General features: G+C 41.2%; 1 protein-coding gene across 1 annotated transcript; it reads left to right on the top strand.

The window, feature by feature from the left end:
- The first annotated feature begins 61,526 nt into the window (after positions 1 to 61,526).
- Positions 61,527 to 103,564, top strand: LOC119652541 (sodium/hydrogen exchanger 9B2). Its single transcript, XM_038056746.1, has 11 exons — positions 61,527 to 61,690; positions 61,766 to 61,857; positions 61,918 to 62,074; positions 77,782 to 78,069; positions 86,896 to 87,078; positions 96,711 to 96,886; positions 97,036 to 97,142; positions 101,957 to 102,121; positions 102,206 to 102,349; positions 102,406 to 102,507; positions 103,013 to 103,564. Exons 2-11 carry the CDS (start codon positions 61,842 to 61,844, stop codon positions 103,340 to 103,342), a joined length of 1,668 nt encoding a protein of 555 aa, XP_037912674.1. The 5' UTR covers positions 61,527 to 61,690; positions 61,766 to 61,841; the 3' UTR covers positions 103,343 to 103,564.
- Positions 103,565 to 144,179: the final 40,615 nt, after the last annotated feature.

Raw genomic sequence — 144,179 nt, 5'->3', positions numbered from 1 at the left:
ATTGCATAGCATAACCTGCAATGAACTTGTCGTCCTTTTTCAATGCCTGGGCTATGTCTACGTCTGTTCCGCTTTCACAGAACCATATTGAACCCATGCGCTGATTAATTCCTTCCTTTCGCAATGGTTCAAACCTGAGAATTCCAAAGACTCAATGAGGACATGAACTGATAAAAGCTTGGAACTTTTTTTGAATAAAAATGGTGGTCACTACACATACACTACTTCCGTATAGTAGAATGGAGAAAATATTGCTGCACTTTGATGTTGGTGTTGAAAAACCACTGGATATTGGTGTGGAGATAGTTTTATTTCCAGATTAAGGAAAAACAAAACAGAAACAAAGCTAAATAGTAGATAAACAAATCGATTGAAGCCTGCCTATCAATATTTCGGGGCGTGTTGTTTATAATTTGTGTTACTTTTGGTGGACAAGAGCTGGATCTAGAAGATGTTCCGGAATGAACTTGGACTTCTCACTCATTATTCCCCTAGGAGCAGACGCAGTAGGGACACGCATGCGAAGGTGGCAACTATCAAATGATGGTTGCTTTCGAGGCAAAAAGTGTTAACTTTTTTTGGTACAAACACTCAGAAAGCAACCCTCAACTCTACTGCCGATCGCATTATGGTCGGTCTGATTAGGTGTTCATCGCTGGGTCAAAAATCCAATCGCCCTTCAAGTAACCCATTTATAACTATAGGTTTTGATAAAGTATTCACCTCAAATGCTATAAACGGCTGAAGATATCCTTACGACTTTTATATTGCAAACATAATGAACAATATTAGACTCAGATTAGGGGAATATTGGATAAGATATGTAAGCATTATGAGCGTTACAGATTGAACCTAAACTAAAACAAATTATTCTGATGCGCTATTAGAAGGTGAACTTTTTGTCAATATTCTGTTATTCCATGACGTCTATCATTAAAGTTTCCAGACGGACGTAAACTGTGCCAATGATAAAAGTTTCAGGATTGCGTCCGTCTATAGAATTAGGCCAAGTTCCCACAATATGTCGCAATATAAAACCTTTTCCTTTTTCTCTCTGGAGACAAGAATTTACGCTTTTTGTTTTCATTTCTGTTCCACATAATGGTGTTCGTGCATTTGCATTCTATTGACAGCGTATTTACGCACATATATAGCCTTTTCGATTTACTTTATATTGACCGAACGATGTCTAGACAAAGTTTTGAGCTTCCGAATTAGAGTGTAAGTAACTTAGCTTACATTATTTAAAACCAGGACGAAAGAATAATAAAAGAAACCAAAATAAGATGATTTATAGCCAATTTTAAAGCTTCTTATTACTGTCAGTGTTGCAAAATGTGCGCTGAAATCAAATATTCCTTTTCTTTTCCCTCTATTGAAATTTCTTAAGTTTTCAAACTACTAAAACTTATGACTTTTTTACTTATAAGTTCTAACTTTGAGATTTAACTTTCTTCACTGCAGTTTCACGCGTCATAGGAATTTAAAATTATATGAAAAATATGGGAGCATACCCCCCGTCAGCTTAGGGGTCCAATCAGTTACGTCTAGTGAAAAGTTTCATAATTCACAACTTCGGTCTCATTGTTTGATATTTTCTTCCTAATGTTAACATGAAAACTTATCCTTCTTGTTAACAGGAATCATCATCGGAAATTCTTAACTGCTCCTCTAATATTTCATTCCATGAATGCAACATTATTGAATTTTTGTGTGAGACCCAATGAGTTGGCGAAAAAAATGTTTATTGAGATCGCAAGGAGTTATATATAGAGAAATGACGATACTTATTCAATCGGAACATTACTAGTTAACACTGCTGAGATTAGTACATGATATGTTTGGCTAAAGGATTACCAAAAAGCCCTTTGCAACCGTCACGCTATGAATCGAGGCAGAACCTCAGACGAGTCTAAGGTTAAGTATGTTATCAACGATAGTATTTCTTGTTGTAGTCTATAATATTTTTCTATTTTTCTAGACGTGAATTAAGCAAGTAATGCTATTTTTCTAATATGTAGGTTATCCGAAGAAAACCTCTGTTTTCCATTGGCTCCTGATTTTATCCCGAATAAATTTAGGTTAAAAACTAGAGGCCTGAGGTAGAGATTCGGTTAGCCTGTATTTGCACCCTATATTCTCGAAAATAAAATCATACATTTCAATAATAATTATCATGTTCGACCGCTTATGGTGGTCAAACTGCCCCAAGTAAGACTCTAAATTTCCACAGAAAAGGAAAATTAAGAAATAAATGCTTTGTTGATAATGAATAGCACTTCTGTTAATACAAAATTACTCCCATTTGGTTCTCCTACCCTCTTGCTTTTGCAACTTTTCCGAGATAGAGCTTAGAACATATTCCATTGCCTACTACACACGCTGGACGCTTCAAGAATGAAGGGTTTTGTGTATTTCTTCTACAAAAACATTTGAGCGTATATTTGTTCCATTAGTACTTAGCATGTAATATATGTATATATTAAGTGAGAATATCCACTTTCACGTGATACTGACATTCAAACTCTTGATTTGCACAAAAGCCACAAATTTGACCCATTATAACTTTGTTAGTAATAGTGAAACTTGCTGCTGTATGTTATAGCCTGCATTACATTATACTATGGGTATGGAGGGTATTTCGGAGCCTAAGCACAATGTAGTGCCAGCATCTTGACTTTTTACAGATTTGGGTAGATTTGGGTAGTTTCTGAGGATGGGTCCGTGAAAAAAATGATCTAATTTAACCCCCTGCACTCATCATAATGCCAACAAATGTGAAAACTAAGGCTTAGAAAAGTACTAACTAGCTAAAAAAAAGTAGTTCCGAGAAAAATAGGTTTGAAAGTTGAAGATGCTAGTAGTCCTGAGTCCGCAGCCACTTGGTAACGGACGAGACCACTTGGGAAGCAACTTACTTCCTCTTTTGTAGTACACGAAAACCTCTTTTTTGGGTTAAACACCCAAGTTTTCCAAATAAAGAAAGAAAAAGTTGGCTAGTGGTTTCATCCAGGGCAGAGGCAACTCATCAGACTCTGCCTCACCACTGCCTTGGGAGCAGCGTGACCGAAAGTAACGACAGATGGTAATCACTCTATTGATATGTAATCGCAAACACATAATGGGTACGAATTATATTTAAGTGAAATCCGTCACAAGTTCAGACCCAAACCATGTTGAGGATGCTGGGAGTCCTGAGACCGCACCCCCTTGGTGACGGATCGGACCACTTGGGAAGCAACTTACTTCCTCTTTTGTAGTGCACGGACTCCTCTTTTTTGGGTATTGCTATACTCATCATCACCATCAACCAGTCTCCGGCCCAGGGCAGCCTTAATAAGGAGCTCCAGATATCTCGGTTTTGCGCCGAGGTCCACAAATTTGATATCCCTAAAAGCTGTCTGGCGTTCTGACCTACACCATCGCTCCATCTTAAGCAGGGTCTGCTTCGTCTTCTTTTTCTATCATAGGTATTGCCCTTATATACTTTTCGGGCTGGATCATCTTTATCCATACGGATTAAGTGACTCGCCCAACGCAACCTGTTCAGCCGGTTTTTTTCCACAACCAGACGATCATGATGTCGTTCATAGATTTGGCCATTATGTAGGCTACGGAATCGTCCATCCTCATGTAGGGGGCCAAAGATTGTTTGGAGATTCTTCTCTCGAACGCAGCCAACAACGCGAGAAGACAATGGAGCCCAATAAATCCTCCAAGTCTCCGAGGAATACATAAGGACTGGCAAGATCATAGTCTAGTACAGTAAAAGCTTTGACCCTATGGTGAGACGTTTCGAGCGAAACAGTTTTTGTAAGCTGAAATAGGCTCTGTTGGCTACCAACAACCGTGCGTGGATTTCATCGTCATAGCTGTTATCGGTTGTGATTTTCTATCCTAGATAGGAGAAATTTTCAACGGTCTCAAAGTTGTAGTCTCCTATGTTCATTGTTTTCGTTTGACCAGTGCAATTCGATGTTATTCGTTCTTTTGGTTTTGGCGCTGACATGGCCACCATATACTTCGTCTTGCCTTCATGAATGTGCAGCCCAAGAACTCGTGCCGATCAGGATGAAAGTAGACTGTACATCTCGGGTCGTTCTGCCCATAACGTCGACATCGTCAGCATAGGCCTGTAGTTAGGTGGACTTGAAAAGGATGGTGTCTCTCGAATTTACATCGGCATGGCGAATCACTTTCTCCAGGGCCCTTGTCTTAGACCGTTGTTGATGTTGAGTGGTGTCGAGAGTGATCCTGTTGCTTTTATCTGGCCTCTTACATGGGTGAGGTTGAGCCTATTCAGTCTTATAAATTTCGTCGGGATACCGAATTCCCTCATGGCCGTGTATAGTTTTATCTTGGCTATGCTATCATAGGCGACTTTAAACTGGATAAACAGCAACCGATGGCCATATTCCAACAGTTTTTCCATCGCTTGCCGCAGAGAGAAAACCTGATCTGTTGCTGATTTGTTATAGTGATCCGGCTCTATATTGGCCGCCCTATATGTTCCAACATTCGATACAACACAACAAAACTGAGAGGTGGCGGCGTTCACCCAACACGTAGTCAATTTGGTTGAAAGTGGTTCCGTCTTTGTTTGTTTGTGACATTTCGTGTAATACTGCTGCGAGAATAATAGAAAAAGCAGTAGAAAGGAAGGGAAAGAGTATGGAAGAAAGAATCATGAAAAAATTGAAGAGCAAACCTGTTTATTACCTCCAAGCCGATAAAGGAAATCAAATAGTGAGTATGAACAGAAATGATTACGACAAACTGGTCATAGAAAAGCTGGAAAAAGGGAAACTTCCAGAAATTAAGAACAGACCCACCAGCGGACTCCATAAAACGAATTGAAAAGACGCTAAAAGAACGCTCAAACATAGTAGAAAACCCAGCAGCAGATGACAATCCCGTCTCTCCCTCAGATCAGATGTCTACCAAAGATGCTCAATTTGGGTAATGAGATGCGTGAAATCAAAGCGGTGGCAAATTCTCCAACACAGAAGATAACCGGATGACTATTACAAAGATTCAACGAACTAGAGGCATCAATGGGAAAGCGTACAGTAAGGAACAGGGGAGAACTCATTGAAAAACTTCGAAACACGGAAACACTTTCGGATGAGAAAGGAAAGTAATTTGACATTAAAGCCTTCTTCCCAATTATACCAGTAAAGCAAGCACTGGCATACAGGACCCACTACGAATTTGGAAGAATAGTGGAACCAAATGAAGGACACGATCCACAAAGCGGCCTGTCTATCCTCGGGGACACCAAGCCAAGTAAGCGGTACATCAACCGAGATACTTAACTTTGAAATGTTGATGTTCAAATAAAGGTCCGTGAAAAGAAACACCTCTACCACAGGTTTCTCAACGATAAAATGCTGGCCAATTGGCATTCTTATAGAATGCCAACCGAAAAGCAGAGAAAGCGATCGCTGTCACCCGAGTGGACCATTACAAAAATCTTTACGATAAACTGGACACTCGGGACAGCTTCGTGTCTCTGTTGGTGTTCATCAAGAAAGCGCCCTCTAACTACTCCTCTTTGCTCTTGTTATGGACACCGTCACATGGGACATCCAACTTTCAGCGCCCTATACAATGCAGATAATGTTTTCCTAGCATCCAATAGCAAAAATGATCTCAAGCAACTTGTCCAAAAGTAGAACGATCGCTTCATGCAATACGATCTCAGATTGAATCTGAATAAAATTGAATTTTTGACGACCGATCCCCATGAAACAGGCACAATCACTGTCAGCGGCAGTGACCTGCCCAGAACTCTGCGATTTAAATACCTTGAGTCGACGCTATCAGCCAATGGAGAACTGCGTTATGAAATTGCTTTACGTATTAACACAACCTGAATGAAGTGGCATTCCACAATTGGCATCCTTTGTGTCGTTATCTACCCTGCTTGTGAATGAGTTTTTAATGTCATTATTACAATTTTTTGGCTTTGTCCGGATTTCAATTTTGCATACAAAGATAGAGTTTCTTCTTCTCTTAAGCATCTGAATTTATCCTTTTTTGTTGATTCTTTTGACATTGCATCCAACAGATTGTACGTAGCGTTTTTATTTTGACACACACAACTCTTTTTACCCCTTTTCTGGACACTTATTATTTCGTACGACGTGTCCGGATTTCACTTTTGCTCACTGAATGTTAGCTCGATCCCTATAAACCCGTAAACACCAAAATCAATAAATCCGGTGAAGGATCTTCCAACACAAGAATAGTCACACAATTGTCACTTATGAATAGCATTTACAGCAAGCAATTCTCTTCTTTGTGCCTCCTTTGCCGACGTTAAACATACTCATATGTAAAAATTTGTATGCAGTTCCTCAAAGGTTGAAGTCTTTTTGAAACCATATCCCTCAGCTGTTACACATATATTTGCACCAAAGTGTTTAAAATTTATATGGTTTGCATATTGCGACATCACGTAAATCATGACTGCACTGGACATTGCAAAATTTGCATAGCATGGTTGACCGCAACCTCTACTAATCCGAGCATAGTCCAAAACAAAGTGGATCATATGCACTTGTACATTTGGAAAAGAGATTAGGGTGCAGAACGTTGCTGATGAATCCAAAAGATACAATTATTTTTGTAAGTTTGGAAAGATTAAAAACAATCTTGAAGAATGGAGTGCAAATTACAAATTAGACAGAATTGTTGAATGAGAAACTAGAACTCCTGCTCCTCGGTGGGTATGTATCAATGAATCAAAGAAAGTAATATGTTACCTTGTGAACTGAATGAAAAGTTCGAATTCTTACCTTCCTAATTGGGCCTTGATCGATATTTCTAATTAAAAAAATTCCTTTATTTCTGGTCAGCTTCATCCGTTTCTGTCAAAAATATGTATTAATTACACACTTCGTTTCAATGAGTTTTTATCGCGCTCCCTCCAATGGCCTCCCTAATTTTCCGCTGTGCGTTTGAATTTTTTTACGGAGTGTACGAAAGCGTGTCAAGTGTAAGGCACTCCAACTGGGAAAACGCAATAAAGTCCGCAATCGTGTAAAAGTGTCGCTTTATGCGATTACACAAAGTACGACACGAATTTTAATTATAAATTTTTCCCGTTTGTGTCGTCCCCCATTTCATTCAGGAATTGGCTTCGTGCGGCTCCTTCACCCCCTCAAAGTCATTACCATTTTCTAACTAACCGACTATGCTTTTCATAACAAACCCGGGAAACGAAATGAGGAAGTGAATTTTAACATATACAGAAATTTGTATTTAGTATAAAAAACCGATAACAGGATGGGGTCGAAAGGACCCGCTGAAGCTTTCGTGTGAATGTTGCCGAGAAGTCACGCGGCTGGAAATGATTTATGAACGTTACCAGTTGATACATTTGTTCGATAGGAACGCGAACTGGCTGGTCAGTGGTTGGCTTCACCAAGAGGCGATTTGGTGCATGGTAGCGTGAAGTTTTGATTACTTTGTGGTAATGAATTCAAATGGATTGGTTCTTACTAAGGAAGATAGCATGCTTATACAATAAGATTTAGATACCGTTGAAGTTACGTAGCAATTTTGGAACAGACTCCTCAAAAATCCCTACGAAAATCATAAGTCGGGTCGAGGTAGTTTTGTACTGATGAAGGGGGTAAGCTGCTCCCGAAATATATATTTACATTGAAAACTAAAAATTGTAATTTGGAGGAAGCTACCCTTGTCTATAAATTTTAGACTAGACTACAAATAGCGGAAAAACATCTAATCTCTAAGTCGAAATCCGAGAAAGTTGCGATCCGCAAAGATCTAAAGTTTTCGACCCTTTTCTGAGTCGAAACAGCGGTAAATTCCTCCTGCATGTACCTCTATTATTCACCCCAAGATGTTGATTATGGAGGTGAAAAACCATGGCAGCTGCAACGCGGACCAGGCAATGAACCTCGGTCGGAGTGATCACGCTAACCAAACGATCAGCCAAAATTCTGTTAACGGCATCAATGTTTGGTAGCTGCCGAAGTAAACTTTAGTTTATGGATCTTTGGTACAGCATTTTAGAGAATCTCAGCATATGCTGTGAATGTGACCTGGAATGCCGTCAAAGGCTTATTATGAATTCGGGTTGTCATCCCCAGTTACTCAGCTTCTCCTGACTACTGGATTCATCGAGTGCCTTATATTTGGAGTTTTCGAGCTGCTCCTCAGTCCGTTTCGCTAAAGACTCCACACCGAGCTCAAGTGAAACTTCGTAAAAAATTTGTTGCCTAGTTGGTAGGGTAACTCAGTTCTTATTCACTATCACCCGGTACTAGTTAACGACGTTCTGTTCAGGAATACGACTTAGTTCTTGAAATCGGATTATGGACGCGTCATGGGGTCGGTGTATGTACCCTAATGGATTCCGTTCTTAATCTGTGACAGGGTACGATAAACTCGTTCAATTGATTCGTCCAAACCATACGACCATAGGTCTTTCGTCCCTGGCCGAAGAGCCGCTCCTATGTTGTTGAGCGACTTAACCATATTGAGTACTGTCTTCGTGTCTCTGGAGTCCCATTAAAATTATTTAAAGCGTTCCCCATTTTTTTTTCATGAGTATTCGGGTAACAGTCAACCCTTCAACAGAGCCTTAATGTTGCAATGCCCAATGGTTACCTCCAAAGGTAGGGAAGGTATTTGGAGGGAGCCGCTGAAATACAATGTAACGTCACTGTAATTCATCCGATAGGCGCGTCGATCCTTTCACCCGATTTACTGATTTTTCAAAAAGATTTACTCCCCATAAATAGAAAGCAAGGATTAGGGAAGACGAACAGAAATGGAAACGATCTGCTTATCAACGGCTACTTATTGACTGGACTGAACTGCGATATTCTTGGCAGACCCGATGAGTCATGTCATTATACCCAACCCATGACACCCACCTGGTTGTATGCAGGTCTACGTTTGCAACTCAGGTCGGGATTAACCTGGTATGCCATATATGGTACATGTAAATATATATATTCAAAGCCCCAAGACCAATATGCTTAAATCTTAGGAAAAACTCATACATCTGTTTGGTAGAAGATATGAAGTTATCTTCTTCTACACCGATGCCTCAAAAAAAGAAAAGGGTTTACGAGCAAGAGTATATCCTTCAAATAGGAACGAGTAGTGAGCTTTCCATTTGCAGGCTGTAATCGATGCGATCTTGATAGCGGTAATCTGGCGTTAGTAACTCACGGTTAAAGAGCAGACGGATTGCAATCTCCAGCGATAGTTAAACTGCATATTAGGGCGTTGAGCAGTCCTTAATTACCTTAGAGATCGTTTAGGAACGTTAAAACCCATTTAATTTTATTGCTATATTCAACACGGTTGAACTACTCTAATACCCCGCCACGGTGGTGTAGAGTTGAATGACATCTCGGATACCATGCCAAAAAAGGATTCAATTTCCCCCACGCTTGTACCACAACCAGCAAATGAATTGTTAGTAGCATGGGTTAATGCCGCTATCGAAAACTGGGTATATAAAGCCCGTAATCCGCCTTAATTGAAATTTCCTTTTTGGAGTAAAGTGATGACTTGTGTAGGCAGTTACAAGTAGCTTTGCTAACTGTAATGCAACGTTCTAAAAATTGAAAATAATAAAATATAATATGGGGCTTTGAATATTGTAGTTTTCGCGGCTTTGCAATAGGGTCGATGTGTCGTTTGCGGGTTCCATCCGATGTTGTGTTTTTTTTATTATTATAACACGCCTTAACTTTCCCAATTACCTCTCTCAATTGCATAATTCATATCTAGATATTCCTTTGGATTCAAGATTTGCTAGTAAGAATACCTATTTTTTTTCTTTCTTTATAAAAGAAAAAACTAACATCTGATCGCTTTCCCCTAACTTTAAAAATCCCATTTGATTCGATAAAATTTCAATTGGCATTTTCTAGCAATTCCTGATTGTCATCGGACATTGACCGGAGAAAATGTATCTTGCCCTTTTTGTTGTTCATTCTTTAACTAGTCCACCTTACGTATTGCTCAATGCACAGTTTTTGGACGAACAACACCCAGAATCCCCTCTGGCAATCAGGTGAGAGTTAACACTGAAGCCATCCACAACACAGCTCCCCGCATCACCTATAAGAGGGAAATAGATGCCGCAATAGCCGCTGTTAACAGATATCCTGGGGATGTTGAACCCACAAATGATCTTCACAATCACCTGAAGAACGTTATCAGGGAGACGGCCACAAACATACTTGGCCCCAGCCGCAAAAGGAATCGGAACGGCTGGTTTGACGATGAATGTAAGCTAGCATCGGAACGGAAGAATGTCGCACACCGAGTCATGTTGCATTCTCAAAGAATGCGGGCACGCACAGAGACTTATCACGAACCCCGTCGAGCGGAGAAGCGACTTCACAGACGGAAAAAGGAAGCCTGGGAGAACCAGAAGGTCTGTGAACTCGAAAAGTACAGGAAGCAACTGAAACAAGTCAGCAGAATGAAGCTTTACACACCTCGATGTTCATCCTGCCGAAACAAAGAGGGAAATCTGATTTCCAAAAGAATGGGTAGAGCGGTGGGTTGAGTACTTTGATGAACTACTGAACAACTAGGACATCGGGGAGCTGGATGTTCCGTCAACTGAAGACGATGGACAAATACTGCCACCACCAAGTATAGAAGAAACAGTCCGTGGAATTCATCGGTTACAACCGAATTGTATAAATATGGAGGCGACCAATAACACCAAGTGGTTCATCGACTTGTGCTCAAAGTTCGGGACAGCGAATCAATGCCTGACGACTGGTAACGAGGCATTATCTGTCTTAAACATATAAAGGGAGATATCAAGCAGTGCTGCAATTATAAAGATATCACGTTGCTGAGTACCATCTATAAGATATTCTTAGCTATCTTGCTAGGTCGGTCAGCCCCATACGCTCAGAACATCATTGGCCCATACCAAAGAGACTTCACTCCAGGCAAATCAGCAACAGATAAGATTTCCTCTCTGAGGCAAGCGATGAAAAACTGTTGGAATATGGCTATCAGTTGCATCGTCTTTTCATCGACTTTGGCACCACCTATGGTAGCATATAATAATAATCGTTGGCGCAACAATCCATATTGGACCATGCCCTTCAAGTGTGTTAGAGCACTTCATTCAAGACCGTAACGGTACACAGTGCACTGTAGCATGCAATGTGGTCAGCATTGCGCTCGCCGGGATTATTACCCTGATTTGACTCAGGTACTCATTCACAGCTCAGTCGACTGGTATCCGACGTCAAGTCACGATACAAGTCCCACTGTCACCAGTGAGATTTGAACCGCGGCCTTCCGTAGTGACAACGCAGTGATCTAACCACTGAGCTATTCGGACATGCAGCATAGCCAGGGAAAAAGTGTATACGCCCATGAGGGAAGAAATTGATAAGAGTAACTAGGCTAACCCTGACCATTGTGCGAGGCCTGATAAAAGCACCAAGATCACGCTCAAGACCAGTCAACATTAACAACGATCTATGACAAAGGGATGCCTTATCATGCGTTCTCTTTAACCTGGCCCACGAGAAAGTGATCCGTGATGCTGAGGTAAATGCAAGAGGGGTGCGATCCTCTTTAAGTCCACCCAACTACTGGGCTATGTTGACGAGATTGACATCATAGGAGGAACTACCCAAGATATATAAACTGCCTTCATCTAGATCGAGCAGGCAGCACAAGGTCTTGAGATGCACATAAATGAAGGTAAGGCAAAATATATGGTTGCAACGTCAGCACCAAAAACCAATCAACCAACTTCATCCGATCGCACTATTCAAGCGGGAAGGATAAAGATAAGAAACTACAACTTTGAGACCTTAGATAATTTCTCCTATCAAGGGTCGAAAATCACAACCGATAAGGGCAACGACGATGAAATCTGAGCACGGTTGTTGACAGCCAACAGAGCCATAAGGTCAAAGCTCTTACAAAACAAATGATGCTGGGGACTTGGTTTCTTAGCAAGAAAATTGGAAACTCTCAGCCACGTTGGAGAAAAGAAACCTCCGAGAATTGTTGGCACCCTACATGAGGATGAACGATTCCGTAGCCTATATAACGACGAAATCTAGGGGCGATGCCATGACCGTCTCGTTGTGGATAAAATCCTGCTCGATAGATTACGGTGGGCGGGTCAGTTAATCCGTATAGATGAGGGTGATCTAGCATGAAAGGTCTATAAAAAATCTATGGTAAAAAAAGAATACGAGGCAGACCTTGCCTGAGTTGGAACCATGGCGTAGGCCAGGACGCCAGACAGCTTTTTGAAATATCGAATTGGTGGACCTCGGCCCAAAACAGAGATGTCGGGAGTTCCTTATTAAGGCAGGCCTAGACCGAATACCGGTCGTCACGCCGCTGACGGTTATGATGAATAAAGTTGGCGATCGTCTAATCGATTTTGCGGACACCTATCTCCGTGCGCTCATGAATACATGGTTCATCAAATGATTTTCTCATGTTCCTACATTTTATAGTGGGAATAGTAAAACGCAAATCGCCCTATATTCTAATAAGACGCCGACACTGCAAAGCCGTTCCCCCGTACCACAACATCGGCGTTGATTGCCGCCGTGCGATTCAAGCCACCGGTTAAACAGCGCGAGGAACCCACTGTTCCGCCGCGCATTAATAGTGGGAACTTCGTAAGAAGAAAGAATAAATGATCTCGCTTATGCGATTACCAACCATTACGAATGTGGAATAATCGTGGAAACAAATGGAAGACACGATCCACAAAGCGGCCTCTGCAAACATCGGGTTCACCAAGCCTGGTAAGCAGTACGGAACTATTGTACACGGTGCGCGGTTAATCATGGAGAAACGCCGTGGGAAACATCGCCCTTTTTAAATTGCATTTCTGAAGCTAACGAAATCGTTCGATCGTGTACCACACGAATTCACCTGGTATACTCTGCGACAACACTTGTTGCCGGAAAAACTAGTGCACTGGTCTACCACGATCCGAAAAGAAACGTTCGAAGTCTGGCGAGTGAATCAAAACCGCTTCGTGTTTGTGTTGGTATTCCTGAAGGAAGCACGCTCTTACGACTCCTCTTTGTTCTTGTTATGGACTGAATATCTTGGAGCAATGTTTCAGCCAATGGAGAATTGCGTTATGAACTTGTTTCACGCATTAACGCAACCTGGATGAAGTGGCGTTCTACAACTGGTGTTTTTTATGATCGACGTATCAACGAACGTCTCAAATATAAAATTTACCCCAATGTCGATCGTCTTGTCGCTCTCCATGGTTCTGAGTGTTGGCCGACTATAAAAAACAAAGAGCGGCGTTTTGCGGTAATGAAGACGAAGATGTTTCCTAGAATTACTGGCGTGGCACGTTTTGACCACATCCGAAATGAGAATATTCGCGATGGATATGGAGTTGCACTGACCCTTGAAAAACTGTGAGAGAGGCTCGATAGTAAGCGACCAAAAGACCATCCGAAACAACGGTGGCTTGATATGCTCGTTGGGGATTTGAAAGCCTCGCGACTCCATCCAGATCAGATTTTCGATAGAACCAAATGTCGAAACCGATCAAGACGAGCTGACCCCGCTTGTGAACTGGACACAGGCTAAAGAATAAGAAAAACATACTACCTTTGCTTCGCAAGATAGCAATTGCTTTATTTTGTAAAAAATAATAATAATAATTCAATAGAAATAGAATTACGTCAATATTTACTCCATGCTCCTTGTAATCATTCCTTTTGGGTAGAAGGCTGCATTCTTAGTTTTGTAGAATAGTTCTGTCAATTATTCGAGAATGTGATGCCTGAAGGAGCACTAAAAGCCGTATCGAGTTCAACCTACGAATATTCTGTTCACGTGTCTAGACGCAATATTTACGTAGAGGATCAAGAAGCCTTCATTATTCCTAAGTAGATTCAGGACCTTGTACCTTGCGTCAGTTATTACATATACCGTCCCTAATAAATACATATTTTATCTAAAATTTATTAATTTCCCGTCAATCTAAACTTAGGATACACGCTTGCTAAACTACCACCGATTACCCAATATTCCCACTTTGTCTAATGAAAACTTGCCCCACAGATTCCCATTTTTTTATTTCACCCAAATTTTTTCGCTCCCAAGGAGAGGTCTCCCGATGAGTACATCTATGGGATAAACCCGAAGCAAAAATATTATTACAACAAGGAAAAAACTCACAGGGCAGCAAATCTCAACTTGTAGAAAGCATATGGATTTTGAATATTGGTAGTTTGCCATCCATCCGTGGAGTGTTTATGTGTAGATAAAAACTGGAGCGAAAAATTTTTTATTGCTGACCAAGTCGTATGGTCGAGGTTAATAAAGGGGTCTGAGGTAGAGCAGCGCAGGCCGTCAAAACGCTCTCGGAAATAGTTCTATAAATTTTCCGAATATGGCAGTGAATATTCCAGGCATAAATTTCCTTTCACATTTCGGAACCAATAAATTTTTCGGCGAGTTTATGCCTTTTTTCCAGGATTAATCTACATGTCTTCCTTTCTATTTCGCTCTCGTCCTCTCATTCCGCTCCGTTCCACCTTTTCTCCGGCTTTGCTTGTGACTAGTATATTCCAGAATTAAATTTTTCGTCGTCATGACTACCACGTCGTGTAGAATAAAGCTGCCGCCGTCGTCCTTTTTCTGTTAGCGTGCACAATAGTTTCGTTGAAAAATAGTTCGAACTCCTATTTTATCCTGCACAGTGAACATTTCAAAGCCGATATTATTTTTCAGCCACAAAAATTCCAATTTGCTCGACCTATGTCGGTTGGAATTTATCGGAGAGCTTGAACTGTGTAGTTGCTGTTGCACGTTGAATATGAGATTGGGTGATCGAAATCAATGTTTGTGGATAAGGAAAACCACAGTATGCCGGGATGATGGTAATAGCAAACACGGAAATTTTGAACGTAGGACTTACGAGTATTCCTCTCATTTTTGGTTTGCGGAGCGAATATTGTTTTTATAATTTCGTTATTGCATTTGAAGACTTGAGAACCGTTTTACGGAAAGATTATGTCGAGAGGAAATACGAGTACATACCTGTTGGTTGAAAAACGGATTACGTAAATGTACAACTTTTGAAGGAATCTAGCAGGATTTATTTGAAATCCATAGTAAGTTTATTGAGAACACAAAGACGATCTGGCACTGGAAAAAACCCCTCTTGAAAAGACCATTCTATAGTATCCGTGACTTTGTGACATATACGGCATTTCATTCGCCCAATCCAGTGACAATCTGAAGATGGAGTGCGTTTAATAATATGCAACATTTCTCCTTTTTTCCTCGTTTTTATCACCTGCTAACTTATCCAATAACCTAATCTCAATTTCCTAATTTCCATTCCAACATTTACTTATACCAAACATTTAAAATTTGAAATTAATATTTTCTTTTTACTTACCGAAACCTACCACCTGGTACCTTTCCCTACAATTATAAAATTTCCATTTAAACAATTTCTATTTGTACACAGTAATAATTTCCTAATATTGCAAACTGAGTGCTGAGCGAGCGAAAAGGAACGGTGACCACTTTGCTTACACAAAAGCTTGCTTAGGCTACATATTATTGGATAATAGCGTGACGTTTTCCTTCTGGTTGGGGTGGATATAAATGAATTTTGCAATGAAAAATTTATGTAATTGATTCGCTTTTGCTACCGCCGACTTTGAATTTGAAGTTCAAGGTCGGGTTCAGCGAAAGCAAGAATTAGCGGAACCCGGAGCAGCTAATAAAGTTGTATAAGTAATCGGCTGGATTGAGGAACCGTGATCGCTGGTAGAAGGAACTTTAAGTTATCAGACGAAAAAGAATGAGGAGTAGCAGCTTGCCCTCAAAGATTCGTGCCTTTGCGAATAATTTAATTGAACTCTTAGACCAAAAGTGAATTTGTGGAGCGTTAAGGTGTATTCTACTCCAAATAATATCGCGAATGAGTGCAGAAATTTTAATGAAACTGCCTCAAAGAAAGTAGCTTGTGCAGGTGTGCTGTCGCTTCGACTTGATACAGAAAGTTTCTTGTTCCTCCGAGCGGTCCTGGACTACCACAACTGCCTCTATTAAACGGAACTCCACCTCGGTGGATGACAGAACAGCAGGAACAGTAGATGTAGGTGTCATAGAGGGGAACTAATGAAAGGAGCATGCCGGTGTCACAGGCCATAGAGCTTTACTTTGTGAAGGAATACAAATGTACTACATAAACCTCACTTCTAAATGAGCAAGTAGATATTTTCTGTTTTGTTTGATACAAAACTACGTTTTCCTAACATGGATTAAATTTGCCATCATCATTATCAACGGCCCAACAACCGGTATCCGGTCTAGGCCTGCCTTAATAAGGAACTCCAGACATCCCGGTTTTGCGCCGAGTTCCACCAATTCAATATCCGTAACAGCTGTGTAGCAGGCAAGGTTTGGCGTCTTCTCGTCTCGTCTTCTTTTTCCACCATAGATATCGCCCTTATAGACTTTCCCGGTTGGATCATCCTTATCCATACGGATTAAGTAACCCGCCCATCGTAACCTATTAAACCGGATTTTATCCACAACCTGACGGTCTTAGTATAGCTCATAGATTTCGTCGTTATGTAGACTACGGAATCGTCCATCCTCATGTATGGGACCAAAAATTCCTGGTAGGATTTTTCTTGTTAAGGACCCAAGTCTCCGAGGAATACATGGGGACTGGCAAGATCATTGTCTTGTACAGTAAGAGCTTTGACTCTATGGTGAGATGTTTCGAGCGGAACAGTTTTTGTAAGCTGAAATAGGCTGTGTTGGCTGACAACAACCGCGCGCGGATTTTATCATCATAGCTGTTATCGGTTGTGGTTTTCGACCCTAGATAGGAGAAATTATCAACGGTCTCAAAGTTGTATTCTCCTATCCTTATTCTTCCTGTTTGACCAGTGCGGTTTGATGTTGTTGGTTGGCTTTCATTGATGTGCATCCCAAGAGCTCGATCTGGATGAAGGCAGTTTGTACGTCTTGGGTGATGTACCCATGTACCCATGATGTCGATATCGTCAGCATAAGTCAGTAGTTGAGTGGACTTAAAGAGGATCGTCCCCCTCGCATTTACCTCAGCATCACGGATCACCTCCTCGAGGGCCAGGTTAAAGAGGACGCATGATAGGGCATCCCCTTGTCGTAGACTGTTGTTGACATCGAATGGTCTTGAGAGTGATCCTGCTGCTTTTATCTGGCCTCGTACATTGGTCAGGGTCAACCTAGTTAGTCTTATCAACTTCGTCGGGATACCGAATTCTCTCATGGCCGTGTACAGTTTTAGCCTGGCTATGCTATCATAGGCAGCTTTAAAGTCGATGAAGAGATATCCACATCCAACAGTTTTCCCATCGCTTGACGCAGAGAGAAAATCTTATCTGCTGCTGATTTGCCTGGAGTGCAGCCTCTCTGGTAAAGGCCAATGATGTTCTGGACGTATGGGGCTATCCGGCCTAGCAAGATAGTGGAGAATATCTTATAGATGGTACTCAACAACGTGATACCTCTATAATTGCTGCACTGTGTGATATCTCCCTTTTTATGTATGAGACAGATAATGCCTCTTTGCCAGTCGTCAGGCATTGATTCGTTCTCCCACACCTTGAGCGCGAGATTCTTGTTGACCTTAAATTCCAGAAGAGCTTTGCGGATCTCCTTATGACTTAAAAATATTCCATCGAAGGTGGGTTCCCGCATCAGTCCTGCAGGCATGACTGACAATGTGATAAGAGGTGCTCAAAAAGTATTTTGAAAGTGATCAGGAAAGAAATTACATATCTTCTGTGGGTAAGAAGAGATTGTACTCGCTCTGATCATGGAAGTAAGGAATCTGGTTGTCTTCCGTTTAATATTCACGTAGTCAAAAATTTTTTAGGATCTTTGATGATTTTTTCTCCTATTATGTTGTGACTCATATGTTTCTTAGAATTTCAAGGTGAATTACCTTGAACGCGTATTTTACTTTCCTTTTAAATCATCCCTAATTTTGTGGCCAATTTTTATGGCCTAATAGATTTTATTTCCATGGGTATGTAATTACCTCAAATTATTATTTGGGCATTTTATTGTCGATGGATGCATAGGGTAAATGGAGAATCCGTGGAGGCGGGTTCAACTTTAACTGCGGAGTGATGAAAAGAGTTATAAACAAGTCGAGAAATCGGAAAGTGGACACCACAGCTATGAAAGGGTTTGTGTATTTCTTTTATAAAAACATTTAGTGTCCGTTTATCCCATTAGTACGTAGCACGTAATATATGCATATTTTATATAAGAATATCCATTTTCGGGAGATATTGACATTCGAAGTCTTGAATTTGCCAACAAGGGAAAACTTTGACCTATTGTAGCGATTTCCACCAAATTAAAGTAGGATCATGGTCTATGTTATAGCCTATATTGCTGCAAAATCTAGAATGAACTTAAGGCGAGTATTGAAGTCAATTACTAAAAATTATAGTTATATATCACTTTTAACTTTATTTCAACAGGTATCAACATGGAAAGTATTTCGGAACCTAGGCATCATATAGTGGCAGCCTCTGGATTTTTTTTCAGATTTTTAGGTTGGCTAGTTTCTGTTAATGGCTCCGTGAAAGAACTGATTATTTTCCACCCCCTGTGCCCCACCTTTCTAGCAAATGCCAAAATTTAGACTCGCTTCGGAAAGTATTATACTAATCAAGGCCTTTCATCTGATACCCCACACGACTATACTTGGCAAAAAACAAATTTACAAATGACTTACTTTTCTTCTAATATCACTATAGTTTTGGTTAAGGAACCTTGAAGTATTAAGGTGAGTTTTCAGAGGAGTTTTAGGTGGAGGCTAGTATTGGTTTTGGTTTTCCCGTGCCCTTTGTAAGCGGGAGATGTGTTTCGAGTTCAGAAAAGGGCAGTAAGCTTCTAGGTCCCCTTTGGACTTGGTTTAGATATATGCCGAGCTCTTCATGATAACGATTGAAGAAGAGTCATAAGTTGTCCACTTCAGTGGGGCAGTGGCATGGCAGTGACAGGGATCATTATTTTGAGGATAGTTTTTGTTTTTCCGTCAAAGCTTGTTTTCATTCGCATCGTGTATGTATGTAAGAGAAAGGTGGACACTATCGTAGATTTTATGGTCTCCAAATCTAGACAAAAGATATCTGGGTCGTTCCTACAGTTGATAGTAAGCTTGGCAAGTGATGGTAACCGTGGACCAGGGAACTCCAAACTGGAAGGATTAGGCAACTAAACTGAGCCAGAAGTAGATGGAATTAGATCGTTAACGCGGTCGAAATTAGCAGTTTCCAAAAGATTAAACGACACATCGTGTGTGACTTGTTCTGATTACCATGTTGCAGCTGTTAAAATTTAAGTTCACCTTACGTTATTGTGGGATGAGGAGACATGAGATGGGTTACCAAGGGACTTGGTCCAGTACAAGAATCGCAAAATATTTACACGTCTTGCCTGAGGTCCTGTGTTGCTTCTTATCAGGTCGCCTGGTGTTGATTTTATTAGGGCTCTTGCTACGCCGCCAACTGAACTCCATTCCTTTCCATTCGTATGACTTGTTTTGATGATTTCGTGCTACGCAGGTACCGATAATTTGAAGCACTTTACTTCTTGTGATTTTTTTGTACGACGTCATAATACCATGAAAGCTGGAAAATTCACCATTACCACGTTTCAAATCAGTGACCTGAAGCCTCACGGCACATTGATAGTCAGAAGAGTCAGACTTACACAATATGAAAGCAATTCTCTCATGAACCTCCTTTGCAGTTTTCATCCTTTAAAACGATTTAAATTTTAGTATGTAATTTACATCGAATAATTACTCTACAGAATTTTCAAATAAATACAATGCATTACATTGATATACGTTTTGTATATACGGAACAAGCTCCTTATCGACCCACCCTCGTCTGTCTAGTATAATTAAGCTCAGCCTGAGATCATTAAATCCAGATCGTTTTACAATCTCTTGGTTTTGAAGTTATTACACAAAGTAAGCTTTTATGACATTGGTAAATGCACAACAACTGCGTGCATCATTTTTACGCTATAATCCATGTTCCACTTCATGAACTGGGGCAAAATGTAAACAAAATGTAGGAAAACTTAAAGCCACCTTTACCGCTCAATCCGCACTTTCAATTTCCCTCTTGAATAATATCCCCGCAGTTCTACTCCATAATTCCTCCACCATTCCCGTCCTTATTACCGTTTCCTGTAGATTTCATGTTTTCATTTGCAATCCTCTCCTACTACAACTACTTAATATACATACTTGTACCTTTTGCATGCACGTAAATTTTACATGTTCCTTGTTCCCTGCATAATTTGTTAGTCGATAAATTATTTTTAATGCTTGGCTAATTCTGAGAATAATAATCATTTTCTTCACAGCATGTTTTTAGATTATTAATTATAAACAACTTCTTATTACATTAATCGTTGTACATTGCGTGTTACACTTTTTTATTCAGAAGCAGGTCACACAACTATTTTGTGTTTTGGGAGCGTGCAACCGTTGTGGTCCTTTGGCATTTTTGCATAATAGAGGGGATGAAATTGGAACATCGTACATTGTTCATTTAAATGGTATTTGATTTGTGGTGACCGCCCTTCTGCCACTTAGCGAAATCATATGCCACAGCATTCTGTCATTGCTGACGTTGATTTTGGAGCTTCTAATTAATTTTCATTTTGATTTGGACACATTCGCCATATGCCGCATTTCCCTCCGAATGGAAATTTATGCAAAGAATACTGCAAAGCTTCAAGCAAGTAAATTAGGGAAATTGCTTTAGCAGCGCAGAATCAACGCAAAAAAGTAAGTTATAGTAGCCAAAAACTGTGCTAAGATATCTAAAGCCTGGGAGTAATGGTAGCGCCTTCATCTCAGTTGACACAGCAGGGTGGGTCCCGGTATTGAGACATTAACAAGATATCTTGACGCATGGGCAGCTTCAGGACGTAAGTAACTTACTCCGAGCAAAACAAACAGAAATACTTAGAACAGCTGTCAGCCGGACCAAAATCAAGAGTCCGACTAGAACCTCCATGTGTTGGCACCGCGAAACACTGCACTCACTATAGTTTGCAGACCGTAATGCAGTAGGCGAATGCTCCAACGCTTAATAAGGACCATCAGACCCGAGTCCGCAAGGGAACTCATCTGAACTGGCTTTAGGTCACGAAACCTTACCAGGGGTATACTTGGACCATTGGAACCAGGATAGCCCCTGAATACACATGTCTCAAGGGAATTTTTGGTTCATGTGCGTTCGGCTCGCTTATAGGGGTTGGCCAGTCAGTAGAAGTTTCATGGTGGTTGTAGTTACGTCCAAGCGGGCAGAGATCTTCCGGTCTCAAACGCGGTGTTGCCTTTCAACATGGGGTACCATACTCCTGAGTTCGGTAGAGATTGGGAAGGTACACCAGGATGAATACTAAGCCGTCCCTCAGTATAGACCGGTACTTTTGCACTTGTCTCAGCTCTGATTGTTATCACAAAATCAGTCCGTGTCTTGAGAAGACCGTGGTGTTAAGTCAACTCGACAAGTAATCACCACTGATGTCAGCACGAGGAGGAAGACAGTTAAGCAACCTTGTCGGCCGAATCCAAACAACCGAGGAAAATCTCTACGTGGTAGTATCGTAAAACGTCATACTCAATTTGATTAACGACTCGTGATGCTGTATGCGAATTTGATAAGAAATCAGCAAGAGTCAAACGCGATAAACTGGAAAATGTTTGCACCGTTCCTTGTGGTTGTGTCGAATATGTCGCATTTTACACCTAATAAAAAGCATTCGTGGATATTGCTAATTATATTTTTTCCCTTATGAAAAACTCCTGCTGAATGGTACAGATTACTTCAGAGCACTTCACAAGATACCTGTGAAAAATGATTTCATGGTTCCAAAAATGACGATTTCAACCATGATCGTGGAAAGCCTAAAGCAGTGCGACGAAATGAAATTGCATGAACACTTCGCAGAGCAATCAACTTCTCCCGCCCTCCCACCCACGACCTGGTCGTGGTGGGGGAGCTAAAATACGAAAAAGGAAGGCTCGGCAAAAGGAAACTTTAGCCGCAAAGGAAAAGGAACTACAGACTTGATTGTTAGAACCTCTTCTTCTTCTCCGCCAGTCTCCGAAAAACGGAGGAAAAGGAAGCTGGTCTAACTGATCTAACGTCGGTCTAACAGATCCATGCAGCCCGGACACTGTGAACCTAGGCGGGCTTCTAGCCGATGAAAACGGAAGGCACTGCGAAAGAAGGCGAAGTTTCTTGGACGTTGCTGCACCACCAAGTATGACGATATCCAGAAAAATCGGACGGAAGATAGGTTAACTTTCGGCTCAAGGTGAGGACAAGCTGGAAACCCCGGTGAGATCTACACTGAACGCAACAGCCCAGGTTTTCATATTAGACTGGACTTATGGCTACAAACATAAGAGTTAGTCAAATCAACCTGCAGCATGCCAAAGCTTCTCCCTATCTACTGGCGGCAAGGTTGGCAAAGTTGCAGGACTGTCCTTGTATATTTCTGGTTCAAGAGCTATGAGTTCGTTTTAACAGAATCTGAGGTATTGGATCAGTCAAGGAGACTAGGATCTTCTTCGATGAAAGATCTTCGAGACCGGGCGCCTGCATTCTGATGTCAAAATTGTTAGAAACAATACCGGATAGTACTTCCACGAACTCCAGAGGTCTCAGAAGTGGGAAAAAGTGAGTTGGCGGTTTTTTTCAAAAATTTCAACACGAAGGTGTTGCAAAGGGAATTGGGACACTGTGGAAGCGGTTGTTACCAATGAAAAGGCGAGATTTGCTATTCTATCATTTGAACACTTCAAAGTACTTGGCATGGATAGGATATACCCAGTCAAAGGAGGGCATATAGAGGGTATAGAGCAATTACAGCAATTTCTAAGAAATATTTTTCGAGCATGACTTGCTCTGGGCTACGTGCCTTCCTCTTGGCAGAAGGTGAAGGTAATCTTCATACCATAGTCTGGGAAAGATGACTATTCAAATGGAAAGAACTTCGGCCAAATCATCATTTTCGCTGAAATGTCTGGAAAGACTGGTTGAATGTCACATTCGCGAGGAAGTGCTAAGGTCGCACCCACTAAATGGAAACCAACGTGCTTGCGAACGTGGAAAGTCCTGTGAGGCTGCTCTTTACTCTTTGGTTTCAAAGATAGAGGATGGAACTCTGAAGGGTGAGTACCCGATGGGGGTGTTCGCAGACATCGAAGGGGCTCTTGACTGTGCACCTTTCCAAAGACTCTCCTATACCGCCAGAGAGCATGGTGTTGGAGAAACTCTAATAAAGTGGATATACGCTATACTAACGCAGAGATTGTTGTGTACTGAAGTGGGTGTTCATCGCTACCTAACAACTGAAGCGACGAAAGGCTGCCCTCAAGGAGGTGTGCTATCGCCATTTCTGTGGAGTATGCTGATCAACTCACTACTCTGAGCACTGCAAAATCCGCCAATACATGTTCAAACTTATGCGGATGACGTGGCTGTGCTGGCTGCTGGTCGATATCTTGGAATGGTGTGTAAAAAGATATAACGCGTCGAGGTGTCTCAGGCATGGACTTTCAGTAAATCCAAATAAAATCACAATGGTATTATGTACAAAAAGGAGGAAAAAGAATCGTTTTTTCCTTACAGGGATGAGGGATACAGCCCTTCAACTCTCCGAAGAATTGAAATATCTGGGAGTTATTCTAGACAAGAAGCTTCTTTGGAACAAATATGTAGAGATAAAAATGAAACGAGCTCTCACAGCTTATGGGCTGTGTAAGCGGACCTTTGGATATATGTTGCTATCATTAGGCCGATGTTCGGTTATGCATCCGTAGTGTGGTGAGTTAAGGTGAAACAAAAAAGTTTTCAGTGTAAACTGGCCACACTGCAAAGAACTCTGTGTCTGTGTATCACTAGTGCCATGAGCACGACATCCGGCGCAGCTCTGAATGAATTACTCAATTTCTAGCCCTTGGATTTGTTTATTCAGAGCACTGCACTGCAGCTCATAGACAAATTCGATTAGATCTATAGGAAAACAATGGACGTGGGGGAGGGGGGGAGAAAGCATCGGAAGAGTCATTGGGAGAACTGAATCTAGTTTTTGTAATGCGTTACGATTCTTAGAAGATATGAAGTTATCATGAAACGAAGAGAAAATTAGGACGAACCAGAGAATGCGTGTCAGGATATAGTGACGTCTTCTCTTCTCAAAAACAGAAAATAGTTCAGGAGAAAGAGTCTACCTCTCGAATGAAAACGAGAGTTAGGCTTTTTCTTTGGGACAATACACAATGATCTGACTTGTATGCGTTCCTAAGGTCGGCAATCTGGGTGATTGACGAGCGGTTGAAGGGCACGCGTATCGCAATTTGTAGCGATAGTCAACGTGCATTGAGGGTGTTGAGTAGAATTTTGATCACTTCAAAAACGGTTCAGGAATGTAAAAACCGATTGAATTCTGTTTCTAGATGCAATACGGTGGATTTACTCTGGGTACCTGGTCATTGTGGTGTAGAGAGAAATGAAATCTCGGATGTCTTAGCAAAAGAGGCTCCAACTTTCCCTATGCTAAGTAAGTATTGTGGGTATTCTGACTGGCCATAATTAACTAGCTGGGCATATGTTCAGAATAGGAACTATCCAAGATGATACGTGTCCATCCTGTAATGAGGAATCGGAATCCATGGAACATTTTCTATGTGAGTGCCCCGCCTATGGGCGCATCAGACATCAGATTTTTGGTGCTGATGTGCTCCAACTGCAGCCCGTCGCATCACATCCACTCACGGAAATCCTGCAATACATATACGAATTTAGGATATCCCGTTGGACGTGGGAATCGAGCGGAATGGACCACTGAGGTCTGAGTGTTCAGAGGCTTTGTTGTTACGGAAAATGGGGAAGATTCAGAAAATTGCAATTGAGTACGACATGAGTTGAACAAGAGAGAGATTGAAAGATGCCCCTATGAAATTTGCTCGTACGATACAAAAGAAAGCGTCGAATCATTACTGGTGATGAAAGGTGGTTTATTTTTGAAAATCACACACGAGGGAATCATGGTCAGACAAAGGCGCGCTATCCACATGATAGCGAATCGCTTTGGGAAAAGAATCATACCGAATCGCTTTGGTAAAGGAACGTTTCACTATGTTCGGTAGGACTGGAAGGATTTATTGTAATATGTTCAAACTCGTCATAACAGTTAATACTAGTCGCTATTAACTTCAATTAGAAGAACATATATATAGAAGATTGTTGACCTAGAATAGGATAATGGAGCCTATCATAAGACTGAGCAGTAGATAAACTAGCCTAACCTAACCTAAAATAATAGCGGAATTCGTAGGCGGGTTCGAACAGGATCAGGACTAGACAAGAAGGATGATAAGTTCGAGGTACAGTACGTGCGATGATGATTTCAAACTTTACGGCTAATCACGTGCCAAAATTTTAGCCTTTCTCCTCAGTTACGCCCCTCCTTTTTCCGATTTTTTCTTTCAAGAGAACTCTTCGGGTTTTATGTTATGGAGTGTGATACAGTTGGGCAGTGCGGCACGATGAAATGAGTCCCTTGGAGGCCCCTTAAACGATTGTTGCTTTAAGTTAGCTTAACTTTTCGGATCCCTAAAAATAAAACCTCATTTTTCCCAATGAGCACCTTAAACGTGGGAAGCCACAAATTCACTTACTCAGGATTAACTTCAACGATTCTTCTGCTGGGATTTTGCACATTTTTGGTGCGCTCCGAAACTCAAGTAAATTTACCTACGCCTTCTTTCACGGAACCAGCATCTACTCAATCAAAATCCCGCTATATCCCTGCATTTGCATACAATATTTCACCTTAACTAGAAACAAGCGTTAAAGCTGCATTTTATAATGCACGTAATGCGCAGATCAATATTAAAACACCAATTTATGTCAGGGTTTTAGGCAAGTTAAAAGGTCGGAGGGTTTTGCCAATAAAGTTTTTAAATGGAAAATAAAAATTAGTATTTTTAACTTAATATTTTAAAATAAGCAGGAAATTGAAATATGGATAATGGAGGTATTGAAGGAGTTAAGTAGGAGGAAGAAGAAATATACTGCATACAAGAAATTGAGGTCCTCATCCCAGGACAAAGCGGATGAGAAGATGCGAATAGTACAAAGCTGCAGGCGTCCTACTATTGGTGGCTGACTATAATTAACACCACTAAAAGATAATAGAACATCTTTATAGATTGTACAGGGTGCGGCAGCATAACTTCCTTTTTTCAAAACTCAATAAAAACTATTGTATGCATCGGAAAATATTTATTTATTTTTTATAATGTAGGTACATGTCTAAAGTTGTTATTTACATTATTTTGAAGATCAAATCTGTTAGGTGACGTCCCCCATGCTCCATACATTGCGTAAACCGATTTCTGGCGTTTGTCATGACTCTTGTTAGCATAGCAGGTGTTATGTTGCCAATTTCTTCTTGGATGTTGGTCTTCAAATCTTGTAGGCTTCTTGGACGGTTCACATAAAGACGGGATTTCAAAAAACCCCATAGAAAAAATCACAAGGGGACAGATCGGGAGAGCGTGCCGGCCATTCCAAATCGCCTCTAATTGAGATAAGGCCCTCTGGAAAGTGTTCCCTCAAAACAGCCATCGATGCTCTTGAATGTGTGCTGTTGCACCGTCTGGTTGGTACCAAGTGTCCCCCAAATCCAAATTTTCTAGCCGTGGGGAAAAAAAATTCTGTAGCATGTTTACATACCGGTCTGAATTCACTGTCACTGAAAAAACCTGTCCTCAAAAAACCAGGGACCAATAATTCCAGCTGAGGAAATTGCTCACCACACTGTGACTTTGGGTGAAAGGCTTTTGATGCAATTCTCGAGGGTTGGTGTCAGCCCAGTAGCGCATGTTTTGTTTGTTAACCGACCCGCACAAATGAAAATGGGCTTCATCGGGAACGACATCAAGAAGAAGCTCACACGCGTTCATCCGAGAATTGAAGTCACGTTCTGAAAGTTCCTGCACTATCACCATCTTATACGGATGAAAATGGAGATCATCACGAAGAATTCTTCTCATAGAACGATCGGATAGTCCAAGGGCAGATGCGTGTTTGCGCGTAGAACGCCGTGGCGATCGCAACATTGACGTTCTCACTGCTTCAATGTTCTCAGGTGATCTAACGGGCCGAGGGACTCGAGTTCTTCCTTTTGTCGCACTTGCAGTTTGTCTAAATGTAGTGACCCATGTAACAATTGATTTGTGGTCTGGGACGGGAGCCAACGGGGCTAAATTAAAGCGATTCCGGAATGCACGCTGTGTTGCAATAACCGAACATCCGCTTGAAAAGTAAAGCTCAACGGCAAAGGCACGCTCCTCACTATTCCAAAGCATGATGGCGACTGAACCGTGTCGGGACAAAACTTTACAGTATCCCTCTTGAACGAGACCACTAGCGCTCCGCTATGACATCAACTGACTGTGTGGCGCGCATTTTAAAAAAGGAAGTTATGTTGCCGCACCCTGTAGTATCCAATTCTTGTTCTTAAGCCAACGCAGCTTAAAAACGCACAGTTTTAACTACTTCATGTCTTATCTGGATCCCTATGGTACAAGAGAGTGTTATAATATAATAATAATTTTGTAATGAACATCTTGTCTGTCGATATGTGACAAGAAACAATCAGTCAGTAAATATCTGGAAGTACTGTTCCGGAGATGGCGTTGACGCCCAGCATGAGGCAATGTTTTCAGACACTCATAAAAATACAAATAATTATAATTAACATTTCAATTAAAAGTGCTCTTAACACAACCGTTTTTTAAAAGTGTAAAATGAATTTTAATGAGTTACTTCATATGTAAGCCCTGGGCAATGTGAGCTAAGATACAAATCAAATTATTTCTTTCCAGAACATTCAATATTTGAAGTAAAGATGATTAAATCATTTAGTCGATTTTTGTAATTTTCACCAAATTCTCAATGAACTACTCAGCAATTTTCCCCAACACCACTGCCATAGAGCGATAGCTTACGGGTAAGCCCTCACATAATTATAAGAGCACAATAACTTCACTCGGAGTAGGGGTGTCATTTAGGGGTTTCGACTGAAACTCAAGGACCTTCTGTAGGTGGATTGTATTTTGTATGTGGTTTCACCGTCGTCCTCGATCTGCCCGGGTTTCACGTTAAGCTGATGAAGAAGAGGCTGAGGCATCAAGCATTTTATATTCGTTCAGCTCATTTTGCCTCATACAATCGCCTGCTACGAGTGGCGTCTCTGATCCTTTTCATTACAGCAAAATTCTAATGCAATTCCTATCTCTCATTTCTCCTAGCTCCCTGAAGCTATAAGACTGTTGTGGGGCGTCTGAACTTGAAGTCTTCGAGAACTTATTCGCAAGGATATTGATGCTGCTCCTAACATTTTCTTTTTTCGTCAGAAGATTTTTTAGGATTGCGTTGAGTTGAAATCGAGTGGTTTTTGTACATTTGAATTGACTTGCTCATTGCGCCATGCTGCTTACTTCTTGCAAAAATGCAAACTTACATACCCTCCTGTTGGCGATTTTTAACCCGTTCGTACACTCAGCAGTTTCTGCTTGGGGTAAAGCTAAGTATTTTGGGGTGGATTATAATTTCTTTTCCAGTAAGACATTTGCCTGTCACAAATCCTTGAAACTTTCAATTTTTAAATCCGTTATTATATGTACATAAGTAATTTTGATTATTTGTTTGTTTCTGGATTTTAAGATTCACAGACATAAAACGATTACTTGAATCATATACTCCATTTGTTCCCGTATAGGCTCTTAAATCAAGGATACTATCGTTACTCTTTCAATTGTGGTTTTAATTTAAAAAGTGTTTGACAATAACGCAAACGGGTTAATACATTCCTATTATTCCATACACGAAGGCACTTAACCATTATACTTCTACCACACACAACATCACGTCTAAGGGAAGGGGACTTTTGCGTAGTGTTGCGGGTAATGGTGGTTGGTACTTTATAAATGAATTTGTCGGAAAATTGGATTTTTTCCATTTCATCAAATGAGAAAATCATGCAAATTGTCTGTGCGTTTGCTTGTACACAATTTCGCTATACGTACGTAACTCTCAATTCCCTTCATCTTTTCTGCTTTCTAAGATAGTACTCTATTAAACTCCTTTACGATTCGAGAGTAGATTTAGGTTTCAAAGTTTCTTAAGCGCTCCGATACATTCGCGGTTGTCGGATAGATCCTGAATGAATTTGCTTTATATCCTGTCTTTATTCCGAAATGACTGAAAGCAATATTCCCAGCATCAATGTGTTTTCTTTTTCCTCTGTAGAGGTTTATTTTTATTCGCTTCAGCAATGGAAATGTCACTGGCGGATGAATGTGATTTAGTTCAAAATCATCAAGTTTGCTAGGGGCTTTGAGGGTCGCCCCATATGTGATTGGAAAAACACTTATCATTGTTTTCTACTCCCAAGAAAACTAAGTATGCTCACCATTATTTAAAGATGTGTTTACTGGTTAACTTCATGTTAATTACAATTCGTATTTTCAGATCCCGAATTTTTGTATGTATATTCTAGTATTATTCATAAGGAAAGGAGCAACCAATTAGGCGTAATACTAATGCAATATTGCGAATATTGCTAGCTACGACAATAAATCCTTACAAGTTAGTCCAATTTTTGGAAAATGGTATCATTAACATAAGTTAGTAATGCAAGCTCATTCCAGATAGACTTCTAACTCCGTCAAATAAATGATCACCTTCTACTTCCCGCACTCACCATCTCTCCAACAAATGAAAAAACTAACACCGACTTGGAAAAGTGCTAACCATTTGATATATACACATGTCCATATTTGGTTAAAAATAATATGCACCTTCCTTTTGCCTAGACCGCTCCCTTAAATTTCACGTAGGATTATGTAACTTATTATATGCGTAAGCTTTCACAATTCCCGCCTTTCAATCAAATTTGGTGTCAAAAGCTATAACCGTTCCCGAGAAAAATGTGTGTGGCAGACAGACAGACAGATAGAAATACAGACTGAAATACAGTCAGACAGACTGACTGACGAACAGTAAACCAATTTTAATAAGGTTTTGTTTACACTAAACTTAAAAAAAACGACTGGGAGGGGACCGTGGATAAAAGAGGAGCCAAGTGGCTTCCCAATCGGCCCGGTTTGTTATCAAGGTGCGGACTCTCGGTGCAGTGAGGCAGCATCTAATGAGTTGCCTCTACCCTAGACAAAACCACTGAAAACAAAATCTTATTGAAATCGATTTACTGTCTGCCTTCCTGCCGGTCGCGCGCACTTTTCTCAAAAATGATTTTACCGATTGACACAATTTGGTGGAATGGTGGAAACTGCAAAACTGCAAAAGCCCGCACATACAGTGAGTTACATCATTTTATGTGGTACTTAAGGGCAAGGGTCCTCATATATGCAAAAGAGGGGGGGGGTAACAGTTTTTTCACAGAGTATAATCGTGGGTGGTATCAAATGAAAGGTCTTGATTAGTAATTTCCAAATCAGGTCTTAGTTTTGAAGCCAATTGCGAAACGGAGGAGGAAGGGAGTCTTAAAAGGGCTACTTAAATTTAGAGACCACTCTTAGAAACTACCCACCACAAAAACCTAAGAGAAATCATGGTCACGCCATCAAGCCTTGGAAATACCTTCATATGGATATCGGCGAAAATGATTTACTTCATATATTAATATATTTTAAAAATTTACTGCGAACCTAGACCCGTTAAATTTTGCATTAAAATGGGCTTTAATATTGAGCAGCCAACTAGAAATTTTGGTGGAAATCCTACAATTATTAACAAAGTTACTTCTGTTGCGTCAAATTGGTACTCCTTAAGAGAGGAAATCTTAGTACTACAGCAAAAGGTATCCTATCCTCCTCATCCCGGTGACAGACAGACAAAAGATATCCACCCTGGCTATAGCTTTACATGCCCTAGGTGCTTCCTTTCACCGAATTTATTTAAGCTCCTTCGTTTTGATTTCCTTATCACGTTGCTATACGTCGACCAGTCTCCGGTTTGTTTTCCCAGCTGAACAGCTTTCCGACAGCTGCTTTCATTCTGGCAATATCCCTTCTACACCTTGAATTCTCGACCACCCAACGAATGCTTCTCGATTTCTCACCTGGCTTTCAATTCAGCTTGAACAACACCGAGGACTTTAGTCAGGGATTCTGACATATAAATTTTAGATTCTGCTTAAAAATGACCCAAGCTCTTGGTTTGTTGCAAGACGAATCTCAAACTGCCTTCATATTTACTACTTGCAGACTATGAAAGTCTATTGAGCCACCACTATTTCAATGTTGTGGTGGCAATTAGCGCAAATGCAATTTTTGCATGGTATAGACTTACCAGAGCTATCCTAATGTTTGCCATTGGTTCCATAAATGCTTGGAGCTCTCCCCTAATTTTAGAGTATCATCCTCCCCTCCGACATTGCACATCCCTCTGTATGACTGCGCTACGCAAGCCCTTGAAAACCCAAGTGTGGGTTGTGTTGCTTTCCCCACAGCAGGCAGCAGACCCACTCTTCACTTGTTCATGTCCACTCAACCCCTATGTTGCTCCCGCGATATTTTCGGGGATCTTGGTAGGCTTTCAACCTGATGTGTCCAAAGTATTTTTCGTCGCATCTTGTCAAATCTTTAATCGCCAAATCGATAATTGATAAGGGAGTTACGACATTTAATTTCATTCAGGGATTTGAAATTGATAAAGATACTTTTGCCTTCAACCTCCCAATAACAATTATAGTTGGTACGACAATCCAATTGCAACAGGGCCTTGAAGGGTGTAAGAACACTTCACTCAAAATCGTAACGGTACCTTACAAGACTGGAGTATTCTGTAGAAAGGAATGTGATCAGCATTGCGCTCACCCGAGGTTATTACTCTGATTTCACTACGGCACTCATTGCTAGTGACTGATATCCGCCTCACTGGTGGTAGTGGGATTTTTACCGTGATTTGACGTCGGGTACCAGTCGACTCAGCTGTGAATGAGTATCTGAGTTAAGTGCGGGTAATAATCTTGAGCGAGCCCAATACTGACCACATTGTCTCCTATTGGGGACTGTAATCTAATAGTTTACCGTTACGATGTTGAATGAAGCGTTGTAACACACTTCAATGCCCTGATCCAAACTGGATTGATGCACCAATGATTATTTCTGTTATTTGCTAGTAGTTGGGTAACCTTGTCCAGGGCGGGGCTATCAACGTTTACTAACGGTTTTAGTAGATGAGAGCAGTGGTTCTAGGAGCCATATTCCTGCTTATCCAATGCAGGGTTAGGCAAAGGGCAGTTCCGATTCTGTGCCTTTAATTGTGGGCATACGGACTGGAGTTTGCAAATGTGTAATCCCAAAATTTAGTTTCTCAATGGTCAAAAGACCATTCTTAGTGGCTGCAGACGAAAAGAGGGGAGTGTTAACCCAGAAAACCTAAAAAAATGGCGAAATTGACCGTGAAGGTCCGCCTGCAAACTTTGAAGCTCCATCGACACGTGCTTGCAGGGCTCTGTGCTACCCAGGCTCAGTAATATGAGGGGGTCCTTTGAGCACATCCTTTGAAATCAGAGAACACAGTGAGGATGAATCATTAAGGAAAGAGCGGCACAACATTTAGTCGATTACCTCCGTATTCCATCAAAGATTCATCTCACTCGTCACTTCATTCCGACAAAGATGAAAGAATATAAAAAAGAATATAAGTTTCCAATTACTAAAGCGAGGAGAAAGCCGTTTCACATAAACGTAGGAAAAGACACTCCTTAGAAGCTCGGACGGCAATACCTTTCAACATATCGCCGCAAAGGCCCGTAGATCCAGAGACTTCTGGAAGACCCCTACGAGACTTAAGTCTCAAAAACTAACACATCAAACGATCAGCTCTTGTGTTATACTACCAAGGATGGGGCAGGGATTTCGACTCTACTTGTTTCTGAGGAAAGAAAGCGTGAAACCCAAAACTTGAAAGGTGAAGTGAAGTGCACGTGGAGCCTAGCTATTGTTCCCGGCTAGACTGGATAAACTTTTGTTTCTCTATCCGACACAACAAAACAAAGTTGTGAACCAAAATAGATTATCTTCCACTGATTCCAGGAACTTGAAATTATGAAATGTTAGACCTGCATCTGAGAAACGTTGGGCCCCAAGTTCGGCGCCGCTTGTCACGTCTAAAGACCTTCCTTAGTGCCGGCTGACGACCAAGCTCTAAGAGGATGGTGAAGTAGACCATGACGGCAAACTTTGCTTAAAAGACCCACTTCCCCCCTCATTCCCGAGCCTGGCTAGCACAGAATTTTGCAAGTATGTGTCAACAGAGCACTTCGATGGAGCTTCAAAATTTGCGGGCGTACTTTCACGGATCACAGTTTAAGAAAGAAGACGGCTTTCATGGCGATGCCAGATTTTCATCAAGAGTTGCAAAAAGTGAAAAGGCAAATACAATGATGCACATCCATCATGCGAAAACGGATAGGACCGCCCGTACTTACGATCTGATGGAGCAAATCGTGTAAGAAGAAAGAGTTGGCTTTGTCCTCCACAGTAAATTCTACCAATATCGGAGTTCTCCATCGCAGCATGCCTATAAGTAAGGGCGGCGCAATGGACGCGGAAATGGCTTCGTTTAGGTTTGTTGCTCGGAAGTGACTTCTTTCAGCTGTTAAAGGTTGAAAATGGATCTATGTCCACTTTTTGGCTTAGGTTCGGCGTCTTGCAGGAAGAAATTTGAACACGGACCTGTCAGTTTTAGTTGAGAGAGGAATCACGCAATAGAGCTATACTCGGGGTATATAAATGTTTTAAATGATTGTCAGAACGAGATTGTCCTATCTGTACCACTCTGGCAATCCGATTTCCCGCAAGGATATTATCCCTGACATGACCTTCGTTACGGGGCTCTAAATATGAGCAGTGGAATGATGGAGGGAATTCGAAATTTTTACTGCAGTAAATACCAGTACATTTCTCTCGAAGTAATGAAAACTAACCTCAATATTCTGACATTTGGCAAATGTTTATTATGTGGATCATCGGAAAAATAAACGTTGTTGAATTTGCCAAGATGGATAAACGAGCCACAATATCCAGATACCGAAAGAAGAACTGCAACTGAGTTGTTTGTACTCATCAATGAACCTGTGTACTGGTAAACGGTCGAAATTGCAAGCCCACGAGGGAACTGTTTCAGACGTCGGCTACTTCGGAGACTGACAGAAGAAGTTCGCCACGAAATCAACAGACACACGAAATCAACAGACAAAAGTACACTAGTCAGTGACTTATCCATGGGGCCTCGGAACACTCTGTGCTAATCGATCGCCCTGTTTGATACAAGCAGTCACGATGGAGAGATTCTGCAGATAGTTTTGACTGCCCACCCCATTAAAGCTGACCTTCTGGATGCGAATGGACGGGGGGGGGGGGGGGGGGTTCTGAAAAACACTTCATTGAAAAGGAATTGGAAGAGGCGGTCGTATCCATGGAGGCCTGAAAAGCGCAAGGACCGGATGGTATTCCGGTCAAAGGGCAGAAATTTATATTGTACAAGTATAATGCTTGCAGCTTGTCCAACGAAAATTTGATAATGGGTGTTTTTAGCTCTTATTACTGTTGCTAGTGTAACCTCGAGGCGTCTTCAGCTTACCATTCTCTTTTCATATCATGAGGAACTTAGGGATTTTTTGTTAGTCCTGACTTTTGGAATGCTTGATTCGAGAATCTGCTACGACTTGAGGTGTTTGACGAATGAAATCTGATCGGATTAGCTGATGAAGCTGCGGCAGCGGTCTCCGCATGTACGTTTGAACAAGCTCAGTGTACACTAAAAATAATGATGCTGCAATCCAGCATACGGATGACTGAACATGAAGTTTCCTTAGCTCTGGAAAAATCTACTCTGGTTAGTGAAACCCTCGTCTTGGCGAAGCCGGCGGTCAAATACTCTTCAAGCAGTTCGATCAATATTGAGAGTACGGAGAACGAAGCACGAGGACATAAAAGGAGAGCTGCATTAACCACAGAAGAGCAGAAATAGCGGCAGTAAAGAGGAGAAACTTCGGCAATGAACTGAGGAAAATGGCAACAATTTTAAGAGCAGTAACATCTGACAAGTCTGCAAGGTTATCCCTGAGACGCAGCTTTCAGTTCAAACTGACACAGGAGATACACCAACGATCATATCAGATTTTAAAAAATTTTAATCTTCCACCGAAAACTTAACGCCTCGTAGCAAAAATGCTAGCTGATGCATGCCAACAAAGCGCCGGGCATTGATGATGTCCCAATAGGAACTTACTGAAGAAAGCTGCCAATGGACCAGAAATGCTATCTACAATCTCTTCCGCAACATTTGAGAAAAACAGCGAATGCCGCACGAGTGGTCAAAGAATTTCATTTATCATCTTCAATTTGTTCAGCCTTTGTCCCGGAAACAAGCTGCAGTATGAAGATTATAAAGGTACGTGGTTTGTACGTGATACAAGGTCTTAACAAAAATATTACAACATATAACATAAATACGTATTCTATTCATCCATATAAATGGATTTGATAAAGTCAAAAAAGAAATCTGTAAGTAACGATCAACAAAGCAACCAATGTACATAATGAACATATTTACCTACATAATTCCAACAAGAATGCATTTGGAGATGTAACACAGAAAATCTGACCAGCATAGGAATTTGAAATCCATATCTTCAGTTATTCGCATTTCCGATTTATCATTAGATTTCTGCATAATATTTGCATCTCGATTAGGATTCTACTGAATTCTGATAAGCGAAATCAGATCAAAATGGAACTAGTAGGAAGTTGTCCAAGATTTTTTCTATTTTCAAAATCGATTCCCTATAGATAAATGGGATCCAGCGGGGAAGGGGAATATGTTCAGAGCTATTTGACATACTCTTTAAAAGGAATATAATAAAAAACTTAATACTAATTGTTTGCTTATTCATCCAACAGAAATGGAAACGTAAATGACACTTGGGAAATGGTCAGCTTATATCAGACGGGAAAAGCTATAAAAAAACCTCATCTGTAAAAAGTGGTACTGTGGCCATCAACCAGACCACAGGCTTCCTTCCCACAAGAACGTAGTTTACAAATTACTGAACTAATTCCTCGATACCATGCATGTCCCTGCAATGTTCAGTTTTGATGTTTCCAATTTTGCATATATGCAATATTCATAAACAATTTTCGAATGGTCAGTGAATATTTGGAAAATATCCGAGATAGGTTTACTGTTGAGCATAATCTGTAAAATTTGCAATACTGGATAGTTCATTACAGATTTGAATACCAAGAATAACTAACCGGTAAACCTAAAATCGAAATTGGAAATTCTGCATTGCAAATGGGAAAATGCAATATTTATGCACTGGCAGATTTGGGGTGCTTATTAAAATTAAAGGGACATTTAAAGAACGGTCACCTTGACTACCTGGTGACAGGAAGCAGGAAAACAAGCATCATGGTCCACTGCTGGACACATGCGGACTTCAGAGGGTTTATAAAATTCATATTCATATTTTCTGGCATGCACGAAGGTATAGGTGCAATGATTGCAGAATGAAATGGAGTTCCGGAAACAGGCTACGGAGTCGTCTTGACAGAAACCGGCACGTAACCGACCTTTGGTACTCATTTGGATAGTCCGAAATATGAATCCTTGGGTAGTTCTTAGGCGTTTAAATTACTCTTCGAGGAATGTTGTATATAAGTAGTCATTGGGTAGTCCGTACCTTCGAATTTTCAAAAATGGAAAACTCTCCGTAACCAAAGAGTCTAAAAAATATAAATTTAGATAGAAAATAAGTCGGGAAACCGGAAGCTTGACGCTTCAGGTATAAAAGGTTATGTTTTTCCCTGTGCGAGGAGCATAGCGCAGTTCTCTATTGGCTGATAGCATTGACACGACATATTTGAATCGCTCAGTGCTGTCAATGGCAGTAACCCGCCCAGAACTAAGCGATTTAAATATCTCGGGTCAATGCAATCAGCCAATGGGGAACTGCGTAATGAAATTTCTTCACGCATTAACGCAGCCTGGATGAAGTGGCATTCCACAATTGGTGTTCTTTGTAATCGACGTATCAGCGAACGTCTCAAATATAAAAATTAAGCGCAATGTGGTCCATATGCTGCTCTGAGTGTTGGTCAACTATGAAAGACAATGAACAACGTCTTGCGGTAATGGGGTCTAAGATGTTGCATTGGGCTTGTGGCGTGACACGTTTTAATCACATCAGAAATGTGGATATCCGCGATCGCGATGGGGTTCCACCAATCGTGGAAAAACTGCGAGGGAGGCGTTTTCGATGGTGTGATCACTTAATTTGCACTAACGAAAATTCGCTACCAATATTGTTCTGAATATCGAAGTCAATAGTAAGCGACCAAAATACCGGCCGATACAACGGTAGCTTGATACGCTGGATGGGGGATTTAAAGCCTCGCGATTACATTCTCATCAGGTATTTGATAAAATAAAATGGCGAAATCGTTCACGACAAGCCGACCCCGCCTGTGAATGAGACAAAAGTGGAAGAAAAAGATGAAGATGTGAGGAGCGACAAGTGCATGACTGCTCCGTGTCACATAGCAAATATTTCATTGCCCTCTATTTTTGAGAAAGCGATTTAAATAAATCATTTGATGGAAAGCCCTATATTGATAATAGTCAACCTCATACGTTTTACAAAAAAATGTACAGCCCGCTTTTGCATATATGGGGACTACCCCTCCCTCAAATTCCACGTAAAAGGATGTAACTCACTGTATGCGTGAGCGTTCCCAGTTCCTTCATTTCCACCAAATGTGGTGTCAAGCGCTGCTGCAGTCTCCGAGGGAAATGCGTGTGACGGACAAACAGACAAACAGACAGACAGTAAACCGATTTTAATAAGGTATTGTTTTACACAAAACCTTGAAAAGGGTTGGGGAGATTCTTCATGAATGGAATTTTAGTATTTCACTCTAATGTCAATTATTCTCGTTAATTATGACGTTAGCACCTTATTTGTATGGCTTTGGAAGCAGTAAATTCGAGCGAAATTGCTAAGTTTGAACTGCTATAATTTGGCACGTGTATATGAAATATTGTCGTCTACGCTGGTGCAAAGTTTGGAAGTCCTAGGGTGAATTTAAGGCGATTAAGTTTATTTGAGCAGATCGGCACCTAGATTTTTTTCGGATTTTTGGGTTGGGTAGTTTCCGAAAATGAGTCCTCTCTCATTTTAAGTGTGTACATTTGGACTCCTTACTTGCGCACTTTGCAATTCACGTCAAAACTGATATCAGATTCGGAGAGTTCTAATAAAATGCTGATGTCAGAGAAGGAGATAAATAAAGAATAGGGGGAGTTAGTCCACTACGCTGAATCCTACCGACTAAGAAAATACATTCAATGTTGCTAAAAAAAGGTGATCGTGTTCAACTCAGCCGACTCGCCAGGACGGTCCCGGTTCTGTGGCGAAATACCCATGGAAGTGATCAAAACGTCAACAAATTAATTTTGACTAAACAATCCGTGTCGCAATGCTAAATATTGGTACCTTCCCTGGTAAAATGGAAGAACCCCGAACCGGGCCATATCAATATCTGGCCTCTTTAGGAAGCTCGATAGTGTGGAACTAAAAGCTGAAACATAGAACGCGCATCCGATAAAAAACGACTACTCACATCTCTGCTTTAGTAGCCCCAAACACTCAATATGGTGTCGGCATTGCCATCCTTAAAGGTGTTCGCGCGGCCGTTAGAAAAATCTAGTTAGATGACCAGCCGACCGCACAGTCCATTTCATCACCACATACGCAGCACAGGCAGGTCGATCCCATGCTGAGAAAGATACGTTCTCACAACTTTTTGACACAAAGACCTGTAAGATGTCTGCCGATGACTATATCGTCATTGTGGATAAGTTTAATGACAGTGTAGATGAAAGACAGATAGCAACAGGTGCCGTGGGGCGAACGGTTTAAAAAACACAATCAGGGTAGCGAGCGTAGTACCTATTTAACGGAGGCTCGCGACCTTGTACTTGTCAATACATGGTTTATTAAGAGGTTATTTCATCTTCCTACACTTTTTAGTGGGAACAATAAAACGCAAATCGACTTAATGGTTATAAGACGTTAGCATTTTCTCAACGCCGCACATTACAAAGCACTTTCCTCTAAGACCATCACACCTCAACAACGGTTGTAAGTTGTTGTCTTGCGAATCAAGTCATCGCTGAAACAACGTGGAGGACATGCTGAAGCACCCCACATTAAATGGTGGGAATTATAGGAAGGAATGAAGGATGATATCATTTACGCAATTATCAAAACGGAAACTTGTCAAAAGTGAAATGACCGCCTTATGCAGCATGGTCTGAGACTGAATTAGAAGAAACACTTTTGACGATACTACTACCGCCAGTGGTCACGATAATGCAAAAAAAGATATAGCGACCAGTGAGGTATAGATATGCAATTCGCGCTAACGGGAACTCAATAGAAACGTAGAAATTACCCAGAACCATCCAGACCGAGCGGAACAACAATAACTTGATACACTGCATTGTTTTTTGAAATCCTCTCTTTAGATCCTGATCAGGCCTTTAACCGAGTAAAAGGACACAGTCGTTCTATACACTTCTGAATAAAGAGGAATAAGAAGTAAAATCTCGGAGAAATTGGAAGTCTAAACTGAAGACGCGGGGGTAGCACCTCGGCAACGATACACTTTCCTCTTGGGAGGCTGTTTTGACTAGAGGAAATGAAGAGGTTCAATGAACTATGTCGTCTATTCTCACATGCGGTCACTGATTTCTGCCTGCTCTCCCAATAGAGGTGTGAATTTTGGCCTAATGGCTTTGAAATTTTGAAAGGGAGGCAATCAAATTAGGACTGAAGATGAATTCTAACAGAACCAAGTTAGTCAATCTAACGAGTTTTTGCACTCTCTCTATTTGCAATTATCTCAGCACCAACATTAATTCGAGGCAGTTTCGCACTAATATTTTTTGGAACTTTTCTCTGAAAGAAGCACCTGCAAAATTTAAACCTTCTTCGGCGGACCGAATGCCGATGATCATAACTTGGAAATACCAGAGGATAGGTCACACATTAGAAAAGTTTGACCACTGACATCCAATGGAACCCACTGTCCCAACATGGCATGCGCGATCGTATAGCTACGTAACACAGAAGTACATTGCCAGGATCTGACTGCGAGGATCCTTAGGTTTGGTCGACTCTGTACACCCTTATAAGGGTTTATAACCACCATGACACTGAATTCAGCTGCAAATCATTTCTGATGGGAACCAAAAGAAACTTCCATAGGAAATAAAAGTGGCGTATTTATGTAATATTAGTTACTCCTTTTTGAAATCTGGATTGATTTTTGCAATAGAAAGGAAAGAAGAAGACGATAGGCCTCCTAGAAATTAAAGGCAAAGTAGTTTACCAGGATATAATATTCTCCAGACAGTATCCCTCTGAACAAGCTAGCGCTTTGTAAGCGGGTTTCATCTCGGTATATCTTAGACGCAAGGACGATGTCTAAGCCAAGCCCTTCCCTATTCCTTTCCACTGTTGGAGGGTACAACTGTTTGCTCGACACACAGCAGTTTGAATAGTGGCACTAAGTTGACGAATTGGCAATTTCAATTGTTTTTGAAATTGTGTCTTTAAGCTTCTAATTCTGCTCATTTTCATTGCCGAATTTCAGAACTCCCTTCTCTTTTTACCTTGGAACTCACATGACTCTATGTCCAAGAAAACTGTAATGTTTCTTAATATGTATGTAAATCTCTCTTATTTGTAGCAAATACCAAGATTCCGTCATCCTTGAACTCGAAATGTCCAGTCTGCAGGTGTTGACACAAGCACCAAAGATTCAATATTCAATATGTTTCGCTAATCGAACCTTGAAAAGTTCAATAGCATTGGAGAGGTTTACTTCTTTACATAAACAAAAAGTTAAAATTAACTCCTTCGAATGACTATCTTTTTGTGCCCGATTTAGTTTAGAAAATTATTATTTTATTTGAATAATTCAAATAATCTTTTGTTAAGTACAAGTTCCTGCCATCTAGTTCCAGAACGAGGTGCTACTTTGTCGAATATCCCTGTTATTTCTGCTAGTTGTTCATTATTTGCCACTCTATTACGCCCATGTGAACGAATGTATGTACTTTGCTCATTAATAAAGGCACCCGTTCAATCATAATAATTTACAGAGCAAGATGTGTGAACATGCCTCATTTCGTTTGTATATATTCATTCACTTCCGTCCCCTGAACTTGTCTCGCAGAATTCATTTATTCGAAAAACATTTTCATTAAGTTCGATAAATATGTGGTAAATATGGAGATCGTAGCTCCTGAAAGGTGTTAATCATGAACCATTTAACACATCAATCTAACTTGCTTCGGAAACATGAAAATTTTCAATAGGCCAGAACTAGATAACGTACCAGTGGGAAAACCAGGCATATTGAAGTCTACAGGATGAATCATTTGCCCCAGAATCTAGGAAGCACCGCTAAAGTGTTAATTCTAGGGATATGACTTTTTACGGGAAACTTTTGCATTTCATATTTCATCTTGTGAATTTATTGGGGCAGGGTTACCTGGCTGATATCTGCCAATCCACCATAAATGCATCTAGTTCCTATATCTTTTCGTAATTAAGAAATTTTAGAAGTATACATGTATCCAGAAAATAGCGTCATAGTTTCGAAAAGTCGGGAATTAAATTAAAATAAGAATTAATTCAAAATTGATGAATTATGGTCCAATACAAACGAGGGATTACGTTTTGGTAGTATGAACTAATAATAACGTTCTAATTTCTAATACCCTTTATATGAAATTTCGCCCATTGTCCTGCCCCACTTTCATACTGGTCATAGTCAAGCTTCCAACATTGAGTTTGCACAAGAATTCGGTTGCAACATTCTCCAGACTTGAAGGCAGAACGTTCATCAGTTCGCTCCTTAAAATCAACCAATTAGTCGAGCTGTTAGCATGCTAACAACTTCGTTAATTGGTAAATTAATCAGAATTCGAATCAGAATCACCTCAAAGCTTGTAGCGCTGATAACTGTGGCGGGAAGGACGGAGTAGAATGCGCAAGGAAGAATCCTTTAGTGGATTTCCTATAGCATGGGAATGTATTCTACAGAGCCTCACGCATACATACTTACAAATATACACAGAATCATCTACAACAACAGCTTGCACATTAGCATCGATAAGTGAATTAGGCGAATTGTTTGCCTCCGTCATGGCAAACACCAATTTGCGTTTATATTTTCTGTTTATTTTTGAATTTATAATTAATTTTACGTTGAATCTTCTAACCAAGTGTAATATGAAAGCAACTTCCATCAAGAAGGTGTTCTAGTGAAAATTTTCCACGCGAATTTAGTCCTTGCTACGTAATAATTACTACCGGGAACTAAATACGTTCAACGGTAGAATGTTCTGGCTTTTATAAATGCAATAAGAAAACAAGTCGGAATACCGGAAGCTCGTGCTTCGGGTATAAAGGTTTTGTGTTCGTCTTATCTAAGAAATTTCAACGCACATTTTTCTACCCGTATACAGCTACAAAACTACGAGACATACGTACATACTACAGCCGTAGATGTTACGCTCACCCTAAACAAACAAACTGCCTATTTTCGAATACTGTACACATATATGCACGTATATAAATTGATCGTACCCATATTTCCGATTTACCTCTTATATCTATGTGAATTAGGCTCTACCCGCAAAGTTCATTAGCACGCATATACTATATACCTACACACACCCATGTCTCGTTGGAATAATTGATATTCATATACAAATGATTAAAGAACTAAAACAAAATAATTCTTTTCCACTCAATTTATTCGAACTTACTTCGTTGTGGTATTGACGAATTGATATGTGATGATGACGTCATGCAGGTTGTAGACTGCACGAAATTCACAAAAAATTGTAAAGTTTTACCCCCTATAACTTTGTTAATAATATTTGGATTTTCTTCAAACTCGACCAAATTGTGCACTATGGTCTTCATTATACGCATGCCAAATTTTGTACTTCTGGGATGAACATAAGGGTGGTGCCGGGTAAATTTCTAAAATGTGGAAATATACTATTATTAACTTTATTTGTGTAGATATCGGAACCGGATATATTTTGAGGCCTAGATTTCATAGAGATGCACTACTGAGATTTTTTTCGGATTTTTCGGTTGGATAGGTTCTGAGAACGAGACCTGTTACACTTTTTGGGGGTCATATTTTGAGCCCTAACTCCCCTATGTTTCACTCAATATCAAATATTGAACCAGTTTCGAAAAGTACTAATTGAGACCTTTCATTTGATACCCCACATAGCCACATTTTATGAAAAAAAATTTTGCACCCTCCTTTCACATGTATGGGGAGCCCCCCCTTAAACTTAACACAAAATGGCGTCAGTTGCGGCATGTAAAAGGAACGGCAAATTACATACTCCTACCAATTTTCGTGACAATCGGTTCAGCCGTTTCCGAATAAATCGGCTATGACAGACAGACAGACAGACAGACAGACAGACAGACAGACAGACGGACAGACAGACATCGAATCGATTCTAATAAGGTTTTGTTTCACACAAAACCTTAAAAACAGTATTTATGAATGTGTATATAAACTTTAGGTTCAGACTTACTGGGGCTTTGCAATTCTCATATTTTCACTAATAAGAAATGGAATGTGTGTACTGAATTTATTATTTATACATTCAATGTATATACATATGTATGCGCGCCTTGGTGGGGGAATATTTGGCCACTATTGCAATTAATGTCTTATATAGTTTACAGAAAAAGGTACATTACAATGGGAATACTCACCTTTCACAGTGATATCCTTGAGAATATCAAATAAAAGAAAACCTTCCAGCAGAGGTTATTCAGAATCAGATATTCTCCGTAATCTTCACACATCCTAGACTAAATCGGGTCCCTAGAGGGGCTAAACCGCGCGATGATTCTGGCCCCCTACACCAACCTGCCTTGCCAGTACTGAACTGAACCCTACCACATAGAAAGAGTTCAGAAAAACCCATCCTGACCTTGGGATAACTTCCCAACATCTCCCCACCGGGCAAGATGAACACCCTAGCAGATCTCTTCCTCCAAGCGCACCGATGCACCCTCCATTTCAATGACCAGCATTTTGAAAAGGTCAACGAGTCCATCCCTCCTCACAGTGGCAAGCCAGCACGAGCCGGATTTCGCAATCACTTCCTTACCCGATATTCCGGGAAAACTTCCCACCCGTCTATTTCGTCAGTTCAAACACCGTAGCGACTTCACAAAATATCTTCCTTCGTCTTCAAGAAATACGCCTTAAGCATTTCAGTTTTCCAATTCTCAATCAGAACCCACTCCTTCTGCCCACTCTTCTGCAGACTGCAAGAAGATTAACATTATCCAGATATCCAACAAAAACCATAAACTTCTCGACAGCTACAGATCTATCATGATTCTATCTTCTTCCACTAAAGTAATCAGTAAAATACCACATAGATAAGCGCTGTGATACCAATAACTTAATTGCCTACTTCCGAATCCATACACACTTGGTTAAGAACGTTCTCCTCATTTTGAAACCGGACGTTCTTCTGGGTCGAAAACCCCGATAATCGCCTACCTTTTCCCAAGCTCACATACAGTCGCTCATCTCGATGCTTTGCTTAAGACTTGCTAGCATCTTGCAAGGATCAGTCCTTTCTGGCACGCTCTCTTTCTTATTCAACGCCAACCTCCTTAAACTAGACCCAACCGGACGCACACCGCATCCGAGTCCTTTGATACGCGGAAGACCTGATCTTCCCGATAGACGACGCTGACATGAGTTCTTATTTAGACAATTTTTTCACTACTTCTCCAAATGGAAATTATCCTTAAATACCCAGAAATTCTTGGTTATATTATTTTAGGGATATACTCTTTTCACACCGAAAATATAGAGGGACATCTCCGCCCAGCCTTACCTTTCAATATTTTTAATGCTCCTATCCCAATCACCAAAGAAGTCACTTATCTTGAGTTGACTATGAACTACCGTCCGTCCGATGCACCTAATATCACCAAAGCACTGGACTGTGCAGCCGGTGCATTCATATCACTATGCCATCAAATACGATATCCCAACCCTCCAGAAGGTTAAACTATTTTTCTGCTAACAGTTTATCCGCAGAGTCCTCCACTACTATTCTAATACCTTCAAAAACGGAGACCGATTCAAATATATCTCTAACCAGATCCTGTATGACTCCTGTCAAACTGCTCACCCATAACATCCTCTACTTCCTGATCAATTGCCAATCCCATCCTATTCATTACTCAGGCCATGAAGATCGAGATTGTTGAAGATAATATTTTTCGAATTCATCTGTTCCCTCAACGGCCCTTAGCACTATAATCCCAAAACGCCAACTTGATGCGTGCAACCGCTATACAATGCAAGGTTTTAGATGAGACCACTTCTTAGGCAGAAATCACTTTAAACTACACGACTTATAGAACGCATCCGTTGTAAGCTTCAGAACGACCATAAGACTACGGCCGCACCGCGCAAACTGGTGATTATTGGGAAGGGTCGTATTGGATGGGTAGCGTCTTCAAAATTTCAAGTCGACCCAAATAAAAAATAAACGACCTGAAATTGAAACTTTAAACGCATTTTTTTTTCTACAAAGGATATCTTTGAAACCGGTAACCAAAATTACTCCAAAACTACAGAACCGACCCTTTCGAAACTTTTCAGACTTATTGAACACATAAAATGTACTGTTTCATTGTTGGATATCTTTTTCGAAAAAATGGCTTTTTCCTTTTCCGAGCGGCAAGCGTTCTGTGCGGTGATAAAGTGAGATTGATTCAAATCAATGCCAAAGACCTGCAAACTACCTACGAATCGGATAGGTCTTTAGCTGCTATACTCCTCCAAGCACGATATGTTAGGCAGATTCATCTTGGTCGCGAAAAACCCAAGACCGAATGGGAAAGTTCACCGAAAATGTAAGATGGCGTTTTCTTTTGGAGGCCATAGCGCGGTTCTATATCATATTAGCTAACGATGACCCGGTTAATATATGGAAAGGCGGGTCTGGTTCGGTTGTGTGACTGACTTTTGTTAATCCTTCACTAGCTCGCGATATAAATGTATGTCCAGGAATCAGAAAGGCAATCATTTTTGGCCTGACGAACAAGTTAGGCTGTTGGGATCCTACACGTCCAAGAATGAGAAGAATTTCAGGTTAATCTGCGAAACCAGTTGACAAGCAAACATTTACCGATGTGCAGTTAGACCACGACACTCTACTAGCCACACTATCGGAAAGAGCTTTCCATATCAAGGAATGCATCCATATCACGGGAGGCATGTGACTTATCGATGGCGTGACGTTATACTTTTACCTTTAGAAAGCCTATTGACTAATGAAGCAGTCCCTCCTGCTTCACTGAATAGCTAGCTTGAGGTTTCTTTGAGCTTCCTTGTACAAACGCTGCTGAACTCCTGGCCAATCCCACTCATTGCTATCTAGACCGCTCGTTTAGTTCAATTACATGCCGACTGAAGAATAAAAGGTGAAGCAGCGTTCCTACAGAGAAGCTCGAAGAAACCTCAAATGCGCTATTCAAGGAAAGCTCAAATGCGCTGTTCAGGGTTTGTTCTCGGAGGAGAGAACAGTCTCCAAAGGCATCCAGATGTGGCTGTAATACCCCCAAAAATGATGAAAGATTTACTGGAGATTTGTAATAAGCTACGAGACAACAAAGTACCGGGTCTTCACGGGGACAAAACCCTTAAGCCGACTTTCATGTTAAAGCCGGACATATTTGTGAACTTATTTAAAATATTTTTTGTGGCTAGAAGCACAGGAACGTCAAAGGGTAGTGTTACTCACTAAGATTGGAAAGCCTTCTGGTAATGCTGGAGCGAGTAAATTATAATAGATTGTTCCAGAGAGTCTTGGGGGCTTATCAGGCTATTATTTAGGCTTTTGTATACCCAAATCAGCTATCAATGCGATACAAATGGTTATGGTCGAAAATGTAATGCACGGAAAATGTACTACTTGGAAATATTGATAAACAAAATATCTTCAACTTCGCCTATTAATTAGATGTTTTGTAATCGAAAACGATGAATTTGAAAGAAGCCTTGGACTCAAGGATTACATTGTAACCGCGCTATGTACTGTACTCGTTATTGTTGGACCTATGTATAATGGTGATCTCGTAGTTCCAATTGCTAGTGCCGCCAATTGCATAGCCATGATAGCGATTGCAAAATATCTCACGGATGTTGAGTTGTATTTATCCCTGTTAAAAAAAACGGTAACTTGGGACTCGTAGAGGACACAACAGAAGCAGTGCTTATCACGTGTTGAAAGAAAGTATGCACCATCATGATGATGATGATAGATACTAGCCTAAACTTTAATCATCATTCACAACACTCATTAGGGGATCCAATGGCAACAAAAAGACCTGATAAAGATTATACTAAAGATAGCGTACCTGCAATGCAATCCAGATTACTGTATATGTACACAGTGTTAGTTTGGCGAGCTGGACTGTGTACCACATGCACTCGATAGTTGGAATGCCAATTCATTTTCTAGGAAATAAAATGATATGTTCGATTCGTCATCTGATTTGAAAACGCTGAAAAGGAGAAATCTTTGAACAGGTGACCACGACGATGGAAAGGGTCGATGGATCCATAGATTCATTTCTAGCATCAAGGTCTAGGCGCAGACAAGATGCGTGGAGATAAAATACAATCTCATGCATTTCTGAAGGGAGGGGTGAGTTGTACACCATAGGTACCTGTATACCCATGTTTAAACTGGATAGCTCTTCTAACTATCCCACTTGTGATAGTATCCCAGAGGAATCAAAACAAGTCGTCTTGGATTGTTATAGTTTTACGAAGGAAAGGGGGAATCCAGTGCAACCAATGTGGAAAGATTTCATCGTTCAAGGAAAATAATGGGATTGAATGCCAGCTAAGAGAAACGGAATAAAATCCAATTGCGGATACAATCGATGAGCGAAAATAGAGGTAGAGGTAGGTCCACCGTTTGATGTAATATTTTGCTATGGTTCAGCGTGGACGAGGTGGTTTTAGTGCCTAAGAATCGCACATGCATCGAGAATCAGTCACAAGAGAAATCCCTCTACCAGCAGTGAGATTTGAACCGCACCGTCTGCTACGATAGCTTACTGCTCTAACCACTGGGCCACCCGGACACGAAATCAGTAAAGGTTCTATGTCCACAATAGACGCGATGTTAACTCATGACTGTAAAAAGTCATAGTTCGCATCGGTATGACTCAGTTGTGTTTGCGATTAATTTGGCATCTATTTTTTGCCTGCTCCTAATTTGTTTATCTTATAATACTAAGTCAATGGCAGAGAGAGAAATATGATAGATGCTTTATCGCACCACATGTACGTTCCTTATAGAGACGTACGCAGAATCAAGTCGTTCAACACCTTTAATTGGTGGTGATATCATAAAAAGCTGATTGAATCCATAATGTCGGCTAGACAACGCGATGGACGTGATTAAGCATCAGCCACTCTACCTCATCCTTTTTGTTCCGCTTTCGAATCCAGATTGTTCACTAACGTTTATGTTCGTCTTTGTGTTGACCCGATGCAATGAGCAGCTTTGAGCAACAGCAAACTGAAGCTTATCCGGATAAGGTGGCTGCACTAGCTGCTGATCGAGACCTCAGAAAGGCCGTTGATTTGAATGATAGTCGATGCCTCAGCAATAGACTCAAAAAATCTAATTAAGACACAAACATATAAAAGCAAAGCTGGAGCGAGCTCTCACAGCCGATGGGCTGTCCTGACGGTCCTTTATCTCGAAATAGGGACCCAAACCTCACGTGGTTATGGCGGATATATGTTATTAACAGATCTAAGATCATGGATCTCAATAAATAAAGTATATTGAGTTACCACTACTATTACGCTATGTGAAATCTTACCTGATCTCTTTTGCTGACAAATCCCGCGACACACCGACAGAGAAAATGGTAGCGCAATCACCTAATGCAATGTTGGCATTGCCATCTCTGAGGGTTTCCATGACGTCATTAAAAAAGTCGGATAATTTGAGGACCGGCTGATGAAACTCATCATTATTTCAGCTGATGGCACTATTCACTTCTTCACTACATACTCACCACGGACAGATCGACCAGAACCCGGGAAGTACGCCTTCAGGCAACTTTTCAATGCAAAAGCTTGTAGCATGCCTGGTGATAGCTATATATTACTGCAGGCGACCTTAATCATCAATTTGTGCAATTTCGCGGACATCCATGACTTTGTAATTATGAATGTATGGTTCATTGAACGATTGTTTCATCTTCCTACATTTTATAGTGTTAATAGTAAAACGGGAAGCGATTCTCATAAGACACCGATATTTTACCTCCGTCACTGACTGCAAGCCGTTCGCTACGAGAACACTCGATCTACAAAATGGGCAACCCGTGGGGCCACCAAGCCAGATAAGCGGTTTACAAATCGAGATTCTTGGCTTTGGAATGACGATGTTGAAATGAACCGGTCCAATATAGACATCTATACGGTAAAGCGGACCCTCGGGATATCGAGAGAAATTTGTAACGACTTGTCAAAACCCGACACGGATGCACACAGGATATCGATCATTTCTACTGCATTAATGACAAGAACAATACTTTACTTACCGATCGACGAGCCGCAACGGATAAATAGCGAGTATATTTCGTATAGATTTCAACTAAGGATTTTATTCATCCTCCACTTCCACAAGCACTTGGAGCAGTTCCACCTATATGCGCGACTGAAGTCGGAGAAGCAATAAAATGAATGACCTGACGACATCGCACATAAACTCTGAAAAGCGAAGAACCGCCACCCAACACTGTGGCTCAGTGAGCTCTTCAATCGCATTATTGAGGAAGGTAGAACCCTATCTGACTGGCAAGAAAGTACCGCGGTACTAATACGGGAAAAGAAAGATGGTTCAGCAGAATGTTTTGGTCACTGTCCCATACCATGAAGATTTTTAAACACATTCTTGGAAACCGTATTAGCGATATCTTTCAAACAACCGTAAATCAAGTCGGGTTTCTTAAGAACTGCAGAACTACTGACGCAGTACACGCTGCACGGTTACTCATAGAGAAGCACCGTGAGAAACAAAGTCGTACTTACATCGCATTTCTGGGTGCGGAGAAAACATTTCACCGTGTGCCACATCAACTTATTTGGTATACTCTACGATAAAACTCAGTGCCAGAAGAACTCCTGCGGTGGGTTCAATTCCTCTATGACGATCCGAAAAGCAGAGTTCGAAGTGTGCCGGGCGTATTAGAAACGTTTCATGTTTGTGTCAGTGTTCATCAAGGAAGCGAACTATCACCACTCCTCTTTGTTCTTGTTATGAACAATGTCACCCGGGACATACAACCTGCAACCTTTCCTATCGACACATAGCAAAACAGATCTCGAGCAACTTCTCCAAAAATAAAATGATCGCCTCATGCAACACGGTCTCAGGTTGAATTTGAATAAAACAACTGTCATTCTTAATGATCGATATATCAACGAACGTCTCAAATCTAACATTTACCGCAATGTCGTTCGCCCAGTCGCCCTCTATGATTCTGAGTGTTTGCCGAATATAGAAGACAATGAATGGCTTTTTACGGTAATGGAGACAAAAATGTTGAATTGTGCAAGTAGCGTCACACTCCTTGATCACCGAATTGATGATATTCGCGATCAACATGGAGTTGTACTGATCGTGGAAAAATTACGAGAGAGGTGCCTTCGATGTTATGGTCCTGCAATTAGCGCTAAAAAGAATTGACTTGTGAAGATTGGTCTGAATATCAAAGTCGATAGTAAGCGACCAAAAGGCCGGCTGTAGCGACGGTGGCTTGATATTCTAAATGGTGATATGGAAGTCTCGCGACTGTATCCAGATCAGGCAACCAATCACGAGAAGCCGACTCAGCTTGTGAACGAGACAACAGCTGAAGAAAAGAAGAAGAATATTACACTGATGTCCGCTTGTGTATTTATAATGTGGAGCGTAAAGGAGATGTGAAAGGATTTTCACAATCAACTGGAAGAGATAGGTTTCATGGGTACTGCCGGTGCCATGTGCGCGCATTCGGGGCGACTCCACATGCGTTTGTCAATTGGTAGCCCTTACATACATTTAGAACACATGAAAGACACCTCATAGACTAATTCGTTTAGGTATATGGGGAAGCAACGAACGCGAGAAACTTTTGAAAGAGATATTTCAAGAACTTGATCCAGTTCCAGTTTTCGGACCTCAAACAACCATTTTGGTAGTTACAAAAGTTACCCTCAAACATAAAAAAAATTGGGATAGAATAGATTCACACCTACTGCACCGATAGCTGAAACACTGGAAAAGTTCTGGAGCAGGGAGCATCTTTCGAACAATATATTACGATCTTTCAAACTTAAGTGTTTTCGATTATAAGAGCGGCTATTAGGATGATTTAAATGCGGCTGAAGGACAAGAGCATCGTAAACTACAAATCGCCAAACAGCCTTAAGGATGTTGATCAATCTACCTACATGATTGGCGAGCGACCGAAGAACAAGAGCATCATAACAGTCTTATAGACGTTGATCGATCTCTTGAACAACAACAATCGTTTAGGAATGTGAAAGTCGGTTGAACTCTGTACTTATCTATATCTTTGGTCTACTAGCCTTACCGAAAGCCCTTCTAGGATGGATTGACTAGGGAAAGTTCAAGTCATCAAGAACAAATTCTCTGGCGCTCGAAATAGTAAGACACAACAGACGCACTGAAGTCAAAGGTTAGGTTTTTGAGAATACATTCAAAACCGTCTTTCAAATTTCTTTCCATATACAGCATAGAACGCTCTGAATGTGGTGAAATCAAGATCAGTGCAACTTCAAGTCCAGGGAGATCTGCTGCATTTTTATACAGATAGCGAGCACTTAAAGACTTACAGTCAAACAGGCTTAATCTTTTCGTATTGAAGACCCTAGATTGTGTCCTGGACATTCACTTAAGAACGACCGTGAGCGACCTAAATCTCAACACCTCTACTTCGGAGTTAAATCCGCAGAAATCGCTCATCATGAGGCAACTACCACGGTTGGAAAATCGTTTCACTACAGGAAATATGTACCGTAGCTTCCTTCCAGGATATGAAAAGACCATTCAATAACGTTAGCACCAAAGCTATCAAGCCCAAAGCGAAATAGGATTGGAGGGATATATTACACATGGGATGGTATGTATCTATGCTAAGAACCAGAAAAATGTAATCTAATCTGAGAGGTAGTCTCTTGACCAGAGCTATGAGTGGAGGAGCGCCCCAGGGTGATGCCATCACGCACAAACGGATGAAATGCTACGAGTAGTGGACAAAGCGTGGTGAAAGTGGCGGAAGGGATCATGGCGGTTTGTACAGAGCGCTGGCCAAAAGGCAACAATTCTGCTCGACTCAGCATAGCATACCGTTTGCATTGTCGAAGTTGCACTTCCTTTGGAATAGTTCAGCTTTAGCAATAGCCAGGTTACAGACACTAGCTAACCAATTCTTGGAGGTCGTCAAAGAGATCTCTAGTTGCACGATGATTTTAGGTTAAATTAAGATAGGTTATCCATAGATCTGAAGGAGGAGGGTGTAAGTAGCTTTTCCTGCAAATGTAATAAAGTGGTCAAACTGAATGTCTAGATTAGTAATTTTAGGGGCAGTTTTGACACTGGCTAAAAAAATGGATAGTGGCAGAAAATATAGCACCAACACTAAGTGGTAATTGTCCTATTCAAGTCCAGCCCGTGGGAACTAGGCAATAATGATATATGAAATAACGAGGCGATCTTCCATGAAATAGGAACTGATCCCATATTTATTTGTACTCAGAGTCCATTCAATTATACTTATGCACAATTCGAATAGACCACTCTCCCTGGGAGCTCAAGGTCTATGTCAGAAAACCTCGCCAACTGAACTGTAAAATACAAAGTATACAACTCAAACTAAATTTATAGATAATAAACAACAAAATTCAAGTCTTTTTGGAAATCTAATATGTATTATGGAACTTTCGCCCTGGAATGTAGGAGTATATTCACTAAATCTTTGATGTATATTTTGTCTGTGTCCGCTCCATTGAGTCGGTATAATAAAATATACAACAGTCACTGGCTTTTATTTGGCAATTAATCTGTTCAGGCCATCCCATTAAATTAGAACCCCTCATAGATAACATTTTTGTTTTTCTACATTAACTGGAAATCATCAAAAGTGAAAACCCAAGTCGGTATGACCAAACATATCATAGTCTAGATGGAAAGGCGTCAGTATAAAGCTTTCAATAATGTCATTAACCGCAAACCTTTTGTTCTCTCCTCTCTTTACTTTGCGGGCATCCACACTTTTGTCTTGTAATACACACTCATACCCTCAAGAGACACATAAATTTTCGTCAATTTGTGTTCGGAGGAAAAACCATTTCATTCGTTTCAGGACGGCACTTTTCCATTTTATGGCAAGGATCTGTTTTTTTGGTCTCCCTCATACTTTCCCTTATGGAAGATGTGAACACAATGGAGGCAACATTTAATGCGTTTGTTGGGATTTTCGCATTCGCATAGTAAAAATGTTTAGCCCTTTTTCGATACTCTTTTTAGCAGATTGGGGACTATTTGGATCCCTTGAAGCCATCGCACTTATTGCATTACTTAAACAATGTGAACAGATCAAGGAAAAAGTATTCGTATTTTAACAAAATAAAATGAATGAAATATGGACCAACTGTGATTATAAGAACTTATTTGAAAATTCTTTCGTTAATTTCAAGCTATCGACGCCAAAATCGTCGCCGGTAGACATGACATTTCAGCAAACCAAAAGTGATTAAGTCAGTAAATTTTAAACTTGAAAGGATTCAGTATTTCGCCTCGCACACGTGAATATAATCATAAAATGATACAAACTCTCAAGGACCTCCCCTCTTGTTTTTGAGTTGTCTGGCGCTTCATCGACAACCAAACATTTTATTCAAATAGTAGTTTGTGCCAAAACTTCCTCAATACTATGTATTTGCCTTTTTATTAGGAGATTTTTACAACGCAACATGGGCGAGGAATGGGTTAAGCAACATTAAGTGAGCGCGCATCAATGGGGAATGCTCCCACATCCATATATGATCGAAAGTTGTCGAGCTATCGTTTTTAGCCTTTTAGCTCCTTTCTTTCACGTCGAAATTTTCTTATTATAGAATCCAACTTGGGCCAACGAGAAAGGAGAAAGCAACTTAAGTGTTCTCTGGTTTCAATGTCTCAATTCGATTATCTATAAAAACGTATCCATTTTGTTGCGTTCGTGTTCTCTCTTTTTCCATTCACATTGGAAAGTCAAAGTATCTACTTAGCACTTATTATCCCTGCGAGGTTATGGGGAAATATGAGGGATATTATTATTGGGTTTCGTCATATCGAAGTGGTGATTATTTTCCATTCAAAGTTACCCTGTCGTCGCTCTGATAACATCATTCATTTTTGTCTGGCAGGATGCTAATCGGTAATGGTTCGGAAAGTACTTACGTAGTGGTTTACTCCCACTGGAAATCATTGAGTTCGAATTGGTTGACATTGAAAGTAAATGAAAGGCTTCTGTATATTTTTATCTTCATTTGTGTGCAGAAGTTGGAATTGTTTTTTTGCCGTTGAATTCAACAATTTACAGAAGCCATTAAATAACTGGCCACGGTTATTTTGGGACCTTGTTAAGATATTGCTATTCGTATTACGACATTGTGAGGTAACTAAAGTTCGCAATTTTTGGAAGTTTTAAGTGAAATTAACTTATAAAAGAACTACTGCTAGAATGGCGCTATATTTCTTGCGGTTTGGCGTCCTCGGTAGATCACCAACATAAGCCAACAGCTTAATACCTAAGTCATTCAACTAGGAAACCTTAGCGGTGTTCAACTATCTGCGTCGACCTACGTGCGCCAACAAATCAATTACCGAGAAACGAAAAGAAGGCCAACTCTGGCAAAGAAATTGGAAAACGGACAGAAAAAAGAAATCTTAAACTTCTTGCCTAGCAAACTGTCTTAATTAACAAATGTAAGAAAGAGCAGCAAATCTTTTCCCAAAGCATCCAGGGATCTTCCAGATTCTAGATACACAAAAGTCTACAAATTTAACTTCAGTCCAAAAAGTTGATCATTACTCACTCAGCGTCTAAAACTTTATGAGCAGATGTCAGATGTTGAAGCAAATGTGCCTTCTAATATAGCTAAAGATTATTGAAGGATTACCAAAAGAGGACCTAATTAAGTTGCTGCAAATAATCAATGCAGCGTTTAAATCAAAATACTTTCTTCGACAGGAAATTTTCCCTAAACCAGGTAACCAAATGAAATCGAGTCCACTTTTTGGGGTTGGAAATGTGTAAAGACCATCAGAGTTGACCTGAGTAGAGTAGAAGTCCGCCCGCATATCCTAAAGCTCCACTGAAGTGTCGCGACTCGCGCTTGTACGTCTCTATGCTAGACAGTATCGGGACCGGGAAGGAGGGGTTCTTTTTGAATTTCACGTGCCCTTTGACCGACGCACCGCACTGGACTCTGAAATTAAAAAAAAAGGAAAATATCACGTGAATCTATCGGAAAAATAGGCGAAGTTAAACTAAACAATAAAATAATACCGACTGCGACTGCGCGCATGGTGCCGTGAAACTAGGCATCCGAAAACCGGGAAAAGGGAAGATCCATGACGGATCCCATTCTCAAATGATGTTCACCTACTTCGGATTTCCAAACGAGTATGCTTTTGAGCCCCCGCCCCACGCCTTGATATCTTCAGGCAAAAAAAATGGAGACGTCTCTTATTAGTGAGAGTTGGGAAGGACCCCTCCGATCAAACAATGCTATAATCCAATTGCCATCAACGGCGCAACCGCGGGTATCCGGTCTAGGCCTGCGTTAGTGAGGAACTGCAGACATCCCGGTTTTGCGCCGAGGTCAACCAATTCGATATCCCTAAAAACTGTCTGACGTCCTGGCTTACGCCATCGGTCCATTTCAGGTAGGGTCTGCCTCGTCTTCTTTTCTACCATAGATATTGCCCTTATAGACTTTCCAGGCTGGATCATCCTCATCCATATGGATTAGGAGGCCCGTCTACCGCTCATAGATATCGTTGTTATGTGGCTTACGGAATCGTCCATCCTCATGTAATGAGATAAAAATTCTTTGGAAGATTCTTCTCTCGAATGCGGCCAAGATCCCCGAGGAATACATAAGGTCCGGCAAGATCATTGTCTTGTACAGTGGGAGCTTTGATCCTATAGTGTGGCGTTTCACCAAAACAGTTTTTGTTAGCTGATATAGGCTCTTTTGGTTGCCAACAATCGTGCACGGATTTCGTCGTCGTAGCTATTATCGGTTGTGATTTTTAACCCTAGATAGCAGACATTTTCAATGGCCTTAAAGTTGTAGTCCCCCATCTTGACGTTCCCACCATATATTTTGACTTTATTTTCCTCTTTGTCTCGGCAGGATGAGCATCAGGATCATCCTGCTGACTTGTTGGTAAAACTGGTGCGCGCCTGGTGCGATTGGTTCCCTGCACTTTTCGGGTTCACAGTGCTGTGCCATGGATGGCTTCAGTGTTAAATCTCACGTGATTGTCAGAAGGGATTCTGAGTGGTGCTGTTTTTCGGACACGAAGCACTATGCCAACGAGATAGTATCCCGAGTCTACATTGGCCCCCCTATATGTTCTGACATTCATCAAGGTTGAGAGGTGGTGACGTTCAATCAGCATGGTTTGGTTGAAAATGGACCCGTCTGGAGAGGCCCATTTATGTTTGTGAACCGCTTTCTGCACAAACCAGGTACTTCCAACAACCATTTCGTGAGATCCTGCTAACTGAATAATCCGCAGTCCGCTATTACTGGTATTCCTATGTAAGCTATGGAAGCCAACGTATCGAATACGGGCTCCATCCCAACTTGGCTGTTAAAAGCCATGAGTACGATTTTGATCATCATACCTTGGACAGGCGACGAGGGTTCTTTCAACTGCCTCACAGAAGGTATCCTTCTCCGACTCAGCCCTATATTGGAACAGGGTATCAGCTAGCTGCTTGGCGGCTCCATTTCTGTCGTTATTATATTGTCGTTGCCGAGTTCGTCGTTGTGTCGTTAGCTCAGTCCGGGGCTCCTTCCGTGACTTCATAACGTCAACGTTCCATGTAGGGTTGTCAGCCATACCCAACCCCCAAACTGAAGTTGGTACAATTTGTCTCGTTTTTAGACACGGAAGGCTCGCCTTCATCCTCCTCCAAATGCAGCTTTTTGTTAAAAAAGAGCATCCAGCGGTCACCACGTGGAGGTGGAGATACTAAAAATTATAGTTATATACTATTAATAACTTTATTTGAAAGTATATCGGTATGAAGGGTATTTCGGAGCTTATGCACCGTATAGCGTCAGCCTCTTAATTTTTTCGGATTTTTGGGTTGGGTATTTTCTGAAAATGGGTCCGTTAAAGAGATGATCACTAGCAACTCCCCGTACACCCCACCTTTCCAACAAATGCCAAAACTAAGTCCTGCTTCGTAGAGTACTCACCGAGATGTTTCATTTGATACCCCACATAGCTGTATTTGATGAAAAAAAAATGTACATCTCGCTTTTGCATATATAAGGACTCTTCCTTAAATTCAATGTAGAATTCTGTAACTCATTGTATGCGTAAGCGTTCACAATTCCCACTTTTTCCAAGAAAAATGCGTATAACGGTCAGACAGACCTGTGAGGGGTTTCCAGATGTCCCATCAGGCGGGTCGCTACGTGTGGAGAAGGAAATGCTTGGCGGATGCGAATGAATATTTAGTTGTAAGGTTCAAAGGTGTGGTCCACGGGCATGTTTCTACGCAGGTCGTGGATAACGAAGAGAAAGTGTATAAACTTAGGGTGCAGGGGCTCGGAACCCTAGTACCGGGGTCTTTTGGGAGTGGGCAAGCAGGCTCCTGGTAGTCGAAATCCCTCAACTGCAGTGCTTCGGCGGTGGACAGTTTGGCCAACGTGGAATATATTGCTACAAGCAGCTTAGACATGGGGGTGTTTAAACCGAGCATATCGCTCCCTTGTTCTCAAAGGAGAACGTTGGTCTTTAAAAACTGCAGTGGCACTAACCGCATCCGAGCGTAAAGAGTTAGGGGAGGCTTCTCAGTATCGAGAGCCGGATCCGTTTAGGAGAAGCTCAACGATTATCAGATCTCCCCCAATATCCAAGACGGAAGAGGACCTGGGACACAGGAATCTCGTTAATGCCAGAAAATGTGCGGATCAAAGACTGGGAGCTTTAGAACGGAAATCCGACCTGGAAGAGTCATCCTTCATTTTGCTTCGAACGAAAATCGTTGAGCTGTCCGAATTCATAAAAGATAAACACAACGCACACCAAGCAATCAAGCATATGGTGACGGCCAGCCGGGTTCGATATAACAAATGGCGAGAAGATGAAGAAGATTTGAAGGCGAACCAAACTAACTCCTTCGACGGTGACACTGTCAACGCAAGTGACACCCAACCGTATACTCGCGGATGGATAGAAGAAAAACAGGATTCGGGGAAAGGAAGACGGACATCCAGGATATCATCAGGTTTCCAAAAAAATAAAAAGGCATACCACCCACTTTGAAAAAGGGACCTAAAACCTCGGCGGAAATACAGTGCTTAAAACTGCTTCAGACAACTCTACGCAGAGACGGATATAGACCCATAGGAAAGCGCCCACAGGGTTGTGATATGGAGGTTTAATGGTCAGGCAAGTTCGCAAATTCCAATCTCCTACTGAAAATCGTTCAGAGTTTGTTCCCTCTAGACGGCACAATGGGTTACTGTCTGCGTATGTCTACTCTTTAGATGTGGTTGTAATGCCCCCAGAAACGACGAAAAAAACTGAAGATTTGCGGTAGACTGGGAGGCAACATAGCGCCCGGCCTCAAAAACATACCAAACAAAGCGCTTGAGTTGTTTGAAGCATGCTTGGAGGATGGGATCTTTCCTGAGACATGGAAAAAACAAAGGTTAGTGTTGTTGCCTAAACCTGGTAAGCTTCCTAGTATATCCAGGTACTTAACGGCGCTAGTCGACCGCTACTTAACAGATAGAAGGCTCTGGTACGTCATAGACAAGGGAATCCAAGAATATATTGTCTCCGCGGGTGTTCCACAGGGCTCTGTGCTGGGACCGTGTCCTCAACGCCCTAGTTGCTAGCGGGGCCACAATAGCGGGTTACACTGATGACATGTCGGTGATTATTGTTGCAAAAGATCTGGCGGATGTGGAATTATATTTATCCGAAGTTATACTGCTACAAAGTGGTGTTGCTCTCGCGGAGGATAAAACAAAAGCGGTGCTTATCACGAAGCGGCGTAAGGAAACCATTGCTCGTATCAGAATGGGAAGCATATCATCACTTCAAAGCCAGCAATTAAATACTTTGGAGTGCTGATAAATGCAAGGCTGAATTTATGATGGACCCAATACTTCCTCTAATCGGTAAATGAAAAACGCCAAAAAGGAGGAATTGTTAAGCAGGTGGTAGCAACAGGGGGACCAAACGAAAAAGGGTCAATGGACCCACAGATTGATTCCCAGCATCAAGGTGTGAACGCAAAGAACGCCTGATAGATAAACTATAATATCTCGCAGTTTTTCATGGAACATGGTGGTTACCGTAAATACCTCTATAGGTTTAAACTGGACAGCTCACCTAACTTAGCCAGCTGCCACGGTATTCCGGAGTATTTCTTCCATTGTCCTAGATTCACTGAGGAAAGCGAGAGTCCAGAGGAGACATTGGAAGGAACAGTAGCATCGGAAAATATAATTGGGAACATGCTTGCATGCCAGGAGAGGCGGATTGCAGTGAACGACATGGTAGGGCGGAATCAGTTCAGATTAAGAGAGGCAGGGGAGGCGAGAAAGGCGCGATTGCGAATGCAATCGATGCGTGAAGGGAAAAGCTAGAGAAATGTCCACTCCGGGACGAAATGCTTCATGGTGGTTCCGCGCGGAAGGCACAGGAGTTAGGGGTTGATTTTAGTAGGTAAAAATCCCACACGCACCAACATGTGTACCAGTGTCTTTGGAAGATTTGGAAGACACGGAAAAAAAGACAGATAGACAGTCAGATGGACAGACAGACAGTAAACCGATTATAATAAGGGTTTGTTTTACACAAAACCTTAAAAATAGACCCAGCATAATCTAAAATAAGTGGAAAGTACCAAAAAATCGATTTATATTTAGAAGCGATAATGGGTCTCCTGAAAGAAAGCCTTCCTATACTATTGGTTGTCCTTATGTGTTTCAACAAATAAACGTTAATTAATTTTTTCTGTAAATAACTATATAAGCCAAGAATATCTGTTGATTTAGAATTTCCAAAAGAGTCGATGCTTTTACAAACATGAAATTATATTTTTACTCGTGTTACCCAAATGATACTATTTAAGTCCATCGGGTTAAGCTAAAAACACCGCAAAAAACAAACAGATATAGATTTGTTAGAGATTCCCGATCTGGTAATCTTAATTTTAATGAACAAACGAATCTTGCGCGAAGATTATTTTTTTATTACTCGACTGAAAGCTACCGTAAATATTTGTCAACAACAAGAATAGTCTCCAATGCAAATATATGTATGTACACGAGCTTTCGGCTTTAATTTTTTTCACCTCTAGTTTCCCCGTTGATCCCACACTGCTAAAGACTTTTATCAAGGGCATGCATGATTACTGAAGAAGTTATGATCACGCGCCGGCGCTTTATTTGCATCTTAAATCAAAGCTTATTGGTTAGGACAATAGTTGGGTGATAATTGTTCTGATTAGTATCTATTGACAACTCTAGATACTAGAGAGGAACGTGCATGAGTAGCTTCCACTTTATATTAGATCCAAATTGACTCTTCATAATGTGTAGACGTGCTTACCTACCTTTTATTAGACGTACTTTTTTAGCATGACTAAGTGTAGACCACTCGATATTTGCTTACCCATAAAATCAATCTACTAGATAATTTTAGCATTCATTAACAATGTCAGCATACTCCATTGTTTACGTGTAGCTTCCAAATTAGAACATATGTTGAAATAAATTTGAGCAACCACGTGGACAGGGTGGAGAGTATTATAACATTCTCGGTAGCAATGGGTATGGCTCGCTGATGTCAGATTTGAAAACTCTGTTTCAGTTTTGATGGAGAACTACTCGGAAAATCGCTCCACTCAGTAAACGATTGGGAGAGATGATTTTCACGAGATTCCGAAATAAACCCAGAACGGCTAAACATGCATAGATATTTCAATTTGCGTTTAAGTCTGATTACAATGGAGATTATCGGACGCCAGTAAAAGCAATATCAGTGCCTTTGAACCGGTTAGTATGACAGTCGGCAGTCTAGCAAGAAAAACGCAGTGGCCGCATGGTCTTACTCAATATATTTATTTTTAGTGAATGGAAATAGTGCTTAATATTGGCGACTAGTTCGATCGGTTTTGTACAGTGCCGCGCGACAAAGCTTTGAAATATGGTAGCTCAGATAGGTAGCCACACTTCGAAAGAGTATCTTTTTTGAGAAAAGTGAAAGTTTCATTTCTGTTTAGATGATTCGGAAAATGCTTGTTTGAATAGGGAACGTGCCGGCCAAACACAACTCACAATTCCCCAGCAGAATGCAATAAACGATATGGAGGAGGTTCAGAAATCTGTAGATACTGAGCATGTTCCAGCGAATCCCACACATTATGAAGGGCCACCCATGTAAGTTATGAAGCTGATAAGAAACTAAATCAATGTCTTATTAAACAGTACTCGTATGGATGTAGAAGTCGAAAGTGTTTACGTGAAATTACTGTCGATAAAAAGCTGCATGATAATTCTTCAAGCTATTTGATTTTGGAGATATACTTCTCACTTACAAAAATGCATGGATGGAATCTACAAAATATTATTTGAAGAAACATAAGGCTTAAAGAAAGCCCAGTCTAATACGGGGTCTATTCCTCCCTTAAAAAGCTGGAAAAGGATATGGTAAACAAAGTAACTCAGGGAAACTTTCATGAGCTCAAAAGGGTCCTGTTTCAGCCGCTAAAACAGGATGTAAAATTACGAGTAACATAGTCTGTACTCAACAGTAACAAGAATATACCCGAGAAACAACACAGAGGCTTCAAGGAAATATAGGAAAAAAGTTTAAATTGACTAGTCGTAAAAACAAGACTAAACCAAATCGAAACCGAAGATTATGCATTTCAGTTGTGAAGGATTTTGGGATTTCCTATGTGAAGAATGTCCGAGTGCTCGAGTATTTCACCTTTAGATGACACTGACATTATATGATATTTAAGGGTGCAATAAATTCCGATTTTTTTCTGTTTCAACTTTGTTAATTCACACGGAAAACAGGAACTTGACTGTTCAAACCTGTGTGTGGCTCTTACTATGATTTCTATTTTTGCAGTAATCTACTATATGATCTCTATTTGAGAAAATGTCAATATAAGGTGGATTTTTCGGCTCGATTTGCATTTTTTGGGACTTTCCAGATGAATAGTTTCTAGAAATATATCCTCTCTGACTTTAAGATTGGTCTTTGCATGCAACGTCCAGACTAAGACCTACTGCAAAAAGTATTAATCTAGACCTTCCATTTAACAAGGCTAAATTAGCAGAAACAAAATAATATACCATATTCTGCAGGGAAAGGAGAAAGAACGTCTTTCAACTGCACACAAAATCGTACCTTCCATCGTTGAATTGTTGAATACGTATTACACACAAATAGACAATAAATTCATTTTAATAAGGTTTTGTTTTACATAAAATCTTAAAAAATGCTCGGTGAAGAATCGGAGCGCCAAGAACATTGCTCGCCTAAACTTATTCATTATTAGAGTTTATAAAACGATAGAACTGCTAAAGAAAATTCATTTATTCCATCAAGGCCATATAAGCGCTGCAGATTCGTAAAAAATAGGTATATATAGGGTGAAAAAGGTTCGCGGAAGAAAGTCTAGTGCTTATTATATATACATCACCACCATCATTATTGTCAACGACGTATCAACTGGTGTCCAGTTTGGGCCTGCTTAAATAAGTAACCGCAAATATCCCGGTTTTGCTCCGTGTCCCACCAATTCGATATCCCTAGCAGTTGCTTCGGTCCTAGCTTACGCCATTCATATTTTCATCTCTGACAGGGTACGGCAGCTCCTATATACCTTCCTCGATGACATGCTCATCATTTATTTGCCATATCTGACTTCTGCCCGCGAACAGGATTTTGTCAACCAACACTAAGTGAAAAATAATCGAGTTACAGATAGGCAACAAGTTCCCCATGAAGTATTCTTTGAACTATGAAGTCAAAAGTTAACTGGACTAAATCCATGGATCCAATCATCAGAACAGGCTTAATAACTGGGGATTCGTTGCATTCTCTGTCACCACTGGGATTCTTCGAGATGTTAAGCCAACAGATTCCAAAACTAGAGTTTTTTTTTCTACTAACAATATCATCGCTACCGTTGAGAGAATTTCAGGCAATTTTTAGTCTCCCAAGATTTCTGCACTACAGACTTATATTCAGTGTTATATTATGTTTGCCACGATTATTCAACTCTGAAGAAGAACTCTATTTTTCTGGGTGTTTCAACTCGACTAAACAGCTGAACTGGGATAACTAACCTCACGGGAGTACCCCTTGAAAACTCATTAAAAGTGCCGACATCATTACAATATATTTCAACAAATATGCCAATCACTTATATCTTTAAAATAAGGCGGACGAACCTTTGGTATTTTCTACCTGCAGTCGTTTAAAATAGCGTCCAGTGAAACACAGGCAACATCTTACTATTCCAAAGCTAAACAGGATTTTAAAGAAAAATTAGCAACTCAGGTCAGAAACATGGCCTAAATCTGTAGGAGGCGGCATTGACGATCATTTGACACTTTTTTTATCGGGATGTCCGCTGATCTGGACCTAGTTGCACTATTTTTCATACAGTACATGTATGGTTGTCATAGACCCCATGTAGGGCATAGCTTGCCTTTTACAAATACTCGCCTTCGCAGCCAACACATCAATGGGTATGTGGCCCGTACGTCAACCAAGTTTCTCATTAGTCATTGTCTTAGGAATCTTCAAACTCCCCGATCTTACAAACTTGTAAATTCGGCTCTCTCTTTCTGAGAACATCATCTTCAAGGAAAGTAGAGCTGACATTAAGCTTTCAGAAACTTCCTCCCCCAACAATAACGTTAAAAGCCTTTCATTTAACCTTGGTATTTCTCGGTTTGTAACACCTATAACAGGAAAATGGATGCAGCAATAACCGCAGCTAACAAATGCATCAATAAATGATCTTCATAACCGCCTGAAGGGCATTATCATTGATACCGCCACAAATATACTTAAACCCAGCCGCAAGAAAAGTCGGAACGGCTGATTCGACGATAACGGAACGAAAGAATGCCGCAGACCGAGTAGTGGTACTGTATTCTCAAAGAACGCGGGCACGCGCAGAGACTCCAAACTCCAAGTCTGTGAACTAGAAAAGTACAGGCAGCAACCCCACCAGGTGCGGAAGTTTTACCAAAAAGTCAGCAGGATGAAGCCTTGCACGCCTTGATGCTCATACTGCCGAGGCGAAGAGGGAAATCTGATTTCCGACAGAGTCGGAATATTTGAGCGATGAGTTGAGTGTTTTGATGAACTACCCAACAACCAAAATATCGGTGAGTTGGAGGTCCCGCCAACTGAAGACGATGGAGAAATACTGCCACCACCAAGGATAGACGAAACAGTCCGTGCAATCCACCGGCTTAACAACCATAACTCCCCAGGAGCCGATGGAATTACAGCCGAATTGGTAAAATGTGGAGGCGGAGGCAAGCGATTCATCAACGAGATCTCGGGTTGTACATTAATGAAGGCAAGACAAAGTACATGGTGGCAACGTCAGCGCCAAAACAAAAACTGAGATAGAGAAGAATCCTCCGAAGGCTTACATCCGCTGCATGAAGATGCACGATTCTGTAGCCTACATGAAGATGAAATCTATGAGCGATACCACGACGTCTGGTTGTGGATAAAACAACAGGCTACGGTGGGCGGGTCATCTAATCCATATGGTTAAAGATGGTCCAGCCCGGAATGTCTAGGGACAATATGTATGGTAGAAAAAGAAGACGAGGCATCATGCGTTGGAACGATGGCATAGGTCTGGACGTCAGAGAGCTTTTAGGGATATTGAATTGGTGAACCTCGACGCAAAACCGAGGTGTCTGGAGTTCTTTATTAAGACAGGCGTAGACCGGATACCGGCTGTTGTGCTATTGATGATTTCCTTGTTCATTCTGTAAATCTAGCATCGACCAGGCGCGACGCGGTTAACCCGTTCCAGCTTCCTTCCTTTATAATGGTTAGTATTTGTGATTGATCCTAAAGTATACAGATCGCCATTACAACTCCACCATTAGTCTTTTCCGACCTTTGAAGAAAATAATAATCTAGCCTTTGTGAACAGGGGTGTAGAAGTATACTCAAAGTATCCTCTACTGGTCGTAAAAGGCGACTGAAAACGATAGAAATTCTTGCTCGCGCTTATCGATAACGCTACCAAGAGTCTCCAGAATTCCCACTTTATCTAATACTAGCGAGAATACCAGTGATATATGTTCAAGTTTCTGAGCTTAAGCGAAGTAAGATGGTTGGACTGTGGCGTTAGATTGCTTCTGACGGCTACCGCAAGGCACACTCTCTTGACCTGAGAGCCGATTTTTGATGGGATCTTCACTGCAAAATTCCAGTCCATCACAATTTTACAGCCCTACACACCAACGGATATTTCTAATATATCGGAGTAATTATACACACTGTGATGTATGGTCTGAATGCAATGGTTAGGGTTGACAACACCTTGCTCAGGTATGTGATTGAGAAATACGCTCTTCGCGACGGTAACAATAATGGTAGCATATTGTTCGAACGCATTGGATTTCAACTAACCGATACTGTACGAACAATCAAATTGACCAAAAAAGTTGACTGGCAGTTTCATCCAGGGTAGATGCAACTCATCAGATGCTGCTTCACCTCTGCGCTGAAAGCAGCGGGACCGAAAGTGGCTACAGGTGGTAATCTCTCCATTTATATATATTCGCAAACACGACATGAGTGCGAATTATAAAGAAGTGAAATCCATCGTCTATTCAGACCTAAACTAGGCCGAAACGAATTTTTGGTGAATTGTTTGATGACGGGCCGGAACACTTGAGAAACAACTTTTTCCTCTCTTGCGGTTCACAGACTTCCCTTTCTTGAGTTAAACAACCAAGTTTTTTCAAAAATTTAAATGACGGTTTTGTCCAGATTGCATGACAAGGGAGTTGCTGACATCGGCCTCAAAAGGGATCTAATAGCCGCTTGCCTCTTCGTGGATGTTGTACCTATCACTTCTCCCAGGGTTGGGGAGCTATCACCTTCGCAGTTCAATATCGGGCGCTTATATGACCCAGCTGTCAATCGAACTATCTTGCTGATCGGACGCCAAATAACTGGAATGATCCATGTTAGAATATTGATAAGCATTGGGTCACCATCAGAATTTTCTCTTCTAAGACGCTACGCAGGTCCTCGACTAACTCTCAAAGTGGTGCCACAAGGTCTGGCTGAAATCATAGAAGTGGATCGATAAACGGAAGGGATTGAAAGCTTCATTGATCGCTGTGGATGATGGCGAGCGAAATCGCATGACGAAAGAGAATATGTTATGACGCTGGCAGGAAAGCATGGACGGTCGACACTTTTTTCACATTGAAGAGCGGCGTCTGTTTTATCAAAATGACCTCTCGAATAAATAAAATTTTCAATATTTACCACATTAAAACAAAGTGAACTAGATGATGGTTTGATATTTGACCTTTATATCATTGGCTCGTGTTTAACGTTTGACTGTAGAAGGAGAAGTTATTCCTTGGCAGCAGGAATCAATGTGTCCGGATAGCTGCGTGGTTAGAGCACAAGGCTGTCATACAGTTGGTCGCGGTTCGAATATCATTGGTGGCAGTGAAATTTATATCGTGATTTGACGTCGGATACCAGTCGACTCAGCTGTGAATGAGTATTTGAGTCAAATCAGGGTAATAATCTCAGACGAGCTCAATGCTGACCACATTGCCTATGGGGCACTCTAATCCTGTAGTGTAACGCTACCGTCTTGAATGAAGTGCTCTAACATACTCCACGGCCCTGATCCAATATGGATTATTGCGCCAACGATTATTATTCTTATCAGGAATTAGTGGAGGTATGAAGTTACATCTAATAAGGACTATTTCATCGAAAAATATGTTACCTAGTCCTTTCCTTTGTTTGGGGAGTTTTTGCCAAGTTGCCATTAATTTTAACTGAGATCATTTTCATCATTTGTTTTCTTTGTCATGCGGATCAATTTTTCACAAATGCTGAAATCATTATATTTTACACTACGTCGTGATCGATACTAAATCAAATGAAATCGATGAAGATCTATGCATGCCGATACGTTTCTAGCCGATACGTTTCTTCTGATCAACCGTGGATCGTCCCCTTCGGAAATCATCTTGACATTTACCAATAATTTCTTTGCAATAAATTCTCATTCGTCAATTAGAGATTTTTATTTCAGTACATTTATATTTATTCAAGTTACGAATTCTGGTAACTTATAGAAATATTTGACATTACAGACAACAAAATTTAAAAAAAACCGTTCATAGAGAATCGTGTCTTCTTCAATAGTTGTATTTCGTCTCCATTTTTTCCCTCATCAGGAGTATCCCAAGGGTCCAACATCGGTCCATTTCTGTTCTCATTCTTCATGAATGATGCCTTTTATATGCAGCTGACTTAAAACTGCTTTCTGTTGTCGGTTCCCCTACTGGTCAGTGCAGTCTTCAGTCAAACCTCACTAAATGCTACTCTTTATACTATTCACTAAGAACTTCACCCCCGACACTCGTTTATTATCTTAATGATCAGTCCTTATCCGTGATTGCCTCTTACAAGGACCTAGGTGTGACCTTTGATAGAAAACTCTGATTTACTTTTCATTATGTCGATATACTCTCAGCCGCGCTTGGAAAATGACTGGCCTTATCCTTTGTTCCGTTTTTCAATTAATAGATATCCATTTTTCAGCCATTTTTTATAAATCCATCGTCCGTCATATTCTTGAATATGCTTCGGTAGTGTGGTCCCCAGACTATAATTGTGATTGCGATGCAATTGAATCTGTGCGAAGAAAATGTACTTGATTCCTAAAACAAACGTTCCCTCCTCGACATATCCTGAACGTTCGGCTCTCCTTAACCTGACATCTCTTCAATCTCGTAGATCTTTCACTGGCACATGAGTTCTTTTCAAACTTTGTAATGGTTCAATGGACGGCTGAGTAGCTTCCAAAATTCATTACTGCGACCAATCACACAATATTTGCAACCTTAATATTTTTGAGGTTCCTTTCGCGGAGCTCTTGTGCTACTTCAACCCTCCCTTGCCCAGAATGTTACGGGATTATAACTGTTTGCAGCTTGGTCTTCTGGTTTAGAAAGCATTAGACCGGAATTTGCTAGAGGTCTCATTACCATTAACGAAGTGACGATATGCTGAAATAGCTTCTTTTGGGTAAATTGGGCGTCTCTAAGAAGACATAAAATGTCAGAATCGCATTAAAATGAACAGTCTGACTTACCAAATGCATATGCTACGAGCTTAACATAGATAAATTCACCGTGGACCCATCAATTTTTACGTAAGAAATTTATAAAATCGTTTATAGCTGCAACTTTAGACTTCCGATTTAGGGCTTGCTTAGGATTAGCACTGCTAACTCTATCCATACCATTTTCCTAACAAAGGCATCTGAATCTTCCGGAAGTGAATATGATTTAACTATGGATGCATAAAAGAAAAAAACAAAAAATTCTTGCATGGAAATATGTGCTGTCGCAAAAATTTGCATACGTCTGTTTTCTAAAAGTTTCGGTTAATTTTGTTAGAAATACACTTGCAACTTATTGTTTTCCTAAAAAGATAATTTCCTTGGTATCAAAGTCAACTTTGATTGGATGATTTCGTCGCACAAATTTTTTAAATGTGTTTAAAGCTGCTTCAGTTTCGATTATTATCGGAACATAATCTAATGAAATGTTTTTACGCAAAAAAATAAATATGCACCTTGGAATGGCAATTTTCCTATCTTCACCATAATTCAAATGTGTGTCAACTAAAATTATCACATATGGTGGAAATAAAAGAAAGTGATTGATTACATTCAATATAAACGCACTATGAAAGATATATTGTTTAAAAAATATGGCAGAGATATTCTCATTTCCTATTTACTAGTGCAAAAGTTAACTCTGCTTCCAGACGACTTGGTACAGAGTACTATGACAATTTTTCAACTAAAATCAACAGGAAGGAAACTGAAAGTTTAGTTTTGCTCAAATGAAAGGCTTTGTGGTTTTCTCAGTAAGAAAGTTTACTTGTATCTGATCTGTTTTATTACCTAGAAATTCGATTGTGTACTATTTTTCAATAGTAGCAGGCACGGCGAGTACTGTACTGAAAACAACCTGCAAAGTACGCAGCTTTTTTAAACCAACCCCGGTACCACCTGCCGGTGGAACCACCATTAGGTATTATATGACGGAGAGGGGTTAGCGGACTCTAGTTTAGCCTTCTTTCTTCTATGTACGGCAGTCGTACCAACGGGGTACCCTACTCTCCTCCATTTTACGCACCCTTGGTGTACCGCTTAGTATACTATATTTTTCGTTATTAGCGTCTCATCTAGAGTTTTCCCCGCACTTTTAACTCGTCCTTTATCTCACACAGTGGGCACTCCATGTCAGTTCGAACAATCGGGTGAATAGCCCAATTTAGACCTGTAGAGGGTCCCATGGGAAACTAGAGGGAAGATGTTGCCTCACCTGAGACAGTCCTGTAGGTAGAAAACACCGTTAAACCAGTATTTCTGTAGATCGCAATTAGTTTATTGGTGTTGCTTAAAGCTTAGCTTTATATCCATCATCATTCCTAAGTATTTGATGACTGCCTTGGAAATGATGGTGTGATTGCCAATTCTAAAGCGAGCGTAATTTCGCTTACGTCGCTTGGTACAAGAGTTGTATCAAAAATGCTCGGCCTCACAAAGGAAACACAAACATTTTGAAAAAAATGTATTTATTTTTCAACATTATCTTCCTTCACCATTATGTACCTTTTCCGGTGATTCCCTATCTATAATAAGAATTAGCCTTTTCCTCAAAATAGCCATTAACTGCCGAAATCACTTGTTCATCATCAGCAAATCTTTGACCCTTGAGCCATTTTTTCGAGTCTGGGAACAGAATTTTGACCATTGCAATGTCGGATTTGCGAGCTGGTGCTTTGTCTTGATGAAATAATACTTTCTTCTTAGCCAAATGCGGCAGTTTTTGCTTTATTTCTTCTCTCAAACATTACAATAATTTCGTATAATCCTCGCCGTTGATTGTTTTTCCTTCCTTAAGATAGTCAATGAAAATTATCCCCTGCGCATCTAAAAAAACTGACGCCATGAAACTGCAGAGGAAACGGTTATCACCATCTTTGGAGCCGGTTTTCCCTTTTGAGTACATTGTTTTGATTGCTTTTTGTGTTGGATGTGAAATGGTGTACCTATGTTTCATCCATAGCTGTCAAATGGTGCAAAAGTTCCGCTTTGTTCCTTTGAAACTTTGCTAAACACTCGAATGTCAGCAAACGCGTCAGTCATCTTGCGCGCAGCTTTCTCATATCCAAATTTTCAATTAATATGCGATGTCTTCGAACTCGCGCACTTTCAATCGACTAGCATCCAACACCACTTTGTGGATTTTCTTCACCATTTCTGAAGTCTCAACTCATTTGGCCAACCACTGCGAGGCTCGTCTTGGTAGCTTTTACGGCCTCGTTTTAACTCTGCTACCCAATGTTTTATTGTTGTCAACCGAGAAGCAAATTTACCCAGTTCAGCTTTTAGACTGGTTGCGCTGAGGTACTTAAAATAAAATTATTTTGTCAAACTTGAAACATATGCCTGATAGACTGTGTAGTTTCTAATACAGTGTCACTTTTTCAATAACTACCGCCATCTCTATGTCAGGCCGGGTGCTTTTGTAACAAACCTCCTAATAAGGACCGTTGCCGTTTTTTTCTTTCGCAAGTGTCGGCCCAACGCTATCTAACGAGACCCTAATAGCATAAATCGCATGAATATAAATCAGTATCCTTTAGATGCTTTGCCACCACAACCAGTGCTATATCATTAGTGTAATCCACCAGCATGGCCTCTTTTGTAACTAGAAGAAGAGAACGAAAAAGGAAAGAGCGTATTCCTGGAGGCTGTCACGTCATTGTCGTACCAGGGTCTTCTTTTTGCTGAATAATTACAAACAATAACAGGAAGATAACACCAATCGTTACTATTCATATGACAGATTGGTAGAAACGTTTTGGAAACGAAAATGGAAGAATTTTTAATTTGAATATTATTTCCTTCAACTTCAATACACTGATTCTATTGACCATTCAATCGTTTTATACCGTCTCTGTAATGATTTTTCGGAAGCTCTGCAAAGTACTATTCCAGCTTCTTCATTCAAAATTAATCGACAAAATCATGTTTGCATCTCAAAAAACTGATGCCCATTTTTCCGACGCTTCTGACTTCGCTTCTTTGGAGTTCCACAATGAGCTTCAGTTCTCTGGAAACATATTTGTATCAGTTTAGGATTATAGTGATGTAAATAACGCATAAAATTTCTTTCATTCTACATTTTTTTTCAAATAAGCTTTTCTTGAAGTGTATCTGCTGGTACTACTCTTTCCATGAATTACATTCTCAACCAAGCCAGGCTTGACGGCCACTATAAAGTTTTTCAGTTTTAGGCAACAGTACCAGCTTTTGCCACTTCCATGCTGCGGGAAGGGTACCCTCGGACATCAACGATTCGAACAACTGAGCGACTATGTCAGGTTTTCCTTTTCGCATTCAGAAATACCTGAAAGGTAACAGTGCCCTTTTCTTGCCGGCGGAAAGCCCCCAGATGATTTTCAACAAACTGTAAAAGTAACTAGCTTCCTCTCGTTCCGTTGGAAAACCAGGTTGAAGTTTTTATGGTCTTCCTTATATGCATGCTCTTTTTACACCTGATCGGTCCTAACTTCCGTCATTCGTCTGACTCGTTGGGAAGATGCTTGAAGGCTGGCCAGTTTACCATTCTACCGGCAGTTGGTCTTTTACCCAGAGCACTTTCTGTTGGGTCAGTTCGGCGAATTCAATGCTTTTAGAAACCAGCCTTTCTGTCTAGTTTCAGGTGTGCGGTTTTCTGCTGTGTGGCTCCTTACATAGTTCAAGTAATTGCCTGGAGATCGCTGTAGGTCTATGCCTGGGTAACGTACCAAGACGTACATTTTCCGGAAAACACTTGCATAACCTAGCGTGAAGACTCTACAAACGAATGAAAACAAATCCGATCGAACTTCCGAAAAACCAGCAGGAAGGAAGTATACAGGAAATTACATCGGATAATCGGATAATTTCGGAGTTGTCGAAAGTCTCATACCCTAGCCTCATATACTGATAAGTGGATCATAAACGTAATTACTACTTGACAGACTTCCTCATGGGAGACCGTGCATATAGAAAAAAATGTATTACTTCAGATTTAACGAGTCTTCCTACTGCCTCTAAAAGTGCAGTTGTAACCAAGGACCCGGAGCGAATTATGCTCAATTTGTTGAGGTTTTGGGGGGAGAGAAGAAGGACGCCGTTTTTCGCGCGCGTAACACGAACTTTTCCTAAAAGCAGTACACCAGCCATTGAAGTGTAAGCACAAGCTGCACCAACCTATCAAAAACATGTTGAGAGCCTCTCTCTTATATCTCGCAGGAGGAGTGAAGTGGTCCAAAAAAACCTGAAATACGCGTGACAAAAGTCTTTCAAGCGAGTCAGTCGGAAAGAAGGCGTGTCGACATTGCTATCATAGATAAACCGGGACTGTCGCCAATGGATCACAGACTCAACTTTTAGGGGAGTAAAATTAGCGTCCGGTCGCCAAACTATGCAGTGAGTAATAAGTGAGTTGACTAATGGCTTTGTGTGGATGAAAATAAACCGTCTGCACGCGTACAGCTGCCACACCCCACCCAGTCTCACATTGTTTGAATTTCAAAACATGTTAGATAACCGATAACTAGGCAATTGACTTTAGGCAATGGGAGAGCCGCATGGCAGGCAAACAACATCCTCAAAAACAAGGAGGTCATCAGGCTAGACTTCAAAGACATTGCACAAGCAAACTTTCATGGAAGTGTGGTTAAATCAACCCACTATAGCATGTAACGCGTCAATGTCTAAGAGATACACATTCACCAGTGGAAGATTAAGCTACTGGAGAAATTTATAATTGGTCAGCCTTCAATCTGCCTACCGAGCTAGATGAAGGGCTCAGATGATGGAAGGTAGGATCGATCAGATGCATAAAGCATGCATATAAGGAAACCACAAAAATTTCAGGCTTGAACAAGAGAGAATGTCTTAAGAAGCTTTGCTCAGACGCAAACGTAAACCCGTGTGGGACACCTATAAGGTTGTAATGGGACGACTTTCAGATCAGCATTCACTACAAATCACGTTCCCTACCCTTTTGTTGAACATCATCCATTCAATCATTCCAAGATCTCTAAATATGACGGCAATTCTAGCACTAAACAGGGACGAGCTGTTTAAGCTCTGAAGCAGAAATGCGACAACATGGCTCCAAGCCTGGAGAAAATACCGAAAAGTGCCCTAAAGGTGGCCCTGAAATCCTTTCTCTGAATTATTCGAAACTTGCATGTCCGAAGGTACATTTCCTGCAGCATTTTTAGCGGCGGAAGTTGACTCTTTAGCTAAGGCTGGCAAACCTCCAGGTAAACCATTCTCCTAAAAAACCTATATGCCTTCTAACCCTATGGGGTAAATTCTGGCGTTGGTGCTCTACAATGGATAGTTTCTAGTTGTTGATACACAGTGAGGCCTTTCAGATCGGCAGTATGGGTTTTGTAAAGCCATATCGTATTGCGATAGAGTCCTGTCGGATCCAAAGTAAGTCCACTGTCCAAGATTCGCAGAAGAAAGGAGGAAACTCTAGTCAAGATGGTGGTACCAGGATATCTGGCCCGGGGAGAATATTATCATGTCATGAATCTATCTAGAACAAGGTGCGAAAAGGAAAACCGACCGTGATAGCGCTGTTACGAATGCTACGTACAAAAGGAGATCAAACCCCGTGATGTAATACCTGCTTGCTTTGTTCGGAACAACTAAAAAAAAAACAGTTAAAAGATAGAAGCACTTGTATACAAAAGCCGTTGATTTGAGAATCACCAATTTCTCATATATTTTAAATAATGACATAATACTATCTGTAAGCTGTAAAGCGAGTGTAAAACAATTTGACTATTAAATGTGAACAAATTCATCAGACGAACTGAATATGTATTTTTTTTCTATTTTGAGCGAGTGATATTCACGGGGCAGGAAGATGAGGTGGTTGGTTTTAGCGGGTAAAAATCCATTGTCCACATTGCTGTGTCCAAGCCGTTGTCTTTTGAAGATACCTACCTCCTTAAAAAATAGATAAAAAGAGAGAGAAAAAGACAGACAGACAGTAAATCTTTTCGTAAAGTAAACTTTTGCCAGCCACTATGCGTCGCACCGTGGAAAAGATAAACCCTTCCAGTGGATCCGGATCGCGTCCGTCATACAAATTTTGCCCTTCTGTTTTTGCGCAGAATTGGGTCTAGTTTCAATCGATAAAAAGTGTTGTTGAGAGTTTGCGAGAAATAATATAGCAGAAGCTTCGAACATAATAAGAGCAAAAGTATCTATCGTTTTCGAGGTTTAGCTTATAAAGATAGGAGTTAACGAGACCAATTGGCGAAGCAACTCGCAAATGTCATCTGACTGTTTTGCCAATAACGAGTGATTAACTTTTCTTCAAATGTGGTGGACTACGTCCTCACTCGCCAGCACTCGGCACAAGAAGGAAGAGGAAGCGCAACGCGCCGACCTTTTGCCAGGCCACCATCTATGGAAGCGGCAGTTCAGTGCGCCGGTGGAAGTGATCTCATCGTCGGGAGTGCAGTGGGTGTGTCACGTTTCTGCTATGCCGCGCCCCCCCGTTTGGAGAAAGCCTTTAGCTTCGACAAATAGACCCATCTTGGTCCACCCCGAACGTCGAGCTTGAAGCAGTGCTCCCGTCGCTTCAGGACTTTAAAGGGGCCCTGATATGGTGGGTGCAACGGAATCAGAGGAGTATAAACTCTAATGAGGACTTGCGAGCATGTATCGAGGTCCCTGGGGGTGTGGACCTTCGGTGTCGTATATCGGGAAGGTGGATGCAGCCACATTTTCGAAACCACTTAGGCTTATGTTTAAGCGCGAATGTAAGGGGCTTGTGGTCCGTGAACACTGTGAACGGCCTGCTCTTAAGGGTGAAGGGGAGCGGTGAGAGCGGCGTCAACTACTGTGTCTGAAACATCGACGAACTCGGCTACGCGTGCATCTGGCCGAGGAAAAACCAGAAGTGAACCATTAGCAAGCTGTTGTTTGACAGTTTCAAGCGCATGGACGGCCTCAGTAGACCATGCAACCTCGCGTAAATCTTTTGTTTTGAAGTCAGACAAGTAAACGTTGAGTATCACTTGGTGATAAGCGCCCTTGGGTAGGAAGCGATGATAGAAGTTTAACATGCCCAAAAACCTTCGCAAATTCCTTCACCGTGGTTGGCAGGGGACATTTTTTATGATCTGGGTCTGGTTGAATTCCATTAGCGGTAATCATGTGGCAGTGAAATTTCCCCTGCTTTTGTAGGAATTTGCATTTCTCAAAATTTAGACCGAGTCCGGCCTAAAAAGAAATTGAAAAATGCTCTCAAGATGGTAGAAATGCTCAAATTCAGAAAAAGAGGCTACCAAAACATCATCCATTTAGACGATATAGAAGTTTAAGTTTCGCTGGACAGAGTAGATGAATGTCTGGAATATCTGCGCTGTGTTGCACAAGTCAAAAATCATCCTGGTGAACTCGAAGAGTCCAAAAGGTGTGCAGATAGTCGTTTTTGGTATGTCGTCGGAAGCAATAGGGATTTTATGATACTCCTTGGGCAGATCCAAGGTCGTGAAAATACGATAGTTTGTCAATGAATGGAGTGGTATCAGGTAGGTATCAGTCAGTAATTGTCTGAGCTGCACATCGTAGTTAACCGCCTGGGAGAAACTAATTTCGGGAGTGATATTACGATATTTTCAGAGGAGCATACGAACGCGATGATCGGCAATGTTCTCGAAAACAGTGGAAAAAGTGTCGTTTGCGCAGATTGAAATTTTTTCCTGATAAGTTTAAAAAGGTTGTGGGTCTATTAACGCTTTGTTCTGCAGGTCGACCAACAGCCAATAGAAAGTCCGTGCCTAAAATGGGGATGCTAATATCAGCAAAAGCGAGTCTTTAACTTTAGCCGTAGGTGCGGAGTTTGCGGCAAGCAGTCGCAACTTTTGTGGTATTAACGCGTTTAGACGGGGTATGGAGAAACCTACACCTCCGCGCCCATGTCGATCAGAGAGTCGAAAATTTTAAGTCGTCGTGGTATTACGCTTCGGATAGCCGCCGCCAAGGCACCCAACGAACCTAACTTTTTGTTGCATTGAAAATGTATCCGGTGGTACATTTAGTCGCTTGAGCTCCAAATTCACGGTGGTACCAGCAAATTGTCGGGGCCGAACGCTCCTTTCGTGAAGCAGACCTCGACCGTTACTGCGATCAAGATCTACCTTCTGAAAAGTACCTACAGTCGCTATCAGGTATTGGTGCTCCTACTTTATAAAACTTAAATGTGAATTTTCGCAAGTAGAACTAAAAGGACTAAAACTGCAAAATGATAATATTGGGGGGGGTGCTGTTTTCTAGGTAATAGAGCAGGAAAGCTGACAATAGAATAGAATAGAATTTGGGTGCAATTATAATAACGAAGGCAATACTCATATTTGTCATCAAATTGAAAACTTCATATTCGTGCTACTCTACATATTCTTTGAACTTGGGTTCAAAGTATTATGTAATGTCAATCTATATATTGGTATTCCGAAATTTTACTATACGAAAATGGTGGAAGCCCGGTTCCAAGTGTGTAAATATTTCAAACTTTATGAAATGGTGCTTTGTTCATTCTTAATGAAAACCAAACAAAGTTCGTTACTGTTAGATATAATATATTATCCAAGTAAAGGTGCTCCACTAAACCACGAAAATTAAATTTTAAACCCTGAAATTCTACAGAGCAATCAGAAACTATAGACGTAGTATATCACCAACATTTGCTATAAACCCTTTCCTTGTTCCGTTTCGTTGCAGATGGAAAGCATTCGTTAAGAACTGGCCAATTATCTCACAGCCCCTGGCGTTGCTAATGATCTGCATTTTGCTGTGGGCAATCCTTTATTCAGTGATAACCGATTTTGTGTCAGCTGACTCGAAACTCATGCGATTCGTCTATTTGTTCGTTGGAGCACAGATTTCAGGCATTCTGGTCACTTTCATACATTTGCCGGATATGTTGGGGATGCTCTTCTGGGGTGTTTTCTTCACAAATATTGGCCTGAGCAATTTCAAAGGATACGAGCGCTTGGAATCATTTCTTAGGTAAGTGCAAATGCAAGTATATCTAAATTTAGATTTATACACAAATCTCTGGAGCGGAATATTTGTCATAGATTGAAAATTTCTGTAAATTTAATGGGAAATGCATTTCAATTCAACAGGAATCAATTATTAAGTCTTTAATCGGAAGTTCAGAACCAAAATGAATTTAAGAATTAAATTTACTGAAATTTTCCCCTTCTGTTGTATAATTTCTTTTTTAATCCCAAAAGTATATATGGTGTATATTTCGGCCTCAACGAACCCCTTTTCACAACATCCTTCTTAGAATTCAGAGAGAGGATTTAAATGTTATTCACAGGGCATACAAATAGAAAATAAAGTATAAACCTTAATTTTTATCGAGGGTACTGTGTGAAGGGAACATATCTGAGTGAAATTGTTTGAAGAGAAGAACCAAGATTGTTTCTACATTTTCCTAATTATTTCAAGAAAACAGTTCTAGAAAGTATTCCAGTTGAATGGAGAAAAATTAAATAAGATTTTAAACATAGAAAAGGCCACGATTTCCTAGAATTATATTTCAATATGATGTGCCGGAAAATATTTTATCTTCAGGGACGAAAAAGAAATGGCACAATATGTAGACTAATGAGGGTTTCACTTTCTTTCTTGGAAAAAATGTAACTTCTCTTGGAAATAAAGCTTGTAAGATAGTATTTTTGTATTGTATCTATTCCTCCCCATTATGAACAGCTTATAATATTTGCACGCGCGTTTAGGGATTATTGAAGTGATATAAATGGAAATCGACCTTTATTAGTGTTTTCGTCTTCAGCGATTTTGCTTCTCCTAGTGTTTGTCAAGCGTGTGTATTTTGCCGACAGGACTGTAGGAGTTCCTTATTTTTGGTTTATTCATATTTTCTCGTGTCAAACTTATTGTTCACTACCTGATTAGTTTTCTCTGTTTTTCTTTTTGGCGGAATAGTTTCTGTCAAACGATATGAGCTCCTCTTCGATGGTTAACTTCCACATCAAAACAGACTTTTCATACTCCATCACCTTCACCCCGATCCTCTCCAATATGCGTATGATTTCGTCCATCACAATCAACCTGGGCAGCGAAAGACACAACCCTTTTTTACTGTTGCTATAGCATGACTAACGTTGTGCTATATGGGCCTAGATATTTATATGCCGAGAGGGTATTTATAGCTGATTTGATGGTCTCACACGACTGGGACTGCATACCCTACAAGCAAGGCTCTGACTCGCAGTCCCTCTCACTGGCGAAGGGTTCCACCAGAGGATTCCATCAAGGAGCTTTCCGATGCCTTTAAGAAAGGGTTGTCTCCTATGTTCCTTAGATTGAGTCTCGCAGATTCGCTGGTGATTACAATGTTCTGACAATAGCTCAACTAAGCCCGCCTCTCGGCAACCTTCACGGCTGACTTACACTTCTTCAGTCAGTCCTTGTATGGCTGCCATACTACCCCAGATTTTGAAGACCTTCCTGGACTGCACAGATCGTTCCATTCGGGACAATGTCTTCTTGCTATATTTAGCAGGGCTCGAGGCTTTGAAGGTTGTGTTATAAATTACTTTATTTTAATTTACATTCCAATTGAATCAAAGCAAATCTTAACATTTACATGCCGTAGTAAAATGGAATGAATTTAAGTGTAAAGAAGAAGTCGTCAGCTCAAATTTAATAATGATCCTTCTACACATTTTTCTTCCGATTCATTAAATCTTGAAACTTTAGGTCCATACATGATGGATATCAACAAATTAACTCTGTTTTTCCATTGACATCGAGAAAGAATTTTGGCTTTCAAAAATGTAATAGACAACGCCATTCGCAAATTGTGTACTTTCCATAGCAGCGCACTGGCTAGAGAACTCGCGACGGGCTACCCGGTCGGTTGGCGGCCGTCAAAACTTCCTTCCAGTACCGTCAGTTTCTTGGAACAAAGGCTTCAGTTTTTCTAAGGAAACCGTCTTGGGCTTGCCAGCGATGTCCATACTGAACGCGTGCCCTCACCCGAAGACCTTTAAACTCCACAAGGTTGTGCAGAGGCTTTAATTTAAGAACGCTCTCCATACCAGGCGCAATAAACCGATCTCTCCAAGTCCGTCTTTCTTGTCGAGGGCTAGTTTGCCGAGTAATAGTAAGTTCACCCCGTAAACCTGATCATCAGGGGTAGCAGCAAACTCTTTGCGAATGCTTGTACGGAAGCCAAGTTTGTCTGTCTCGCCAATCTTACCAATTTACTCACCGGAGAGTTTGATATCTTGACTAAACTTGCTCTTCTTCCTGGATCTCTGGAAAGCTAAAGACCTCTGCAGCGAAATCTAGACGAACAAGTATCCAACTGCTATCTGAGAAAGATCTCTGGACAGACATTTTTCTATACTCTAAGAATTCTACAGTCGGTAAGTAGGGTGATGTGATGGTCCTCCTACCAACCCTCACAGTTGAGCGAGCCGAGAAAATCAAAGGTTGGTCTACTTCCCCTTTTATACGCCGATAGATTTGTGTTAATAATAAAATCGAACAATGATTCACCTCTTTTGCTGCTTTCCGAGTTGCCCCAAAGCGTATGCTTTGTATTTGCGTCGTAGTCTGTCAACCGATTGGCCTTCTTTGCTGCGATAGTGGACATCAGATGTTGCATTTCTTTTGGCGGAGCTGATCTGTGGTGAGCTATGGGAATCGATATTCATCTCCTCCGCCTCCATCTGCTTCAGTTTAACTAGCTCGCTGAAACTGAAGTCTGGACATAGAAAAGCGTGCAGGTCCTTCCTGGTGGGAATACATGCTCGCGCCTGTAGTCGTCATCTGGTGATGACCCTGGCATCAGCATTTCATCTTCTTCTATCAACGGTTTTTTGTTTTTCATAAATTGGAATCCACGGCTTGGTCCCATGAATAATCCGGGTAAAATGACCACCTGCCGAGTCCAGCCAACAAGATAAGTGTCTAATTTGGAACTGAAGGTACCCAGAGCAGCCCTCGGCATATTCTGTTCTATCTTGTCTTGAGGTTCTGTTAGCACTTTTTCCAGTGCAGGGAGGACGTTCCACGGGCTGTTACTTCGGCTCATCTTCCTGTCAGATCTGCTTATCATTAACACATGATCAGTAGGCAAACGAATCTCCGTCAGTTGGATGAGCCTACTCCCAGCTCCCGCGACTATCATGAGAAGGTCGTGTGAGGACTTGTGGAACTATGTAACCTTAATCTGAAGCATAATCAGGCCGGGCAGAATCATATGTTCATACGTTTCAAATTATTGGCGAATCCATTGTTTTGATGAAACGTAGTTTTGAATTTTTCAAAGCAAAAAAAAATTAAATCGGGAAACATTTGGTAAATCAAAAGCTTTAAAAGCTACCGCATTCAGTTATGTGGGACTTTTACCCACTAAAGTCACCTCCTTCTCCATGCACTTTCCCCGCGGGATTGCCATATGGTATTACGTCACGAGATTGGATCAGTATTTAACTGTTATTCGTGATGGTGATCCTCTCCCTCTCTTCCTTCCTTCTAAATTGCTTCTGGTTATTGCTTTTTCTACTGCTTTCCACACCTCAATCGAATTCTCCATGATGCTTTTCGCTGAGAAGTGGATATTGGCTATCGCCTCCATTTCCATTCCACATGATACGAACCTTCGGCATTCTCTTTTACATACGCAAATCAGGCAGTTCGCAAAATCATCATGAACAAATCGACAAAGGTATCCTCAATAACCGCTATGCTCAACTAGAAACTGTATCAAGTCATAGCCCACGTTACCATACCCCCGTTTGGTCCAGATTTTGAGGTTCGCTATAAACCTATGAGTCCAACGTCCTTTCTTGCTCTCGTTCCATCGTTTCTGCCATTCCACCAGTGATAGATCTCTCGCTGACTTTCATCGAGTCGCGTTAGTTTCACCAGTTTAGTAAATCCATAAGGCTTCAATCGCCAAGATACCGATAGGCACCATCCCAGCTATTATGCATGTAGCGTCGTCAGATGTCGTTTGGTAAGCGCAACATGCTCGGAGAACATTAAATCAATAAGCCGCTGTACTTTTGTTGGTATTACCTAGTTCAGTTGTGCACACGGGTGCTGCGTACAAAAACACTGAAGTAACCACTTTTGAAATGAGTTGTCGACGGCTTGGTCCTGGGCACCATATATTCGATAGCATTCTAGCCTTAAACGAGCTGATGTTAGACGGTTTTGTAGCTGCATATAGCAGATGTTGCTTAAAGCTCAAATTCTGATAGCAAATCTCCTCGAGATATTTGAGAGTAAGCTGGGAATACGTAATTCGGTCTCCGACTGTAATCGTTACAGGTGTATTCTTATTGCGCTTAGTGATAAGTACTTATTCTATATTGTACTCTGATGGTGATAGTCCAGCATTTTCCAGCCATGACTTTATCTGTCATATAGCTTCGTTAACGTATCTATCAAAGTCGTCACCGTGGCTTCTTACAATTGCAATTCCCATGTCATCTGCGAATTCAATGGAGGTGACAGCACTCCGTTACACATTATGTTCCACAATAACGGCCGAGGACAGATCCTTGCGGTACACCACAGGTTGTTCGGTATCCTTTAAGGCCCTAATCTGAATCGCAATAAAGTCCCATTTGTATCAAAAACTCGAGAACAATACGCATAAGGTACGTCGCGGGACCCAGCCTGGCAAGTGCCTCAATGATGTCTATGATTCCTCGTCGCCCCGCGATTCGGAGTAATTTATTATAGATTAATCGCTCGAAAGTTTTGCTAATGATATTTAAGGGGCATATTGGCTTATATAACGAAGGGTTGCCTACTGGCTTGTTTGGCTTTAAAAGCTTGTGCGAAAGTTACATACAATACAATCCCTATTCGATATGCCATCTAAGCGGGCAGCCTTGTTGACTTTTATATTCTTGGCCGCTTTCAATACCTCTTCGTCGCTTATCTCTTGTACTTTATCGGGGTTGATTTGAATGCTCGGAAGGTCATCGCTAATATCCTAAAGAAAAAGGACGTTAATTATGCCGTTCAGCGATTTGGGACATGTAATTCATGGGTAACGTTGATTGATGCTATAACTGTCTTGTATGCGCCACCCCAACAGTGTACGACAAGGGGATGCCCTATCATGCGTCCTCTTTAACCTGGCCCTCGAGAAAGTGATCCATGATGCTGAGATAAACGCAAGAAGTACGATCCTCTTTAAGACCACCCAACTACTGGCCTATGCTGACGATATCGACATCATGGGAAGAACGACCCGAGACGTACAAACTGCCTTCATCCAGATCGAGCAGGCGGCGAGAGATCTTCGGCTGCACATCAATGATGGCAAGACAAAATATATGGTGGCAACGTCAGCACCGAAAACCAACCAACCAACAACATCAAACCGCACTGGTCAAACGGGAAGAATAAACATAGGAGAATAGAACTTTGAGACCGTCGACAATTTCTCCTATCTAGGGTCGAAAATCACAACCGATAACAGCTACGATGATGAAATTCGTGCATGGTTGTTGTTAGCCAACAGAGCCTATTTCAGCTTACAAAAACTCTTCCGCTCGAAACGTCTCACCATAGGGTCAAAGCTCTTACTGTACAAGACTATGATCTTGCCAGTCCTCATGTATTCCTCGAAAACTTGGGTTCTTAGCAAGAAGAATCCTCCGAAGAATTTTTGGCCCCCTACATGAGAATGGACGATTCCGTAGCCCACACAATGACGAAATTTATGAGCGATACCATGACCGTCCGGTTGTGGATAAAATCTATAAGGGCAATATCTATGGTAGAAAAAGAAGACCCTGTCTAATATGGAGCGATGGCCAGGACGCCAGACAGCTTTTGGGGATATGGAATTGGTGGACCTCGGCGCAAAACCGGAATGTCTGGAGTTCCTTATTAAGGTAGGCCTAGACCGATTCGGTTGTTACGCCATTGATGATGATGATGCGCCACCCCAAGAGCCATAGTCAGCTTCCCTGCAGAGCTGCTTGAAATGCATGGTTTTACTCTTTCTGATCTTTTTGGAGTTTTTCCTGGTAACCTTGTATAGTTGGTGTAACTCCTCCGGTCACCGCGGTATGGAAGGGTCGCATTCGTTTCAAAATTTGTACAGCCATATCGATTGTCCTTCCTATCAAATTTGTACCTTGTCGCAGTACCTCAGAAAATGTTTCTTCATCAATTTCCAATTTCCACTAGCTGAAATTGCAGCTTTTCCACAGTTGTCGCTCTCGTCTTAAATACTCGACAATTGATGCTCTTTGTGACATGAGTGACATGGGCTTCTCCTCGCAATCTTTTGTCAAATGCCCTACTCCCCGCACTTTTGATATAGGTCAAATTTATTATGTTAGGTGGTCCAGCTTTTTGCTTCGTGTCCAAACTCTAGACATTGGAACCACTTTCTTCGACAGACGTCGACAGACGGCGACAGACAACGCAACCGGCTCATACTTTACCTACGGGTATAGCTTTTTCCATAATTTTTTCTCATCCTTATAATATTTTCCTTGCTGACAGATTGTAAACCCAGTTGCAACCGTAGAGCTTCACATAACTGAGCTCTGTTGGTGTTCTCGTTCAGATCCTTACACTCGATCGTAACAAGGTTTCTACTTAATTTTACATCTGTCTTTTCTCCGAACATTGCCTCATTTTTTTGAGGAGACAATCCGTCTTATTTTCATTATGTTTAAGTACTAGCAATAATTCGCTTTCCTGCGTTCGCCTAATACGCGTTACATTCTCTCTCCGATCTTTCAGAAAAGAATCCGTTTTTACTGTGCATAAAATATTCAAGTAGGTGAGTTCGCTTTTGTTAGTAATAATGAGGGCACCAGGTCTTTTCAAGGCTTTTCTTATTTACAACCCTCGTCCAACGACGACGACAGCTTTTGAAGCGCTTTGCTTTCCTTTCTCTTCGGAGCTTCTTCAGTGAGCTCCCTATTCGATTCGTGGTGCTCTGATGGAAGCTAATAATTCTGAGATCTTTTGCTACCCCGTTGGCATTATTGAGGAAGAGAATTACTTTTATTGTTTGGGTTTCGGATACGGTTGATCCCTGCTTATGCTACTCTGCTTCCAGCTGTTCTCTCGCTTTGATATAAGTAGTCAACATAGCCCGTAATTTCAAATCTTTATCGAAAAAAATTACCCGTCGAAAAAACCAAATTAAAAATTTGTTTAGTTCCTGCTGACCACTGGGATCGATTTCTAAGCCCGGTTACTATTTCTTTCTCTACGTTGACTAGAATGACTTGCAACAGTAGGTATTGGCCGTCTGCCTGTCTCATCTGTCACATGCACTTTTCTTAGAAGTAGGTGCACCGATCGACATCAAATTTGGTGGGAAGGTGGAAACTGTGAATCTTCATGCATGCGGTGAGCTACCACGTTCTACGTGGAACTTAAGGGGGATGGGGTCTCCATACATGCATAGCACCTACATCACCTAACAGTCAGCACTTTTCAAAACTGGTCTCAGTTCGGACATTTAATGCAAATGGAGGAAGGCGAAGAAAGTGATTATTCTCAGAACCTACTAACCGACTTGTTTTAATCTGTTAAGAAAAATACCAACTGGCAACTGGTTTTTAAGGTCTGTTTTAACACGGAACATGCATTTTAGAAAAAGCAAATGGTAGTCTGAAGAAAGGGCAAATTCGACAAAACCTCTTACATGGAATTTGTTAGATACAATAACATTCACTTGACAGCATATTGTGTCGGCTAAAAAGTGTGAACAGCTTTCAAAAATGTTGTGACTTTTTCAGCTTCTCAATATCCAAATATTGAAACTGCTTATCACACCAAAAGAGGCTTTGAAATTTTCATGATTTTGAATGATTCTTTGATGCAAAGATCTTTAAAAAAGCATCATCTTCCAGAGAAATCGAATAACATCGTCAGCAAATCAAAAATGACATTATCCGTTGCGGAAATCGGGAGGCAATACCCGCTGCATTGGCTGGTGTGGAACAATGATCATGAAAAACAGCAGAAACTGCTCAAAACAAAAGAAACACTTTTTATTAGTCAAGCAACCTTTCATCACACATCACAATAACTACACATAATTTCTTATTTCACTTCACTCAAAAGTAATGTAAATATCTGAAACGGGCTCGTCTCAAAGCACGCGCGTGTCCTTGGTCAAGGCTGGAGACAGAAGAGAGTAATTCCTCTGCCGCCAACCCACGGCACTTTTTTCAGCGCCTGCCTTCCACTCCTCTGGCGAGCTCTAACCTGAGTGGAGAGTGTCGGTGGCGTCATCTAACCGCACGCATTGGTAACATTCGAAATAAATTTCGAATGCTGCGAATCCTGCTGCGCCACAGATTTTCTCTACCGCGAATTCCACACACCCGCCCTTACCCTCATTCCCTATCATCCCCTTTCTTGATTTTCAAGTGAAATTTTTACTTCGCTCAAACTATTTACTCAACCAAAGCGCTTCGGACTTCGCAGATGACCCCTAGCTAAGATACTATCTATGATTACTATTAAGATTGTTAAACGCATTTTTTTTTTTGAAAAATTTGTTTTTTTATTAATAACGGCACAACGGCAGCAGGTTCATATATCACGACCTGATGTGATATATGAATGTGTATCATGTAACTTTGCCTAACCATGGGGCTCAATAATATTTAAAGTGGTTTCACTCTAGGAGTCATCACCATTTTGCCCCTCGGGGTACCATGGAAATCTTAAAGCTTTACATTAATGTTCGTAGCAAAATTTTAATCTATAAAACGATTCCTCCTGACAAATGTTAGGAGAATATACGCAACTTTCCAGCACTATCTCTCATATTTTTTCTCCTCTCTACAGAGATATGGCCTTAATAAATATAATGCTGCTGGCTGGATTAGGACTAGAAGTGAAAGTTTTCAAGAAACTTTTGGGAATGGTCGTGCGGCTTTCTATAATTCCAACTGTGGCTGAAACTGTTATAGTTGCTGTCCTTGCACATTTTCTACTGCAGATGCCGTGGTTGTGGGGACTGCTTTTAGGGTAAGTATTTATGTTAATTCCAAAATTTGTTAATGGGTTTAAACGTCACCAGTTCATGTGTTTGTATCTGCATACTTTTTTTATGATTCTATTAAATTCTATAGATGCAATTTTCCTCAAAATATGGCATTCAGTTATTTCTAATGAATCTTAATAGTGGCGGCTCTGGGTATGGGTGAGACATTGCGGAAGTTTGGTAAAAACATCACAAGCGTTCTCTCCCCAAGTAACTATTGTCTTTGCTATTAAATCTAAAAACATATCAATTCAATCAAATCAGTCTAAGGATCCTTCCCATCTGCGCTTATTACCTACTTTCCACTTTCAAAATTAAATTCCATACCCAAGACCAAGGATAACCGAAAAGCAAGAACAAAAAGAGAAAATGATCGAGAAAAGACGAAATGAATTTTCTATTCTTGCGGAAAAGTTTGAATATTCAATGTAAGACTGTTTTTGTTCACTTCTCTTTTAATTAAACTGTGACTAATTGAATTAAGCTTTTTTCAGAAGGTAAACCATAATGAGATTACTCTCGTAGTCGTGAACGCTCTGAAGCGTACCAATAAAACTTTAAATTGATTTTCTATAAAAAAGCCTTCGGTTGCTAATTAGATATGGGATTGGGCCTATGAATCTCAAAAGCCTGAATTGCATGTTTTTGGTGTGTTTAGTATTCTCAATGTTTTCCAACACAATGATTCCACACTGGCGCGGATGTGTTTGTATAGTATAGGCCTGGCGTTGATAGAGAGATAATTCCCGTGAAATAAATTGAAACAAATAATTGGACTCAATTTTCAATGAATTTTCATTGCCTAATTAAGTCCTGAAAACATGAATAAACTGAAACATATTGCAGACTGGCAATATGTGTTAATTATTATTAATTGAAAATATTCCGCCGGTTTGATTAAAGCTCCATGAAATTTTAAGTAGGAAGTCGGCACGTGCTTTTCCGAAGGATTATAAGACGAGAATGCTTGCTTTTTTGATATTCGGGCTGAGAAAGTGTTATATTTTTCCAATTAGCGATCCGCACTTCGGAGTAATAGGTGTATTTTTCGCCATGAATATTACCTGGAAGATGCAATGAATGAGATATGGTTCTCTTACATTTGGCGCCTAAAAGGGAAGACATTTGCGGCTGGCAACCTACAAATTTGTGAACTTTATAATGAGTGATTGAGCAATGGTCATATGATCATCCTGAGTAGGTCAAAGCCTCCAGATGATGGTATACCATCAAAAACCAGTACACAGGATGCGGTGATTGAGACAGCATCCTTTGAGACGACACTAGGCAGTCGTGCCTGGCATCCAAGTGCCGTATCGTCCTCGCCCGAGTCGATAAAATCGGACGTATAATCAGGTCGGAATCTGTCGTTTTTTCCGTAATAGTTCTCGAATCCGGATCTGTCCTCAAGTTTGATACGCTTGCCAAGTTGTCACCATCATCATCAACGGCGCAACAACGGGTATTCGGTCTAGGCCTGCCTTTTGCGCAAAGGTCCATCAATTCGATATCTCTAGAAACTGTCTGGCGTCCTGATCAACGCGATCGCTCCATCTAAGGCGGGTCTGCCTCGTCTTCTTTTTCTACAGCAGATATTGCCCGGATAGACTTTCAGGCTGGATCATCCTCATCCACACGGATTAAGTGACCCGCCCATCGCAACCTGTTGAGTTGGATTTTATCCACAACCAGAACATCATGTTATCGCTCACAGGTTTCGTCGTTATGTACACTACGGAATCATCCATCCTCATGTAGGGGGCCAAAAATTCTACGGACGATTCGTCTCTCGAACTCGGCCAAAAGTTCACAGTTTTTCTTGCTAAGGACCCCAATTTCCGAAGAATACATAAGAACTGGCAAGATAATTGTCTTGTACAGTAAGAGCTTTGACCCTATGATGAGATGTTTCGAGTGAAACAGTTTTTGTAAGCTGAAATAGGCTTTCTTGGCAACCAACAACCGTGCACGGATTTCATCGTCAAAGCTGTTGTCGTTTGTGATTTTTCGAATTTAGATAGAAGAAAATTTCAACGGTCTCAAAGTTGTAGTCTCCTACCTTTATTGGCAGCATTTGCCCGTCGTCTTTAGTTGGCGGGACCTCCAACTCGCCGGTGTTCTGGTTGCTCAGTAGCTCATCAAAGTACTCAACCCATCGCTCCGATATGGCCATTCTGTCGGAAATCAGATTTCCCTCTTTGTTTCGGCAGGATGAGCATCGAGGTGTATAAGGCTTCATCCTGCTGACTTTTTGTTAAAACTTGCGCGGCTGGTGCGATTGCTCCCTGTACTTTTCGAGTTCGCAGATCTGTTGGTTCTCCCAAGCTTTCTTGCTCGAGAATGCAACGTTACTCGGTATGCAGCATTCTTCCGTTCCGTAGCTAGCTTACATTCATCGTCGAACCAGCCGTTCCGACTTTTTTTGCGGTGGTTGTGAAGGCTATTTTTTGATGATTTATCTACAGAGCGGTTATGACGGCATCCATTTCCCCCTTATAGGTGTTATGAAGGGCTGTGTTGTGAATGGCTTCAGTATTCACTCTCAGCTGAATGTCAGAGAGGGATTGTAGGTGGTGTTGTAATTCGAGCCCGGAGCACTATGCCAACGGGATAGTGATCCGAATCTATATTGGCCCTCTTATATGTTCTGACATTCATCAAGGCTAAGAGGTGGCGGCGTTCAATCAGCACGTGGTCAATTCGGTTGAAAGTGGTCCCGTCTGGAGAGGCCCAGATATGTTTCTGGACCGCTTTTTGTGCAAACCAGGTACTTCAAAGAACCATTTCGTGTGATACTGTTAACTGAATAATCCGCAGTCCGTTATCGTTGGTATCTCTATGTAAGCTATGGGAGCCAACGTATCGGCTGAACACGGGCTCCGTCCAAATTTGACTGTTGAAATTTCCTGTGGAATTTGTAGAGCTCTCATCTTCTTGGGTAAGCGCTGAAAATTCCTTTAAAAGACGATGTTTGAAGGTCATCTGTACAGGGGGTAATGGGGTAATTTTTTTCAGCCCTGTTGAAAAATCACACCAGTCATCTCCCCTCCTAAAATTATGGCGTTTTAAAGGAGTGTTGTTTTCATATAATCATGTCAACGGTTTTTGGTGTGGAAATTAACACCGCGATTTGCAAGGGGAGTTGGAGATGGAGGTCACAATGGCGAGATGTTGACCTTCGACTAAGTCGATTAATGTAGCAGCATCGTTTTTCAACACAAGAATCTCCTGCAAGGTTTGAATTTGATTAAAGGTCAGATTCGTCAAGAGTTTTGAGACCTGCTTAGATATAGAAGATTTTGATTGAGTAAAGCACCATTTTGCAAAGATAGTAATTGGATTAATCATCACTTTATGATATTACAAACAAATTTATTTATAGCATTAGAAGATTTTTTTTTCGATATTGTGGCCAATTTATCCATTTTTTAGAATAAATATAACAAAAGCAAAATAAGTAACTCAATCAGATATGCAAAACTGGCCTCGCGCAACCGTCAATCAAGCCGGGAAACTGGAATCTGGATGAACGGTTTTGTGCATTTCTTATGCAGTTGAGTGGGCTCGAAATGTATATGCATTTGTTATGTCAGATAATTCACTTTGATTTTGCATTGCTGGGGGTTTCCGCTCAATTTACAAAAAATATAGTAATATACTATTTATTAACTATTCAAAGAGATATCGGCATGGAGGATATTTTAAGCCCTAGGTACCGCATAATGGCAGCATCGTATTTTTTTTTTTATTTTTTGGTACTGTAATTTTTCAGAATAACAATGATAGTAATCGTTAGCGCCAAAATTCAATTAAATCAGGGCCTGAGCACTTCATTCAAGACCGTAACGGTACACTACAAGATTACAATACCCTATAGGAGGCAATGTGGTTAGCTAGATAATTGCTAACTTTTCTGCCCCGTCCTTGCTCCTTTACAACTACTGTCAAAACTAATACTGGTGTTTATCAGGCCGATTCATTTGACAACGCACATGACTATATTCGATGAAAAAAAAATATACACTTCCCTTTTGCATGTGCGGAGACCCCCCTTAAACTCAGTCAATGTTACTAACTGCATCATACTTCCAAACTTCTCACCTAATTTGGTGTCAATAAGTTTAGCCGTTTCTGAGAAAAGTGCGCGTAGCAGATAGGCAGACAGAAAGACAGATATTCAATCAATTTTGCTAGAGTCTTGTTGTACACAAAACCTTAAAAACAAACTGAAATTAGCCAACGGACGGGACGTAAATAAGTAGTAGTTAAGTCCTTGAGAGTTTAACGTGAGTACCTGTCTGGACGATTTAAAGCCACCATCTTCTTAAGACACGGATTAATTTTGTGACCACAATCAGAGCCCCGCTGAGACAAGCAACAACGGTACCACTCTATACCAAGTGCATGGCTTAGCATTCATACTGGTGAATGCAAAACCTACCTAAATCTCTACCGAACTAAGGAGTACGGCAGCTGTGTTGAAACGCAACACCACGTCGAGGCCCGAAGGTCTCTTCTCGTTTGAGCATAACCACAACCCCCATGAAACTCCCACTAGTGGGCCAACCGCAAACAGTCAAGCTGTACTCACATACAACGGGAGTTCACCGGAAGTATGAGAGTTCATGGGCTATCCCGGTTCCCATGATACCAGTACACTCCTGGTAAGGTTTCGTGACCAAATTACCACTTCAGATGAGTCCCCATGCAGACTCGGGTCTGATTGCCCTAATTAGGACTTTGGAGCATTCGCCTACTGCATCACGGCCGGCAAGCGAAAGTGAGTACAGCGTCTTCCGATGCCACTACTATGGAGGTTCTCCTCGGCCACTTGGTTTTGGTTTGGCCGGCAGGGTTGCCGCCCCGTCTTCCTCACCGCCCCCTCTGAGCACCAAATAATTAGTAGTGAAAATTCCCAAAAGTATGACGAAGCAAGTCGAGAACCAGAAACTCGGCGCTAGTATATATATTAGGTTATTGCACATGAAATGGCCCATTTGGCAATCAATTGAAGTTAGTTGCAATTTAACTGTATCAAACCACCACCAGTTGGCGCTGTTGGTGTCGAATAATGAGGTATAAATACTCTTATATTTAATCAAGGAGTCATTTCAGTTTTGACCAACGTTGTGATAATAGTGAATAGAAAGGAAAAAAGAATGAAAAAGAGCCAAGAATGTATACTTTTTCTGTATGAGTTCAAACTCGGTCATAAAGCAGCGGAGGTGACCAAGAACATTAACAGCGCATTTGGAGCTGATACGGTAAGCCACCGAACCCCACGGCGGTGGTTGGAAAAATTCCGGTCAAGCGACCTAAATCTTCAAATCGAGCCATGTGAACATCGAAGATCATCGATTGACAACGACGAAATGCGTTTGGTAGTCGAATCCAACACACGTCAGTCTGTGAGAAATATTGCAGAGAAACTAGGCGTACACTATTCGACAGTTTTCCGGCACTTGCAACAACTTGGAAAGGTGAAAAAGCTCGACCAATGGGTTGCGCATGCCCTTATGTAGCAAAACATGGCGCTTCGAACACCCGCACCAGATGCACAGAATAGTGACATGTGATGAAAAGTGGATATTATACGGCAATCTTTGCCGATCAGCACAATGGCTAGATGCTGATGAGCCACCGAAGTATATGTCAAAATCGATTCTCCATCCGAAGAAGGTAATGTTGACGGTTTGGTGGTCTATAGCTGGAGTTATCCACTATTCCTTTTTGGCACCTGGAGAAATGATAAATGCACAGAAATACTGTGCCCAACTCGCGGAAATGCACCAAAAATTGAGTATTCAACGTCCAAGATTGGCCAACAGAGATGGTGTGATACGACCTCATGTATCCAGAACAACGGTTGAAAAGTTGACCCAGTTGCAGTAGGAGACTCTGTCTCATCCACCATATTCACCGGACCTTTCGCCAACCAACTACCACTTTTTTGAGCATTTGGATCTTTTTTTTGACGGAAAACAATTTAGGAACGAAAAGGCTGTCAAAATTGCCTTCGACGAATTTATCAACACCCGACAGTTGGACTTCTATGAAACTGGCATACATGCTCTTGAATCTCGCTGGGAGAAGTGTTTTGAATTGACTGGCACCTATTTTGATTAAATAAATAAATTTTTGTAAGCTTTACAGTCATTTCAAATTTTAGTACCAAAACGGCCATTTCATTTGCAACAACCTAATATAAGTATATTTTCGTGAACTATTCCATTTGAACGTCACCTATAATGTCTATGCATTTAGCATGCCAGACTACTCACTCAAAGAAACAACTTTGAGGAAAACTCATGGATGCGGACAAATTTCCGCACACAGCAGAGAAACATCAATCATGCTTTTCCCCGCCGCAGAGTTTTAGGTAACCAAACCAAAACAAAAGGAATCGCGAGAACTTAATTTTCCCCATTTGCAATCCGAGAATAAAGTGAGAATAAAGTGGCACAGCATTGACCGACTACCTTCGTGCTCTCGTTGCTTCAGTTCGACGAAGATGAAACAATATTAAATAATAAATATTATTTTACTTAAATTTTTAAGTAATTCATCATCATCAACAATTCTTAGGAGGATTCTTCTCTCGAACGCGGTCAAGAGTTCGCATTTTTTCCTTAGGTCTCTGAGGAATATATGAGGACTGGCAAAATCATTGTCTTGTGCAGTAAGAGTTTTGACCCTATAGTGAGACGTTTCTAGTAAAACAGTTTTTATAAACTGAAATAGGATCTGCTGGCTGCTAATAACCGTGCATGAATTTCATCGTCGAAGCTGTTATCGGTCGTGATTTTCGACCCTAGATAGGAGAAATTATCAACAGTCTCAAAGTTGTAATCTCCTATCTTTATCCTTCTCGCTTAACTAGTGCCATTTGATGTTGTTGGTTGGTTGGTGTTTGGTACTGACCTTGCCACCATATATTTTGACTTGCCTTCATTGATGTGCAGCTCAAGATCTCGCATCAATCTCCGCCTGCTTGATCTGGATGAAAGCAGTTTGTACGCCTCGGGTCGTTCTTCCCATGATGTCGATATCGTCAGCATACGCCAGTAGTTGGGTGGACTTAAAGCGGATCGTGCCTCTCGCATTTACCTCAGCATCACGGATCACTTTTTCCAGGGTCAGGTCCAAGACGACGCATCATAAGGCATCCATTATCTTAGACCGTTGTTGATGTGGAATGGTCTCGAGAGTGATTCTGTTGCTTTTATCTTCTCTCATGGCCGTGTATAGTTTTACCCTGGCTATGCTACCATATTCGATGAGAACATGGCGCAACTGATGCACCTGACGTTTCGTATCTGTTCTGGATGAACTTCTTCACATTTGATAATAATGCTGAACTCTTAGTTTTTTCCAGATCAGATAATTTGTGGAAATGGCTCCTTAAAAAATAGAGGGCAATCGAATTTTTAACTATACACACACGGAACTGCAATGCATCCATCGTTCCTTACGCTGGAAAAAACAAAACCTTTTATATCTGAAGAATATCTATTTTAAGTAAAATAAAAATTTATTTCCCTTGATTAAGTTGTGAACACGTTATGCATCATTGGATGGTAAGAATGAGTCTTATTATATTCGATTTATTACCTTAATCTGGGTTTTCGGCTGATTTTTAGCCCCGGAATAGTAATCCAACTATTATCTTATATCTTAGTAGATTCCTGTACAATGCAAAAGGGAACCATGTTAAACACGACCTTATGCCTACTAACTCATCATTTTCCTAGGTAAAGGTGCAGACCGAGATAGAATCTCTCTCTCTATGCTACTTCGGGTATATCAAAGTAATAATATTATGCATAACAGAAAGAAAATGAATAAGGACGACTTTCTTCATGGTGCTCATATTACTTAGATAAATGTATTACACTACTAGCTACTACACATTTTGATATAAATTCCTGATTTTAATAAGAGTTCTCTTGTCCAGTGGAAGGATCAGAGTTTTATTAACACACCATTTTTCTTGGGGAATTCTAAGAATTTTCAGGATTTACGAACAGACATCGTGCCATATTACGCCAAAACAAAGTACGGATGAAAGACGCATTTTCGATTTTCCCTTCCGAAAAACTACTTTAACATTAAATCACTGCAAAATAAAAGAGTTAAGCTGTGAACAAGGACACGGCTGTCTGGTCTTCCTCGCACATATAGTGTCTGTGGCCATTGCCATTCTACAGTGCGCTATGTGGATCGTAATATTCTTTGAAATGCATAAATCAGCATAAAATTTCGAGGCACTACAAATCTTCTTGGTGAATCCTCGGAACATTGCTGGAACGTTTCGTAGTTTCGGATCCTGTAAAGTGCAACGGTACCTTTCGCGATGACTTTGAATGAATGAGCGTTGCTACTACTATGGCAATGGCATGCACTTTAAAATCTGCTACATCATCCGTCCAATGTCGACGACGGTAACTTAGGATCGTCACGTACCGGAAAATAGGGTAAATGGAAACACCACTTAGAACCGCTATATTCTAGGGTAAACCGAATGATACTTGAAATTGCTCTTTTCCTGGTCTTTCTGAAAACTCAAAAGTCCCTTTCTTGTGGAAACTTAAGCCTTAAAGGGAAAAACCAGCACAGTGAACTGTCGATAATTTCCCGTAAAATATTTTCATTCAGGATTTTCTGTTTTCCTTTCCAATTTCTATTGTACCGAAGCTCAGCCCTATTTTTCATTGCATTCCTATTTAGTTTTGCTGCTTTCTTTTCGATTCACGCTGCATTTCGGTACGTAAAATATAATATGTAGCACGTTGCCCGTATCCCTGAAATAACGTTGCATATTCGCGATTGTGGGAACCAGGAGGTCTTATATTTCTCTGTCGTCTTGCTTGTTGTGTTGTCGGCCTTTATTTATGCATATGTGGAAAAAATATAAGCGGATTCATTAGTGCTTTATGGTTGAGTTAGAGCTTCATGCAAATCTAGGAAATAGAATTTCCATCGTCATGGAAATAGCAAATGGTAGGACACAGACACAAGTCGCGCGAACTGAAGCATTTATCAGAACAATTATGACAATATTCCCACCGCTCTTACTTTGTACATGTTGTGTTTCCACAAGAAGTTAAGGGATGAGATCACAGACAGATTAATTTGACAATGTGGAAGCGAATATGTAGAATTAATTGTTGAGATTCTGTGAGGATCGTTACGTACATATGTTTTTAATGAACACATGACTGAACAAATTCCATTTCATCTTACGGCCAACACCTGTCTGGGAATTCACCTTCAACTGGGAATACGTGAATATCTACGTACGTTAGTTATAGGTTCAGGCTGTTACTACTTATAATAGAAAGGTTATGGGGCCATATTCAAGGTGTCAAGTTTTATTAGGATGTTCAGAATAGATATTCAAATAGAAAAACTTACCATCAAATAAAGTGCACACTTGGAAAAGATACAAAAGCCGTCAAAATGACATAAATTTTAAGTTTTCCCTGGATTTAATAAAGGCTGCAAAAGGAAGCAGGACAAAAATATTGCCAAAGATTTATTTCCAACAGATTTGGTCCTAATCAACATATTCATTTTAGTTTAGCCTTATTTTTCTCATCCTAGATTTATTTTCCAGCTTGGTAATCACTGCAATCTCTCCCAATGTCGTTGTTACTGTTATGCTAAGGCTTAAGGAGCTAAAACTTGGCTTAAATAATGGGATTCATACAGTGATTTACGCTACAACGACTTTCAATGACGTAATTGCAATTTTCATATTCGGCGTAATTTTAGGAACCGTTTTCTCCAAAGGTGAGTCAAATCTAAACCTACATATATACATAGATATACCTCGATTTTCACTGCCTTTCCAAGGAGCATTTCTGAAAACTTTTCCTAACATACACTATAGAAGTATATAAACGTAGACAATACTCTTTAGTTTTTGTACAATTTTGCAGGATCAACGACTGAGCAACTTCTCGTGGGGCCAGTTGGAATGGGTATCGGCATTGTCTTTGGATTTCTGTACGGGCTATTACTAGCCAATTTTCCATCGAGAAAAGCGGTAATTATTATTCCTTTTGTAAAGTTTTAGATCCAAGAATTTTCATTTGAGTATTGGGCACAAAATTGCAGAGATTTTGCTACTTATTATAATACATATTTGACATGCTGAAGTGATAAAATTAATTGTTAGATTATTGCGTTTATAGTAATGATAACCATGTGCATAAAAGGTGTATGGTGTGAAAATAGAGGAATACATATATACCATAATGGAATGTACTTCGGGAAATTTTTAGGAGAAATCGAAACCCGATGAAAGTCACTTTAAAATCTGCCAATCTATCTTTTTTTTAAGGTTTTGCGTAAAACAAAACCTTATTAAAATCGATTCAATGTCTGTCTGTATCACACACTTTTCTCCAAAACCGATTCGAACGAAATTTGGTCGACATATGGGAACTATGAAATCCCACGCATACAGTGAGTGACATAAATTTAAGTGGAGTTTAAAGGGGACAAAATGTACCAACTGGTCCTCCAGGGGGTTGGGTAGGGCTGACAACCCTTCACGGAAAACCGATGTTAAGAAGCCACGAAAGGAGCCTCGGACAGGACGAATTTTACAACGACGAACCCGGCAACGACAACGGATTAATGATTTGCGCATTTTCCCATAGAACGTGCGCTCCCTGTACAGACCGAATGCTGTCGAGTAGCTACCGATACCCTGTCCCAATATAGGGCTGATGTAACAGCGTTACAAGAGATGCAATGGACAGGGACCGGTTTCCTGGAGAAGAGCCATATATTATAGCGGCCATCCAGTAAACCATGTGCTCGGAGTAGGTTTCTTAGTCAGCCAAAAAATGGAACCTGCTGTTATCGGCCTTGAAAATATAAGCGAAAGGATATGCACTCTGTGTTTGCGAGGCAAGTTTGGAAATATAAGCCTCATAAACGTTCACGCCCCTACAGAGGAGACTGCAGAATCGGAGAAGGATACCTTCTACGAGGCAGTTGAGCGAATCCTCGGAGCCTGTCCCAAGTATGATATCAAAATCATACTTGAAGATTTCAACAGTCAAGTAAGGACGGATACGTTGGCTCCCATAGCTTACACAGGGATACCAATGATAATGGACTGCGCATTATTCAGAAAGTGGTCCACAAATATATGCGAACTTCTCCAGATGGGACCACTTTCAACCAAATTGACCACGTGCTGATTGAACGCCGTCACCTCTCCGCCTTGATGAATGTCAGAACATATAAGGGGGCCAATAGGCTCGGATCACTATTTCGTTGGCATGGTGCTCCAAGCTCGAATTACGACACCACCTACAATCCCCTCTGACAATCAGGTGAGAGTGAATACTGAAGCCATTCACAGCACAGCCCTCCCCGATAACTATAAAAGGGAAAAGAACGCCGCAATAACCGCAGCTAGCAGAGGTCCTGTAGATGAAGCATCAAGAAATGATGTTCACAACCACCTGAAGAACGTTATCATGGATATGGCCACAGACATACTTGGCCCCAGCCGCAAAAAAAGTCGGAACGGCAGGTGTGACGATGAATGTAAGCTAGCAACGGAACGGAAGAATGCCGCATACCGAGTAATGTTGCATTCTCAAAGAACGTGGGCACGCGCAGAGGCTTAGCACGAACTCTGTGAAGTGGAGAAACGACTTCACAGACCGAAAAAGGAAGCCTGGGAGAACCAACAAGTCTGCAAACTCGGAAATTACAAGGAGCAACCGTACCAGGCGCGGAAGTTTTACCAACAACATCCTGCCAAAACAAAGAGGGAAATCTGATTTCCGACAGAATGGGCATATTGGAGCGATGGGTTGAGTACTTTGATGAGCTACCGAGCAACCAGAACACCAGCGAGTTGGAGGTCCCGCCAACTGAAGACGACGCACAAATACTGCCACCACCAAGCATAGTCCATGCAATTCATCGGCTTACAAATCATAAGACGCCAACAGCCGATGGAATTACAGCCAAATTGGTTAAATATGGAGGCGACCAGTTACATCAAGAAGTCCATCAACTTGCGCTGAAGGTATGAAAGAGCGAATCAATGCCTGACGATTTGCAACGAGGCATTATCTGTATCATACAAAACAAGGGAGATATCACACAGTGCAGCAATTATAGAGGTATCACGTTGCTGAGTACCATCTATAAGATATTCTCCACTATCTTGCTAGGCCGGATAGCCCCATACGCCCAGAACATCATTGGCCCATACCAAAGAGGCCTCACTTCAGGCAAATCAGCAACAGATCAGATTTTCTCTGTGCGGCAAGCGATGGAAAAACTGTTGGAATATGGACATCAGTTGCACCATCTATTCATGATTTTGAAGCCGCCTATGATAGCATAGCCATGGTAAAATTGTACACGGCCATGAGAGAATTAGGTATCCCGACGAAATTGATAAGACTGACTAGGTTGACCCTGATAATGTACGAGGCCAGATAAAAGCAGCAGGATCACCCTCAAGACGATTCGACATCAACAGCAGTCTACAACAAGGAGATGCCCTTCCATGCGTCCTCTTTAACCTGGCCCTGGAGAAAGTGATCCGTGATGCTGAGGTAAATGCAAGAGGTACCATCCTCTTCAAGTCCACCCAACTACTGGTCTATGCTGACGATATCGACATCTTGGGAAGAACGGCCCGAGACGCACAAACTGCCTTCATCCAGATCGGACAGGTGGCGAGATCTGGGGCTGCACATCAATGAAGGTAAGACAAAGTATATGGTGGTAACGTCCAAACCAACCAACCAACAACATAAAACCGCGCTGGTCAAGCGGGAAGAATAAAGATAGGAGACTGCAACTTTGAGACCGTTGATAATTTCTCCTATCTAGGGTCGAAAATGGCAACCGATAACAGCTACGATAATGAAATCCGCGCACGGTTGTTAGCAGGCAGCAGAGCCTATTTCAGCTTACAAAAATTGTTCAGCTCGAAACGTCTCACCATAGGGTCAAAGCTCTTACTGTACAAGACTATGATCTTGCCAGTTCTCCTGTATTCCTCGGAGACTTGGGTTTTCAGCGAGAAAAATTGCGAACTCTTAGCCGCGTTCGAGGGAAGAATCCTCCGAAGAATTTTTGGCCCCCTACATCAGGATGGACGATAACGGCGAAATCTATGAGCGATACCATGATCGTCCGGTTGTGGGTGGGTCACTTAATCCGTATGAATGAGGATGATGCAGCCCGGAAAGTCAATCAGGGCAATATCTATGGTAGAAAAAGAGGACGAGGCAGACCTTGCCTGAGATGGAGCGATGGCGTAGGTCAGGACGCCAGACAGCATTTAGGGATATCAAATTGGTGGACCTCGGCGCAAAACTGGGATGTCTGGAGTTCCTTATTAAGGCAGGCCTAGACCAGATACCGGTTGTTGCGCCGTTGATGATGATGATGATGGTGATTTAAGAATGATCAAAACTCTGGATTTTCCGCAAAAGTGCTACAAATACAGGCCTAATGGAGGGTGTTGAAATGGGGGATTCATTCCGGGCCCGGAGTTTTCTCGGGGTGCCGGGAAGACAATTTCATTGAAAACTAGAAATAATATGGGACTGCACAGTTTTCATCCAAGATTTGGTTAATTTTTACCCCGAACCCCATTTTTGGCATAATTTTCACTCTGGGCCCGGATTTTCTCTCCACGGCCCTGGCTAAATTACTTGCATATTATTCGCTGAGATACCACGGATCTGCCTTTGACGTGTCCATGGGTTCTTTCAGCCAACATCGCCATTCTTGGAAATCATCCCTGCAATTGCTGCAAGCGAAGCTTTTACTTGATGGAGGTTGACTTCGTCCATCTTAGTGCTGGCCATTTGCTCCACTAATGCTTGAATATCATCTCTAATTTCTAATATTTGGACTTCTTTTCTAATATCAGATTGTCATCGTCCTTTCTCCATTCGCCTTGAGCATTAGGGAATCTAGGACCAAATGGGCTAAAGATCATTTAGGATGGAGTTTAATGAAAATATAATATTTTTCAAAAAATCGAAATTCAAAATGTTTGAAAATTTCCGTGTACATTTTGTGTGTAAATTTTGGTATGCAGCTTTTTCCATTCATACATAGCTAAAAATTCAAAATATTTCTTGATATATCCAACTCCGTCGTTCATATGAGTTCATTTTATATGATGATGACATCATACAATCCTTATAGTGCACTAAATTTTATGTGAAATTCAAAACTTTGACCGTCTATAAATTTGTTAATAATATTTGGATTTCCCCCAAACTTTCCAAAGTTGTGTATTATAAATATCCCAAAGTAATTATATACTTCTAGGATGAACTTTCGGGATTTTCGGGTAACTTTTTACAATATAATAATATGTTACTATCAACTTTAGTTGAGCAGGGGTCGCGTATGGGTGGGACGCATTTTCAGACCTAGATTTTGTTTAGATTCACCATTATGATTTTTTTCAAATTTTGGTTATATAGGTTCTGAGAACGAGACCTGTTACCCTTTTCGAGGCCCACATTTTGAGTCCTCACTTCCTACGTCTCCCGCAATATCAGAAATAAGATCAGTTTCGAAAAGTACTTATTGAGCCCATTCAGTCCAAAATTTTCACCCTCTTTCGAATGTATGAAGAGTGAAAAGAGTGTGGCAGACAAATGGAAAGACAGACATTGAATCGATTATAATAAGGTTTTGTTTCACACAATATCTTTAAAAGGCGGGTTCTTATTTCTAATGTCCGACAGAAAAGAAGCTCCAAAAAGCTCCCAATTTAACCCCCATAAAACCAAATGAAATTTGAAGTTACCCATTTAAATTAATCTTTTAATCCATTTGAATACACAACAGAAATATGCAGATGGCCTACGATTTGTACTAGTCCTCCTAGGCGGAACCATATCCGTGGTTGGAAGTAAGTATATCGAATACCCCACAGCCGGCGCACTGGGATGTGTCACAGTTGCTTTCTTCGTTCGACTAGGACTGCATCGCAAGAAAATGGACAGAGAGAGTGTAAGTACAAGGACAAATACCCACTTTCTACTTAAATTAGGAGGCACTTGAAGGGTACAATATTCCAACTTGTCCAATTCACAGAGCGTTCTCAGTAGTCGGCTCGACTTGCTGTGGAGATTCATAAAACCAATCTCATTCTCGTTAATCGGCAAAGAACTTAATTTCGGTGTCCTGGATCCAAAAGTAGTGGGAATTGGAACTGTGGTTATTTTATGTGGATGTCTGGTAATAAGCTTTTCATTAAATTTTAATAAATCGATTTTAATGGGAGTTTTAAACAGTTCCGGCTGGTTTCATCGTACTTATCAACATATGGTGGCGGTTTAACATGGAAGGAACGTGCTTACATAACAATATCTGGTCTACCGAAAGCAACTATTCAAGTAAGTACCGAAAAGTTTATTTCCGTGTAGAATGCCTTTTTAATGACTTAGTTGTTTCTTGGAAAGGAAAACGTCCATTATTCTAAGAACTTGCGTAAAATAGTCCCATTCCTTTTAGGCTCCATTTTAGATCCTTTTGCAAACACTGAAATGTAAAAGTATTCGCTTGGAGAACTGTTGAATTGATCTTAATTTCTTTGTCCCAAGAATCGTGAATTTCTTTAACAAAGGACATTATATAATAAAAATTTCAAATTGTCCTTAAAATTTGCATTTTCGTTGATTAGTTCCAGGAAGACTCAAGCTGAAATGTTGGCTCAGCCTAATATTTTTAGTCATCGGTATATTTCTGGAAAGTCGATCTGCTTCTCTAGTAGTTTCAACTGGGGATACTTTTTCAAATGCTCGAATACTTTAACATGAAAGTGTGCTCCTGACACTCTGGAAACTAATTTAGCAACAAGAATTAGCGAAATACGCAACAAACCATAATTTATCGTTATAGGCGGCACTTGGACCGATGGCTTTGGATTTGGCCAGATCATTAAATTCCATTGAGAATCTTGAGCTTGCTAATAATGTCCTGGTTGTTTCGGTCCTGGCGATTATATTTACAGCTCCACTTGGAGCCGTGCTAATGATCCGATTAGCTCCAGTATGGTTGCAGGGGACCGAGCCGCAAACGGACAGCCAGATGATAATTCCCGATTCCGGTCGGGGCCGTGCCATGGGACGAGATGCCGAGTACCCAATCCTAGTCGGAATAAATACAATTACAACCACCCCAACAATAAATGAGCCGACCGAAACACAAACTAGTACAACTGCACGGTAGTGGCTGCGCCCTTAATTTGTGATTAACTTAAAGCTTTTGGGGCTGTTTATGGAACTTTGATACTTAAATCTCGTAAATTTTAACTTAATTTATTATTGAATTCAAAATGACATTGCTGTAAGTAAAGGATACTTAATTTTATTGTAATGCTGTATATCCTTGGAATAAATGCTTACTGGGCAATTTCATTTCCAGTAATGGGAGCGAATTGCGAATAAATTACCAAAAGAATGTTGTTTTACTGGAAAAATGAGATAGGACGTCCGTTCACAGTCGTATATTGGTGTTTCTAATATTACATATTCTGTATTTCAGAAGGTAAAATTATCTTACGCGAACTGCTAGACTGGTTATTTTAAGTTTACAGGACTTTATGAGCCTTCTGGAAGCTGAATTATTAGCTATTCTATCGCAACTCATGGGAGTTCCTACTTTAATTGCCTTAAAGGGCCTCCGTTTCTGAAAAGCTGCATGGAGATTTGAGGACATTGTGGATTAAAATCCCTGTGGGAAGAACATACAATAATGTGGCAAGGTGAGCCGACAACAATGTACACCTTCAGGCTCAATTTTGGATAAACGAACAGACACACGACAGAAATTAATTTCTAGAGCCATGAATTCAACAAATTACAATACTATAAGCATCACAACCCAGAGCTTGAGTCCGGCCGGCGTCTAAGTACTGATGAATGAATAAAATTTCAGATAAATGCAACTATAGATAAATTTTAAGAAGTGGAACTCAAATTTTGTTGAATCAACAAATATACCCTCCGGTTGGTATCCGTTAGCAGCGACTTTTGTTGTATAAAAGCTTTTCAGCAATAGCTCTAACCTTTTCAGGACTCTTAGTGGCCCCCTCCATTTAACTGTGAGATTGACCTTCTGAGAAATTCAGTGCCTTCTGTAGCATCAATTGATTTAACTCTCTAATCATTTTTATTTTCCTTTGGCCGAAGTGTCCTTAGTAAATATAAATTTGAATGTCCTTTCCTGGCTTTCGCATCCGCTGGGTTCCTTTTTAAAATATGAGTATTGGTTGGATGTTCGTTTTGGAGCCCGTTATTCGGCATCATAATGAGCAGAACGATCGGTTTTTACTAAAAGAGCAGTCCATTATTTGATTCTTTTCGTTTTGGGGCATTGTTTTTTATATACAGAGGGAAGAGTTACATTTTCTGAATTTTCATATCTCGTGCTTCGTCTTATTATTGGCAGTTTCTTTTCTTATAGTCACTATTGGAAATGAGCACTTAATGATATTGTTAATAATCGATGACATACCAGTACAATGATATCTAGGCTTAAAGGCGTTAGAGCAGTGTAATGAACTTAAGGGAAATAGGAGGATCAGGCAATCATCCTAAGTGGCCGACAACGACCTTGAGGACAGAGGTATTCCAGAAACCTCACGTGTCATTAATACAAAATCATCGTGTCTATACCGATGCGTGAGTCCGCACCGGATTTCAAAATAGATAATGCAAAGGTATTCGCGACGGCCTAACGAATAATGACCAGAACGCGAGCTAAAATTGAAAAATAAAAAAAAAACCGCTCGACCGCGTGCGTGGAGCCCTAAGTCTCCGGACCCGAGTGCCTTGATCAAGAGGGGGGAAGATCCACGACGGATCACAGCCCCGATTATTGCCTCTTCTACCTCAGATTTTGAATGAGGCGCGGCCCCTGAGGTTCCCACCCTTCCTTAACATCATCAGGCCATTTCGCCTTTTAGAGGTTGTCCCTTGCAGGTATTGCGGGATCAAGGAGGAAGAGAGAGGAAGGAAGTCCTCAAATCAATCAACAATTATTCAAAAACATGATGTATTACTTGCTCAAAAAAAAAAAAACAAATATATAAAAATAATAATAAAAAATAAAAAAATTAATAAAAATCAAAGAAAGTAAAAAAAACTAAAAAGAAAAAATTAACTCCTCACAAAAGAATTTTTAAAAACTTACACATGCAGTCACTTAGAGCTCGGCGTGGTGTGTAGCTATGTTGAGGATGATTCTGTGGTAAAAAGAAAATTCAGAACATTACAATATGGATTTTAAAACCAAATTTACAATTGACTATTTCATTTGCTTTTTTTTTTAAATAAAAAGAAAACCTTTTCGAGTTCGGTGGCTTCTGCATATGCTGCGCGCGGGGAATTTCAAGATCGGGCTGCGAAAATGACACTTTTGGTTTGCATTGTGATATCACCGGAACAATTTTAGCTCCAGAATGTCCATCGATCACCGCAATAACGACGGTATTCACATCAACTTTACATGGATCCGCAATGAACCTTTGAGCAAGGACAATATCCAGAATTGAAACAGCGCAGAGACGACGAGGTTAGTCCTTTCCTTTGGATTTTGGCACTTCTGCGGCAATTGATACACACGAGTTTATAAGGTTTATAATACACAATTGTCTACAATGCCCGAAGTCAAATCGCGAACGATACCAACATTGGTGTTGAACCAATCACTTCCTCTGCTCCAACGTACCCTCCTGTCTCTGCCGATGTCCAAAAAATGCCCTTTCAGATTCCCGATAGCAGTTTTATTGTGTATTCGGATCATTTTAAGAAGTAAATTACTCCCAAATCCAAAGTATAGAAATTTATTTCCAACAATTTGACAATCTACTTTATCTGTAACAAGTTTCGCATTATTTCGCTATTTTATCTCTGAGACTGACGCTGTCTTTAACTTAACTTAGTTGATTCATCGTAACGATTTCCGCTGCCAATCCAACTATCTACGCCTTCGACCTCTCGCCTCTTCCAACTCAGAACCGCTTCCCTCTCCACTACGTTGCCTTGAAGTCTGTTCAGTTCATGTTGCAGCAATATGCGCATGCGCCTGCGGATGCGGCAAATCATTCGCCTCTGTCAAGATTAATTCGTCCGAATGCATTCAATAATGTGCAATCTGCGACGAACATTAGGGTAATTGCACATTATGAAATGCATTATTTGAGCAAATTAATTCAGAATGAGATGCCGCTCGCATCGTGAAGCCGCGGTCACTACAACAGTTAATTTCTATACCACAACACTATGCTAAAATGCATTATGATCAGCATTGCCCTTGTCCGGGATTATATCCCCAATTTCACTCAGACACTCATTTACAACTGGATAGAACAGCCAGCTTATGACACAAATCTCTCTGCCACCACTAAAATCAGGAGTCGTCAGCGATCCTTAATGGGTCGTATACGATGTGGAAGTGGCTTCCTCGAGGTGCCCGAATAAGTAGTTCTGTCCCCCTAGCGGGCATAATACCTGCGTCCTAGGTAGTAGCCTAGAGAAAGTTTCTTGGTGAAGAACGAATTGCAGATGACCGATACATGCCGGTGAGAGCTCCCGGAGCTGTCGATAACTCCTTGTCAACGCCGATGGAGTGATGTGAGCCTAGCTCTGCCAGCTAAGCGTGGGTCCGGCCTCAGGGAACTGGAGTAGGATCTATGTCCCCGAGAGTATATCGCTATTTGCTACTCCCTAAAAATTTTCACCCACTTCTTTCTCCTACTCTCTTAACGGGCATTCCTTATCCTGCTTAAATTCCACTCAAGACCTCGGAGTCACTTTCGACAATAAGCTCCGCTTTGACACCCATTGCCTCGACACCATCAATCGAGCAGCAAAAGTATCAGACTTTATACTTCGCTCCTCCTCTGATTTTGACTCCATCCAACCCTCCTTAGCTCTCTTCAATTCTCTCGTGTGGAATACCTTCGAGTACTGCTCCGTGATCTGGTCACCCTCCCATAACTGTGATTGTCTGGCCCTTGAAAATGTGCAAGGTTAATTTACCTGTTCCCTCTTCTTTAAGAAAAGCTTCCCTCGTATGGACCACCCCTCCCGCCTCCGCTTTCTGAACCTTCCCTTCCTACAAAAGCGTAGATCCTATCTGGATCTATGCACATTTTTTTAAACTTTCCTCGGGTCTGATGGACTGCTCCGCCGCTGACGACATCACTTGCCGTCCTGCGTCTTATAACACTGCGATAAGATTTTTGCTTTCTCCTCCTCCCAAGGACAATAATTAATTAGAGATTAAATAAATAAATAAGATTCGCAAAAACAAAAACAACTGAGCCTCCCGCTGAGAATACCGCAAACACTAAATCTATTGCAGAGCCAACTCAGGAAAAAATGAAAGGACGAAGGGACATCTGAAGGAGATTTCACTCAGGTAATCTCCAGGGCCCAAAGGAAAGAGACGAAGAGCGGTAAGAGGCAGGAACTCCCCACTCCATCAGGAAAACTTTTGCTTAAAATCAAAGAAGAAAAGATGGAGAGACGAAAAAAGACTATTCCGTCAGCTCTGCTTATTAAGTCCTCAGCGTTATAAGATCAAGCCCGAAGATATCAGAGCGGAAGTGTCTTCCATTCGAAAAACGATGAGTGGTGGAGTGCTCGAATTAAGACCGAGGGCAGCCAGTAAAGGTACGTTCTGTAAGCAGTCAAGGAGTTACTGGAAGAGAAAGCTTTGGTTTCTAGCTTAGAACCCACGTGCTCTCTGGAAATCGGAGACCTTGACTGCTTGACAGAAAAGAACGAGGTAGAAGAGACCATCAAGCCAGAATGTCCGGCGGTAATCAATGTCCGAATTGATATCACTTCTGCAAACTCCCCGGGGAAAAAGCTCACTGTGGTGGAAGTTGCGGAACAATATGCGAGCAAACTTCTTAACAACGGTAAAATCAGAATTAATTGGGTGAGATGTCATATATAAATCCGGTCCGCCCCAACCAAGCATCACAAAAATTTAGATTATGGGCGCATATCTGCAACCCGCTGGGGACCTGACACATTTGGTGAGATCGTTGCGCACACTGCGGGTTCGGGGCGATGTCTACTCTTCAGAGCAGAACTGGAAAGAGCTAGAACGCAGTCAGCATGCATGGGAGTGCAACCTCTCACGAGTTTCTGGCACAGTTCGCTGCGAAAACTAAAGCTGATCTAATGCTCATCAGTGAGTAATGCCGAAAACGGGACCTAGCCTCAAGACACTCCGACATATCCAGCACCGCTACCATCTGGGTTCGGAATGTCACCCATCTTAGGGTTATTCCCCAGGGCTGAGGGGGCGGTTTTGCCTGGGTTCGTGTTTGAAGATAACGTTTTTAAGTGTCTACCTAACGCCGAATGAGACGATGCCGAACTTTCGACACAGGCTTGATACTCAGGAGGATGCTATCTTGGGCACGGAGGGGCGGATCAATATACTACGTCACAAGGGTGAACACCAAGAGGTTTGTCGGAACTCATGGTTGGGGTCGCGCTAGAGGGCACTCTTGAGGCTGGTGGCACTGTAGCTGACACTATCGTAAATCCAGTTATGGACCTGATAACGACGGCCTATAAAGCTTCCATGCCCAGGAGGGTATCGAGACGTGGCAAACCTTCTATGTATTGATAGATGGCGGAAATTGAAGAACTCCGGAAGGAGTGCTACAAACTGCACCGCTTGACGCAACGTATAAACGACCGGGAGAGGGCCGGTGCCATCAGATCAGCCAAGAAAAGGCTCTGCAGCACAATAAACATGACCAAAGCTCGCCGCTGGCAGGACTTATTGGACGAGGGGGGGGGAAGGGACTCGGTTACAAGCTGGTAACCGGTAGAAGTGGGGCCCTGCAGAAGCCCTGTTTATTTGCAGCCGAACAGATGGACCGCACTGTATGGGCACTATTCCCTGCGTACCCCGTACGCGGCCACAAGGGCAGGGCCGAGAACCCCGGGGACTGCCAACCTTTCCGGGTAAAAGTGTTTGAAAAGGCGGTCCTCTCTATGAAAAACAAGAAGGCATCAGACCGCGATGGCGCCTCAGAAGAGATATACAAACTGGTACTCGAAAATCGGCGAGACCTACTGCTCGGCGCATTAAACGTTTGCCTGAAAGAAGACATTTTCCCTTCTCGTTGGAAGATGGCGGGGCTTCCACTGATCAGCAAACGGAAAGACGATCCTGAGTATGCTTGGCACTGTCAGGAAAGTGATCGAAAAGCTCATCAGAAGTAGACTCGCTGAAGCGAGCGTGTTGCCCAAGAGACTTATCCCCACGGAAGATCAGTTTTAGAGCAGGGAGATCCACAGTTGATTCTGTCATGCAAGATGGATGCCGTTCATCGAGGCTTGACATTAGAATTGCGTTTAATTCAGTAAGATGGAAAGACATTCTAGGCACTCTAGACAATACTTTCCACGTGCTGAACTATCTCTTATGGATGTTAAAGGATTATCTGTGGAATCCTGCCCTGTTCTATGAGACGCGAGACGGTCACAAGAGGATAGGGGTCACAACGGGGTAGCGCAGCTTCCTATGATAGTCTGCTTATAAGATAAGCGAACTGTTCATGGTTTGAACGTTGCACTGGAAAAACCGAAGTAGTCATTCTGACCAAAAAAAGAATTCTGATCCTGCGGCGGCGATAATTGAGTCAAAACTGACGGAAAAGTATCTTGAACTGACTCTTGACTCAAAGATAGCCACTCAAAGCAGCTTTGCAGGTGGCATTTACCTACCGCACTGTCTCTGAACCGGCCGTGACGCTGATCCCCGGAGTGACCCTCGTTGCTCTTCTTGCTAAAACCAGATACAAGCGCAAGGGAGAAGAGTCAAGGGGGGTCGGTATTCGTGAAATGTACACTAGACGAGTAGCAATTTTTTTTTTTGCAAAATGAAACTAGAGACCGATAGACTCATTGGCAACTTCGGAACGCGGCTGAATCGGAAATATGGTGAGACTGACTAGTTCCTTACCCAGCTCCTAAGTGGGCATGAAAGTTTTCTGTTTTACCTGCATGAAATTGGAAAGGCACGATCTGATTGTGTGTCTTGCCATGGATTTGTGGACGACGCCAGTCACACTTTTTTTCTTGTGGCAGATGGTACGCGATTCATCAGCAACTCAGGAGTCTCTTTCCAGATAACATTTTCGAGGAGATGCTAGGGAGTGCTGACAGGTGGAGTCGCGTTGCGCATTATGTTCGGGTTCTTCTCGCTGTAAAGAAGATAGAGCTCAACCGGTCAACCCTTGCCATCCGGCCCGATAGGGAGTTCCTTGAATTAATAGTTTCCTTCCTCCTCTCCACTTCCAATTGGTGAAAGGAGGCTAACCCGAAGTAATGCGACAAACGGTTCCGAGGTAGATCTCTGACGATTGGGAGGTGTTTATTTGGTAGTCCGACGGCGTGCCGTTGCGGGAGTCCAACACTCTGCGCGTTAATGCATTCACTTACCCTACTCCGGAAAAAACCAGTAAATTCTGAATTGCGACTTAGCACGCTACCCATTAAGCTTTTCCGTCACTTTTGTATATTGTATAATACATATATCACCAACGCGAACTACTGTTTTTGAGCGACGTTATCAATAGTTACATTTAGGAGCTTAGGGTTGGTTTGCTTTGACTCTGAACTGGATTTCTTCTTCGCTATTCCTTATTTACACTAGCTTGGCTAGTATCTCAAAGTAAGCTATCATTCTTGATAAAAAAATATGTTACTATCTCGAATAACATATGCATATGTATATTAAGCTTATGGTTCATACTATCATCGCCTGAAGTTGACGTAATGAAAGCAATTTGGCTCTGAACTTTAGTTTGTTAGAAATCGGGGTAAACAATTTTCTAGGTGTAATTAAAAAATTTATTATTTTTGCGTGAAATTAAAGATTTTAGAATAGGCTAAATATGAGCCGTCCTGTCGATAACTTGTCACCATTTTGAAGGTAATTGCGGTTTGTTTCTCTTATAGAAACCCTCGCCCCTATTGGCAAAAAATTGGGTCAATCGATTTTCATAACTCTCGCTTGAGGCAAATTTTTCACCACCAATCGTTTGCCAGGGACAGAAGCAGATGGTAATATTTGGTTGCAGGTCCAGATTATAATGTATATGCCTAGGACCATCCCAAGCAGGCTCCCGTAGCGGGAAATTCTTGGTTTTCTTTACATAATCCAATGTTAGCAGTTATCGTAGCAGAGCAGCTCATAGGAGATGATTCCCTCCTAATTCCAGGAAAACTTTTGTAACTGCTAATCTTGGCTCGGCTACCGTTGTCGCCGGTTTACCACAATCCGGCCAGAACCGCCTCTATTTGCTTCAGAAACGGGTTGGTTTTGTGACGATTGAGTAGTGATTTACCGACGTAAGTGATGAGCGTGCGGTAGCACCACAAGCGCAAAAATGAATGCAAACATCCAGATGGTAACCATGATTCTAACCAGGGAAAATGAAATCAAAAGGCTGACATTCATCTAATTCGGCAAAAGTCATTTCTAAAATATTTTGTTCTCATTCCTTGACGTATTTATAAATGAACGTCATTCGTTGCTGATAATTTGTTGGCATTTACGTTAACAACTTTTTCGCATACAAGAATTGTTCTTCTGTAAAATATTCAGTAATTTTCGAAACTTCAATCTCCTATTAGGTTGGTATCTTGGGACTGGTATGGTTAGTAAACTTTCTCTCTCTCAATCCGCCGCTCCGATGATTGCGATCATTATTTCTTTTATTGGTGACGCAAGAGTCCACGAAGAGTGTTAGACTGCTTCACTTGTCGACCTTTCCATATCCTTATATTAGGAACAATTTGGTAGGTATTGCAGTCTCTGAAATTCACGATACAAATACCTCGGTCACCAATAATATTCGGTTAGATTTTGTAAGGACTCAATGCGTGTGGACGCTGGTCAAAAGACCATCAGAATTGGTTGAAGTCGACCAAGAGGGTAGAGCGTCAAAAGAAAACTAAAGAAATGGCGCAGTTGACCTTCCAGATCCGCCCGCGATAAGACCTGGTGTCTAACGTACCCATGACCCTGAAATTAAGAGTCTGATGCTCTACGGACTGGTCAAAGTCGGCAGGAAGAGCAAAGCTATCCCCAAAATCATAAAAGTTGACGAAGGTCCGTCCTACATATAATGAAATTCTATTTAAGTGTCTCTTCAAAATGCGCTCGCAACGCTTCTGCGTCCATGGAATCACAACAGAACCTGCAATATAAAAGTTTAGACGTAACGGATGTAAAGTTAAAATGAAAAAAATATCGGCTCGGCCACCCATGTTGAGCTAGAAAAACTCGAGACCCGATTTCTGCAAACGAAAAAGATAGAAAAGATCCTCGACAATCGATGGTTACCTAGCCTCATATTTTAGAGGTGCATCCTCACTAGCTCACCCCCATTAAGCGGGGATTACGGTTTTAATTTTTTTTTAAATTTTGGTTTTTCATCTGAAATGAAGGCATAATATCTCAAGAATATTGTGTGTAAATTTCAAGTCGATTGGAGCAAAATTGAGGAATTTATGACTATTTTTATACATGTCGGATTTTTCTATCTACCTGAGTCGAGCGCGCTATTATAATAATCATTGGAACAACAATCCATATTGGATCAGGGCCTTGAAGTGTGTTAGAGCGTAACGGTACACTACAGGAGGCAATGTGGTCAGCATTGCGCTATTATTAATGCTAATTGCCAGGTAGGCGTGGCAAAAAGCTGCAGCTGCTGATGCATTGGATTCGTTCGAACGTACGTATAGTGCCCTTTCTAAGGATGTTCTGGATGCCATCAAGCTTATCTATGAAGATCTGAGCAAAGGTGTCCTCCTGCAGCAATATGTCGGAGGCTTTACGCAGAACAACAGTGAGACTTTGAGCCAACTTGTTTGGAAAATCTCACCAAAACACTTAGGTGGAACCTCTGTCATCGTTGAGATTGCAGCTTATGTGGTAGTCGATGTCTTCAATAAAGGTGCTTTTGCTTGCCCTTCATGCAACCCGTGAGAATCAGTAGTGGACCAAACTCTCATGACTGGGCGCGATCAGCTGACTCCATGGATGTAGACCGAGCAAAGGAGGAAGCTGAAAAACAAACAAAAGAAGGCAGGATTCATCGTAGACAGAAACAAAAAGATGCTTTAAACACCATGGATGATTGCAACATCCTTTATGGCATGGATGATTCAGTGTGAGGTGAGGCGATAGAGCTCGCTTATGAACGTTTTGAAATTTTAAACACTATTTCTGTACATAATTTACGAGGTAACGCTGCAGAGTTTTTTTTCCAAATTTCCTAATAATTTTCATTTTACAATAACAAATTAACCGATTTTTTGGTAAAAAATCGCGTTTTTTCCTTCAAACTTTACAAATCCACAATCATTTGACCATAATCCATAGAAGAGGATTTTGAGGAAAGATGTTACATTCCATTAAAGCGCTCCACGTCCTCCAGCTGATGTAACGTGGAGAACATCACCAATAACAAAAAGATAAAATATTCGTGATAGGATGCTACCGTAGCAGACCGCACTTTGAACCTCAAATTTCTCTCACATTTTACCTCGTTAAAGCAGGTTGCGTCATTTTTTTGGAATGCCTCCTATATATTGAGTAATATATGTAGACTCTTTGTTGGTGCTTCCGAATGTCTTATTGCAATCAATGAAGGCCAGGAACCATAGGGGAAGACAACCTGGTCCTTATCGATAAACTTTCGAAATATTGCATGATGCGTCCCAGGATTATTTTAACCATTATCTTAATGACCACAAGGATCAAGCAAATACCTCTCCAATTGTCGAACTCAGGACGACTATTTTTTTGGAAATTTTAATGATTATCTCCTTTTTCTATTCTCTCGGGATTTCTGTGTAAGTGGTTGCTCTGCAGAAACTGCAGCAGCAGCGATCATTGTCGCTTCGGGGATACTCTTGCGCTCCTCTCCTTATTCCTTCATGCATTGATCGCCGAGATGATTTTTCTTCTGTTTGGAGAGGCGGTTCGTATCCTATGTTACGGCGACCAGCCATATTATACACGAGCGGATGTTCATCTCCCCTCTTCAGCTTCACAAAGTTATCGAACGTTTCGCAACCTCCTGACAGTTCTTTCGTGATGCGACATATGGTTCCCCTGCCCAGTGTAGTGATAGAAACGCTTTTGTCACTACGCACACTACACTAAACTCGAACCATCGAGAAAGCAGTTTGATGGTAATGAAAATTGTGCTTCTTTTGGTACATTTTTTAAGGCGTTTATTCAAGACAAGTTCACGAAAGTGATTTTCACAGTGTGCTCTTTTGGCACTTCGATACCATGGTAATCCCTTTAGTACTCACCAACAATATTTGTGGGTGGTTTCTGCACTTTTTTCTATGTTACAAGAACTTCTAGACTGGCTACACTGGCTACAGTGGCTACACTGTTTGCATCACCCATCGAAGAGACTTTTCCTTAATTGTGCATACTTTTAGGGGCATTCTGTTATACAGTTTTTATTTTCTTTAATTTTATCAAATATTTCCAATGATGGTGATTCTCAAATCTGCAGAATTTCCTATATTGCCTATATTCAGGCAGTTACAATTTTGTTTCGAATTTTACACTGCAGAGCATTTATTTACCCGCAATTGTTCGTTGTAGTTCATCTGAGAGACGGCATACCTCTAGAATTTGAAAGATGGGCTTAAAAGTTGGATTTCTTTAATGGAAGAAAACGGCTAGAAGAATATGGGCTCCAGATATCAACATAAGGATTTTCCATCCTAGCATAATCAAACTCTACACTAAAGCTTTGGCTTATTTATGAGCACTTGATTATTTGGTTTTATTTATTAGCCATCTAATAATAGGTTGAGGAGAAAATATTCAGTCCTTTTCTGTTAATTTGGCTTTGAAGTTTCATACCTTTTGAACGACTGTTTGTAATTGGCTACTCCTTTTTGTTTGACAGATGGAGAATCTGCCCGTCATTGAGGATAAGTTTTGTTTGAGTGGGTTTATTGTATTAAAAAGCGAATCATCATCAACGGCGCAACAACCGGTATCCGGTCTAGGCCTGCCTTAATAAGGAACTCCAGCCATCCCAGTTTTGCGCCAAGGTCCACCAATTCCATATCCCTAAAAGCTGTCTGGCGTCTTCGCCCACGCCATCGCTCCATCTTAGGCAGGGTCTGCCTCGTCTTCTTTTTCTACCATAGATATTGCCCTTATTAACTGGATCATCCTCATCCATACGGATTAAGTGACCCGCCCACAGTAAGCTATTCAGCCGGATTTTATCCACAACCTGACTGTCATGGTATTGCTCATAGATTTCGTCATTATGTAGGCTACGGAATCGTCCATCCTAATGTTGGGGGCCAACAATTCTTTGGAGGATTCTTCTCTCGAACGCGGCCAAGAGTTCGCAATTCTTTTTGCTAAGAACCCAAGGTCCCGAGGAGTACATGAGGACTGGCAAGATCATTGTCTTTTACAGTAACAGCTTTGACCATATGGTGAGATGTTTCGAGCGGAATTTCTGTGAAAATTCCCAAATATTTTACAATTTTGCTTGCAAAAAAGGGAATCTGAAATCTGTAAATCTTTGTGCTGTTTATGATAAAGGAGTAATAGATGGTACACTGTGGTTATGACAATTTTGACGCGAAAGTTGTAAAGTAATACTATCACCGAAAATTGAATAAAACTCTGAAAAAAAAAACAGAAGGAAGTTGACACGAAATCGCTTATAATAGCGTGGCTAAAGTGATATGTGTCCGGATAGTTGAATGGTTAGAGAACAAAGCTGTCATACCGAAAGTCGCGGTTCAAATGTCGGTCATGGCAGTGGGATTTGTATGGTCATTTGACGTCGGATACCAGTCGACTTAGCTGCGAATGAGTACCTAAGTCAAATCAGGGTAATAATCCCAGACGAGCGCAATGCTGACCACATTGCCTCCTACAGAGTACTGTAAACCTATAGGGTACCATTATGGTCTTGAATGAATTGCTCTAACACACTTCAAGGCCCTGATCCAATATGGATTGTTACGCCAACGATTATTATTATTATAAAGTGATTGGTCGATGACTCAAAGACCGTCCTGAGTTTCCAGAGTCAAACAACGCAACCATTGTACTCGACACTCCCATCTAGCGGAATATCCCGCATTCGTTTACGCATCGCAGGATTTTTGTTAGTACATGTAATGCTACCCACCGCAACTGGAGAACATCGGGACCAAAGATCTGATGTCTGATGCACCTATAGGCGGGCAGTCACACAGGAAATGCTCCCTAGATTCCGCTTCTGCATTACAGGATCGACACGTATCATCTTCGATAATTCCTATTCGGAACATATGCCCACGTAGTGAATTGTGGCCTGTCCGATTACCTACAATACTCCTGTAAATCCTCCTGCCTTTCGACAGGATAAACTTTGCGGTACGTATGTTCGGTTCTGATAGGAAAAGTTATTTAGGCATTTAGGCTCTGCCACTTTTCATTATGGGAAGCTTGTTTCCAGTTTTTGAAGACAGCCTTAACAAATGCTATTGATACTCCAATTGGTGGATCCGGTCCTGGCATGGAGAGACTGAACCCTCTTTTGTTAAAGCATCCGAGATTTCATTTCGGACATTTCGAGCAAATGTCTAACAAGAATAAGCGGATACTTATGCCGCAAAGAGGGCCGTGGGTAATTCATGGGAATTGAAACCACATTTGGTAGACTCGATATAAGAAGCCGCATAAAACTTAGCTGACCACTTAGGTGACCAAAGCTAGATCACAGGCAAGTTATCAAGAAACTGTCCGCGCTTCAAAAACTCAAAACTCTGCATTACGATAGTTATAATGAGTACATCTACCTCTATCCTAGAGACGTTGCTGCTGTTGGACCTTGAATCCTGTAACAAAAGAAAATCATGACTTGCAGCGTGCCAACTTCAGTTGAACGATATAGCAGAATCACAAACTAACTCTGTTGATTGGAATTAATTTCACGCCACTTTATTATTACTTCGATTCCAAATTCGAGGCCGAATTAATTATTTTTCTGGAATTATTGGAATGTTAACCATCTGAACAAACAGATACTGTGGTCACAGATTGATCTAAGACAGAACTGGTGCTGGAATGCATGGAATGAATCCAAAGCACGATATGGCAGAACTGCTAGGTCAACATTCCACTGTTTTTCAGGCGGAAGTGTATGTAGTACGCTTTTGTTTCAAAGAAATTTTATGAAGGGAGTCCGAACGTTCTAACATCCATATTCTTTCTGATAGTTAGGCAACATTCAAAACCATCGCATTACCCCAAACCAGATCCAACCAGGTATGGGAATGATAGCAAAACCGAAAAATATTGATTACCAAAAACCAGGTCGGAACGTACACTTAGAATTAGTGAAACCACAGGTATGAAAACAATGCGAGGCTGGGACTTCAAGCATAAAGCCCATCGATGGGAGACATTACTGAGTTCAAGGCATGGAAACGCGAAGCTACAGAATAAACGGCGGTACAAACAGATGAAACCCTGAGAACCCCACATCCGTTGTTTCCTGATAGATCTAATCGAATTAGTCTATGAGCTACCCTCATTGCAGTGCATTTAGAGCTACGCTGGACGACGTGCTCATGGCACCGGTGACAGGTTTTTTAGAGAGGGGCTAGTTTATCGTGAGAGCCTTTTTGTCTCATCTTAACCCACCACACTACGGATGCATAAACGAACATCGGCCTAATGATAGCAACGTTTATCCACCTTACCACATGGGCCTAAGACCCCATGTCGAGGCAAAGACCCGTCTGCACAGCTCATAAGCTTTGAGACCTCATTTCAACTTTAGCTCTACAGTTTGCTCCAAACAAACTTTTTATCTAGAGTGACTCCCAAATATTTCACTTCTTCAGAAAGTTGAAGGTTTGTACCCTTCATCTCTGGGAGGCAAAGTCCATCCAATTTTCTCCTTTTTGTGAATAATACTATTGCGGTTTTATTTGGATTAACTGAAAGACAATTTCTGAGGGACCAACTGTCTATCAGATCAACGGCACGCTGTATTTCTACACACCGTTCCAAGATCCCGATCAACAGCAAGTACAGTCACAACATCAGCATATGCTTGACCATGTATTGGCAAATTTTACAGTTCCCAGAGTAGTGGGCCGATCAGCCTTTCGTTGCTTCTGCTGTTAGGTAGCAATCGACATCCACTTCGGCGCACAGCAATCTCTGCGTTAGCATAGCATGGATTCACTTAGACACTGTATAGTGGTATAATAGCTTCATAATTTTTTTCAGATTTTGCGGTTGAGTAGCTTCTGAGAATGAATCCATAGAAGAAATGATCATTTTCTGGCCACCACACGCCCCCTTTTGCACCAAAAATCAGAATTAATGCCAGTTTTGGAAAGTTATAATCAAGACCTTTCATTTGATACCCTTCATGACTATATTTGGTGGAAAAAATTACACCCGTCTTTTGAATGTATGCATGGGGACTATTCTTGAACTCACTGTGAAATGCTGCTACCTACTACATGCATGGCGATTCATATTTCCCACCTTTTTACCAAATTTCGTATTAATACAAGTAACCGTTTGTGAAAAGAATGCGTGTGACTAACAAGCCGACAAATAAAGGAATTGCAGATCTCCCATCAGGCGCAAACCCAGGTGGCGAATATGAGCTTACCTATTGATGTGTAAAGGTATGTTCATGTACTTTCTTTTTAGACTGCGCATAGATGAGCGTTTTCTCATCTCTAGTAGACCAAAATGGCTACAGAAAGAGTACGCAGAAAATAAAGCTAACATGGCGCAGGGGCTCGAAACTCCAACACAGGCGGTTTTTAGGAGCGAACATGTGGGCTTCCGACCGTCGATATCCTTCGTCTGAAGTGCCTTGTTGGCGGATAACTTCTAATCTAATGCTACAAGTGATGTACATTTGCAGAAGTAGATGTTCAAGCTAGACCTTACTAAGAAGAATTATTGGTTGGCTTTTGTTCAAAAAAGACGACCGCAGTAGATACTCCAAAATCAAGAAATTGACAGCCTTAAGAGAAGTTCTTCAATTCTGAGATCCACATCAATGCCAACAGTGGAGGAGAATATAAAAGTAGTAATTCCATCGGAACTCATTCATGCAGCTTTCAAGCAAAAATAGTTGAGCTGTCCCAGTTTATCAAGCGCAACCACACTGTACAACAAGCTGTCAAAAACATGGTGATAGCTATTAGAGGCCTCTATAATAAGTCGCATCGACGCGTCACCAAAGGCAAGGGTGCGGGAAAAAGATCAAGATCCACTTGGAAATTAGCAGGCGCCTAAGAAGAAATAGGCGCGCTAGCGGTTCCGAAGAACAGAACTAAAAGTACGGAGGGAAAGAAGACTGTGTCCCTAGTGCATGCGCCGGAAACTGGAACGAAACTTAAGAAAAAGGAAAATGGTGCATGGATTGAATGCTATACGTAAGACAATATTTGCCATTAGCCTACTTAACGCCGAAATTCCAGCTGCAGATTGTTCACTGCTGCTTTGATTTGCTCAAAAAAAGCTCATCTTTGAGTCAAGAGTTAGTCCAAGGTACTTTACCGTTGGTTTTGACTCGATTACCGACTCATCGAACGATATGGGACGCAGGATCGGAATTCTATTTTTAGTCAGGATGACTACTTCGGTTTTTCTACAGCAAGTTTGAAACCATAAGTAGCCATCCGTCCGCTAACCCGTTGTATCAATATGTTAAGTTTGCTTTGCGCCTCTTCGACAATGCGTCCAGCAACAAGTGCCGCGACATCATCTGCTTAACCGACAAGGCGCGACTCTTCTAGCATGTCGCGTTTAAGTAGACTATGATAGGTACCGTTCCTATGCTCCTCTGACCCTCTAGCCTTTCATAGAGCATGGAGCGTTTGCTCAGATAGTCCTCTAAAATCCGTAAGAGATAGTTCGGCACGTGGAAAATATTGTCTAGTGTCGCTAGAATAGCCTTTTACCTTACGGAGTTAAAGGGGTTTCTGACGTCAAGCGTTACGAGGCGAGTTCGGCGGCTATGTGCTTCCGCTCGCCGAACGGCATCCACGACTTGCATGATAGCATCAACTGATTTCCCCATTCTAAAACCGAACTACAGTGGAGATAAGTCTCCGGCAGTGCGTATCGCTTCAGCAATTCTACTTCTGATGAGCTTTTCGAGCACTTTTCCAGCAGTGTTAAGCATACAAAGTGGGCGGTATGAAGACGCCAATTCGAGATCGCCTTTCCCTTTGCTGATCAGCGCAAGCTTCGCCACCTTCCAACGAGCGCGGAAATGCCCTCTTTCTGGCAAGCGTTGAATGCGCTCCGCAGTAGGTCGTTGCTTTCAACTCCACAATCGCAACGATAGGTAGAGTAAACTGGGAAAATCAGAATAGATTACGAAGATGCGGTTACGAACGCCGTGCATCAACGAAGCTAAACTAGCTAAAGTAATCATATCATCACTTAGCGTATAGTAAATTCACATGAAAATTACAGTTTTCTCCTGCGATAACTTTCAAAGCAATAGTGGAATTTCCACCAACCTTTGCCCCAGTAATGTAGGGCATTAACTCTTTCTCTTTGTGGCAAGCGATGGAAAAACTTTTGGAATATGGCCATCAGTTGCACCATCCATTCATCGACTTTAAGGCCGACTATGATAGCATAGCCAGGGTAAAACACGGCCATGAGAAAATTCAGTATCTCGACGAAATTAATAAGACTAACTTGGCTAACCCTGACCAATGAGCGAGGCCAGATAAGAGGAATCTCATTCGGTTCTTTCTTAATTAATTTGCTTAAATAATGCATTTAATAATATGCAATTACCCTAATGTTCGTCGAAGATTGCACATTATTGAATGCATTCGGGAGAATTGATCTTGACAAAGGCGAATGATTTGCCGCATCAGCAGGCGCATGCGCATGTTGCCACAACATTGACTAAAGAGAGTTCAAGGAACGTAGCGGGAGGTGAAGCGGTGCTGGGCGAGAATAAAGACGAGAGGCCGAGGACCGGGAAGGCTGTTTTTTTTGTGAACTGTTGGCGGGTGAAAGAAGTTTTTTGTGAATTGTTTGCAGGTGAAAGAAGTTTTTTTGGGTGAACTTGGCGGGTGAAAGAAGTTTTGGTGAACTTTTGGCGGCCGAAAGAAGTTTTTGTAAACTGTTGGCGGGCAATTAAGAGTGTCTGGAACTGTGGAGGAATTAAAGGGAATTTTTGAAGGGGCGTGAATGGCACGAACCCTTTGTCGTCTCTGTGCCTCCGAGACTGCTTCGAAGACTAACCGTGACGCGGTTTAAATTAATATTAACCATCAAAAATTATAACATTCGTGGAAATAAAGTTTTGCATCAGAAAAAAGCAGAAGAAAGGAGAAGAGAAAGCTCCAGTGGATGTGAAATTTTCAGATAGTCTTTGCTGCAACATCTTCACCTAGCGGATTTTGTAGAGTTGTTTCCGCAGCCTATGCAGAAGTCAGCGAACACTATAAGGCTTTTTTAAGTTTTTTTTTAAATTTTCTTTGTTTTGCAGTAAATTTTTTCCTTTTAGTTTTTTTTTTTCTTTCTTTTCATTTCTTCAATTTAATTTAATTTTTTTTATTATATATTTATATATTTGTTTTTTATACTTAATACAATATGAATTGTGAATAATTCTGGCGTAATTTGAGGACTTCCTCTCTCTCTTCTGTATCAAAGGGACATCCTCAAAAAAAGACAAACTATTTTGGAATCCGGTGCGGACCCACGCATCGGCATAGACACGTTGATTTGGTAGTAACGAAGCGTGAGGGATCAAAGCGCTCAAAGGACCCCTCCCCCCACATTCCCGAGCCTGGCTAGCATCGAGGCGTGCAAGAACGTGTCGAGCGAGCATTTTGATGGAGCTTAAATCTTTGCGGGCGGACCTTCACGGTCAACTTAGCCAATTTTTTTTTAAGTTTCTGGGATAGCTCTGCCCTCTAGGTCGTTGTCGGCCACTAAGGATGATCTGATCATTCTACCCAGTTTATTTCATTACAAGCAGCAGGGTCACTCTCGAAACCATTCAACATTAACAACGGTCTAAGACAAGGGGATGCGCCGTCTTTAAGGTGGCCCTGGAAAAAGTGATCCGTGATGCTAAGGTAATTGCGAGGGGAACGATTTTCTTTAAGTACACTAAACAACTGGCTTATGCTGACAATATCGACATCATGGGAAGAACCACCCGAGACGTACAAACTGCCTTCATCCAGATCGAGCGAGTGGCGCGAGATCTTGGGCTGCACATCAATGAAGGCAAGAAAAAATATATGGTGGCAACGTCAGCACCAAAAACGAACCAACCGACAGCGTCAAATCGCATTGGTCAAACAGGAAGAAAAAAGATGGGAGACTACAAGTTTGAGACCGTTGATAATTTCTCCTATCTCCTATCTATCACAACCGATAATAGCTAAGATGATGAAATCCGCGCACATTTGTTGGCAGCCAACAGAGCCGATTTCAGCTTACAAAAACTGTTTCGCTCGAAACGTCTCACCATAGGGCCAAAGTTCCTACTGTACAGAACTATGATCTTGCTAGTCCTTATGTATTCCTCGGAGAATTGGGTTCTTAGCAAAAAGAACTCTAGCCGCGTTCGAGAGAAGAATCCTCCGAAGAATTTTTAGCCTACATAACGACGAAATCTATGAGCAATACCACGACCGCCTAGTTATAGATAAAATGCGACTCAACAGGTTGTGGTGGGCGGGTGATTTAATCCTTAGCTCTTACTGTACAAGACAGTGATCTTGCCAGTCCTCATGTATTCCTCGGAGATTTGGGTTCATGGCAAGAAAAATTGCGAACTCTTGGTCGCATTTGCGAGAAGAATCGTCCCAAGAAATGTTGGCCCCCTACATTAGGATGGGCGATTTCGTTGCCTACATAACGACGAAATCTATGAGCGGTACTATGACCGTCAAGTTGGAGATAAAACTGAGGATGATCCAGACCAAGTTGATTAAGATGATTAATTCTTATACTCATGCCTAATTTCATGCTTCCTGCAAATTTCTAGTTAGAGTAATATATCGCCATTAACTCTATTCCGACAAATATCTGAAAGAAATGATATTTCATGATTTTTACCCAAATTTTTCAGTTAGATGGAGACCTTCTTTACTATTTCTAAAATGATAGTAAAGGTGGGATCAGTTTAGCAAGTATTGATGGAATACTACCATATTCGGAGGAAGGACGATTCCTCCATCAGTTCGCATACTCAATCAAACTTAACACCAAGTCATGCAAAATTTGAAAATCTACGTCTCTACAGGAGTTCAAAACGAATTTCAGCGTCAGCCGTATATAGTCTTTGCTCTTTATGCATGCACAGTGCGGATGACAACAACAAAAACTAAAACATTCACTTACTAGGACTTGCTACTTCGGCATGAACTAGAAGCAAATATATAACAACATAATATCTAAGGATCTAATATTAAATAAGTTTAGGTTTCATACGGATAGTTTGGTAAAGTTCAAATGGAAGAAACTCAACTTTAAAACCATTTCTCTTCCCACTATCTATTGGGAGCCAGCTGCCACTTTGCTTTGTAATTATTCTGAACCGTAAGAGTTTTGAACGTTTTTCATTTGACTGGAAGACACATAGTGCACACAGGTGCCAAACAAGTACACAAATAGAAACTGACGTTTTTATTTGTTCTCCTTTTGGATTCCATTCTGAGAACTCTTCAGGTGCATTATCGTCAAAATGCTTGACTGCCATGAGAGAGACGATAAAGTGAATTCGTCCCAACCTGACTCCTCTTGCCGCAACATTATTGAGAGGTATCCATCTGGAACACACAGTTTTTTTTTGTTTTGCCATCCTCACTTCAGTTCTTATCATATGCGGTTTTGAAGACAGGTCCTTGCACTAGAGTGATTCTCCTTCCTCTTCATTCAACTTTAATGCGAGTATTCAGGCGTACAAACAAATGCCCCACATGCAGATATTCATTGAAATTAGAAATGGTGACTGCTGTCTGTTTGTCTGTTTGTCTGTTTGTCGTTTCGTATATTTGAGGAGAGTTACCACCGATTCTGCTTTCGTTGTATGTCGACTTCGACCTTTCAACTAGAAATCTTTTAGCAGTAGCAGTTGTCTCCAGAAAAAAGAAAATTGCAAAATAGGGTAATGCTCCAGGAAAAAGCTAGAATTAAGTTTGGTTCAATTGTTCATCGAGCTTGGTAGCTTCTCAGTCTGATAACTTTTCCGACTCTGCATTATATTCCGCTATAATGGCAGCTCCCAATATCCTTTCAACACGAATGCAATCATTGCAAACGAAATATTTGAAAAGTATTTCTCTTGTCGTCAAAAGCAACTGCAGGTCTACTCAGAAAATGGTAAATAGTCAACTAACCCTGCACACAGTATGCAAGCCTTTTATTTGTATGACTAGGCAGCAGATACCTATCTCATAACATCGAGGTGCCATTCTATAATAGTTCTCGTTCAGATTTGAGTTCATTCATCATTTCGTTAGTGGAAAAATAGACTTGCGGGAGTAGCGAATCCGTTAAAGGAGAAAAGGACTCCCTTGGGTCATGGTTTAGTGGCTTTCAAAGAAATCGTGGTTAGACATGAATTCACTTCAATTCAAAGACGTCATGGGATTGTCCTGTCTGTTTCTATATTTGCATCAGCGGAAGAAAGCAGGATAACAAGTTAAAATAATTGAGAAGTGATTTAGTACATTTGCGGGGACAGCTGCTCTTATTCCCTTCAATGATTTTGAGCTTCGTCCGTTGATATACATATAAACCGGAACGAAAACCATGATATGAATCTATGAATTTATGTTATATAAACATAATTTTGATGAAAACGTCCTCAATAGCTAAAACTGCCCATTTCCCTCACAATAAAATCTAAAGTGATAATAGTTGTCGTCTCGATCACAATCTTGGTGTGGTGAGGTAGTGTGTAATAGTTCTCTACTAAACTAAGGGTGGTTCAAACTCATGAAAACGGATGCAGGGGAATTTTAACAATCGAAGTGGTAAGGAGTCACAGACTTCGAATCCACCCTCGAATTTGAGTAATCAAGTTGCGGCCGAGGCACGGATTCTGGAGGTCTCACCAGATTCATGTTCACCCCCGGGCTTGGTCAAATTAATCTGTAGCATGCCAAAACCTCTTCCTACCTAATGGCAACGAGGCTGGTAAAGTTGGAGGACTACCCTTATATTTTTAGTATAAGGGTCAAGGGTTCGATTTAACAAAATCTGTGGTATTGGACATTTTTGCAGCCAAGAGTGAACGGAGCCGAAGCTTACTTAAAAGCGCCAAAGCAAGCGATCTGCTTATTCAGTTAGTGGTATCGCTCGGGATACTTGTTGGAAGTTCCTAATTTGCGCGGAAAACGGTATACAAACAAACGTGGGCACCTTCAGACTTTTAACGAAACTAACCCGGTGTTGCTCGCCACCGTCAGCCTTGGAGAATATCAGAGCATATATAAACTGGAATCACTATCTGGTTGCCATAGTGTTTCAGGCTCGGATTACAAAACCGCCTAGAGTACACTCTGAGACTCAGGTGATAGCAAAAACTGGAGCCATCCACAACGTAGCCCTCTTTAACACCGATAAGGGGGAAATGGATGCTACAATAATGGCAGTCAACACAGGCTCTGGACATGGAGCATAGATAAACGATCTCGCCAATGACCTGTAGAACATTATCATTGATACGACCACAAACACACTTAGCCCCAGTCGCAAGAAAAGAAGTTCAATTATGAATGTATGTTAGTAATGGAACGGAGGAATGCTGCATACCGGGCACTGCAGAAGTCTATCAGTTCGGAGAAACGACGGTAAAAAGGCCGGGAAACCGGAAACTGAACGCTTCAGGTATGAAAGGTTTTGTGTATTTCTTTTATTAAAAAAACCGAGTGGACATTTCTCTCATTTGTAACTAGCACGTAATATATACACAAGTTATGTGAGGATATCAACTTTGACCTTTTATAACTTCGCTAGTAATAGTGCGATTTCCACCAAACTTAACAGGATCGTGTACTCCATTTGAAACAATGACTATAATTGGTGAAAAAAATTACACAATCCTTTTGCATGTATGGGAACCCCCCTTAAATCGGACGCAGAACGATATAACCAATTGTATGCGTGAGCGTTCGCAGGTCTCACTTTTGCACCAAATTTGGTGTCAATCGCTATAACCATTTCCGAGAAAAACACATGTGACAGACAGACGGATTGACAAGCAGACAGTAAACCGACTTTAATAAGGTTTTGTTCAACACAACGGTTTTTAAAAAGGCTGAGGAAAAGTAGATTTTTCATGAACGGCATTTTTATATTTCGCTCGAATGCTAATTTTCCTGTTAATTATGACGTCAGCATCTTATTTGCACGAAAACGACAAGTTTGAACTAAAACTTGGCAGTATTATGCATGATACTGCGGTAGGTGCACCCAGGACGAGCTTAAAGGGGGTTTTGCAGGCGACTTCAAATAGTTGATATTATAATCTTCGTAAGTTTCAAAAATTATATTTGGCTTTGACGGTTTCGATCGCAGGGCAGAGGCGACCTCATCAGACGCTGCCCCAGCGCCTCTACCCTGCAGAGCAGTGCGACCGAAAGCGTCAACGGGTGGTATTTAGCTCGTGTTTATCAAATTCAAAACCCGACAAGGGTATGAATTATAACGACCGAAAACGCCTGGTTAGAACCTAAACTGGTTTAAACCAATAAAATGAAAATTTTTGGTTTGGAATGAGTTATCCTGAGCCCACCATCTACTTGATGGCGGGCTGTACTTGTTCGAGAAGCAACTTACTCCTTCTGTTAAGCGCAAGGACTACTCTGTTCGTGGACGAGCACCCAGTACTTTCAAAAATTATATTTAGCTTTGACGGTTTCAATCGCAGGGCGGGCCAGCCGATTATAATTCATACCATTGTCGGGTTTTGAATTCAATAACAAATCAGGAAACCGGAAGCTCAGCGCTTCAGGTATGAAAGGTTTTGTGTACTTCCATTATAAAGAGATTTGTCTCATTAGCATGTAGCACGTAAAATATGCACATATTATGTGAAAATTTCCACTTTCAAGTAATATTTACATTCATAATCTTGAAATTGCAGAGTAGCGACAGTTTTGACCTAGTATAACTTTGTTAGTAATAGTGTGATTTTAACCAAATTTCGCAGGATCATGCTCTATGCTATAGCCTACATTGCTGCTAAAATTTCGTGATTCTAGAGTGAACTTAAGGGGGGTTTTCCTGTCAATTACTAAAAAAATCGACTAATGTACTATTATTAACTTTATTTTAACAGGTATCTGTATGAAGGGTATTTCGGAGCCTAGGCACCATATAGTGGTAGCCCCCTGATTTTTTTCAGATTTTTCGGTTGGGTAGTTTCAGAGAATGGGTTCGTTAAAAAAATGACTACTTTCAACCCCCCGCACTCCCCACCTTTTCAACAAATGTCAAAACCAAGACCGGCTCAAAAAGTACTAACCGAGACCTTTAATTTAATATCTCACATGACTATATTTGATGAAAAAAAAATTTACACCCCCCTTTTGCATGTATCGGCACCCCCCCTTAAATTCGACGTAAAAGGATGTAATTCACTATATGCGTGAGTGTTCACAGTTCCCACCTTTCTACTAAATTTGGTGCCAATCGCTATAACTGTCTCCGAGAAAAATGCGTGTGACGGACAAACAGACAGACAGTAAACTGATTTTAATAAGGTTTCGTGTTTACACAAAACCTTAAAAACGAGCTAACTGCCACCCGTTACCACTTTCGGGCACGCTGCTCCGCAGGATAGAGGCGCTGAGGCAGTGTCTGATGAGATCGCCTCTGCGCTGCGGTCGAAACCGTCAAATCCAAATACAATTTTTTGTATACGTGGGATTTCATAGTTTCCATCTCTCCACAAAATTTCCTTTTGATCGGTTCAGCCGTTTTGGAGAGAAGTGCATGTGACAGGCAGACAGACAGACAGTAAATCGATTTTAATAAAGTTTGGTTTTACACAAAACCTTAAAAAGGAAGCCTAGGAGAACCAACAGGTCTATGAATTCGAAACGTAGAGGGAGTGGTCGCAACAGGCGCGAAAGCTTTACTAACAAGGCAGCCTTATACACCCTAATGCTTATCTTGCCGAGGCTAAAGGGAAATCTGCATCAAAATAGATGAACTGCCCAATAACTAAAACATCGGCGAGTTGGAGGTTCCGCCAACTGAAGACGACGAACAAATGCTACAACCATCAAACATGGAAGAAACACTCCAAGCAATCCGTCGGCTTAAGAATCATAAATTGCCAGGAGTCAATAAACCAATTACACTAAACAGTTTATCAACTTGTGCTCGAGGCATAGGACAGTGAATTAATGGCTGATAACTAGCATCGAGGCATTATCTGTCCCATATATAAAAAGGGGGCTATCGCGAAGTACTGCAATTTTAAAGGTATCACGTTGCTGAGAACCAACTATGAGATATTCTCCGCTATCTTGCTAGGCTGGACAACCCCATACATCGAAAACATCATCCGCCCCTACCAAACAGGCTTCACTCTAGGCAAATCAGCAACAGATCAGATTTTGTCTTCGTGACAAGTATGGGAGAAACTGTTGGAATATGACCATCTTCTCATCGACTTCAAGGCCGCCTTTGATAGCATAGTCAAGGTAAAACTGTACATGGCTATGAGAGAATCACCATCCCGATTAAATCCATAAGATTAACTACGCTGACTTTGACTAATGTGCGACCCAGGTAAAAGCAACAGGATCACTCTGGAGACCATTCACTATCAACAACGGCCCTGAAAAGGTAATCTGTGATGTTGATGTAGGTGCGAGGGGCACTATCCTCTGCAAGTCAACCAACTGCAGGCATATGCTGACGACATTGATATTATGGAAGAAACTACCCGGGATGTAGAATCTCATTCGTTCGAAACATCTCACCATAGGGTTGAAAATCTTACGGTACAAAACAATTATCTTCCCAGGCTCATGTTGGATTTTTAGCAAGAAGAATTGTAAACTCTTAGCTGCGTTCGTGAAGAATCCCCCAAATAATTTGTTGTCCCCTACAAGAGGATGGACGATTCCATGACCGATATAACCAAAAAATCTATGAGCGATACCACGATCGTCTGGTTGTGGATAAAATATGGCTGAATAGGTTGCGGCGGGCGGGTCATTCGATCCGTATATGAATGCAAATGATCCCGCCGAGATCCCGCCACCCGTCTATAAAGGCAATACCTATGGTAGAAAAAGAAAACGTGCAGATCCAGCGGCCAGGATGCCAAACAGCTTTTGGGGATATATATCGAATTGATGGAACAGTAAAGCGGCTAGGATTACGTCCTGATGTCAAAGTTGCTAGAGACAACCATGCTGAGACAATTCTGTTCTCAGGAGCTAGTTACGGTCATCTTACAATAATAGGTTAATGGCAAGAAGATCATCATTATGGTTGCCTCTACTTACTTACCCCATTACTCTTTATGTCCTCCGTCGATATAAGAACTAAGGAATTTGGTAGTGTATGCAGAATCAACTGCGAACGCTCATCATTTTTTTTTTGGAGCAGTAGCAACTGTAATCCTAGAGAAGATTAGCTATATGATTTTATCGCTTCCCCTACATTCATGGTGACAAGAAGAAGTAAAGTAATTGGCATAACAATCTGCACTTCAAAGTTGTTAGAGTTGATAAGAGACTGACAGGTGCTAAATTAAGTCTTTTAGAGTGGTTTGAAGAGTCTTTTCCTATTTTCAAAGGCAAAAGCGATAAAATGGTTCTCTGGTGGAACCGACTACTGAAAAAATCAGAAAATCGACCAGATGACTTCTGAATGGTGCTTCTAAAACCAATAAAAATGAATACTCGTTAAGCTTCTAGAATTCACCGCGTCAATATAAGAGGCTGGTTATGCGCTCGAACCAAGATTGCTTAGAACAAACTGTAAACAGCTGGAAGGCGAAAGGAAAACTCGGTTAAATTTTCACGAATTCCAAAATTGAGTCTGTAAAAACTCTCCTAGAAGTGCATGATCGGCGAGAACAGATTACGAGTGAGAGGGCGAGAATTGGTGGTTTCAGCTAACCTTTCAACACGAAAGTATTTTAATGGAAATTGCGACACTACGAGAACGGTGGTTACTAATGAAAAGTGAGAGCTGCTATAATGATTTTGGAACAGTTGAACCTCGCATCTCTCCGCGATGCTCATGCAGAAATGTTTTTCGAGGATGTCTTGCTCTGGGCTACATACCTACCTCTTGGCAACAGGTTAAAATAAATCGTTGTACCTAACCCTAGGGCTGCGTCGAATCCCTGTGTTTGTGTTTATTTTTCAGGATCCAGTGATGCTCACCAGTGTGACAAGTTTTCTGAGTTTGATCTTCATTCTTTGGTTTCAAAGATGGAGGATGCAACTCTGAAAGGCACGTACGCAATGGGGGTGTTCGTGGGCACTGAAAGGGCCTTGATTCGTAGAGAGAGAAAATGGTATCGATGATAGTTTAATTAAGTACATCTAAGTTGTGTTAACACAATGATTGCTGCGTGCTGTAGTGCTTGTTGATCGTTTCCTAACTACAGATGTGACGAAAGGCTGCTTCCAAGGAGGTGTGCTATCACCACTTCTGTTGAGTATGCTGATCGGCTCGCTACCATGCAAACTGTAAAATCTGTCAATACACGCCCAGGCTTCCGCGGATGACGTGGTTGTGTTACTTGGTCGAAATCTCGCAACGGAATGTAAAATATGTTGATTTTATTGGCAGTTGGTGCCTCAGACAAACCAGATCCAGAATGATATTGCTTACAAATAGGAAGAAAACCTCTCAACTTTCCGAAGAAGTGAAATATCTGGGAATTATTCTAGATAACAAGCTTGTTTGAAACAAACATGTAGAGGTGGAGGTGAAACGAGCTCTTGCAGCTTACCGGCTATACAGGCGGTCCTTTGCATCGACGTGGGGGCTCAGACCTCAAAATGCGTGTTGATATATGTTGCTTGGTTATTGGAAAAACTCAATCCCGTTTCTGGGATCTCTTGTGATGCTCGAATCCCCATACATCTGTTTGGAAGAAGATATGAAGTTATCTTGGAACGTAGAGAAGACTGGGGCGAACCAGAAGAATAGATGGTGGGATATAATGGTGAATGCGATCCTAAGGGCAGCTATTTGGGCGATTGACGAGCGGCTGAGAGGGAGACGCATTGCAATCTGTAACTATAGTCAAGTTGCATTGGGAACATTGAGCAGTCATTTGATTACTTTCAAAATCGTACCTAATCACTGTGGAGATAAATGAAATCTCGAATGCTTTAACAAAAGAGGGTTCCATTTCTCCCATGTCACGACTGGAACCAGGAATTGGGGTGAGGTGGTGGGGTGGTTACATTGACTTATGCTGCTATAAAAATGGGGAACAACTTTTTCATAATGGCAGGTGAGATAGTCTTTGATAGCTAAGATCCACGCACACTTTTATGATTATACAATAGCAGTCGTAGCAGCTGCGGTCGGTTAAGGGGCTATCCTGGTGTAAAGGTTTTGAAGTAAAAAGTACTGAACGATTTCAAAATTGTCAGCATCATTTATTCCATATGTATAAGTATCTGAAGCATGCAGATTCGAAATGATTATTGAAAGAGATTCGTGTTTTCTCATCCTCCTTAGGGGAGTAAAGGGCATTCACAGCAAAGAGACAAACACAAAACAAACGTAAATATCCATGATGACTGGGTTTCGAACCCATAGCAGCGAAATTGAGAGACTGACTCACTATCTACTCAACCTCTAAAAGATACGCTCCCACTAATGTAGTATCAGTATCATATTCACATAACCTCGATGTCACATAAACAATTTCCCTAACAAATGCCTTTTTCGAGCGCCAGACATGTTCTCCAAACCTTTCCCACTTGAAAACAATTCGGAGTTCGCTATTAAATTTTAATATATTTTTCTTCATGAGCTATTAGAAAATGAGAAAAAACATATTCTTTTATAGAACAAAAAATGTACACCCTTGTAGCCCTTTAAGTCATCATCATCATCAACGGCGCAACAACTGCTATCCGGTCCAAGCCTGCCTTAATAAGGAATTCCAGACTTCCCGGTTCTGCGCCGAAGTCCACCAATTCGATATCCCTAAAAGCTGTCTGGCGTTCTGACCTACGCCATAGCTCCATCTCAGGCAGGGTCTGCGTCATCTACTCTTTCTCCTCTTCAATATCTACGCCCTTATAGACTTTCCGGGCTGGATCATCCTCATCCACACGGATTAAGTGATCCGCCCACCGTAACCAATTGAGCCGGATTTTATCTATAACCTGACGGTCATGGTATCGCTCATAGATTTCGTCGTTATGTAGGCTACGGAATCGTCCATCCTCATGTAGGAGGCAAAAATTCTTCGGAGGATTCTTCTCTCGAACGAGGCCAAGAGTTCGCAATTTTTTTTGCTAAGAAGCCAAGTTTCCGAGGAATACATGAGAACTGTCAAGATCATTGTCTTGTACAGTAAGAGCTTTGACCCTATGGTAAGACGTTTCGAGTGGCACAGTTTTTCAAAGCTGAAATAGGCTCTGTTGGCTGACAACAACTGTGCGCGGATTTCATCATCGTAGTTGTTCTCGGTTGTGATTTTCGACCCTAAATAGGAGAAATTATCAACGGTCTGAAAGTTGTAGTCTCCTATTTTTATTCTTCCCGTTTGACCAGTGCGGTTTGATGTTGTTGGCTGGTTGGTTTCCGGCGCTGACATTGGCACTATATACTTTATCTTGCCTTCATTGATGTGCAGCCCAAGATCTCGCGCCGCCTGCTTGATCTGGATGAAGGCAGTTTGTACGTCTCGAGTCGTTCTTCCCATGATGTCGATGTCGTCAGCATAGGCCAGTAGTTGGGTGGACTTAAAGAGGATCGTACCGCGTGAACGTTAGTGAGGCTTATATTTCTAAACTTGCCTCGCAAGCGCAGAGTGCATAGCCGTTCGCTTATGTTTTCAAACCCGATAACAACAGGTTTTATTTTTCGGCTGACTAAGAAACCTACTCCGAGCACATGGTTTACTGGATGGCCACTATAATATATGGTTTAGCGGGTCTTCTCCAGGAAACCGGTACCTGTCCAACGCATCTCCTGTAACGCTGTTACATCAGCCGTGTATTGGGACAGGGTGTCGGCTTGTTGCTGCTCAGTAGCTTCATCTCTACACAGGGAACGCACGTTCCAGAGGAAAATGCGCAAATCGTTATTCCTTTGTCGTTGCCGGGTTCGTCGTTGTATAATCCGTCCAGTCCGAGGCTCCTGTTGTGGCTTCGTAACAAGTTGTTTTCCACGTAAGGTTGTTAGCCCTACCCAATCTCCAACCTGGAGGACCAGTTGGTACAATTTGTCCCGTTTTTTGGCGCGGGAGACTCGCCTTCATCCTTATCCGTCTGCAGCTTTTCATTAAGAAAGAGCTCCTAGCGGTGACCACGTGGAGGTGGAGATAGGGTTTGGTAGTAGAGCTGTTGGTGTTGGGTCAGCAGGCATCTCCCAGGTTTTATGCTCCATCGTGGGTACCAATCCACGTTTTGTCCTGGGACCTATACTACCCTTTGACCACCAAGTACTAGTATATTACTAAATATTATAGTTGCTGAGGTGCATCTTATTGAAATCCATTTACTGTCTGTATGTGTGTTGTGTGTCCGGATAGCTGAGTGGTTAGAGCACAAGGCTGTCGTACGGAAGGTCGCGGTTCAAATCTCGCTGGTGGCAGAGGGATTTGTATCGTGATTTGACGTCGGATACCAGTCGACTCAGCTGTGAATGAGTACCTGAGTCAAATCAGGGTAATAATCTCAGGCGAGTGCAATGCTGACCACATTGTCTCCTACAGTCTACTGTAGTGTACCGTTACGGTCTTGAATGAAGTGCTCTAACACACTTCAAGGCCCTGATCCAATATGGATTGTTGTGCCAACGATTATTATTATTATTATGTGTGTTGTTTCTCTGTCCGCTCATCTCTCTGTCTGCTGCTTATCTAACAGGTGGACGTACTTTTTTCAGAAACGGTTATAGCTATTGACACGAATTTTGAGTTGTAGCTGTAAATCTACATGCATGCAATGAATAGCTTCGTTCTACATTGGGTGTAAAATTTTCCCTAAATACCAACAATCAATAAGGTCTTGGTTAGTTCCTTCGCAATCGGTTTGTTATTATTGTGGTCGGTTGCGAACTGAAGGACTAGAAAAAGGGTAGTTAAATTAGGAGACTATTCTCAGAAACCGCTTACCACGAAAATCTTGGAAATCTGTTCAAATAAAGTTAATAGTAGCGAATTATTAATATTTGGAAACTGTATTGGAAATCTTCGAGATTCAGGCTTGAAATACATCGTATTCTAGTGTAAATCCTACTATTATTAACAAAGTTACAGAAGGTCAACTTTGTCCATTTTCTTGTAAATTTACTGCATAAATACATAAACACCAAGAGCATTGTATAAATGGAATCATCGACCACCAATTATTTTTTTATAACAATTAACAACACCTTTCACACCAAAAACACCGTTCGTTCGAGTTTTTAACTAGTCTTGCTTCATCAGTAAAGTCAAATCTGTTAGAAAATAAGTAGTTATAATTGAATAATATTCTCTTTTGATATTTTCCCGAATCACTCTACATTCACAATTTTCAATACCATTAATTAATTACTTTCAGTTTTTTAGTTGCTTGGTTTTTATAGACAATATTTATAATATGTACATATTTCAAATAAAATAAATTAATAAATATAAAATTAAACAATTAGTCCTTTATGGTGCCATTTTTAATTATATCAACTGCTAAATAAAGCTAAAAATCAGCAAATATGAATTAGTGCTTCTCATACCGAGAATTGTTGACTACTTGACAGGGTTAAATAGAGAAATGATAAGTAAACATGTGTACACTTATGAAAGTGCTTCATACTTCAGATTGAGTCAATATTTACGATCTACTTTTCTATCTTATTGGTGGCTCATTAGGTATACAAAGAAGTTTTAAGCGAATATGTTTGATATGTTAACCATTTATTCATTCAATGCACCATCGAAATTATACCTGTAAGGTTTCGTGGAGAACAAGAAGTTATTATAGTCGGTTTATTGACTGCCTGTCAGTCACGTGCCTAAAAAGGAGGCAAATTGTACCAACTGGTCCTCCAGGTTGGGGGTTGGGTAGAGCTGACAACCATACACGGAAAACAACTAGTTACGAAGCCACAACAGGAACCTTGGATTGGTCGGATTACACAACGACGAACCCGGCAACGACAAAGGAATAACGATTTGCGCATTTTCTCATGGAACGTGCATTCCCTGTACAGAGATGAAGCTGGCAAGCAGCTAGCCGATACCCTGTCCCAATATAGCGCTGATGTAACAGCGTTACAGGAGGTGCGTTGGACAGGGCCCGGTTTCCTGGAAAAGAGGCGCTACACCATACATTATAGCGGCCATCCAGTAAACCATGTGCTCGGAGTAGGTTTCTTAGTCAGCCAAGCAATGAGACCTGTTGTTATTGGCTTTGAAACATAAGCGAACGGCTATGCACTCTGCGCTTGCGAGGCAAGTTTAGAAATATAAGCCTCATTAACGTTCACGTCAGAGGAGATTGCAGAGTCGGAGAATGATACCTTCTACGAGGCAGTAGAACGAACCCTCGAAGCCTGTCCCAGATATCATATCAAAATCATACTTGCGGATTTTGACAGCCAAGTAGGGAAGGAGCCCGTATAGCCCCGATACGTTGGCTCCCATAGCTTACACCAAAATACAGATGATAACGGACTGCGGATTATCCAATTAGCAGTGTCACACGAAATGATTGTTGGAAGTACCTGGTTTGCGGTCCACAAACATACACGGGCCTCTCCAGACGGGACCACTTTCAACCAAATTGACCACGTGTTGATCGAACGCCGCCACCTCTCAGCCTTGATGAATGTCAGAACATATAGGGGGCCAATATAGACTCGGATCTTGTTGGTATGGTGTTCCGAGCTTGAATAACAAAACCACCTAGAATTCCCTCTGACAATCAGGTGAGAGTTAACACTGAAGCCATCCACGACACAACCCTCCGCGACACCTATAAGAAGGAAATGGCTGCCGCGATAACCGCAGTCAACAGAGGACCTGGAGATGAAGCATCAACAAATGATCTTCACAACCACCTGAAGAACGTTATCATTGATACGGCCACAAATATACTTGATCCGAGCCTTATACACCTCGCCTTATACAACTCGATACTCATTCTGCCGAGGCAAAGAGGGAAATCTGCTTTCCGACAGAGTGGGCATATTGGAGAAATGGGTTGAGTACTTTGATGAGCTACTGAACAACCAGAACATCGGCGAGTTTAAGGTCCCGCCAACTAAAGACGACGGACAAACACTGCCACCACCAAGTATAGGAGAAACAGTCCGTGCAATTCATCGGCTAAAAAATCATAAGTCGCCAGCAGCCGATGGAATTATAGACGAATTGGTTGAACATGGAGGCAACCAGTCAACTTGTGCTCAAGGTATGGGACAGCAAATCAATTCCTGACGATGGGAAACGAGGCATTATCTGTCTCATACATAAAAAAGGCGATATCACACAGTGCAGCAATTATAGAGGAATCACGTTGCTGAGCACCATCTACAAGATATTCTCCACTATCTTGCTAGGCCGGATAGCTTCATACGCCCAGAACATCATTGACCCATACCAAAGTGGCCTCACCCCAGGCAAATCATCAACAGATCAGATTTTCTCTCTGCGGCAAGCGATGGAAAACTGTTGGAATATGGACAACAGTTGCACCATCTATTCATTCACTTTCAAGCCGCCTATGATTGCATAGCCAGGGTAAAACTGTACACTGCCATGAGAGAATTCGGTATCCCGACGGAATTAATAAGACTGACTAGGCTGACCTTGACCAATATGCGAGGCCAGATAAAAGCAGAAGGATCAGTTTCAAGACCATTTAACATCATGCGTCCTCTTTAACCTGGCCCTCGAGAAAGTGATCCGTGATGCTGAGGTAAATGCAAAAGGTACGATCCTCTTTAAGTCCACCCAACTACTGGCCTATGCTGACGATATCGACATCATGGGAAGAACAACCCGAAATGTACAAACTGCCTTCATCCAGATCGAGCAGGTGGCGCGAGATTTTGGGCTGCACATCAATGAAGGTAAGATAAAATATATGGTGGCAACGTCAGCACCGAAAACGACCCAGCCAACAACATCAAACCACACTGGTCAAACGGGAAGAATAAAGATAGGAGAATACAACTTTGAAACCATTGATAATTTCTTCTATCTAGGGTCAAAAATCACAACCAATAACAGCTGTGATGATAAAATCCGTACACGGTTGTTGTCAGCCAACAGAGCCTATTCTAGCTTACAAAAATTGTTCCGCTTGAAACGTCTCACCATAGGGTCAAAGCTCTTACTGTACAAGACTATGATCTTGCCAGTCCTCATATATTCCTCGGAGACGGTTCTTAACAAGAAAAATGTTGGCCCCCTACATGAGAATGGACGATTCCGTAGCCTACACAATGACGAAATCTATGAGCGATACCATGACCGTCCGGTTGTGGATAAAATCCGGCCCAATAGGTTACGGAGGGCGGCTCACTTAATCCGTATGGATGAAGATGATCCCACCCGGAAAGCCTATAAGGGCAATATCTATGGTAGAAAAAGAAGACGAGGCAGACCCTTCCTAACATGGAGCGATGGCGTAGGTCAGAACGCCAGACAGCTTTTAGGGATATCGAATTGGTGGACCTCAGCGCAAAACCGGAATGTCTGGAGTTCCTTATTGCGGCAGGCCTAGACCGGATACCGGTTGTTGCGCCGTTGATGATGATGATAAAACATGATTGCAGTAAAGGACGGTTATATCTGCAATGCCAGAACCGTATACAACCTTAGGATCGATGGGAATTCTGTCATTCTGAAAACTTGTCAAAACACTTGAGCCTCGGCTTGCCGCCACTTGATGAGGGAAGCGCTAAAGGCTCGTAAAGGCTGCAGGTGTACATGTTCCCCGGAATACCCATGGATGAACGTGCTTTTCACGAAATTCCTTTTATGGCGTATCCTTAACATTATCCGCTTTCAAAATTGGAAAGAAAAAATAATCGATTTTTTTAAATTACGACGGTAGAAGATCTCCTTAACGTCACCAAGACCAATTTTCGCGATGGTTTCATTTATACATAGGGCCCACCAAACTGTTCAATATGATGTTCCATGCTAAAGCCTTTATTCGTAAATTGAAACGAAGTTTGTAATCGAAGGTTCCACCCAGGTCTTGAAAAGAATTCAGAAATGATGGGAGCTGTCCATCAAGTAAGCAGACAGACTTCCCTTCTGTAAGTAGTACCCATTTTCGTTTCTTGTACTCATTCTTCTTGTTCCGAGTTTCGTATCTATAATACCAATGATAAATAATGGTTATTCATTTACATTTACATGGTGATTAAAACCGCGCAGTAGGGAAATGACCTAGCTCTCCTGGCCTACTCGTCATTCCTCAAAATTGTTTTGCTATCTGCAGCTGGTATCTCCAACATCTACGAAGCAATTCTTTCTTTCAAGGAAGTACATATGTTGTGATTCAAAAACACTAAGGGATTACGCATTAAATTTGTTTTCTATTTTCTGGTATTTTCATGTTTATCTATCGCACTTGCCAGTTTATTCCTAAACAATTATTCACTCATTTTTCCGAAAAGCCTGAAAAATTTATTTGTAGCCCCAATTTATGTGCAAGATATTTCTATAGTCATAAAAAGTGATATATAATGCTTAATGAGTCAGAAAAAATACTTCAAGATGCAGACAGTTTGGTTTAGTGGCTTTGGAATTGGATGCCCCAATGAAAGCATTTCACTATTTCGGGTAAAATGGAAAACAAAAATTCAAGGCAAACTATAATCAGTAGCTATTGTCTCTTAGATTCTATGAGCTTAATTCCTTGACTGATATTTTTATTATTACAATTTATGATTCATTGTTTAACCATTTTCGGAATTTCATCTGGAAGATTTTGAAAAGGAGGTCTGGAAACATGTGTGGTTAAACTATGTATCTAATCATATGTAAATATTTGTAGGACCATGTTGAGGAACACTACCGCAATGTGAGTCTCACAGGTGAAATATTTAGTTTTGTTTCATCATCTGAGTTGGACATAGTATAATCCCCGCCTCTGACATATTTGTTATTTCACTTAAGGAGAGGATTTTTGTTTGGGTAAACCTATATATATATATATATAAGTGTTTAATAATTTTTAAATTTCACGACAAGCATTTTACTGCTATAAATCAATGCCCCAAGCTGAAGAAATTATTCCTGTTTATCTACGCTTGGGTTAAACGAGTCCGGTTCGCTAGATGAAAAGATAAGACGAAGTTTATTTGCTCCAACATTCGTTTTGCCAATTTACTCAAGATATTTATTCTCAGCAACAATGCCAATTAATGCAATCTCATGATATTATAAGCTATGACCTATTATTGTTCCAGGTGAAAATCACGAAGAACTGTTTACTGAATAAATCCGGAACGGCTGCTACTATTATTTACATCCGAAAGACCGTTAATTACTATCTTTCAGATTACACTTGATACTGTCTGAGATTTCTGTATCTCGGGAAAATATTATTTATAAGATTCACTCAAATGTTGAAACTATGATAGTGGTTTTTCACGTGCTGCACTGCCTTTCAATAGAAATATCTGTGAAACCATTTTCCTGATTATCACGTTTATTCCACGAGAAGATTTTAAGATGTATAATATAACGAACCTCTTATCCAGGATTAAGATATGTGGATGAGACGACGTAAGATATTTTTCTTTAATGTTCAGACAACGGATAAATTGTAGCCAGTTAACGCATTAGGTAATTACACCAGAGCGTGTAATATTGATCCTGCTAGTAAAGATTGAAATTTCAGGATAATATATTGCTAGTAGATCGTCATGAAAGGATTGGTTTTTGTGGAAGTGACTTTTCGATAAGCTTCTAAAGAGTTTATGGTGTATACTGTAGGCAGCACTTAGTAATCGTCATCATATATTAGAATCTATTCAATATTTAAATGACTCTGTTAATTTTCTTTTAGGATTTTTATCCACAATTCGTTAACCTTCAATTTAAGCCATAATTCATCATTGGAAATTCCTTTTAATGTCATGCACATGTACATGCCAACGTGCAATTAAATGCGATTTGTTGTTGTTGAAGATGTGGCATCTTCATTTCTTTTCTGGCCTATGCGGAGGGACGTGGCCAAATCAAAATACAATTATAAAACAAAGTATTTTAAAATATAATATAACATTGAAAGGAAAATGTAGTAGTAGTCCATGGCCTAATTAATTAGTATAAAGCAATTGCTCACCGAGAGTATTCAGAAGCCCAAAAGAAAGTGAGGTGCCGTTATAGTTTGATTGTGGGCGAAATTAATGACCGTTTTAGACCTTAAGGGAAGTATGATAATAACGGAAATCCGAAATTGCCAGCATTTGGAGGCCACACCAATTTCTACCCGAATTTCCTGGTCAAGTTCGATCTAGTAGTATATTTGAGTAGGTATTCGGTGTAATCGGCTGAAATGCGTTTCAACTCCTTTTAGCACTTCCTGTGAACCCTACATTCCTCCTCTACTGTTTTGTACCAAGTGCTTCTGGATGGAGCCACTCGTCGGTTATATTAGGTTCTACTGTATTGCATAGTTAGCAATAGAATTGTCCCCTCAATATGCGACCTATCCGCTGCTATTTCCGCCTTCTAATCAACATGTACACCGGAAGTTGGTCGACGTGCTAACTAAATTCTCTGTGCACCGACTAAGTTTCTCGTTTCGAGCTCTAGCACGTCACGCTCGCTATTACCTGCAATGATCAAAAAAACCTTCAATCCCTTCCATTTATCGATCCGCTTCTACGATTCCGCAGTCAGCCAGATGTTGTGATGTTCTTTCAGGACGTGGCACACGATCTGCGTAGCAGAGCACTTTTAGTGGCTGACCAATGTTCACTAATAATTCCACGTATGTTACTTAGGATATCTGAATTTGGAGAGCATAAATCTCCAGCCCTGCGAAAGCTGGCGGATGCAGCACGAGAGCGAAGGTAAGCGATTATCAGGTAGTAATCCCTTACGAGGTCGCTGTCGGCGCCTCTTTTATTACGCACATCCGGAAGACTCGTACGGTGTCGGTCAGTCGAAATACAACTACCCTTATGGCAAGTTCTGTGCTGGAACAATTTGCCACAAATGAGGAAATGGTCGAACTTGCAGAAATCCCCAGATATCCCATCATTATCATTACGGTCGCAAAATTTGAGTTTCTCCAACACATGTCCAAGTAAGGCGCTGTGAGAGATTCTGAAAATGTCTAACGATCAAAATGTCACCTTAAGGGAACCTTTCCTGAACTTCATGTAATTGAAAGAATTCTTCTCGACTATATTGGAAATATCCATTGATGCATAGTATAATAAATCTTGGATTCTTTGATTGAGAATCTGAAATAATATGATATGAAAATCATACTTGGGGATTTTAGCAGCCAAGTAGGGACGGAGCCAGTGTTGAGGCGATGCATTGGCTCCCATAGCTTGCATAAAAATACAAATGATAACGAACTGCGGATTATTCGATTATCGTCGTATGACGAAATGGTTGTTGAAAGTACCTGGTTTACACGGGAAGCGGCTCACAAACAAACGTGGGCCTCTCTAGACGGAACCACTTGCAACCAAATTGACGGCTTTCGAACTTCCCGACTCGTCGAACTTTCTTTAAAGTAACATTCGTTAGGGGGAGTGGCATGGCGGATGCTTTCAGCGGCAGTCGACTAAAAATGCTAGGCGGTTAACACCCAAAATCCACCCCAATATCCTTTTGCTTCCAACACTGAAAACTATAGTGTCTGCACGCTCTGTTAGAATTCGTTGAGTAATATGAAGAAACTACGCTTGAAGTGACTTTCGTCATGCCGTCATAACCGACTGCATATAACAGAAAGTTTCCATGGTGGATCTGGTCATCATCAAGGTCCAAAACCGACTGCATACAACAGAAAGTTTCCATGGTGGATCTGATCATCATCAAGATCCAAAACTTCTTTTGGTAGTGCTGGTTTTTGTTTGAAATCTTGAAGCTTCCCCAGCACACGAGCCTTTTACCATTGCCACCTAGATTCTTTCTTCATCACTTCCACTTTTTATTGACATTTCTTTTACTTTTTCTGTGGCACTGCTAACGATTTCCGTTAAGTCAGCATACGTAGCGTAAGTAGGTAACAGTGCCGTTCCGAAGAGCCCAATTAGCACTCCGGTGCACTGTTTTGATGCCACAAACTCTCGTGACTGCTGTGATGAAAGCAAGAAGGCAGAGTTCACGCGGAATACATCTTCAGAGCCAGCCAGTGGCATTCACGAAGGAATGCAGCTCTCCCACCCTGCAGCTAGAAATCTCTCTGAGGTCCCCAAAGAATTATTTATCCAGTGTCTGTAGCCTGACTCTAGCTTGAGCTGGGCAATTGAAAAGGAAGTGCATGAGGATTTCCCCTTCTTCTCCGCTGCTTCAGCAATGCGAATTTTCGAGTATACCGAGCCTGGCGGCATGATCCCCTATGTGCCATTGCACCGCGGAGACCGCCGTAATCTTGTACGAATATGCATTTGTACGCGTTTTGTAAGATCGCGTGATCGGGTTTTGCTATAAGCGGGCTAAATACTCCTTGACTTGGTACAAGTAGTGAGTCTTCGCCTTTTTGCGTCCGCGGCTGCTAAGTAGAGTGAGTAGATTCCGCCTTTAACAGTCGTCAGCGGGACACAGACTCTACCTGCCAAAGAACTGCGAAAAATAGAGTCCCCCTTAGCCAATCCATCTGCCCGTTCATTCGCCTCTATGTTTCTATGACAGGGAAACCAGTGGAGGGTGACTTTGAGCGTACCGCCCAGATTGTTCCATTCGCTTCTGCACTGCCCCAACAGCTTGAAGGCTCACATCACGTCAGGCTAGTATTAGGACGGTAAAAAGTTGGCGAGGATTGGAGTTCTTCTATGGATTCGCTCACAACACTTTCGAAATACTGATCACGAATGTGGAGGGTGCAATGGTGTGCTTGAAGGATGTGGTTGGCTAGGATGTTCACCTTTTCGGGAGTGGAAATATTTTGCAGAAGGACAGAAGTTTGTTGGGTTGATTTGCCTAGAAGAGGCAAGCTTTTCTGAGTGCCCTGAAGGTGTCAGGGTTCAGTTCTATGTTGGAGAGGCGTTTGTGGAGGTAGTTAAAATTCTATCGCAGATTGAACTGTCAAGGGAAAGGATTTCGTCACGGAGAAGAGAGTATTGCGGAGAGTATCTATTTCTAAATAGTCTCCGCCTAAAGGTACTTTTGTACCGAAGCGGCTCGCAGATGTTAAGTGCCCCTTTATAGTAAAAAAATATGTTTAGGTCTGACAAAGCCTTGGCCCAAATTGTGGGCCGAATTACGCTCAATATAATTAGCAATCATGTCGTGTTCTGCAAATTATATAAAGGAGCACTTAACATCTGCGAGCCGCTTCGGTCACGCTGCTCCGAGGGCAGAGGTGAGGCAGCTTCTGACGTTTTGCCTCTGCTCCCGTAAGAAACCGTGAAGCCGTCTTCGCCTAATATTTTTAAAGTTTGGGTGCTAAGCCCTAAGCGAGGGGTCCGTGGGCCAAAAAAGAGGGGGTAAGTTGCTCCCAATTTGGTCCGGTCCAACATCAAGTCGATACGGCCTTAGGACCCCCCAATTCTTAAAAAAATATTTACATACAGGTTCTTCGATGTTTAAACTATTGATTTAGAAAAAAAAGGTCCATTTAACGAAATTTCGCCCGGC

The sequence above is a fragment of the Hermetia illucens genome, chromosome 3 (assembly GCF_905115235.1).
Source record: "Hermetia illucens chromosome 3, iHerIll2.2.curated.20191125, whole genome shotgun sequence".
Classification (NCBI taxonomy): Eukaryota; Metazoa; Arthropoda; class Insecta; order Diptera; family Stratiomyidae; genus Hermetia; species Hermetia illucens.
The sequence above is the reverse complement of the archived record's forward strand: the minus strand, read 5'-3'. Positions and strand labels throughout refer to the sequence as shown.

Coding starts and splice junctions, on each gene's coding strand:
- LOC119652541 (XM_038056746.1), top strand. Junction 62,075..77,781: donor CATTATGAAGGGCCACCCAT/GTAAGTTATGAA, acceptor GTTTCGTTGCAG/ATGGAAAGCATTCGTTAAGA. Junction 102,350..102,405: donor TTATTTTATGTGGATGTCTG/GTAATAAGCTTT, acceptor AGTTTTAAACAG/TTCCGGCTGGTTTCATCGTA.